Consider the following 137,203-nt stretch of genomic DNA (forward strand, 5'->3'; position numbering starts at 1 on the left):
CGCACCGCCTAGCGCCGCGGAACCGCCGAGCGCTAGGCGGTTTTTTTCCGCGAAATCGGCTAGGCGACTGCAATAGCTCGCCTAGCGCACCGCCTAGCGCCGGCGCTCGGCTAGGCGGTGCGCTAGGCGCTATTGTGGATGCTCTTAGGAAGAATTATTGTTTTTATTATTTAAAATGTATTTGTCCCACGTTTAGAGCATCTGCAGCGGTGGTCTTAGCTAAGAGCACTCGCCGTGCCGTCGACGCGACGAGTACCCTGCTTGCCGCTGTGCTCTTGCCGACAGCACGGTCCTGCTCGATAGCAAGAGCACCGCCTTGCCGAAGAGCACGCATACATGGCGCCTCCTGATTGGCTCGTTTTTATACCGTTAAATTTATTTATTTTTTTAAAAAAAATTCATAAAAAATAATCCGGAAAAAAGAAAAAAATATTTCCGAATTCCAAAAAATATAGCCGTTTTTTCAAATTTTTTGTCCCAAAATCATCTATAAATACACACATTCATCATCCATTCTTTACATCAACTTATCTCTCATTCATACTTCAAATTTTTTTTATTATAAATTTAATTATGTAATTTTTAATTTTTAAGATTTTAATTATGTAATTTTTAATTTTTTAGTAATTTGTAATAGTATTTCGGGTATTTTAATGCATTTTAATATTGTGAAAATGTTTTTAATAATTGAAGTATTTAAATTGAATAATAGAATGGTGGGACCCTTGAGCACACAGGCGGACACACATACAAATGGTGGAGGGCTTAAGCCCCTACCCAAAAAAAATTTGGGATTTTTTCTATTTTGAAAATGATTTAAAAAATTTAAATTTATCTCTAGCCCTCACTAAATTAACGCCAGTGAAGACTAAATCATCAAAAATTGAATAGTAAGAGAGGCTGAAATGAATCAAGAAATAAGAAATTACTATGAATAAAATGAAGAACAATGATTTACTTAGATGAGTTTGAGGAAGAAGATGACTTGATTACAATTAATATCATAAACTTCCTAGTAAAATGTGTCAAGATGGTGTGCTTTTCTAAAATTGTCGATTCGTTCATTGGATACTAAATTAAATTAAAGTCTATTCGTTTTGATGGAAATATTTGGATTTTATTTAAAAATGTGTTTAGTCAAACTTTCTTTGGACTTAAGGGAGAGTAAACTAAATTTTAATTTAATAACTTAGTTTTCAATTAGTGAATTCAAATTTTTCGTCTACTTTATAACTTTTTCCAGAATCAAAATCTACAAAGTATTACTTTTTTTTCTTCCAAATAATCGATATAAACTCAATTTTTATTTTCTTAGTGACTTTAATCCATAAATTAAATTTGTAGACTTTTTTCTTTTCAACATAATTATGCAACAACTTCTTGTATTTTTACTAGTATATTTTTTATTATAAAAAAATATTCTACGTCCGTTTACAAAAATAGTCTTTGTTTTGGTATATTCACCAAATTTAATACTCCCTCCGTCCCGTGCTACTCGCACGTTTGCTTTTCGGCTCGTCACAAAGTCCTTACACTATTTATAATTTAAGTTAGAATTAATGCATTTAATTAATATGTTAGTTTAAGTTAAGAGCTCTTTTATTAAGTGATGTCTCATTTAGGGCTGGCAATTTTCGACACGACACGATAATCCGACACGAATCCGCACGAAATTATTGGGTTGGAGTCAAGTCTTATTGGATCCGTGTCCTTATCGGGTTGACCCATTAAGAACCCGATAATTTCGGGTTGGGTTCGGGTCGGATGCGGGTCGGATACGGGTAACCCATTAAGAAATATTATTATTATTTTTATTATTATTTAAAAATATATATATTACTTTAATGTTTTAATTTCTTATAAATTAGGTTTAAATAGTATAAAACGAATTTTAATTGTGTAAATTAGGTTAAAAATTAAGGTTTAATCGTGTAATATTAGGTTTTAATCGTGTAATATCATGTTCGGGTTGTTATCGTGTCGTGTCAACCCATATTATATCGTGTCGATAACGGGTTCGTGTCGGGTGCGGGTCGTGTTCGGATTTGAAGGTAGCAGGTCGGGTTCGTGTTCAGATTTACAGTTTCCTTAACAGGTCGGGTTCAGGTTAGGCCTTATTGGGTTGGGTCATTATCAGGTTGACCCGATAACGACCCAATCCGCACGACTTGCCAGCCCTAGTCTCATTACACCTAAAATTCTTTTTTAATTACACAAAAAAATCAATCCCAAATTTAAGGCCTAAAATGAAAAGTGCGAGTAGCATGGGACGGAGGGAGTATCATTTCTATTTATAGAAAGATTTCCACCAATTTTTCTCCCCTCCTATTGTACTTTATCACGGTTTCTATTTATCTTTTTACAATACCAATACACATTAAAACTTGTTTCGTCCATAAGATTATTTTTCGTAAATAATGAAGGGATACAGTGAAGCCCCTACTAACCAAAATTCTTGTGTCCGCCCCTGCTTGAGCATGGTCTTGCAGAAGAGCATGGATGTAGGTGTTGTGCTCTTACGAAAGAGCTGAGAGTAAAAAATGAATAAATATGGGTCCGGACCCATATTCATGCTCTTGCAGAAGAGCATGAATATGGATGCTCTTATGCTCATTTATCTTTTTACATGTGAACGATTTAATTTGCGACATACCGAGAAAGTACTGGGACAATACTTGTGGTCCTTCGATAGTGTCTGCGATTTAGTATGAAGAGATAATAATCAATTAAATCAAGGATACAATTCTAATTAGTTCCATAAAATTTATAAATGGAACATTAAATCAACTCTCTCAATTGTTCAATCAGTATATAAAAACAGACTTTTTTTTATGATGCTAGAAATGACATTGATTAGATATCTATTTAATAAAAGTCAGTAAATAAACATGTCCAAAAACAATCTCTACTTTGTAGTATTATCTTTTAATTTGTTAAGAATCCAAGCATCACTCGATTTCCTTTTGGATGTTATGTTTTCCAAATGAGAATGAAAACAATTTTTAGTTTGTAATTATCAAAATCTTTTTACTCTGTAACAAAATCAAAGATGATATAGTATTAATTACGGGAAAGAAAAATGATGAGATTGTTCACTCTATCTAAGATTTTCTTAGTTGACTTTTTTGGAGGATAGGATTGAGTTGTTGAATCTTGTAACAATATGGAGTAGTACATATGATAGTGTGACAAACGTGATCTTATTATTTTGTTATTTCAATTGGAAAAAAAATTAAACGCAATTGGTTGCGTTACTGAAAAAGCAATATGAGACGTATAAAGATTTACTATAATAAGGAAAATTAATTTAATTAATTATAATTTTGGTCATATTGATAAGTGATTGACACATAACTATACTGAAAGTTTGTGAGGGTCAACTTTAATAAAAAAATAACATACGATATTAATGTCATTTATCTTTTCTCTATTGATAATAATATGAAAGGGTTAGTTTGAGATATGGAGTATATATTAGTAGTATAAAAAATTATTATACTAAATTGATATTTTGAAAACAACATAGGAAAGATGAAAATAGAATTAGTTTGAAGAGAAATGAGAGTTAAAGCATGATAATAGGAAGAGTGGTGTGGCCATCACTTGTTCAAAATTGAGCGAATAACAAAGAAGCTGTAAATTCGGAGCTATGGAATAATCAGGTCCACACCTCTTTGTATATAGTTACACATTCATTCGCACTCTCTCCAGATCGATTCCCTAATTCTATATTCACAAATTTGCGTTGGTGTGTATTTTCTGTTTCTCTCTTAAAAATTGGTGATTTCATGCTTTTCTGCTGCTGCATTTGGATTTTGATCGATTTTGTTGCTGTAATTTTACTGGAGATATAGCTAAATGCATTTAGATTTAATTGGATAATGAAAATGTTTGCATGAAAATTGATTTTTTTTCTTTGAAGAAAATTGGTAATTAATTGCGCATATATGATCCGATCGTTAATTTGATTATTCTGGTTTTGTTGGATTAACACATTAATTGTTTTTGGAAATCGTATTTTGTTGTTCGAGCATGTTTTGGTTTGATTATTCATAGCGACGTTAGCTTTTCTAATTTATCACACATCTGATGTGACGAGAGATCATATATTCTATGTATGTGCTTACTGCTAATCTGTTTTCAGCTGAAAAACTAGTTTAAAATGGCGGAATCCGAGGATATCCAACCACTCGTCTGTGATAATGGAACTGGAATGGTTAAGGTATGGATAAAACTCTTAGCAGTGTGATGAGATCATCAATTTTGTTGATTTGATTATGCATTAATGAATGGCATCAAATTGAGGTATTGTTTGTATAGGCTGGCTTTGCTGGAGATGATGCTCCACGAGCTGTGTTCCCTAGTATTGTAGGGAGGCCCCGCCACACGGGTGTGATGGTTGGTATGGGCCAGAAAGATGCATATGTTGGGGACGAGGCTCAGTCGAAGAGAGGTATTCTAACTTTGAAGTACCCCATCGAGCATGGTATTGTCAACAATTGGGACGACATGGAGAAGATTTGGCATCACACGTTCTACAATGAGCTCCGTGTGGCCCCAGAGGAGCATCCCATCCTTCTCACAGAAGCACCCTTGAATCCAAAGGCTAACAGGGAGAAGATGACTCAGATCATGTTTGAGACATTCAATGCTCCTGCCATGTATGTCGCTATCCAGGCCGTCCTGTCCCTGTATGCCAGTGGACGAACCACTGGTGAGAAGTTTGCATATATATGTTTTATGTATATATCTGTGGTGATACTGATTTGCTGACATGGTTCCTTCCTTGTAGGTATTGTGCTGGATTCTGGTGATGGTGTGAGTCACACTGTACCTATCTACGAGGGTTACTCCCTCCCACACGCCATCCTTCGTCTGGACTTGGCTGGACGTGATCTTACTGACTACCTGATGAAGATTCTGACTGAGCGTGGTTACTCGTTCACCACCTCAGCAGAGCGAGAAATTGTGAGGGACATGAAGGAGAAGCTGTCCTACATTGCCCTTGATTACGAGCAGGAGCTCGAGACTGCAAGAACCAGCTCCTCTGTGGAGAAGAGCTTTGAGCTGCCTGATGGGCAAGTCATTACCATTGGTAATGAGCGTTTCCGTTGCCCTGAGGTCCTCTTCCAGCCTGCAATGATCGGTATGGAAGCAGCGGGTATCCATGAGACCACCTACAACTCCATCATGAAGTGCGACGTGGATATTAGGAAGGATCTCTACAGCAACATTGTTCTCAGTGGTGGTACTACTATGTTCACTGGCATTGCTGATAGAATGAGCAAGGAGATCACTGCCCTTGCTCCCAGCAGCATGAAGATCAAGGTCGTCGCTCCTCCTGAGAGGAAATACAGTGTCTGGATTGGAGGCTCCATTTTGGCCTCTCTCAGTACCTTCCAACAGGTTGCTTCTTTTACCATCTTGAATGATCAATTTTCAATTAACCAAACTTCAATTTCAGTCTTCTAACTTGACTATCTTATGTATACAGATGTGGATATCCAAATCCGAATATGATGAGTCGGGTCCATCCATTGTTCACAGGAAATGTTTCTAAGCAGGCCATCTCACAAGGTTTTGGCACTGTCAATCTATCAGTGGTCAAGATTAATTTTTGGATTTTCATTTTCATTGAGATGGTAAAGAGTTTTTTTTTTGTTCATTGTTCTATTCTTTAATTTGTTCTTCGTTTAGCTACAAAAAAAATCGGTATGAAAGTAGATGTCCGATAACATGGGCATGTCCTGGTAAAAGTTAGATGAATAACTTGACGTTCCAGTTCGATTGAGGAAGAGTAGAAGTCCATGCAACTATAGATGAGGTCTTGATCATTTTCTGGGTGGAGTATTTGTTGGTTCATCTTGAGCTGGTACTAAGAGCGCACTGTATGCCATCTCTGCAACTCATGTCGCGCTCTGCTGGTTTTCCTCAAATCTACAAGGGATGTTAAGAGAAATAAATTAGGATGGATTTGTATTCTTTTATGCTTTAATTACATCTTTTAGTGTGTAGATTTTTGTTCGAGACGCTTAATAAAAAGTTGCGTTATTTCATTGGCAGAAAGTGCTGTTTCTAAGTTCTGTTGTTGATTTTTTTTATAACATGCATAAAATACAGCATTGTCCAATACATAAATATTTGTTCATGAGAAGAGAAGAGTTGGATAATTTTGTTCTTGATGAAGTTAGATAAAACCAACTAAGGACTTTTACTTGAATAAAAACCAGGAATTCTATCAGCAATTATATAAATTGGTGCATCACTATTTCCTCTTTTATTTGGTTTAATTGAGGTAGTAAACTAGACTTATTCTTTTCTTGCTAAATACAATAACTCCTGGAACTAGTCCCTTGATTGACTGGATAAAGCTTTTTCTGCAAATAGATTTACAGCAGGTGTTGGGGCAATCGCCTATCAAGCTCTTCAAGAACGACAGATGGTACTAAGCGTAATCCCCTGCTTTGAAGGTCAGACCTTTCTTCTCCTGTCTGCATTGTTGTTTAGCAAAAATGTGAACACTAAACAAATATAGTCTGAGAAGGAAAAGCCGTGGAGGATGCTAGAAACGATTAGGTTGTGTGAGCTATAAGACATTTAGAACAAGCTATAGTAAGGAAAGTTAAACACCTTAATCTGGTCTTGAAGTGTTTGGATTGAAACAGAGCCTCAAGGAGACTAAGGCTGTGTCTGTCTGCAAAAGAATTGAAACTCACTTTAGATAAAGAGCACTTAGAGCAAAATAGAAGCAATTATAGTTTGATTATCCATTGTTGCAAATTATAAGCTGTTTCTTTTAGTTGCTACCTTGCCATAAGGATAAATTAGTTACCTTGACATCAGTAAAGTAGTGTTCTGATGCACCATCCTCGAATAACTATGAACAGTATGTCTCCAATTTAACATAAACAGAGGATGCTGAAAGAAATTGCTGTTTGTGTAATTCGTGTTGCAGTAATAGGGTTTGTTTCATTTATTTCTGCTGTAAATTTTTTTTTTTTTTGTTCATTTGACTAGCTTGTAGTATTAGTATTCATTGGTAAGTAGTACTATAATTACTAATATAGCGGATATTGACAGGCAAAATGCAGAAAATATTTATAAAGAGTAAGGACCCACAACATCATCCCAATCTATGTAGCTACACACATTCCCTAAATCAACTACTTTATTCTAATCCTTCATAAATCTTGGTGATGATTGGATTATAAACTCCCTCGAGCTCATTCATCATGTGTTCGAAATCATCAGCCTCTGCAAGTTTTTTTTAACTCAACCACAGCTCAGTAGACTTCAAAGCATTCTTGATCTTAATCTCGTCATTTGGTGTGAGCATAGTGGCAATCTTTTCGTATCTTAAGGCTTCCTTCATGTTGTAGACATACTTTTCCAAAGCATTCTTGGCCTCATCTTTCCTCACCTTCTCCACACCCTGCATCATCTTCCTTGTCTTTTCCTGGGACAGCCTACCCTTGTAGTCGGTGATCGTGATCTCGTTCTTGACTCCGGTCTCTATGTCCTCAGCTGACACATTCATGATACCATCTGCATCAATGTTGAAGCACACATTGATACCAGGAATGCCCCTTGGCGCCGGGGGTATGCCTTTGAGCTCAAATTTTCCTAACAGATTATTGCCACTTACCCATTTTTTTTCACCCTCGTACACTTTGATCTCCACACTGGCCTGATTGTCCAAGCACGTGGTGAATATCACCTCACTCGTTGTCGGGATGGGCGTATTCTTCGGAATGAAAACCTCCATCTGACGTTGAACTCCACGAATGCCGAGAGAGAAAGGAGTAACATCCATCAGAACCACATTCTTTACTTTCACATTGCCTTCACCACTCAGCTTGGCAGCTAGCACTGCAGCACCGTAGGCCACAGCTTCGTCTGGGTTTATGGTCTTGCACACCTCCTTCCCATCGAACAAATCCTTCAGCATCTGCTGCATCTAGGGAATTCTCGTCGATCCTCCCACCAGCAACACCTCATCCACGTTGCTCTTATCCATCTTTGCATCACGCAAGCATTTCTCAACATGCTTCATACACTTTCTGAATAAATCCATGTTAAGTTTCTCAAATTCAACACGAGTGATAGTCGAAAACAGATCAATCCCATCAAACAAGGAGTCGATAACAAGTGTGGTTTCAGAAGCCGAGGAAAGTATCCTCTTGGCTCTTTCACAAGCAGCCCTCAATCTCCTCAAAGCCCTTTGGTTCCCATTGATATCTATATCATTGATGCGTTTGAACTCCTGTACGAAAGGATTCACCATCCTGTTGTTGAAGTCTTGACCTCCGAGATGGGCATCACCAGCAATAGCCCTCATTTCAATGATACCAGCCTCAATCGTGGCCACACACACATCGAAAGTGCCACCACCAAGGTTGAAAATCAGCACGTTCTTAGCCACATTACCCCCTTTATCAAGACCGTATGCGATGGCTGCAGCAGTAGGCTCATTGATGATCCTCACAACGTTAAGGCCGGCAATGGTTCCAGCATCTCTGGTGGCCTGGCGTTGAGAGTCGTTGAAATAAGCGGGCATGGTGACAACAACATTCTTGACAGATGATCCAAGATAAGCCTCGGCGACATACTTCATCGTAGAGAGCACCATCGAAGAGATCTCCTCATCTGAAAAGTGTTTCTCCTCTCCTTTGTAGGTCACTTCTATCATAGGCTTGTTGTTATTAGGGTGAAGAATGACCTTGAATGGCCAGAGTCTCATGTCATTTCCGGCCAATCAGCCTCTTTGCATCTTTAACAACATAATAAGAGTAAGTGTAACTAACTAAAACAACTACTAAGTTGGTTATGAGCATGTAAGAGAGAGAACTAAGTTACCGCAAACTGTGTTAGTAGGATTAAGGGCGAGTTGATCTTTAGCGGCGTCGCCGACGAGACACTCGGAGCGGGTGAAGGAGACACAAGAGGGCGTGGTGCGGTTGCCTTGATCATTCGGTATAATATCAACGCGGCCGTGCTGCCAAACTGCGGCGCATGAATACGTCATTCCCAAATCTATCCCGATCACCCGTGCTTCGCCATTTTCCGCCATTGATGATCGATGCCAGCCATGGGCGGATCCAGCTTGCAAGGTGCTGGGGCAATTGCCCCTCCTCACCCCTACCTCACTCTTATACATTTACATATAAATTTCCAATTATATACTCTAATTATACTAATTGCCCCTTCTTAAATACATAAATTTTTTCTATATACAAAATTTTGCCCTTCTCAAATGAAATCCGGGCATATATGAAATCCTAGCTATGCCCCTGATTATTGCCAGCAATAAACAAACACTTTTGTTTTGTGGAAAGAACTACTACTAAAATGCAAGATTTAGTAACCTCATCAATATAGATAAGCTCTGCAGAAAATCTAAAATGAAATCTAAGGAGCACACCACCTATGTGCACAAACCGAACCGGACCGGCGGTTAACCGCCGGTTCGTGAACAGGATCCGGCGGTTTGGCGGTTAACACGGGCCGGTTCAGGTTCGGCAAAATCATGAAACGTGAACCGGCGGTTCAAAACCGGCAGTTCGGCGGTTTGAACCGCCGGTTCAACTGTTCAAACGGCTAAATCCGGGATAGGTTCGTAGGGGTTCAAAGTAGGGACAGGTGTGAACCGGCGGTTTTGAACCGCCGGTTTTTTGTACCGAAACCAGAACCGTCGGGACCCTAGGCGGGCCGGGGCCGGTTCCGGTTCATGCATTTTGTGAACCGTGAACCGCCGGTTCATAAACCGGAACCGGCGGTTTATGAACCGTGTGCAAGCCTAACACCACCTCTATTAATAAGAGCAATGATGGCCTCTTTCCATATCTGCATTACTAGTTAGTACGATCATATCTACATGTGCCCAACTCGACTTAACGTCTAGTAAAATAAATCATTGTCATGAGAATACTACTCCCTCCGTTCCGCCTAAGATGACACGTTTTCCTTTTTAGTTTGTCCCAACTAGGATGACACATTTCCTTTTTTGAAAACATTTTCTCTTCGATTAATACACTCAACCATTTTTTCTCACTCTTATTAAAATATTCATCTTTCTTTCTCTCTATTTTAATACTTACATCTACCTTAACCAATAACTCATAAAATCACATGCCGGCTAAGAAATATGTCATCTTAGCCGGTACGGAGGGAGTACTTCATTTTCATCCATCCTTAAAAGTTAAATTAGTGTATTTTTATTTTTATTTTGTCATATTTTTTTGTTAATAATATTTTAATAACTTTTTTCTCTTATTTCACTTTGCCATTTGTATAGAACCTGTGTTTGTTCTCAAATTCTCTATTTTATAAGACAGGTGGAATAATAATAAATTTAAAATTCTATTCGTACGTGATTAGGAATCTCAATTGAGTTAAGCATAAGTTCTAAAGAAAGATGAGCTAGAAAAGATAGTAGAATATGAGTCTCATGTTAAACGTGCTCACATAATGACATGAGATATATAGCATATCATTTCTTTTATATGTTTAACTCAATTAATTCTCAAAGTTAACATATCTATTTTACGAAATAAAGGATGACATTGTTTTTTTGTTGTTTATATGCCTTTACAATTTTTATACAGGCAAATTTCTAAGCTCTACTTTAATTAATTTTTTTAGAGAAAGCATTCAGTCGAAAGCTCTATTTTATTAGATATTTTTATTATTTTTTAAGAGAACACATTCTGATTCAGTCAATTAATTTCCCTTTTTTAAAGACCGCATCAAGATCTGAATTGATTCACTGAATTTGAAACAATTAACTTTGGACATTAATCATTTTACTATTACTAATGCATCTCTCATCTATAAAAAATAGTCTAATTTTGTCATTTTGGGATATCCACAAAAAATAGTCTCACACTTATATTTTTTACTTTACTTACTTAAAAGTGGAAATCATCTCTGTCATACTTTACTTACTTTTTCTTTTCTCTCTCAACACTTTATCTATTTTTTCTCATTATTTCTCTTACTTTATTCACTTTTTCTCATTCTCTCTTACGTTACTAATTTCTCATTAAAACTCAATGTCCATAAATTGAACTATTTTTTTTGTGAACGAAGGGAATATTACTTTGTCTAAAATTATTTGGCCACATATTTTTCTGCTAGATTTATTTTTCACATCACAACTCCACAGTTCAAATTACTCATTATTATAACTTGCCTGTATTATCAATCGATTTGAGTTCAGCCTATCAATCAATCAGATAAGTCACGGTTTCGACTTCTAAAGCAACCAATATGCCTAATAAATTTTCCCACGAATACACACATGCATATATAATTAATAATTTAAATATTATTCTCTCTAGTCTAAGATGTCCAACTTTCATTTTTAATTTGTCTCATTTAAGATATTCATTTTCTATATTTGGAAATAAATTTATTTCTCCTCTCACTTCATTTATATATTTAACTATCTTTTACTCTCTACTTACTTCACTTAACAACTTTTCCTAAATCTCGTGTCATTAAAAAATATGGGCATCTTGAGTAGGACGGATGCAGTACTCTATATGTCCATCCCTCTTATTACAAAAGTAATCCCATTAAACCGAAGTTATTTCTGTTATGGCTAGTTTTCGTTTTTTTACTTTTTCTTTAATTATTTATTTTATTTGATTTTCTATTTTTTTATTTATTAAATTTATGATCTCTTCAATTTTATTCTTATTCAGCCTAGCTTCGTGCTCAACAGAGACGCACAAACTGTAATGAGACGGATGCAATATTAAATATTAACATGTTACACGAATTTGATCCCAACTTTTGGACCTAAAATTAGTATCCAATTTTTACTTATCTTTATTATAATTAAGGTTGGGTTTTAATTTTGCTTTTTTTCAGAGCTGTTGGTTGTTAATAGATCTTCTGTATTAAGCAGACTCCAATTAGATCTATCGAGTGATATAAAGTTGGGTTAATAGTCAAAAAGTACATTAAATATATGCAGTGGACTATGATGAGACATTCATATTTGTGGCAAAGATGGATACAATGTGATCGACCTCTCAACTAGGTTACCACCAATGCTTCTTGCATAGTGAAAGTTACTCTTGGAGTTTTAGCAATGCTCTAAACGAGTTAAGCGTCGGTAATCCCGTCATTTAACTTGGGGGATTTTGTTAAAAGATAAACATGTTAGAAGCCAAAGAAAGGTGAATCTAATCTTGTGCTTCAATAAGGTCAAGCAAACTTCCCAAAATAAACATTATGTACTAAAAAGAACACATACTTAGTTGCATAAGAAAAACATGTAATCCTCTTTCTGAATCATTCAATACAGAAGACAATTATCAGTTGTTACAAAGTTACAATATTTTATCTCTTTCCCAGTCTTTTTATCCATGTTTAACAGTGGTAAACTATGTTGCAAGATAAGCTAGTCCTTTGAATTGACTGGATTAGTGATTTTCTGCAAAAAGATTTACAGAAGGTGTTGGGACAAATTGCCTATCAAGTTCTTCAAGAAAGACAGATGGTACTAAGCACAATCCCCGGCTTTGAAGGTCGGATCTTCGTTCTCCTATCTGCTTCGTCGTTTGGTCTCCTGATATAATGTGAAACATTTCCTGCAAAGTATTTATCAAACATGTGAAATATACTAAGCAAAGAAGGAAAATTTTAAAAACAACTAGGTTGTAAGAAAAGTTAAACACCTTAATCTGGTCTTGAAGTGCTTGGATTGAAACAGAAGCCTCTAGAAGCACTGAAGCTGTATCTGTCTGCAAAAGAGATAAGTATAATTTCAAAACAGAAATGCATATAGTTTCATTATTCATTACTGCAAATTGTAAGATGTTTCATGCAGTTGATACCTTGCCATAAGGAGAAACTAGCTTTTGAAGAGTTGTGATTTTGTCAGTTAACTTCTGGCTTCTCCTCCTCGACGTAGGCTCCTGCGAATTCGACAAGTAGTGTTCTGATGCACCATCCTCACATATGTATGACTATTATTTGTTCATTATGACATAAAGAAAGGGTGTTGAAAGAAATTACACCTTCTCTTTGTGTACTTTGGGCAACATTCCTTGTAAGCGCGTTTGCCTTTTCTTCTCCCTCTCTGTCTCTTTAGTTCCCGCATTTGTTAAACTGGAAGTGGCACCCTCAGCCGGTCTCTTTCTTGCATCTTGAATGAGCCGAACATCCTAGAAAACCTAGGACGGATTGCTCATGAAAAGCCTGAAATCTCAACCATTTTCCACACCAAATACTAGTCCCTTTCTTTTTTTACTATGTGCATCAAATTTTATTTGTTACTACGATATACATATAGTATTGAACTGGGTAGACAATTCTTCTTATATTCGTGATTACTTGTGTGATTATTTCCTAACAACCGAATAAAGTATGGAAGGAATTCAGTACTTACATTATTATTATTATCACTATGTTGAAGAAAAGTGGAGTTCCATGGTTGGTAAAAGGTGTGTTCTTGTAGAGGCATATAGTTCATCTGAGAAGTTGATGTTGATTCTATATAATTCAAAAATGTGAAGCCACAAGATTGTTGAATTTAGACAAATAAAACATAATTATGGAAATCTATTGATTCAAAAGAAATGTTGTGATCAAACCTGTGACAAGAATGCTATCCACAGTATTTTGTAGATCAAAGTCATGAGCATTATCACTTGAGAAGTCTCCATAGAAGCACAAGCTATTATCATTGGGTAACCTGTCCAAATTAATATTAAGGACACATTTTATTTATTTAAAAATACATCGCTTCAATGAAGGTAAAAATGAAAAGTCAAGAATTAGAAAATGGCCAATAACTCAAACTTACAAGTTGGTGTTTATTGGTGAAGGAGTTTCTGTCAAAACCTCACTGCAACCTGAAAACTATTTTCATTACTTTCATTACAAGAAATTTTAAACTAAAAAAAAAAAAGAAATGTCAAAAGCAAAGAGAAAAGGCATTCTTCATGATTTGTACCATTGTTAGTGTACGAATATGGAGAGAAGCAGGAAAGAATGCCATTCTTCATAGTTATTATGGCACTGGAAAAAAAAAGGCAGAGAGAATACACAATCAATCAACGTACTGAATTATATATTGATTTGGTTTGAATTGTAAATGATTCATTCAATCTAACAAATGTATTTCATATTTATATTTGAATGAGATAATTAGTACTCCATTTAATGACACAAGGGCGGCTCCAAGTTGGGACTTTCTATTTTATTCAACTATTTTATATGGAGTTGACTTGTACATAATCCAAGAAGAAGAAAATCAATAGTAGTAGTACTAAAAATTGAGGCTTAAACAAGTCGGTAAACATGCGATGGACATAATTTGCATCCCTTATAATACAAATCTAAATTGAAAAATAGATGGTAAATAGAGGTAGCTATAAAGTCACAGGATTTTAAATTACGATATAATATGAATTAATATCGTTGCTTGTCAATAACTATTCGAACTTTGAGATTCCAAGTCATTACACACTTCTAAACTGAAAATACTCAATCGACCGTTTAGTCAAAATTCAAAAGAGAGTAGTATATGTATTCCTCAATTTGATATAATGAAATCAAGATTCCTCTTCATAATTTGACTAAGTTTTGCCTTTTTTTAGTAATAACATTAAGTTGTCTTTCTCACATGGACTTTGTTGCCTGTCGGAGAATTTTGGTCGTTGCATGTTGACGTTTCGCCTGCGGTAGAAAATTAGTAATAAATAAATTTCACATTTGACGACACGTATCATCGAGGCTATAACTATAAAAGTTTTTTATTTTATAAATTGCCGGTTTCAAACTCTTATCTTAATCTATAGTGAGAGTGAGATGTAAATAAATTATATTAAACTCACTTTCATTGATTTATAAAGTCGTTTCTAAACTAGATTAGATTGGACTATTTAAAATTGACTTCGGAAATTTTCTAATCATCATGAAAGTAAAACTCAAGCAGCCGAATTATTTTTACATGTACCTTAATATTCTATCAATAATTATGTCTTTTGCTGGTTAAATTACAATGACCTACATTTTAAAAAAAGCAAAAATTATATTCCCTCCGTCTCACAAGAATATGCACTTTCTTTTTTAGTCTATCCCACAAGAATATGGACTTTCTAATTTTGAAAACTCTTTTTTCTCTGAGGTGAGACACAATCTCCACTAACAATACTTTATTTTATTTTTCTCTCTACCTCTCTCTTCCTTTTATTAATTTTGCATTAAAGCATGTGCCGAACACAAAGTGCATATTATTTGGAGACTGAGGAAGGACTAGTATAAAATTAGATAGTGGGCCGTTGCAACTTTTCGTTTATAAACTCTCTGACAATTTGTACAACTTTTTTAATGTGAAACCTATGGAAACTTTAATTAAGACTAATGATAAAATATGCATCTTGTATCTCTAAAAAACCTGAATATCCGCATTAAAAGGACGTAGATCTATGTGGAATTTCAAGGTATTTTTTCGTTTCAAAGAAAAAAAAAGACGTAGATCCATAAAACCTGCATATCCACAAAAAAAAAACACCGAAAAAGGAAAGGAAAGGAAATGGGGAAAAAAGAAGCAGCAGCAATTGGTATATAGACATCCACAATCACAATACAAAGCAGAGAAGCAAGAGATGGCAACGCTTATATTTTGGTTCAATTACTCAGACTCAACAGAATCAGCTTCCCTTCACTGTCTGTAGCAAGAACCCGGGCCAATTGGAGGGCTACGAGCATAGAAGTTTCTAACCGGGGCTGCTGGGACACCACGCCTCGTCAGCAGACAGCGGAAATACTCTAATCTTTCCAGCACTGTTGTACTCGAAGATCTAGACTCCTGCGCGCTCCACAGCCGCTCTGCAGGAACATGAAACAAATTTAAATTAACGGCGAGGCACCATTACATGTCATTTTTCATAACTGAATCATGCCACATTATCTATGATAGGACACACATGTTCAAGGCTCTAAAAAAGTAAGGTTTGAAAAAACTTAAATTATTGTGAATAGTCCATTGGGATCATCAAGGCTTAAAACACAGTGGCAGATAACATAGTAGCCCTGTGGACGAAACGTGAATAGCACGTGAGACTCAGTGACCAACTACCAAAGAAAGAATGCTGGTGAGTTTGAATTCCGATATACTCCATGTTCCTTTGGGGATGTTCCATGTTAAATGGGTCATTTCCTCTTTTTGGCAAAAATCAGCCTTTTATTTTTTCTTATTTTATTCTCTCATACTTTGTTCTCCACTTAACCCACTAAACACACTCTTAAATCTCGTGCCTAAAAGAAATGTATCGATCAACTTGGACAGAGTCACAGAGGAAGACGTCGACATCAATAAGGCAAGTCTAGTTGTGAGTTTTAAGGCAATTAGGAGTGTAATTTACAGTGCTTTTGGAAACATACCTGCTGCTGCAGCTGCTCGAGGCCATATTGTCTGTTGTACATCTGATGCATCAGCTGTTTCACCCCACATGCAAACTTCTCCCCCAAGAACAAGTTTTTGTTGCGAAGCATCGGTTATATATTCTAGCGGCTCAGCATAATAGACTAATTCCCAAGGGACATCTAAGTGGTCGAGATACCAGAAACCTTGGTTACTGTAAATGCATCTAAAACCTTTCGCCACAGCCTTTGGACAAACACCAGCTCCTAGCCTATATTTTCATCATGAAAGTATGTTAGGCCAGAGAAGGTAAACGACTTACTAGTATATCTAACGTTTAAAGCTACAAACTAATACAAACCAGTTATGCACCACGGTCTTGGGGTTGAGACTTGTAGGAAAACTGTTGAAGGTTTCTTCCCTGAGAAGGAGACTATATATCATACACGAAAACTGTGCAATTATCATAAAACTACTTTAAAGTCGAAGAAGCACACTCCTGACTGGCCAAAGTTCAATATTCAATAGTTGGTATCTGTTAGAATGATATATGATGGTGAAAAAAGGATATCCAGCTACTTGTCTATAGTTGAAAAAGAGAACAGAATCCCGAAATGTTTTTGAGAAGACGAAGAACTTACCAATTAACTGGAGTCCAATTTAGAGATATAGCTATTTCCTGAGCTCGGAGAACAAAATATTTGTATGCATCTTTAGCAGTCATATTATGATCTTGAAGCCTGCATAATGATGTTGTAACAGTTATCAACGCAATAGGTAGAAAGTCTAACAAATAATTGTCCTGAGAATAATATAAAAAAAACAATGCAAGTTCCAAACAACCGAAAATAATTCATGGTTTTTACAGAGAAACAAAAAACTGAACCAGCTAGATGATAGATTTTTCATATTCAGGTTTATGGAGAGTCGGTGATACGCGCTGGAGAGTGTACAAGCGCGGAAGCAGGGAGTTAGTTTGGCCCAACCAAACGGCTGAGAAAAAGGAGTCAAAGCTAGAAAATCTCGGCAGTAGTTAGTTGTTATTTCCTGATTTATTGTTGCATCTTTTTAGCATTATTTGTTATTGTAAGCCTATATATATTGAGGAACGGAGAGATGAGAAATTATCTTTGGGGATCAATATTTTGGGCGAAGTATTCGCAGGCCTCCTTGGTGAGGATTGTTCTTTCAAATTCATTTCCTTTCCAGTTCATTAAATCAATAAAGCCGAGTTCTCCTTTCCTATATTTATTGGTTTACTCTGTGTTTTCAGCATATATTGAGTTCTCCTAAACTGATTACCTTGAGCACTCCTTGTGCTCGTATATTCCGGTGGCCTTAACTCTAACAGTCGGAGACCACAATTTCCAGGATATATAATACTATAATTTTGAGTCTATAATATGGCAGAGGACATAAAGCTTTTGATGGTATGTTAATGATAAGAACGACTACCACTTTACATATTTCTAAGGACCTTATACATGAAACTTTGCCATAATGCAGCTAGCAATCCATCAAGAAGATTATAGACAAGGGCTGGGAACTTACCATTGCTGCACATGGGGAGTAGAGGTCCAACAATCTGCATAATTTTGAAGAGGCCGAATGAGAATGAAATCAAATAAATGGGCAGAAGCAGTAAAAATAATACATCCACAGACAGCACACAGTTAAACTACCATATAAAGCGCTAAATTGTCCCCCAGCCTGCAGAAACTTGTGATTAAGTTCCTTCATCCAGCAATCATAATGCTAGATCTGAGGGAATCCTAACCATACCTTTTCTCTCCCAGAAGTAATCTTATTCTATCACTAGTGTCTTGACATATGATTATGTCTCCAGGGGAGATCTTTTAACAATCCGCCACTTAAGCAGTTACATGTGTTGCCTCTTGGTGCGGAAACACGTTTTTATCTTATCTCAGTTTAAGGTTAAAGATAAACTATTTGCAATCAATAAAACAGATCAAAAAGCAAGAAGATAAGTGTTACCTGTATTGACCTCATCACCGCCTAAATGGAAAAGTCCAAAAGGAAATATCTTCTTCATGTCTGCAAGTACAAACCAAAACTTATTCCATGGCAGAGACTAGTCACACTACAAGAATATTTTCTCAGCAATATGTCTATTCTTATATCCTTTGATGATGCAAGCACAACATGAATAGCAGCATTCATCAAATAATTTAAACATCTAGAAGCTGGAAAAGCTAGTAACATCTGAAACTAGCCTAGCAACAGATGAGTTATTTTCAATTTACTTCCATGTTTTTTCAGATAAGAAAAATGATTAAAAATGGGATTAATTAGTAAACTAAGTTGCAAAGGGCCAAATATGATACTTCAGCATTTACTAACTTGCGCAGTAAAATAATACATAATTGCCACACCCCAGACCCCATGAGGAAGAGTCATTCACAATGGACTGCACTAGGAAGTAGGAACTACTTTAGTATTTGTACTCTGCTTTGCAAAAATAGTCCAGCAAAGTTACTTAAGCAAGAATCTCTTACGGTAAGGAGTGGAGTTTGCAAAGTTCCAAATGGATTAGACAAACCAGTGAGATTCAGTTTGCAAATAAATGCAGCAGTGTACTGGCAGGATATGCAGAGTATAGATTGTTGCACATCAAGAATGAGAACAGGCAGCATAATATCACATAATTCATTCAAGAGAACATATTGTAACCTGAGAGTATGCCAGAGATCAAATCAAAAGTAAAGTTTTTTGAAACATCCAGAGGCTCTCTGCACGAAGAGGATGGCCAAAGATCAGGGTATCCTGTTCCCCTGCATACAGAAAACGCTCATCTGAACATGAAAATTCAGAAGCGGTTGATGCATTTAGCAGATAACAGTGAGTATGTCACTTTCTTGAATATGCATATATATAATGGTCGGACTTCTTAGTCAATGTTCCTATAATCTAATGTATCAGAGGAAAAATAGCCCAATCCTCAAAATAATTTACTCGTAGTGTATGCCTAGAATGCAGCAAGAAACTATCAAAAAAGTACAACTTGGCATGTATGCACCACCATACTCTTTCACCAAGATTTCTAATATAATAAATAAAGACCAATTCATATCTAACTTCAGCGGAAACTAGTAATATTAAGACACATATTCCATGTCCACAAAGCTCATTAAAGATTTGCAGGATTTGCAAATGTTCCAGCAGAATATCTCCTGTATTTTTCTTGGTTTTGGTAGATGTGCATGGAACACTGCACCCATACAGGAAACTAATTACCCAAATAGAGGCCTAAGTGACAACCTTGATTATGGCCACTAATATATAACAGTATAGAAGACCATGGAAACTATTTGTTAGAAGTTATCCACCATAACTTCCTCATAAGAATTATGATTATATGAACCAACTTGCAACAATTAGATGACAAGTGCTGCTTTTAAGAAGTAAAGGCACTGCATGTTATTTGCAAAATCACCGTGTGATCTAAAGGACATAAAACTTACTAATAAAGAGTAGAATAAGCAATAGAAAATAGTTTAGCTTAGACAAAGATCAGTAACCTAAGTGAAGAATAACTTAATCTCTTAAGTTTTACCATGATTCTGCATGTCCAGGAACATCAACTTCTGCCATGACGTTAATACCTGAAAATGGAAACACAAGAAATATTGAGATAATGTGCACGGAAACAGAGAGGACACATTTGGACTCGGGTTCAGAATTTGACAAATGATTTTAGCATGGTCAAGCAATCCTAATTTCAATACCAACATCATAAATAAAAGGATCTACTACCATTCTCTCATATCCCAGTAAATTTTTTTGCAGTAAGTATTTTGGTGATTCCAGAATTCGGAACATTCGTATTCATAGGATGACAAGGAGATAGCTTCAGAGGATTTAATATAAAAGGACTTGAAGTGAATGTATTTAACGATTAAATACTCCAACAGATCAAATTGGACATTAAAGAAAAGATACATAATATATTCTTGATTATATGACACAACGTACCTCTCTTTTTTGCAAAACTTCAATGTAGGCCACAAGGAGTATATGTTGCACATGGAACAAATCATTAGTTTCTCATGAGGCCAAAAAAACAGAAGTAAAAGAAACCAAGATGGAATGCGTGCATTCAGTTAAAATAAATTAAATTAAAATTCTTGAATCGTTATTTGGATCAATAGAAGGAAATCAGTGGATTAACATCCTCCTGCATAAGTTCAGATTCCGAGGATTATCCATGTACAAAGAGCCTATATTTTCTGACACTGGTAATGGAAAGATAAACCTACAAATCTTAATTACTTTTTCTAGAGTGCGGATATAGGAAGATCTATGCTAGTAACTGGACGCAGGACTAATGCATAATTCAGATCAATGCGCGACTTTCTCAACACTACAGCCTACAGGTATAGAAAAACTATTTGAAATCTTCTAGCAATACTATAGGAGGTAACTCTCAATTCTCAAAGTTGAATCAAGATGAAAATTAGGAATATGTATAGCTAGAGTGACTAGAATTTTACAAAGAAAATAACACAAGGTTTGCGAAAGTAAAAGTTTTAACTTCTTAATGCCACATTCCGAACTACTAAAAATAATAGGATCACTAAAATTCCTTTCTCACTTCTGGTAAGACTTAACACTCATTCAGTTGACGAGTGACAGAACTAGAAGCTTACTCGACAATTTCAGAAGCATCGTCTATGGTATATCGCTCCCATTTTGTATATGCTCCCTTCCACAATTTCGGGAAACTTGGGACTTCAAGAGGAAATGACTGTTCATCTATGATGTGCCAGTGGAGGACATTCTACTTAATGCAATCATCAAAATTCTTAAATATAAAATGGAAACAATGTCTAGAGAAGGAGAAGTAATATTTGATTCACATATCTTACAAGTTTAGCATATGACATAGACTCTATAACTTGCTTCATTATCTCAATTGGCAAATAATGCCTAGAAGTATCTGCAAAACATGTAGGCATGATATTCAACTTGAAGCACCATTGCACATAAGCATAATAAAAGAAGAATGTCAGTCAAATATGGCCCCACTAACCAAGCAGAAGACCACGGTATTCAAATCTCGGCTTATCTTGGATGTACCATGGAGCATTGTACAGTTTTACAGTTTTGGTTCCATAATCAAAAGAACATAGCTGGCTTAATGTCTGGACAAAAAGCATAAACAAGGGTAATTAGAAGGTTAACAATTACTACAATTCTACCATGTAACAAATTTTTAGTATTATCTGAGAATCTCAATAAACATTAGTGTTATTTTTTACGAGTCCATAAACTTTTCACTTTGCTTTCTTTTATTGACTTTTGCATCGGAGGCCAACCACGTGTAGACACATATCTTTGACACTGAGTATTAAAAATAGAATCACACAACTTTCCTGAACAAGTTCTCTTAAACAATCATGAACCTACTACTCAAATGTACCTCTAGACCATGCAGCGCTCCATAAACAGAATTTGCCTGCAGTAAGTAATAACAAAGTTTAGGAAGTCATATTAGAATATAGAAAAATGGCACAGCAGGATACACAACCAAAACATTTACTGTCTGTACATCGGTCAAAGTCGTCAATACGAAGTCATGTTCCTAGTTCTCTCGCTTTCGCTGTTGGTTTACACGGAAATAAGTATGAAGATATTGAAAGAGATGGAAGGGGTCAAAATAACAAAAGAAGTCCCAAGTGGCTGTCTGGCTGGTGAAGTAGACCATACCTCATTGGGTGAGACACTAAGCTTGGTAAAACAAACACTACACATCTGACGAGCTGTTACAGCATCTTCCTAAGTCAACTACTAGGAAGGATTGACATTATACCATCATCTTAACCCTTTGAAAGTTATTATTCATATAAATCAGCCTCATTAACACAATGTTCACATAGACTTCACCTAATTTACGTGATTTTCCACTCAATAGGAAAGTGCGAAAATAAGACATTAATAACTGGTCAAAATAGGAAATACAGGATATAGCCTCAGAAGAAATTTACGATTTCAATTTCGAACATAGAAATTCAATATAGTAACAAAATCAATGATAGTGTTGAGTGCACCTCAATTGTGACTTCACCGATCACCGAATGCGCATCTCTGGCAGCTACCAGCAAATTGTAACTCTCATCCACTCCAAGTTGAAGCTACAACACACCAAACCAAAAATTACACGAATTAAAGCAAACAACGCAGTTCAGAAATTCAAAAGTACCTCCTCATCATCTGAATGGACAAGTATAGTCAGTTTATCGAGATCATAGTCAATTCCAGAGCTCGGCAACTTCGAACTAGCATGTTCAAATATGATTCTCTTGTACCTATCAAATGCTTCGGAAACGATTCGAGAGCCACCGCCGTTTCCACTGGTAAATAACGTCAGATTGGGGTTAACGGTGAGAGTTTGGTTGCCGGAGGTGTACTGCGACGGCAACGGCCATATGTAAGTCGGAGAGTCATCGGCGCCGTCGTAATTGAGCTGGTGGAGGCCTAGATTCCGGCAAGTGGTGAGCAGCAGTTGCGAGAGGAGGAGTAAAGCTGCGAGTAGAAGAGAGTTGGGGTTGAACGATGATGGTGAGTTCATTATTTTAGAGAGAGAAGAAATTGAGATGAATGCTCTCAGTCTCAGTTATGCTCGCGCAAAAAACATGTTTATTATATTTGGCTATTATAATTTACTAATTAGTTACACAAAATTAAAATAAGATTAGTAAAATATATTAAAACAAAATGAAAATGATGGAATACTAAACAATGAGATAAAAATGTCAATCATACCTAGTCCCGCTCTAGTTCGGGTCAATCATATATAATTTTATCTGAGTTATTCGATTACAAATTATGTTCGCATTATAATTTAAGTACTCTATTATTTATATTTCATTAACTTTTTACACTATTTTTATTTATATAACGTACTCTGTATTTCTTAAAATTCAAGCTGATTTGAAATGGGACAAGTAACTTTTTACTCTACTTTTATTCATAGGTTATTAAAATTCAAGCTGATTTGAAGTGGGGTGAATAATTTACAACTCAAATGACAATCAACTTCAATTTCTGTATAAAATATACATACTACTCCTACTATAAAGAATAAATAAGAAAAACTTAAAACCAATAAAAAAATCGTAACAGAAAAAAGCACAAGATACTAAAAAACAAACCATAAAAATAACATTGCATCAGTTTATACATAACAATTAACAACAATACAGTTGAGAAAGAGAGATAGAATTAGTTATTATTAGGCTACCGAATCCAAATCTCAAGCCCTCTTGTTCTTGCTCCCAACCAACAGCGACAAGTAGAACAAAATCCTAAAGAAGAATCCCCACGCGATAGTGACCCACAAACACCCCATCTTCGTCAGATCCGTCACCCCCTGCTGCAGCAGTATATCCGCCCCCGTCGTCACACACGTGCTCCTCGTGATCTTAATCCCCAACGAGCTGCTCAAACTCTCCAGCAGCTTCCCCTTCAGCTCCTCTGGCACCGCCGCCAGCGGCGTGTTGTCGAATATCTGCACCCCTCGCACGAAGCACTTCACCGGATCATCGAACTCGTTCTGCAGCACCGCCTCGTACGGGTACTTCACCAGCGAGAGATAGTGGAACCAGATCCAGTAGCCTGGGATCCGGTCCCGGGTAATGAAGAACCCGCTGAAGAGGAGGAAGTACGCCAGGATCGCCACCACGATCGTGTACCCGAGCATCACATGTGGCACGACCCCGGAGAGGAACGTGACGAACGAGCTCCCGGCCCAGAAAGAGGCAAATATTATTACTAAATAGAACATGAAGCTCCCGTCTAGCCCCACCGCCCAGAAGGTGGTGGCGGCGAAGGCTAGGGAGAGGAACATCAGCGACGGCAGGGAAACCGCCGCGTGGGAGATCACGTATGACGACCTTCTGTAGGCGTTGTACGCGGTCTCCCTCATGAAGATGTACCTCTCCTGGAGGAAGACTGGGAGCGCGTCCGCGCACGTGTAGAACATCGTGGACATGGCGAAGGCGAAGAACCCCACGCGCTCCTGCACCCCCTTTGGGGAGGTGTCCAGGCGCCAGAACACGGTGGCGAGGATGAACCCCGTCACCATGACTGCGCCCAGACGGACGCTGAACAGCTCTGGCATCCGTCTTGAGTTGGTGATGGACCGCTTCGACAGCACTGCCATCTCGATCCACATAGGGTTCGCAAACGTCGGGACTAGTGAGGCCGGGGCAGCGGCGGCCCCAGGGGCCGCCGCCCCGGACACTAGCTTCCCTTTTGATATACTCGCGCTTATCGCTTCTTTCAGGGATAAATTTGTTGCGTTTATCGAGACGGCGTCGTTTCCGCGTTTGAGCGCGTGCCATGTTTTGTTGAACTCGACGAGGGCTTTAGTCCCACCGGGTGATCCCTCGAGCTCACGGATGATATCGAGGGCGAACTCTGTGCGATTCTCGTCCTCCGGGATGGGGTGCTTGAAGTCTGAGAAAAAAACCGGGAGATTCGACGGTGAACCGCTGTAAACCGTTTGCCCCCGGGACAGGAAAATCATCCGGTCGAGCAACCCGAGAATCCGGTAGCTCGGCTGGTGGATCGACATGATCACGATGCTCCCGCTCTTCGCGATCCTCTGCAGCACCTGCACCACCATGTACGCGCTGGTCGAGTCCAAACCGGACGTGGGCTCATCGAGGAACAGTAAAATCGGGTCGTGGATTATATCCGTCCCGATCGACACGCGCCGCCTCTCTCCACCAGAGACGCCGCGGTGCCCCTCATCACCTATGACGGTGTTTGCCGCGTTGCGAAGCCCTAACTGGTCAATTAGGGCTTGCACGCGGAGCTTCTTCTTTGACTTTGACAATGTTCGCGGCAGACGAAACTCTGCCGCGAACATTAGGGTTTCCTCAACGGTGAGCATCGGGAAGAGGAGATCGTCTTGCATGACGTAAGCAGAGATCACTTTCAACATCCTCGACTCCAGTTGCTCACCGTTGAGCGTGATCGACCCCTTCACGCTCCCCTTCGCCATCCGGTTCGCCAGCGCGTCGATCAGTGTCGACTTCCCGGACCCCGATGCGCCCATCACCGCCATGATCTCTCCGTCACGCGCCTCCCCGGAGACATTGTTGAGTATCGTCTTCGCCGACGAGAAACCCAACTCGGGGTCCGTCGCCGGGCGGCGGCGGAGCACATTCGGGAGGGCGATCTTGCGGCGGACCTTGACGCTATATGTTATGTTGGTGAAAGAGAGGACGAACGGGATCGAGCGGGGGCGATTCGAGCGCCTGGTGCGCGGGCGTCTCGTCGCCAGCGACCTCCTTGCGGAGGTCGCCGACGCACTGGAGGAGGTGGCCGAGCGTGGGCGAGGACTCCACGCGCGCCACCTTACTAAGAGGGATGTTATCAGCGACAACTCTCGACATTGCTGATTTGGAATTATTTGCTTATGAGTAAATACAAAGAGGAGAAGAATTATATATATGTGGGAAGAAGCTGATGGCAATTAGGTGGAGTGTTGTAGGAGTTGTGAGCAATTAACAAAGTCAAAGAACCTTCTGCATTGCTATGAGATATGAAATTAAATTTGATAGCACACTTTCTTGAATCTTGAAAGTTGAAAGTGATGAATAATTTATATAATGATAGTACATATTTCAATTGGTGCCGTTATTTTGCATGAAGAGTGTGAAGTGTAGAGGGGTGTGGGATTGAATTTGTGGAGATGGATAGATTTGAGAGGTGACCAACATCTCCTAATCTTTTATCTACAAGTATGGCTATATTTGGTCAAGACATGTGGATGTTTCTGATTTGATGAGGCGTGATTTATTTAGGTAGGGATGGTAATCTACTGTTTGGCTTACCCAATTGGGACAAACGACGATTTATTTTAATAGTGTATGGATATAGTGCTTAAATTCTTTGTCTTGCAATTACTATATGTATTCAACCATGCTCATCTAGGGCCAAAAACATAACATGTATAGTATATGTATTGTATCATCATATATATCCACGTACGTATATGATCATGCATTCATCATGCATGTATACATAACATATGATTTCTCTATCCCACAATAAAATTCTATTTTTTTATCATTTTGGGTTGTTCCATAACAAGAATTTCTTTTCATTTTTACTATAAATGGAAAATATGCCCTGCAATATTACACTAACTCATTATACTAATACCGCATCGTCCCTCTATAAGCGAAGCATATTTTTTGGGCACGAGATGTAAAATAATACTTCCTTCATCCCTTGTCATTTGATGTGTTTCTTTTCAACACGTGATTTAATAAAGCTGAGAGAGTAATGTAGGAGAGTTGATAAAGTAAGTGAGACGACGTTTGAGACATTCCAAAATGAAATGCAAATCAAGTAACTTGGGACGGAGGGAGTAATATTTAAAGAGTTAATTAGAGAATATTAAAATATAGAGAGAATAGTAGTAAAGTGAAATGAGAAAAAAATAGGTAATAATGACGTTTATTTTTTTGCTAAAAAGGAAAATAGCTCATTTTAGAGGGAACGTCCCAAAAAAATGTTAATTGCTTTTGATGGGACGGAAGGAGTATATAAAAGTAATAATCACATTTCACTATCTTTTTCCACTACTTTTCTTCACATTTTTTAAAACTCGTTCCGAGTCAATTATGAACTCCTAAACGAAATACGTGGTACTCCATTAGTCATGGTTTTTTCCAAGATGGGAAAAGGCCCCACAACGTCCTTAAATTAGGGTTTGTTATCTTTCAAGATAATATTTACTTGTTAAATATCCTCGATCGTATGAAGATTGAATGCCTAAATATCTTTATTGTAGCCTTGTAGGTACTACATCGATTCATTGATTTTGCATTGCACAATAAATTTTCCATTTTCATACAGCCTAGCCGCCACTTATATGTTAATCTCATGTGTCCCAATAATAATTTTACTATTTTACTAATAATATTGGTTGAATAAAAATTTATTACTCCATATTATATAATATATCATCATAAACATATGTAAAAAAGTTGATTTCTAAAATCATATACCATAATTTTGGAATATTTAAAAAAAATGATTGTTTTGGTTGATTATTCAAAAATATTGTGTTGCGGACTGATAATCTCAACCCAATAGATTTGTTGGGCCAAAATAAAGTTTGAGCCTCTTGGGTTTAATTGATCCAAATTTTCAATATAGAGAAAAACAAATGGATGGCATAGTCTTATATTGGTCGCCCAAAAAAATCCATTTGATTATTGGGTTAGCCCAACGAGCCATAAAGCTAACAGAATGCAGTTTCTAACATATGGAGTAGTATAAAATCCTTGGCTATAATTTTTCTTAAAAGGGAAATTGTGCACGTGAAAGAGGAAGAAAAATAATAAAAAATAGATATTTCTTAAAATTAATCATAAACCAATTTAACTATGAGTTGATTCATGACAGTCCATTTTTTTCAATTCATCATAATTCAATAATCTGATGTTTTATTTTAAACCATATCAAACAATACATCATCAGTTCACCTGTGAACTAGTCGAACAACTAGTCTATTCAGTCTGGTTTTAAAAACACTGTTATGTTATATAACTTGAAGACGTAGTTTTGAATTCGATAAAATACCTAAAAAATCTGAATAAATTAATATTGCTAACAATCTTAATGCGGTAAAGATGATCAAAAGTTTTTAAAAATTAAATCGATAATCATTTTTCATATGATTCGATAAGTACAATAATCGAACTACCAATTAAAGGAAAATATTTTAGGAGAGATCATATACTCCACTTCTTACCACATCTCCTATTACACACACCATCACTTCTTATTATATTGTGTGTGTAATCAGGGGCGTAGCCACATGGCCTTTGGTGGGGCATTTGCCCCTCCTCAAAAATTTGTATATATACTAATATTTCTTTAAATTTGTATATTTGTTTGAATTCCTTCTTAAATGCCCCTGCTCAATTATTTAATTATTTGCTTATACATAATTTTGCCCCTCTTGATTTTAATTCTTACCTTCGCCCCTGTGTGTAATAGGAGATGTAGTAAGTGTGAAGTGTGAATGTAATTAAGGAGATGAGGGAATAGGGGAAGAGGTGGAGTAAGGAGCAGCGGATCAACTGCGGACTTGCACCAAGTTCATGACGGTTGGAAGTTATGAAGATCAAGAGTTACAGCTGGGAGTTTGTTACACTCTTGAGATCTCCTTTTCAACTCGGTTGTATCGATTCACATATAAGAATCAACACACACACACACAACAGATAGTTCAATCAAAAGTCTTAGCTCGTTTTGTTTTATTGGAGAGCATTTTGCGGTTATTACTTCCATTCTTTTTCGAGAGAAAGATGGAGTTTGATTGAGAGAGTGTTGTATATTCTTGATAGCTCGGAGGTGAATAAAGGATTCGTTTTGTTGTCCGTGAATGTAGATCACATTGATCAAACCACATAATTCTTCGTTGTGCTTTAGATTTCAGTTTCCGATTTGGTTGATCGATGGAGTCAGATTCTTAATAGTAAGTGATCCTAGTTGGAAATATTTTACCTACTACACTAATTTAACGCTAATATTTTCCTTCCCCATAAAAATAAAGCACCGACATTTTCCTGAAGCCAAACGCGGTCTTACTTGTCAGTCGCTGGAGCCGAGGGGAAGTGAAAAACCCAAAATCAGACATCAAATTTGGAGTAATTTACACGTGCACACAACCTCTGCAGATAAATTGCATACCAAAGTAGAAATTTAACAGATATCAGAAGCAGATATATCACTATTGGGAGCTAATTCACAATGTCGTGGATACGATCGGCGGTGAACAAGGCGGTGGAGGTGGGGAACAACAACAACCTCACTCGCACGGTCAAAAATTACGCCGATTCCGTCGTCCAACAAGCCGGCCAAGCTGTCGCCGAGGGCGCCAAACTCCTCCAAGACCGCATTGTAAATCTTTTGCATCTCAATTTTGTACCATTTCATTTGCGAATTAGAAGAAAAAATATGATTACCCGCCACCTGTTTGGAGTTTTTACTGGGAAAAAATAGTGACTATCAGTGAAATATGGTTAGTTTGACTTTTGATAATTTAGGTATTGGGGGTTTTGCTTATGACAATGCTAGCAGAAATTTGTACACTGTCAGGTTTCAGCTCTCGATCGTTTTTTACTTGGATTGGAAAATAGGCATTTGAGTTTTGTTTGATTGAGGTGTTAAGAGTGAATATAATTTTGCGTCTATTGACATTGAATAAACACACACGCCCCTTTTGTTAGTTGCGGTGCTTTACAATTTATTGGTCTAATGTTGAAATTCATTGAAGAAAATGGAGATATCATCTAATTGTTTGTATAGTTTGAGCATGCATGGAGTCGAAGAATGCATATGAACCTAGAAGGATGCTTTTACCTTTTGGGATTAAAATCATTCACTTGACTTTTAATGGGAAAAGTAATGCCTTGAATTTGAATCGAAAATTGTAGATTATTATATTCTGTTGGCTATCTATTTTGATTAGTGGAAGATGGTAAGCTTGTGTAGTACCAGTTCGCACTTTTTTCCTCAAATTGTGAAGTCTGTGGTTGGTATTGTCAGGGTGGTGGGAATGTTAAAAGCTTCAAGCAGACTGTGAAAAGGTTAGAGGAGGCTTCTGTTGCATGCAGGGGGCGTGAGAGAGCTGAGTTGATGAGAAGATGGGTGGCTGTTTTAAAAGAAATTGAAAACTCTTCCACTCTCACATTTGAAGAAAAAGAAACGAACAATGAGCATCATCTACTTCATGAAGAGCCAAAGAGCCCAAGAAGACAGTCAATGGTTAGCTATTGAACTCTATAGTCTATACTACAGCAGTACTTGTTTCATGCTTGTATAATTAAGCTGACTTCATACTTTTCTCCATGTTTCCACTTTTAGAAGTTCATTTTATTAGTTTTACTTACTAATGATTTGAAAACCAACAAGGTGCAAGCTCTGTGGGGCCCTTTTAGACCACTTATTACATCCTTTTCGCCTTGTCTATTCATGTTTTTCTCCTTATGCTTATGATTTACATAGATAATAGTAGTGGTTTAAATGCTGCTAGTGGAAAGATCATCCATCATGCTCATACATGTGAATATGTGTATGTACCATTTACTTGCTATATAAAATAAATTGATAACCTAGACATCCAGAGCAAGTGAGGATCGACGATTCGACGTCCTCTCCTGTAATATCATTACTAACTCAAAACCTGCCCATTAGGTCGATTCAGGGATCACACAACTTATCCCCATGGCTTTTGATTTATTGATAAGAATGCAGTTTTAGACCTCGTTCTTTCTCCCTTAGTTACTACTTAAATAGTAATAGTACAATTGTTTCTTCAAAAAATTGGCAATTTAAATAGTTATATTTAAGGTCCATCTTGATTTATCAATATTTATTCACTAAGTACGGTTGATTCAAAATTTTCTTCTTGAATCACTTATCATGGATCAACTTTTATGTCCCCTTATTCCTATCAAACGGGCAGGTGTTATATTATGATTCAGACATGGGTGGCGAACCTTTGAACTTCCGTGATGTATTTCTTTACAGTCAGGCATTGGAGGGAATATCGATATGCATGGTAAGTTATAATTGTCCCATTTCAGTATATATTTGTTTTGGCATTGTGTTCATATACTGATAATGATCTTGTAATAATATTTCTGATACAAGCCTAAAGTTTGCTACCAAAACAAAGCAATTGTTATTGGATATGGTGTGTTTCGGTTTATCCTTTTTTTGGGAGTGATGCATCATTGCATCAGCCAACCTTTTTTGCTGCCAAAGCTTGTTGTTAAATACGTGGTAGACATTAGTATTACTTATTGGATATGGTTAGTTCTACTTTTTATTCCTGAAGATATATCTTTACTGGTTAGAACCTTATTTTTTCTGTTCTAATAATATGAGCTGATTATAATATCAAGTATCAACTATGCTATATTGATTTGAAATTATGCATTTTGCTGGAATTTACGACTTGCGTTGTCTTCTCTTTTGCTTGATTAGATTCTTGAACCTCCAAGTGAAGATGAAGTTTCTTTACTGCTTGAATTATTCGGGTAAGTTTCTCCATTATGTTAGTTAATGTGGATTTTAAAGTCCGCCGAGAAAGAGAGCATGCTGCTCACCTATTGAAGCATATTGGTCAAATAAATTTATACTTGGATCTGGCTATAAGCCTGTAACGATTGTGCACCTGCAGACTCTGTCTCACAGGTGGAAAAGCAGTTCATAATGCAATAGTTAGTAGCATTCAGGATCTCGCAAAAGTCTTTTCCGGCTACCAAGATGAAGTACTGGTACTAGTCAATAACCTACCTTTCATAAAACCTAATGCACAGCATTGAAGAAATTTTGGGATAATACTACTCATGTTATGTAGGCATAAAATACTAAAGCTCACATTGGAAGAAAGTTTGGTAACTATACTACTGTTAGATATGTTTTCTCATACTGACAATGCATTCTATACCCCATTAAATAAGGCAGCACTTAAAATAGCTTATCTTTAATTTTGAAAACCTGAGTTTAATAAATAAGTCTTATTCCTTTCAACGTCTGAAACATAAGCCTCTAAAGAATCTAAGTATTGTTGTTTGGATAGGTGAAGAGAGAAGAGTTGCTTCAATTTGCTGAAGGAGCCATAACAGGGTTGAAAATCAATGCTGATATTCAAAGGTTCGTTGAATGCCAGTTTCATTGCTTCCCCCTTTTACTTATGATCCATGCCTACAAACAGTTTTGACACACATCTGATTCTACAAACAGGATTGATGCTGAAGTCTCCACATTGAAGAAAAAACTTGAATCAAGAGCATCTTATGACCATGATGGTGACAGCCTTGAAACAAACAGTAAGCAGAACGCTTCATCAACAATAGAGGTGAACATTGCTGTACCCAATTGTTTTGTCACTTTTCCATTGCATCTTAGGCAGGGTCTGTTAAAATCTCAAGTCAGTTGCATTTTCTTAAGGTGACCAGTTGTCAAGTGGATTGTTATGCTGTATGTTTTATTGCTTCCAGTACTTATATCCTCTCTATTTGAAATATTCTTAGGGCTTCAGACTGTCACATTAGTAAATCTTCCAACCAATGAAAGCATAACAGTTAGTTAAAGCTAGTTCATTTGTGCTTGAAGTAGGGTAATCAAGTCAGGAATATGATAAGATTTCGTATTTCTATAATTTAAATTCTCAGCTATTTTACAAAATCGATTGTCGTGGTGGCTCCCCTCCAGATCCCCTATACATCCATGGAATTGCTGTAGAATATTTTGCAAGTCATTAACTGCATAAATTGAACATAACTTCTATTCCTTAAAAAACTCAAAAGGAATTTGATCTGTTTGTTAAAATACATTTCCAAGTTACTAGCAAAAAGTAGTCAATTCAATGGAAAAATTATAGTGTCCAAGTGTGGTTTGTGTGTGTGCTTATGTATTTTTTATAAATATGACTTATAAGTGCACTACTTTGATGTCCTGAAATTCATAATCTTACATGTCTAGTTATCTTTTTCCTCCATCAGGCTCTTAAAGAGGCACTTGCGCACATCAGAGCGTGCTTCAGATTGGAAGTGCTTCTACTGAAAAAGAAAGCTATTAAATGTGGAGACACAGCTGAAATTCATTCTCAGAAGGTGCTTACATAGTACATGAGCCTTCTGCCTTTTATTGTTATGGTGTTAGTTTTCCATTTAATATCTCATGGTTAAATCAAGCCTCGTTCAAATTTGCAAACATTCTTTTCAGCCCACCATCTTCTCTTTTACTAAATCTTTACGCCTTTTTTTGTGATTACGATTTCATTAATGTCCTTTGCTTCCAGTGGAAACTTGTTCAATATATGCAACCTCAGACCTGTGTGTGACTCATCCTGTAGAACTACTTTAGAATTCTGGAAAATTGTTGTTTGCTCAGCTGGCTGCTTCAAGCTCAATAAGAAAAAAATTTAATGGCCGAATATTCCAGATCTCTGAAATTTGTGTCTTAAGAATGTCAGGTTGATAAGTTGAAGGTATTGTTGGAATCCCTAGCAAGCTCATCTTCAAAAGCTGAGAAGCGCATTTCTGATTATAGGTATATCACTGCATGTTACAAGTTTTATCAACTATCTGTTTGCCATTTATTCTTGGGTTTTTGCATACTAGCTCTCTGTTCTCTCCATATTGGTGTTATGTCATTTCTGACTTGCTTGCTTTATTTTTTCTATGGATTCCACTTGTGCTTAGGGTGGGTCTGTACCGATGTGCTGTAATTGTTTTGGAATCTGTTTTCCTGTTTAGTTGTATGAGAGTCCTTGTTATAATTTTGTCACTCTTATTGAAAGTTTCACTTTGCTTTGCTCTTTACAGACTTCAGAAAGAAGATGCTTTGCAGTTTCGAGTGGGCAAAGTCAGTGAAGTTAGTGAAATTGAAAAGGTATGGAATTGAAGAAAATGGGTTGTGTAAAATTTTTTCTTGCTTAAGTAAACTTTAGAAGAGTTTTAATGGAACACATAAAGACACTTTAAAGGGAACAACTTGAAAATATTAAAATGTGTATCTGATGCTTATACGTAGATAAATATTATGATTATTGAAAAAAAAAATTAAACAACTATAGATCTATTTGGATAAGATAATAGCCTAAAACAACTAAAAAAGTAAAATATGCATGAGTTCAGTAATTGTAATTCAGTAAGTACTGTGAAGATCATTATGTTATAAATATAAGTCTGTCTAGATGAAAAATCCTATACAAAATTTCTATTAATGATATTGATAGCAACATAGCAAAAATGATATCCCTGGACACTTGAATTTCATAGACCTACTGAAATCAAGTTCTGAGTTTCTGGAAGGCCGTCTTTCTGTAGTTTTTAGTTATCTGTGCTGGAAACAAAGAGGTGAAGTTTATCATTAAATATCGTAGACAACCAGAAGGATAAATATACATATTTATCATGTCATGGCTAGTTTGTGCTTTCTTGCATGCTAGATATGCTGATGGCTCAATTTGTTTTCAGGAACTAAAAGCTGAGATATCTGATCTTGAGAAACAGAGGGATGAACTTGAAGCTCAATTGAAAAAGGTGTTTCTTTGTCCATGTACAGTAACCTACATTCTGATGAGACGTTCACTTATGGGGCGTTTACTTTGAGTTTTATGATGGATGGCTAATAATAATATAGATGAATTGACTAAAATTGGACTTGTTTGATCATCTTATCCTTCAAATACTCAATCCTATCTTTTATAAATCTATCCTATCACTCAAAGTAAACACATTCTTTGTACGCATGTGTGTCTTTCTCATGCTTGGTGTTTAACCTCAAGGCTTGAAGGTGAATGAGAGTGTTTAACCCATGGGAATCGTGTACTGCCTTGGTCTCAGGAATTCATAAACATCGATTATGACATACAATATTCAGACTTTATTGTTTGTGAATGTAGTGACTCAAAGTGCCAACATGCTGAAATAGAGTAGAATCGAAAATATGATCTTGCATGAAAATAAGTTTTGGCTTCTGTCCTTCTCCATTACCCCCTCCGCCCTCTCTGACTCTTTGTTGGGCAGATGGGTAGGTATTTATTATGTGCAACTCTTCTTTTTTATGATTGGAAATCTTTAGTCTGTTTGCATTAGAGAATCTGAACTTTCTATTTGATTTCCATCCTCCAACTGCCAGTGTCTCCTTTATTAAGTTCCAAAAATTATTTAAAGAGTAGATGTTTAACTAAATATTTTTATAATCTTCTCTATTGGATCAGGAAGAATCTTAGATAAACACAAAATTTCATTTACTCTTAAGATATTTTAAAGTATTGTTTCCATAACTGCTTCTTAAATGGATACAAGTAGTTTTGGTTTAATCTATTCTTAAAAATTAACTTCTTCTGTTTTGGTAATCTGAACATTTTGATTATATAGGTCAATACTTCCTTGTCTGCTGTGCTAGCTCGTCTTCACAATGTCACGGAAGAGAGGGATCAATTTTTTGATGCTAATGATCAAATTGTCGCCCATGTGAAAACTAAGGTCTGCTATACCTTTCCCATAAAAAAATTACTGCTATACCTTTCCCATAAAAAAATTACTTTGTTCCATATGCTACTGAATCATGTGGATAAATCATAAATACTATCAACTATACTTCAAGGGTTGCCTTATTCATTTTTTGATTGTTTTATTTTACATATCCTTACAACTTTGTAGGAGGATGAACTAGCAAAATCCATTGTGTCTTGTCGAACAGAATCAGATATTCTTAGTACGTGGATTAACTTTTTGGAAGATACTTGGTCTCTTCAGTGTTCATATGTGGAGGCTAAGGAGAAAGAAACCAAGTATGTATGAATTCAATATGGTTTAGTGAATAAAAATCTCTGGTATAAACATGTGCATTTTAACTTCTACAATTGACATATTTTTACCTATTTATATATGAGCTGCATAATGGTTGTATCGAAGCACACTTTGAACGGACTTTTAGATGAATTTCATTTAAGACAATATCGTATTTGATAGCCACCTCCTAATGGACTTCTAACAAAGTGTCACTATTTGAAGAACTGCAAAGTTGTTTATATTGGCATACTTATATCAGCTTCTTAAAAAGTCCATGTAAAATCCATACTAAGAGTGGCTTACATTCTAAAACTGCTCCAAACGTACATATTTTCTCTGAGGGTGTATTGTTGCTCATTTTCCATTTGCATTTGAAAGTGCTGAGATCGAGAGACACGAAGAATACTTCACAGATTTGGTTAAGAAGCTGCTTTCTTCTTATGAGGTGCTTATTTTATTTATTTATTTATTTTATTCACTGCAATGGCATTCCGTATCTTCTTTTACTAATTGTGAATTTTGCAAACTATATATCCATCTTCTTCCGTCTCATTCGATGCAGAAAGAGCTTAGACCGCCTATTGATCGCATTGGAAAGTATGTAGAGAACTTAAAGTGCCTGACTGATGGGTATTTCCCTATAACATTTGCAAAAAATGGTAATATCCTAGTTTGGCCACGTACGAGCCTAATATTTCTGAAACTGCTGACAGCTCTGAACCGGCTCCTAGATTGGAAACTGACGATTCTCAATTGGTTAGCCCAAAGAGAAATCTCGAGGAAGAATACCTGGATTATGAAGCTAAGGTAAACAGAAATTAATTCATATTAGTTCCTTAAAGTTCAAATTAACGATCTATAGGAGCTTCGTTTATCACCATCCCCCACATACCCATGATGGCCAACTTTTCGCTCTGTTTCCTTTTTCGCAGAAGTAACTCATCAAAATATTGTGTATTTGAACTTCTTGACTATCTCTAAGTCTAACTTATGTAACACCACTAGTAGTCTTAGGCAATTGAGTCATCAAACGTTTACAAAAAACTTTAGCCGGTTTATTTTGATTAACAACTTGCAGATAATAACTACTTTCAGCGTAGTGGACAACATGAGAGAGCGGTTTTATGCCGAACAAGGAAAAGTTTCCAGGTGTTACTGCTAATCCAATATAGCCACTCCTGTCCTTCCCTGTATAGTACCTTGCCAAGACTCCATGTTTAAGTCTATGCTGTATTTTTTTTTATTTCAGCAAAGAGAATAAGGAGGTGAAAGAGCTATTTGACAAAATTGAGAAACTAAGAGAGGAATTTGAATCCATTGAGCGACCTACTCTGGATATTGAGAATCCCACTAAAGAGGCAGACGAATCGCCTAGTGAAAGCGTTACAAGCTCCTCTACGGAGCAGGCAGAAAGAGAAGTCAGTGCTGGGAAGGCTGTCGAGCAACGGCCCTCACCTAAGTCGAAGCAGATCGAGATACTCGACCCTGAAGCAGAGTTAGCGAAACTTGAGTCTGAATTTGGAAAAGTAGATCCAGACTACACTGCAGAGGACATCGGGGAATGGGAATTCGATGAGCTTGAGAGGGAGTTGAAATCTGGCGATTCGTCAAGAAAGTAGAACTCCTCATCTTTTGTCCTTGAAGTTACTTGTGTTATTTCGTGGTTCCAAATTTGTTGATTTCTTCATAAACATGTATAAAATCAAGCTGATGAAGCTGACATTTTTTAATGTTTGTACTTATATGAAGTGAAACTAGAGATGTGACTGTTAGCATTAATTTTTTTAACGTATGTACTTATATGAAGTGAAACTAGGGACGTGACTGTTAGCTTCTTTTCATTCTTTTTTCTTACAACTATACAAGTTATGTCAATATAAATAGTAGTATGTTATTTATATAAAAGATACTTGCCTGTAAATTCTTGAATCTCAGCTTAATTTTGATCATGTATACTAGTAGATATAAAATCTGTGGTAAATTATCGGATTATTGATTTGTTTTTATTTTAAAATTAATCAAGATTTCAATACGGATTAAAGATAGTGAAATGTTGTTGTGTTATACTATCAAACTAAATAATATCATTTCTTGTTTTATCCGTTCTATCTCATTTCCTTTTTTCCCCTTATAAATTATCACTCAATAAATAATATTAGCATAATGTGATGTTGTTTTAGTGCATATAATATGATGTGATGTAGTTTTGGTCGGTATTTGATGGTTGCCCGTAACGAAGTATTCAAGTCATATCAATTCCGAAATTTTGGTTGACTATAAAATTAGAAGAAAGCAATAACAATTTATACACAGATTTTAAGTTAATATACAAAATCAAAAATCGACGAATATTTAGGAATTTATAGGTAAATTAAGTTCCAAACTAAGTGACTTCTCCAAAGTTATTACGGGCCTTATTTGTAATGTCCGTCCATAGTTAAATACTTACTACTTAAATTTCCTTCGTCGATATTTAATGCACTATGGGGGTGTTCGGTTTGTAAGATTGTATATCGGATTAAATTAGTTGTGTGTTTGGTTCATGAGATTTAGTTTCTCAACTCAATTCTAGATGGATAATCATGGGATAATTAGTCATACCTAACCCCCTATGACTAAAATAATCTCACAACTCAATCCTAGATTATATATTGATATTATTTTATCTAGGAAACCAAACACCACCTATAAATACGTGATTCATGGGATACGAATTAATGGTGGCAAGGACGGAACTAGAAATTTATATAAGCCGGTGCTAGAATTCTTAAAATGTTATATGTAATAATACTCCATAAAAATGATATATTCATAAATAGTACATTTCCTACTTATTTCACAAAGTTTAGTCAAATAATCATATGTATAACATTTGAAATCAAAATATTAAATTACGAAATTTTTAATTTTCCTATGATATCATCCTTATATAAATGTCTGTCTTTTGGTATATTTAAAATAATATCATTTCATTAAATAAGAGAAGAAAAATATTGATTTTAATAAAAATGCATCGTTTTAAATTGCATCCTAAGTCGATGGAGCATCCTGTACACGGATAAGACAAGTGAAAAAATTTAAAAAATCATAATTTAATATTCTAATTTTAAACAATATGTACAAGTGAAAAAATTAAAATATAATTAAATATTTTAATTTTAGACCTACTAGATTGACTAAAATTTGATTAAATTTTATGATTTAATTACTATTAATACTCTTTATATTAATAGAGAAATGCACCAAAACCATAGATATTCAAAATATATTAATAGATAGAATAAACTAAGAAATTTACCTAAAATATAAATACGTAATACGTAATAAGTTTTAAAAAGGCATAATATTGAATGAAATGACAAAATCACAATATTTATATTGTTATTTTTTTCCAAATCAAATTAAAGTGGTCCCCACGTATAGCTGTAAAGTATTACTATCATTCCTCTCTCCCTTACCCTCTCTCCTCTTCTACTCCTCTGTAAAAAAAGTAAAATCACATTTGGTCTTTGCCTCTTTGGGTTCTTCACGTCGATACAGGCAGGGAGCGCCGGAGCTGCCATGGTGAATATTGGGTCCGGCACCAGCCAAGCCCCCGCTGGAGCAGCGGCTTGGCCCATGCCTAGGTCCGTCCCTGAATGGTGGGTTGCATCACCGCAAACTTGCGAATACCAAATTTTGATATTTTGACAATAGAATTTGAAAAAAATAAATTAATATATCATCTTATAAAAATCTGTACATTGGCTGTAGATTAGGAAAAAATGTTTTCTGCTTCCAATGTGCTAGTGCTTAACCAGCGCCCACAGGTTTGTATTATAAAGCAAATAAGGCCTTGGACATGGAAGTCTAGGGATGGATATACACTTGTAAATGAAATTATTTGAATAGGTAATTGTGATTAATACCCCATTTATCAATACAAATCTCTTCTTTTTAACAATTTTGTCCTTGCCCAACGGAAATATAATTTCATATTTAGCACATAAAAACATATATACCCATTCCACTACTTCACTTACCATTTCATTTTAAAAATGAGACTGTAATTTTCTAATTATGTTACAAAATGTCATCGATAAAATATTCTTTTATACATCGAACTAAAAGATTTAACGAAATGTTAGTTTTACGTATCTAAAATAAAATAAAATATTTATCCAGCGATATTCTAAAATGAACTTATAAATTAAAATTAATAAAAGTGGAATGACATATTTATGAGGATGTCCTAAAATGAGTATTGGATTGTTTTATTTCAGACGAAAGTCGGATTCCCGCATGCGTTTCGAATATTCCGTCAACATACACTACCAAGGGCATTTTAGGAAATTCACTTTTCTTGATCCACAAATAATGAGTTTTCTCTTTCTCGATTATATAAATTCGCGGATATCCATCATCACTCACAACCAGTCATTTGCCATTACCAACTACTCCACACTACCAAAAGCCATATTCTCGTGCATTTTCTAGTTATCTCCGATATCAAAAATGGGCAGAAAGTTCTTCGTCGGTGGCAACTGGAAATGCGTAAGTACTCATCTCTTCGATGTTATGAGAATGATTAATCCGTTTGTTGTGGATCTCCTTTCCATTTCGGCCGATCTCGTTCCGATCTACTGTTTAATCTATTCCTTTTAGCAGATTTAACGTTGTTTTATGTATCTCATCTACAGATTAATGTTTTTTTATTCATCTCAATGTATAGGGATGTTATTAGTCTGCAATTTTGTAGCAATAGTCGGTTGTCTTTGACGTGATCGCTGAATTTTATTTTGCTTGGGAGTTTACTGATTTTGTAGCAATAGTCGAAATGCTATTCTATTCGGATCTGAGCTGATTTCTCCGTATTAGTAGTTTCGGAGATCGATCGATGGAAATGCGATGAACATACTGTTTTTTATCAGATTTTTTCTTGTGAACTGAATTCCTGGTGGATTCGTTATCTAGATATCCTATGTTCTCACTTTTGAGATTAACTTTTAAACGTTTGTTGTAGCATTCACAGAGTATCAGTTTATTGACCCACATTTTCGTAATTTTCTTTTTTTGCCTTTTTTCTGGAGTGATTGGTTGAATATCAGCTATCTATACTTTCATTTAGCTGTAGTTGTTGTATTGCTAAGAGATTTGAATTTCATTTTGTAGAATGGTAACACTGAGGAAGTAAAGAAGATCGTCGCATCACTGAATGCTGCTCAAGTGCCATCCCAGGATGTAGTTGGTGAGGATATATTTTACTAACCTGACACGTTAAAAGTTTCTAACTGGTGAATTTGTTAATGGTCAAGGAAATAATGAAATAATCAATGTCGATCCACTGATTTCTTGCCTACAAATTTTGTATTTTGAATTTTTGCTTTGAGGCTTTCTTTCTTCTTTTTATCTGTTTGGATAGGAATAAACCATCTGGTTGTCTTGTTTTATTGACATTCATATGTTACTTGTTTGAAAAGCCATATTACTTGAATACAAATCCTTTTTAATGACAGTGTTGGACTTATAGTCTATCACAGTATGCTTAAGTTGTGCGCCATATCTCAATGACTTTTGAGTTTTGACATTGCGAAATTATAAAGAACCATATTTCTAATAGTTGCTTCAATATTTGTATTTGTCTGTTGCACTTTCAGCCAAAACTCTCTTTACTTGAAGGAAGTATATTTAAACTCTGGAACTGTTTGTGTGTGTATGCCTGTGTGTTGTTTTCTTTTTTCATCCATGTCAACTAATTTGTGTTGATTGGCCATTCCCTGCAGAGGTGGTTGTCAGTCCTCCATACGTGTTTCTTCCCTTGGTAAAAGAGTCTCTGCGATCTGATTTCCACGTTGCAGCTCAGAATTGTTGGGTTAAGAAAGGAGGTGCTTACACCGGCGAAGTTAGGTAAGAATCCTTCTGCGATCTAAATCTAACAAGAATTGGCATATCCAAATATACGGTGCTTGTGTCTGGGTTTAGGAGTATGAAAATTTTGTGTTTAATCATCTTTTGTAGTGCTGAGATGCTTGTAGACCTGAACGTACCTTGGGTTATTCTTGGTCACTCTGAGAGGAGAGCTTTGTTGAATGAATCAAGTGAGGTAATTTTCTGATGATTAACTTTATTAAAATTATTTGTGCTTATGTTTTAGGTTTTTCCTCATTTATTTCAAAATGGAATTTACCATGATTTCAGTTTGTTGGAGATAAAGTTGCATATGCACTTTCGAAAGGTTTGAAGGTGATTGCATGTATCGGTGAGACACTTGAACAGAGGGAAGCAGGAACGACTGTGGATGTTGTGGCTGCACAGACCAAAGCCATTGCAGGTACTGATTTCATTTCTGGGAAATTAATTGTACCCTTTCTTTCTTAAATCTAATTTTATTGGGTTTTGACTTTTAAATAATAAATTGGATATGCCAAGTAGATCATGGGGCACTTGTAAGTTTCATTTCCAACCAGCATCTAGCGCTAGATTTTTGTTAGTGTATAGTATGTAACACCCCTGCTTGTTTATAAAATCCATACTTTTGGTTTTATACATATTCCACAAGAACTTTTCTAGTAAGAAATGAAATAATCATGATACCTTTTGCAAAAGAATTTCAGTGAAGTTAATCTAGTTGTTCTCCCACCTTTACATGACTCTTTTCCTGAAACTAACTCCACTCTAACATTACAGAAAAGATTTCGGATTGGACAAACGTTGTCTTGGCCTATGAACCTGTATGGGCTATTGGAACCGGAAAGGTCGCCTCTCCTGCTCAGGCTCAAGAAGTAAGTCTTTCATGATCATGCTCACCGTTTTTTGAAAAGTGTTAGTGGCACAAAGATGTCTAATCCCACTCAAACATATAGGTACATGTTGAGTTGAGGAAATGGCTTAAAGCCAACGTGAACGCTGATGTTGCTGCTTCAACCAGGATCATCTATGGAGGTAAATCTGCAGTGCATTCATATTTTGTCTTGTAAAATATACAGCTTTTAGCTCTAATAATTTCCTCGCGCAGAATATATTGATCTGATATTTTCGTGCAGGATCTGTGAATGGTGGAAACTGCAAGGATTTGGCATCACAGCCTGATATTGATGGTTTCCTTGTTGGTGGTGCTTCTCTTAAGGTAATAATCACATTTCTTCCCATCCTGAAAAAACGACACGTATACAGTTGAATGTGTGATATTCTGACTTTCACCTATTTTAATTTTAATCTGTAGCCCGAATTCATTGACATCATCAAGTCAGCTGAAACAAAGAAGAACGCATAAGTTGAAGCGTCGAGAAGAGTCGATTTTTGAAGCCTTTGATAGGGGAGATGTAATAACTATTACCTCGTTTGGCTGAGACTCTGCTGTGCAATTTTCTAGTTATTTGTGGCACCTTGAATTTGCCTTTGACTGTACTGAACACTAATAAATCTGGCCACAAGCAACCTTGTATTGTTATTCATCTTCATATGCCTGTGCTTGAATCTTTTTATTGCTATTGTTTATCTAATTTGTGATTATGATACTCGTATATGCTAATATGCTATCTTTCAAACGATAAAATTAATTGGGATGTCGAGACGTGTTGATTGTGGTTAAGGTCAGTTGTTGCACTTGTTCTTTTATCCTTGTTTGAGGCTAGTCTTTCTTTGCTGTTGGTAGGTATAGGCGTTTTGAACTATGCTTTGTTTTGCTATTTTCTACTCTATGTTTCTTGAGAGGCATTTCCTTGTGATGTGGTTTGCTAGTTGACATTCTTGGCACAGTTTATTTAGTTGTTTGTGTTGTTTCTTTACTTGATGTTTTCACCACCTCTTGAGTGGTCTGAGTCCTCTTGGCTTTATTGGGGAAAATTCCACCTTAACTATAGATCCGTCGAATCTTCTTTTAACATGAAGTAATCGAGTTCGAAAACTAGTACTTTATCGTTATGAACTTGTGTGGGAATGTAGCTAAATATTGCAGGAGAATCATGGTCCCAATATGAGATCATACTATATATTTTTGGTGTTTTGACAAAATTGCTTGGATTAAGTTAAACCAGACATCATTCCTTCTTATTATATCCGGAATTAAGGTTGTTCGACCATTGACTTCTGCTGAGGGACCACAAAGTCGTCTTTAAAAATGGAGAGTGGTTAGTTGATGTTGGTTGCTGGAAGAAGTGCATGTACCAAGACCATGTGACTAGTGACAGTTTGAGCAATGTCATCCTCATATTAATCGAATAGCAAGATATGACTAAACATTATTTTGGCATCGCATTTATTGCCTTTCAAGAATAAACAAGTGACAATTGCGAAGGAAAGGAATGAAAAGTATTCAACGCACCACCTTACACTCGTGTCCATCCCAATCCAGAAGATACTGCTCAGATTTTTCTGATTTCAAGATATTTTTAGGAGAAGTTTGATTTAAATTGCATTGGGGAGGTGTGTGTTAAGAGATCTCTACATGTGAATTGTATCATACTACTCCATTAAAAATGTGAAATAAAACAGAGATTAACTTTACCTATAGCTTGTTGGGACCTTTGATCACTAATTAATTTTGGGATGAAACATCAGTATAATAGTTGGTCTCATCTTCATATATCAGATAACTCCGTAAGATCTAAGACATTGTAAAAAGTTCAGCATCGCTGACTATAAATGTTTCATTCAAAACACAATCGATAGCAATAAATGAAGGTGTAAACATCAAATATAATGTCAATCTAATACATTAATAGCGGTTGAAAGTCTAACGCAATGAAAAATGTTGTTGTCGTTAGCAATGAATGACAGATGAAGAATAAGAATATACCTCGGCTTTGGAGGCCCAATTAAGACCTATTTTACTGGAGTTTTGTTTCATGAGATGGCCTGGCGGTGGGATTAGTCATCCATCCGGCCCCACATATATATGTCATGGATTGTAAGCATTTCTTTGCAGCAAGATCTGCCCCTCCGTTGCCAACTGCGCTACGCCCCTGCGGGCAATAGTACTCCTATTTTTTTTACTATTAATATTAATAAAATAAGTTGGCAATTCAACGCCCACCAAACTTAGATAAGAGAAGGTTGGGCGCAGCATTTTCACGAGTCCAAATTTTCACTTTCCGAAGATCCGTTTTTTCACTTTAAATCTTTCTCCGCTGTGAATGGTGCTTTCCTTCTCCTTTTCAAACCTCTCTTTTAGCAATGCACGATTTGTCCACATAAGTTTAGATATTAAGCCTAATTTTTACCTTTTAATAATTACTCCATGTTTCAATAATTGTATCCAAGTTAGTATGAACATCAGCACGGATCAACCAAAATCATTATCTATCCTTAAAGTCAGAAAACTCCATTAAATTTGATCTTTGAACTATCGACTTGTAGACTATCACACGGTGCAAAAATGCTCTAATCCTTTGGAGTGGGGATTCATTTTGTCCGCCATCATTGCCGCACCATATTAGTCTTCAAACACCGACTAACGACCTAGTTCACTGCATCATATCCACCTATTTATATTTCGTGAATCCACTAGCATAAAATATCTTAACTACTAAGCTAAGATAATCATTTCTAATATGAGGAACATAACTTCGTTACAATATGTTTATTTTGAATCAATTCCATTTCGACTAACACATGATTTTAGATGATAGTTTAAACGAAACACTCTTTTTCTCATCAATTCAATGAATGATGGAATTAGGGGAGAACTACTTGGGGTTCGAAGCAAGAGCTAAGTTTTGGTCGAATTTAATATCTTTGTTATGATTGACAAATTGTAATCTAACAAACTCAAGGGTCGGTGTCGATGAATAACTTAATGTTTTTTAAAATTTATTTATTCAGTCTTACCTTGATAAATATCTAACAGATTTGTATATGGCACTTTTTTTTCTTTATTGTGATTATAATGATATGGATAAATACCAGTCAGATTGCAATATTCTTCTTCAGTGGAAAATCCACCGAATTTGGTCCCACATTTAAACAAAAGTATTCCCAAATCAATTATAATCAGCACTCTTCTCTGAGTAAACATAATTTAGATATATCAATAATGGAACAGTATTCTATTTTCCAATAATGAAGAAGCTAGCCTACATTCACAATTTCATTTTTGTGATACATTGTTTCGTTCTGAACTTCAAAGATGATACTAATATTATGTACCATGATTAGTTGAATGGAATAAATACATAAAAATTCGACAAATTGTTTTTCAAGATATTAAACTACATAGGGTAAAATTAGTGTTCTGGTAGTATAATTTTCCAAAATTGTTATGATTTCCGATAGTCTTACATCCTTTTTCAAATTACCGAATTTTGATGATATGTGTGGTGAAGCAAACCATATCTCACATCGGAGAATGGACAAGAGTTGCAAGCATATAAATGGGTTACCCCAACTCCATTATTATGAGGCCTTTTTAGAGAGTACCCCAAGAGCAAAACCGTGAGGGCTTTGCCCAAAACGGACAATATCATACTAATGTGGAGTTCGGGTGTGCACCACCGGGAACCCAACAGTGGTATCAGAGCCCTGGTTCAGGGGCTGGGCCTGTGTGGCTCGGGGTTCGGTGGGTTGCGCTTGCAAGTTCTCCGATGTGGTGTGTGAGCTCGACCAAGACCAGGGGTGACCTGTGTGTGATCTTGGTCTGGTGGTCTTGGTTTGAGGGGAGGATTGTGGTGAAGCAAACCATAATCCCACATCGGAGAATGGACATGAGTTGTGGTTTGAGGGGAGGATTGTGGTGAAGCAAACCATATCCCACATCGGATAATGGACAAGAGTTGCAAGCATATATATGAGGCCTTTTGAGGAGTACTCCAAGAGCAAAGCCGTGAGGTCTTTGCCCAAAGCGGACAATAGCATACTAATGTGGAGTTCAGGGTGTGCACCACCGGGAGCAAAACCGTGGGGACTTTGCCCAAAGAGGACAATATCATACTAATGTGGAGTTCCGGGTGTGCACCACCGGGGACCCAACAATATGTAATGAGTGTTCACACAAAAGATCAAATAATAGATCAAAAATATTAATGTGATAACTTAGATAAAAAAAGCCATTATAGATCGAGTTAAAATGATATTTTTCATAACAAAATAAATTCCCAGATGACAAAAAGAACCTTTGGGCAGCCTTTTAGTTAACAAAATTATAACTGCAAGTTTGCAACCATTCGTTATTGCTTATTTAACAAAATATAATGTGAACTCGTTGACTGAATAATAGTGATCCAATCCGCAGCCTAAAACTAGGGCCAACCAAATGGCTATTGCTTATTTTGCAATTAAACATTTGTCCTTTCCATTATCATAGGGCTACTACTATTGCACAAAAACGTGAATAAATACGACCAGCAATTATCTCGAATTAATATTATCATAAAAGTAAAATATGTTGATGAAATCTTATTTCTCGGATAATTTACTGAAATATATATTGAAATTTGATCGAAAATGAATAACATACTCCATATAAATAAATAATCTCCACATCAACACAAAAAACAAATACCTCCTATAAGTCTTAAGTTAGGTGGTTCGAATTGGTGAGTTATAATTTAACAAATTTCAATTAGTCGGTATAATTACGTAGATGTCACTAATAATATTCGTGATATTGATGACGCTTTATTAAAAAGTACTTCTTCCATCTCAACTTAAAAGTGCTTTTAGTATCATTATGGTTGGTCCAAACTTAAGAACTTAGTCTATTTTTAGTTTTTACTATTTCTAGAAACTAAGTCTCAAATTTCACTCTATAGATATTACATTAAATTTAATTTATATTTTACTAATTTATTACTCACTCCGTCTCAACTAATTTGAGACAAAACTTTTGGGCACATAGATTAAGAAATTATGTTGAAAAGTAGGGAAGATAAAGAAAAAATAAAATAGATGATGGAATAAAGTAATAGTGATTGGATGTTTTGTTTTTTTACCAAAAATAGCTAATGACTCAACTTAGTTGGGACATCTCAAAAAGAAATACGACTCAACTTAGTTGGGACGGAGAGAGTACTATATTCATATATTTATTTCATAGGTGACTATTCGATTTTGGATTCATTTTCTTACCCAACTTGAATTGAAAAGCCATTGTTTTGAAATTAAATTGAATTGAATCATCAAAAAAATCAAACTTGAAAAATCGAAATCCGAACTACGATCTGAATCGAAAACTGATTAGCATAAATATATTTAAAAAATGAAAAAATGAAACTCCATACATTTTTCTTGAATTTTTGCATAAAATTTTGAATACTATGAACCAATTAACATATACGAACAATTCTTATAATCTAAATATCATAAGATCCATTAATATAAACTATATCGAAATCCAAAAAATAAAACAATCAAATTTTTAAATTTCAATTTAATTCTGATCAAATATTTGATTTTCGATATTAAACTCACCCCTACTCATTACACTTTCAAATCCATTTCATAAAGCTGGTATGAAAGAGTATTGATTTATTAAATATACATACATTAAATAACCTCATAAATGCATTGTATATTTATAGAAACTCATCACACTTTCAATCTATTTCTCAGAGTTGTGATGAGGGAGTATTAATTCATTAGCTTTAAATACACTATTCATAAATGCATTGTAAATTTCTAGAATCACTTATTTTTCAATTATAAAAGTAAATTTGTTCTAGTGTAGACAAGTTGACGAGGTTGCAGAAATAATTGGGCATTGGTGAGAAAAGTCTGCTAAAATTTCCCCAACAAATTAAAAAAGAGAGAGCTATATATTAGATTCTCGTGATGCCAAACCGACTACACGTAGAGGAATTCAACCTATACATGTTGATGAATAGATAAACATGTTTTTCCCCTCTCATTTGTTTATGAAAAGTAATCGCTTTCACACTTTCGGGCTTCAAGTTTGGAACTTTCTAAACTAACAGCCCTTTAAGAAAAGATTTTGTGCTCCCATTTTAGATCAGTTTTCAGACAGCAAGATTCCCGAGTTTGTCTGAAAAAAATGGGTTCTTGCTTCAGTGTTAGAATAAGGGCTGATAGTCCTCGCCGCGATGGTTAGTCCTCTCTCTCTTTCTCTATCGTGAAATTGATGGATGATGTTGAAGTGATTGTGAGCTGCTGCTTTGATTTTGATTTGAAATTTTGGAGAAATTGATGAGATTAGTCCTCTCATATCAGTTCATGTGATGATTTTGTTGAAGATGGATTTCTTTATTTTCTTGGGAATTTGAGGTTTTTGTTTTACCTCTTAATTTTGGCTGTTTTTGTGGAAGAGATATTGTTAAAAATTGAATCTTGAGCTAGAACACTTCAATGGTATTGTTAAAGATTGAATCTTTAGCTAGATCACTTCAATTATGGTATGTTTAGGAGATATTATAGGACTTTGTTTTACTGTTTGGTTGTGGAGAATGTTTATTGATGTTTATTTATCTAAAATTATGCAAAATGGTAGCTTTTTTTTGATCAATTTTGATGATTTCTAAGTGATAAATTTGTTTTCCTACTTCAATTCAATTGAGTGTATATATTCTCAAACATAATGGTTCTTGTGAACAAAACTGCAGGGCTAAGTACTCCTAGAGATGGAAGAGAGACAAGCAGCAGGCGCTCGTCTTTCTCCCTTCCAGTGACCCCTCGTGGCGAGGGGGATATTCTGGAGTTTTCGAACCTGAAGATCTTCAGCTTCAACGACCTCAGGACGGCCACCAGGAACTTCCGGCCCGACAGTGTGCTTGGGGAGGGTGGTTTCGGGTGTGTCTTCAAGGGCTGGGTCGATGAGACCACGTTCAAGGCTGCCAAGCCCGGGACTGGAATGGTCATTGCTGTCAAGAGACTGAACCAAGACGGCCTTCAAGGCCACAAGGAATGGTTGGTGAGTGTCTATTACTATGTTTATATTTCAAGAACATTCAATATAGTGTCAAAATGTGACCTTTTTCTAACCCTTTAATTAATTGATTGATTGTCTCTTGAAATTCAGACTGAAATCAACTATCTAGGACAGCTTTACCATCCGAATCTGGTGAAATTGGTTGGTTATTGCTTGGAGGACGAGCATAGGCTTCTCGTTTACGAGTTTATGCCACGAGGCAGCTTGGAGAATCATCTGTTCAGGAGTAAGTTTGATGATGCATTCTTGCAATGAGTTTATTTTGGTCTTTATTTGTTGAAACTATCCCTCTCGTAGATGAATTTAGACCATTGATCGTTGTATGATTGTATGATTTTTTTAGGGGCTGCGCATTTCCAGCCGTTATCTTGGAGCCTGAGGATGAAGGTTGCTCTTGGTGCAGCAAAGGGGCTCGAGTATCTTCACAGCCCCGAAGCAAGAGTTATCTATCGCGATTTCAAATCATCCAATATTTTGCTTGATTCGGTATGAGGATTAGTTATGTAAATCTCTGTTTTCCGGTTTGATATTGTTCAAACCATTTATCCATTTAATGCATATTGTTCAGAACTATAATGCAAAGCTTTCCGATTTCGGCTTGGCCAAGGATGGTCCCATAGACGGGAAAAGCCACGTGTCTACGAGGGTTATGGGTACCTATGGCTACGCAGCTCCAGAATACATGGCAACAGGTAAATGAATAAGTCTTGATCTATCTTGGTTTCTAAGTGTTGAGATTTGTTAGTAAGTCCTTTTGGTAGAATCGTAATTATATCCGAAAAATAAATGTGCAAATTGTGACTCGACAGAGCCCCCAGACGTAGATGAAATGATTACCCAATATTAGTAAGGGTATTTTAGTCCTTTCTATAGAATCGTAATTATATCCGAAAAATAGTGTCAACATTGTGACTCGACAACCCCCAGACGTAGACGAAAAAATTAACCAATTCTCGCGTGTTTCCCTTGCTTTCTTGACACTAATGACCCGTTATTTTCCCTTCCGAAGGTCATCTCACATCGAGGAGCGACGTGTACAGTTTCGGAGTCGTTCTTCTCGAGATGCTGACCGGGCGGCGCGTCCTGGACAAGAACCTCCCCCACGGGGAGCAGAACCTCATCCAATGGGCGAGGCCGTTCCTCGCCAGCAAAAGGAGGGTCCTCCGCGTCATAGACGCCCGTATCCAGGGCCAATACACACCAACCGCGGCCCTGAAAGCGGCCACACTTGCAGTGAGATGCCTGGCCACAGAGCCGAAGCAGCGCCCCAAGATGAAGGAGGTGGTGGCCGCACTAGAAGCGCTTCAAGACACGGCTGTGGAGGGAACCGGCGGACCTGTGCAGCACCGGAGGACAGCGTACCGTGGAGGCGGGGCGGCCTCGTATCCGAGACCTTCAACTCCTCCTCCTCTGGTTGCATCCTTGTAACTTGAATTTGATGTTTTTGAGGAAAGAGGTGTGGAAATGGTGGTTGCAATTTTTCAGTGTTATTTGCTTGTAACACCATTCTTGGAAGCTCTTTGTACAGCCATTTTATTTGGGAGCTAAAAACCAATCTTCATGATAACTGTTACATGGTCTCATTCATTAAAATATGAGTACTTTATCTACAAGCAATTGGTGATAATTGAGTGATTTACTATGTATATATATGTTGATTTTTTTGGTCGTGTCACAATTTATCTCAGCTTAAATTACTAGCAAAATTAGTAGCTTGTGTTATGGTAAATACTAGCATTTTTGAGACGAGACATGGTGGTTAAATACAAGATAATTTTGAGAATCATTATCCCCACAAATCTCACAATCACATAAATTATTTTTCTTGACAATTTTATTTTTAGAGCCAAACAAACAAATCTTATAGAAATACTCCGTTTTTCAAATGTTATCTCTGATTTTACTATTTTTGTCAAACCATAAATTCTTGTCTACTAGTACTATAATTGTTAAGTATATCGCAAATTACATTATTATTACATCAATATAAAGCTATACTTCCATATCCAGGAAAGTGAAATATATTTCTTTTTTAAACATCTCAAACTAGGTGATGTATTTTTATTTTTAGAAAATTTAATTCTTATTCATTTTCTTATTTTATTCTCTCTTCTTTTTCATATTTTATTTTTATTATTTATTTAGTTAATTCATTAAATACCATTTGTAATAGAAGTGTCCAAAAAAGTTTGCTATTTTCTCCGTCCCTCGTTAATTGGCACCGTTTAACTTGACACGAGTTTTAAGAGATGCACTGGAATAAAATTTGAGTGGAATGATTTAGTAGAATGTGAAATCTATTATCAAAATTAGCAAAAAATTAAGAGTGACAATTAAGGACGGACGAAAAATAAAATTAGTAGTATCAATTAATGTGGAATAGAAAAAGTAAAATAAAAGTATGGAATAAAAAAAATGAGATTATATTCATTAAAATTTTCACGAAGAAGAAATTACTATTTTACTAAAAAAACTAATCATGTGGGGGTATAATTGTCTTTATCCGAGAAATGTGAGGTTTAAGAGATTTTGAAGGGAAGAAAAGAGTAGGGGTTTTATCGTTTTCAATCATCATCACCTCATCTCCACCATTCTGGCTCCAAATTTCTCCCTAAAAATGCGGCCAATGGCCGCCTTGCGCCACGCGCCAATTGCTCGTGCCGCACAATTTCGCGCGCTAGCAGTTTCATGCGGCATCGGAAGCCGGGAAACCGCCGCCAAAGTAGCCGCCGTACCTCCTGTCAGCAAGAAAATGGCACCAGGCGTGTTAATCGGCATGTCGGAGTCGGACCTCCAACAGCTCGCTCTCGAATTCGGACAGGTACGCTTCGAATTTTAAGTTCACAATTTGATACTATTATTCTTCCAAGCTGATGAATGAATTGTTGTTTGGATTCTGTGGCAGGACAAGTATAGAGGCAAGCAATTGCATCAGTTGCTGTACAAGAGGAAGATTAAAGAGATTCAGGATCTTAGTCAGGGTGAGGGGGCCTCCTCTAGTTTCTAGTATCTCTTTCATCCTGTTTTGTTTAGTATTGATTGAATTTTAATTTATTTATTTTATGTGTGAAGTGCCATTGGCATTCAGGAATGAGCTTCAGGAAGCAGGGTGGAGAGTGGGTCGATCGCCTGTTTACAAGGAAGTCACTGCTGCTGATGGCACTGTTAAGGTGAAGAAATTACTAACCTCATTGTTGATTGTACTAATTACGCTGTTAGATTTAGGCCTAATTTTCTGCACAAACAGTCGAGTAATATATCGAAGATTTCTGTGCTTATGCTTTGGATGGTTATATGTATACCTAACAACTAATGGGGAATGTCAATACCAAGATCATTCCCAAAAGAATCAATAATCTGAATTTAACATATGAAGCTACTCTTATTAAGTTCAGTTTTATCTTTTATGGTATGGTGTTCACAATATTTATGAACTCGTATTTATGCACACGATTCCCCTCCTCTCCACTTGTCCCACACAGTTGCTCTTAAAGCTGGAAGACAATAGGCTGGTCGAAACTGTTGGTATACCGGTTGAAGATGCAAAAGGCTCAGTTCGACTGACAGCATGTGTCTCATCTCAGGTAAGTTTGTGGGGAAAAGAGATGTAGTTCATGTCTCTTAAGGAGATATGCGGTTTGTTGTAGTGCACATTAGTGATCTTTCACTTGGTTGACCAGGTTGGTTGTCCGCTACGCTGTTCCTTCTGTGCTACTGGCAAGGGCGGTTTTGCAAGGAACCTTAAGAGCCATGAAATCGTTGAACAGGTTAGTTTATATCTATCCTTCATAGTTTTTAATTATATTCATGATTAGGTTTCTGGGAGGCGCTGCCAAAGCTAGTTGTCCTACTTTTCCTGTTTTTAGTATGTGTCATGTGTGATGTTTCATGTAGCGTGTTTATTTGATTGGTTGCACATAAGAATACCACAAGAACTCTAGGTCCCGTGTCATTTATCATCAATATATCTGTGCAGAAGAGGCATTGAGATGGAGAGTTCTTAGTGATTGGAATTGGCTCGATGCTTGATCTCATACGACTTTGTTAACATGTTATGTTAGTAAGATGTTCTCAATGGTGTACAGTTTCAGTTATCCTGTAGAAAGTGTCTTTAAGTTTAATCTCTCTAGGTAATAAGTGTGGCCTGGAATTTGAGCACAAGTGCACATTGGATGATTGAATGAGTCCAAACGGAGCTTAGTCATGTTTAGTTAACTTTCAGCCCATCAGCAGATAGTTGGTTCTAGTGTCGCCCTCTAACATTTGTGGTTAGTTTTGTGGCAAACCTCTTGGTAGTACTTCTGACAATTTCATTGTGTGCACTGTGCATTATTTTCGGAACTTGCAATTTCTTGCATACTTAGGTGGCTAATTTTGGCTGAAAATCTCTTTGAGAATAGAGTTTCTAAAGCTCTGTGTTGATATATTTTATCATTGACACACACACGTTCCAGGTTTTGGCACTTGAAGAGATCTTCAAGCGTAGAGTTACAAATGTTGTGTTTATGGGGATGGGTGAGCCTATGTTGAATTTGAAAGAAGTTCTTGAAGCACACCGTTGCTTGAACAAGGTCAGCGGCTTTGAGTGAACTGACAACCACATGTTTTTTTTACTTATACATTGCTTAGCTCGTAAACAAATGGACTAATTGAAATTATGATGGGCGGTGTGAACTGTCATTAATCCAGTTTTAAGCCTTTATTTGATCTTTTCTGGGGTTAGGATATTCAAATTGGGCAGCGGATGATAACAATTTCAACTGTTGGAGTTCCAAACACGATCAAGAGACTGGCATCTCACAAACTTCAATCTACATTAGCTGTCAGGTAACACATTCATCTTGATAATTTCAAACTGAATGATATATACGGAAGTTAATCAATAACGGTAACTTCATTGTGAGTATCTGACTAGTGACAAACTGTAAAATGACCGATCAAGTTTTAAGCTCTTCTCAAGGATTAATTTGAAGGCATTAATTTTATTTCTCTAGCTCTTACATTACAGTTGGAGAATATTCCAACTGATATACAGGTGTTTAAGATGTTTATATACTAACCCCTTTATATGTTTTCCGACTTTGGTTGTCAGCTTACATGCACCAAACCAGAAACTTCGGGAACAGATCGTGCCAAGTGCAAAGTCATATCCTTTGGATGCAATCATGAATGACTGCAAACAGTACTTGCTCGAAACCAGCAGACGAGTTTCCTTTGAGTACACATTATTAGGTAAACAAGATCTTTATTTTTCAAGAGCACTCCGTTACACTATGCTGGCAAAGTAACATATAATAACGCAAGTTGACCACGAGGTTGATTATAGTCTCCCTTTCTTTGGCAGCTGGAGTCAATGACACGGTAGATCATGCAATAGAGCTAGCGGAGCTTCTTCACAAATGGGGTCCTGGTTATCATGTAAACCTAATACCTTTCAATCCAATAGATGGCTCTGAATATAAGCGCCCCTATAGGAAAGCGGTACGTTTCTTTGCTCCATTGCAGATCAATCAGTCAAATCCTTTTATACGTCGCACATGCAAGTTGACCAACAGATTACCTGTATAACCGACACTGACAATTGTTACCATCACACAGGTCCTTGCATTTTCTGCTGCTCTAGAGTCTCGTAAAGTCACTGTCAGTGTGCGCCAAACACGAGGATTGGATGCCAGTGCAGCCTGTGGGCAACTAAGGAATGAGTTCCAGAAAGTCCCTTTGCTTGGTGATGCCAACATCGAAGAATCTGAACAAGTTGAAGAATCTGAACTAGAGATGGCAGTTTCCTCCTGATGCCTCAGAAAGTAACTGCTTATGAGGTTTTGCTAGTCTTCAACATGTTCTAACCTAGGCCCTTCATGATAGCGCTGAAAGAGCTGTGCGTGGAAAGCATACATTGGTTTGCCGCTCAAGGATGATATTCATGGCGACGAGCTGCACGGATTAGGCTCAAAATGTAGGTCCGCTGCTGAATTTATCAGTGTGTGAAATCCTATGACTTGTGAAAGGTTTTCAACACTACAATGTGCATTAGGTTACTCTGAAGATAAGCTTATAATGATAATGTTTGGCATATTATATATATGCATGTTTAGAAGCCACAACTTTGTGCAATTTGTTAGTTGTTACTTGGATTATCATTATTCTCCGTTTTATTGTAAAACATTGATTCCCCAACTTTGTTAAAATATTGGTAATAGCATCTATTTAGCACTATTTTCATTTCCATTCTCTTTACAACCTTAACGAGAACCGTGAGCTAAGTGGTTTAGTTTCTATTCCAATATTTTCAAATTGTGAATCAGTGGTTCAATTCAAATTGAAGAAAAACTGGAAAAAATGGAAAATTGGGGAAAATCATTGGTTGTGAACTGGAGCCCGAATAGCCGATTTTGGTTCAAAACTGAATCCGTGTTCCCCTCACGGGACAGTTCTAGTTTCGCCTTTCGCAAAACCAAATCTTATGCACCGTCATCACTATTACTACCACAATTTTAAACAATCATTCAAAATCTGACACGACTAAAAAAGTAGCAACACTCCCGTGTGCATGAAGGGAGCGCGGGTCCAAATCGACTCGGATCTAGGTTTGAGCCATATGACCCGCTTAGAGAAAAGGGAAGGACACGAGGACAGTGGAGGTCGGGAGGTGGCGATGGTATACATTGAGGAGGCAAAGTGGAACTGCGAAAGATAGCATGCGCTTCGAAGTCTGTCTTAAAAAAATCTGATAATTTCATAGTAGTATTCTTAAAAAAAACTATATGCATCAAATAAAAGTTCAATCTTGATGTTCTACTACTAAACTAAATTAAGTCAATTATTTTTCCTCCGAAATAATTAATTTAATTTAAAGCCAAATTATGAAATGACATTTATAGCCCCATCTCTATATTTTACCCTCTTCAGCTGAAAACACAGTCGAGGAAAAGCAGTCAGGCAATTACAATGGCGGGCCGAAGAGTCCTCTCCGTGCTCAAAAACAGACCGGCGGCGGCGAAACCGCCCCCAGAACCCGCGCCGCAGCCCTCCGCGGCAGCAGATGAAGGGAGATCGAAATCATGGGGTCGTAGAATAGTCTCGGGAGCATTACTTTGCTTGACAGGGGGCGTAGCTTTGAGTGCTCTTGATGACCTAGTCATTTACCAAGGCTGCAGCAGGTTCCTCTCTTTCTCTCTGTAAGGATGGAATTCAGCTAAAATCTTCCACGATTTTGTTATTTTTTGGTGCGCCTACTTTGAGATTACCTTTTTTGCCTGGTAAATTGATTGGGTTTAGGTTTTTGTGCTGAAAAATCGATAGCCGCGACTATTGTTATTTGGTTCTATTTGATTTGGTAAATCTGCGTAGCTTAGTTCTAAATTGATGCATTTTCATTGTGGCGTGGAAAGTGGGAACTTTTTGTGTGATCGTAGGTGTTCCTGTTAGGGTTTAAGCTCTTAAATTAATCTACTGGTTACAGGGATTTTAATTGAACCGCTTAGAAAAGCTGCAATGAGTGTTTCAATTTTTCACTTACTAGATGGATTTGGTGCAGTTGTATCCAAGTTGAATGAAATATCTAGACTAGAGTACCTTCGTGTTTGTGCATAGTTCATTACCTTTTAAATACAGGATGCTGTAGTGCTATTACTCCTCTTCTAGCTTTAAGTATCTTCCACAATTAGTGTTAAACTGGAAAAGAATCTGAAACACTTAGTTCATTTGGTAATACAATCTTTAGCAAATTAGCTTGATGTGTTCTTAAGCAGCCTGTCTGATGTATGCTGCAGTTTCTCTTTTAATGTATGGTATATTAATTGAAGCTTGAAATCAATTTTCCATTAAAGAATGTTTTGGTTTTAGCCAGTATTGTGAAACCAATGGATAAGAAAATACCATTAAGGAATTCTGCATATATTTGCAACAAGCTCTTCGATTTGTCTTAATATCTGCTGCGGTTGTTGATTTCAGTGGTCTATAATTGTAGAACTACCAGCAGTTTGTGTTCATAAATGCTTTTGCATGTAGTTACAAAATATGGGTGTATTTTCTAGAACAAATTACTCATTGTTCCATCCTTGTCTTACCTCACTTAACACAAACGGAGCTTGCAACTTCACCAACTTACATCATGGATTATAATTTTTGTATTGTCCCTTAAGAATGATGGAGTCATTCAAGAGTGAATGGGTAGATTTCATCGTCTTGGAGGCATTTGGTCATTCTTTATTGGATGTTATATGCGTACCAGGATGCCTATAAGCTGAAAATGCCTTTCATGTCTTAACACTTGCTTTGCCAAAAGACTTTTAAGAAAATGGAGAATCAAATGTGGTTGGTTGTTTCTGGTTTTTACTTTCTTATTCTTTTTCTTTTGTAATTTGATTGTATTTAGGTTTTGTGCTGAAATTGATAGCTGGAATTATTGTTCTCTAGTATTTGATGCTACTTAATTTGGTTTATGTGGTTAATTTGTTCGGTGGATATTAATTGTACATCGCTTTTTTCACTATGTTGTGGATACTGGATAGTTGGAATCTATTAGGGTTTTAGCTCTTACATTAATCACTATTGGCTACTGTGATTTGAATTTCACCACTTATAAATAAGCTGCACAGTAGTGGTTCAATTTTCTGGACTAGCCTGATTTGGTGCAGTTTTAGACTGTAGTTATATCATTATGTGGGACAGTGGGAGTGGGACTGCAGTATGTCCATCCATTAGTCTGCATTGTGGTTTGTGCCTTCAATCGCTAATTTAAAGTACCTGCTTAAGATTGATCAAGAAAAGGATCCCCTGTAATTGCTTAGATTTATAATGTTGGTCTCTAATTGTGTTTTCTCTATGCTATAGCTAGTTCATGTGTTGTCCTTTTTAGTTTCTGAATTTTTCGTGGAAAACTTGAAACAAAAACAATATTGAGTTCATTATAGTGAATTTGTCGCTATCAAAGCTCAAGGGACCTTGAGTCCTTGAAAGAGAAAGGGCGGGAATGATGTTTGTGGAAAGGAGTGGAGACTGGTCTGAATTTGCATTGTTTGTTTTCTATCTTTGTGAATAGCTCCAATTGTTGATCTTGTTTAAATTTTTTAAGCTGGATATGTTCTCTAATATATGATGCTGGGGAGACCGGTGAAAACTTCCCATGTTAATGTGTTTAAATATCTGTGGATAATATGCCTTACTTAATGGAGTAGTATTATTTTGTTTTGGTCCGTGGTTCATTTTCTTGATTCTCAACTGTTGCAGCAAGGCAATGGAGAAAGCCAGCAAGAACAAGGCAATAATAGACGCAATTGGGGAGCCAATTGTGCGAGGTCCTTGGTATAACGCATCACTTGCTGTAGCACACAAGCGGCACTCTCTATCTTGCACCTTTCCCGTCTCTGGACCTCAAGGCTCTGGAATATTTCAGCTGAAAGCAGTATGCAATGAAGGTTTGTCTCATTATAAAACTTCATGTTTAAGAGCTTTAAGACCACGTACTTTGATGAATTGAACAAGTTTGAGCTTGTATGGTCATGTAATTCTTCGTATTATATTGTCAATTTAGTTCATCACCCTAGGTAAACGCCTTTTCATTTGATAATCATTGCCTTGACATGGATCTTATGATTCTATATGATCCCATGCTGTGTTGAGCAGATCAGGGTTTGTTTTCCATCTTGCGTGCCCGTGACTGGGAGATCCTTATTATGGAAGCTCTCCTTCACGTTCCTGGCAACGATGAGAAGGAGCGAACATTCCGAATAAATGTTTCAGATGATCCCCCTCTCGAATGCAAGTCGTGTGTTGCTACTTGCCCTTCCACCCCTACCCCTCAACCGCCACCAATTGCTCATCAGAATCAATCGTAGCTGCTTATCAAGCTTTCTTACTGCACAATTCACTCATATTTTCTTTATCTCAATTGGTATCTATGTTATCTTCCCTAAAATCTCAGTTTTCAATAATTATTGGGATTTTGATAGTTAGTGAGAGAGATTTTGGCGAAATTTGTTTCGGTAGGCAGACCATAGTTGCAACTTCCATGAATAATTACAGATGATGAAGGTTAGATATTCGATACGCCTTCAATTTTATCATAATTTTTATCAGATTTATCCATAACTGTTTAATAATAGTGTCCATTTTTTTTGCAATTTACCGAATTACATCTAGATCTGTGTTCTATATGTAGTACTCCTATTAATTTTTTATTATTAGAATTTCAGTTCAACATTGGAATAAAAATATGGCATATATTGCAAGATGAGATGACCTATTGCTTTCCTTCCAAAAATAAGTTGATCAGTATTAAGAGGTTTAAATTAAAAGCTGTTTTTTAAAGTATGTATCACACAAAAGCTTAATGGGAAGTCTGATTACAAATTTTAAGGCACAAAAGCTGATTAGATTAGATACTACATAAGCTGGCAATAAACATTCAAGAAGAGACTATCAGCTAACGCCTAACAGTCTACATGAAAAGCTGATTAGTTACTACTAATAAAAAGCTAAATGAAATAAAAACAAGACCATTTTCATTTCTAGACTAATTCAATTATGAAGAAAACCTGGTGTGTTTCGAATTCCTTTCCCACAGCCATTTCTGCCGAAGATTTGAACAAACACGCGAAAATATCAACACATCGCGCTCTTCTATTAGTTGTTATCCTCCGCAAAATTAACCCAACCCTCTTCAAACAAGACTTCTCCATTTGCTTCTGCAAGTCGTCACCTCTCCTTCCCTTTCCATGCTGCACCACTGTTTTTGCTTCAGTGTTGGAACTTAAAATTTTTAGTTGGTGTGAATTAATGTTGCAGTAAATGTTTGGCCATAGTGTGAAGATAGAACTGTACCGGCGGTTACGGTTTTGAACTAGAACCATGAGAATTTATCTGAACTGAAACTGTCGATTTTAGAATCGTGGTTCGGTTCAAGTTCGAAATATTTTGGTGTGAGGTTGATTAGATATCACAAAAAAAGCTGACCAGCTACTCTTCGTTAAGTAGTCTAGGCTACAAAAGTTGATTTGATAGTATAAATAGCCCAAACACAAGCTCTTTCAGTTCTTAAAAAAATAAGCAACTAAATATCATAAATTTTAATGTGTAATTAGATAAAATAAAAAAGAGATGAAAATAGTACTCTTTAATGAAAATGAAATATATAATCCACATTATTAATGATGTGTAATTAATTAAAAAAATTTCATATTTAAATTTATTAATACAGATACATTCATTTCACATTAGGCATTTAGGTAAAAAGGATATAAAAGTGAGGGAAATTTATCGGCTTCCTCATATCAATTACAGGTAATCAAAGCATAAATTATCGTTCTATCTTAGGACTTGATACTTTTTGCATAATTATCCATTTTATAGTAATGTTTTGCGTACCGTGAAGAAATCAAACCGTGTAGAAAGTAAGGATTCCGATTAAATAATTTAACCGTTACGAAATAGCAAACCCAGAAGCAATATTATCAATTCTATTATCCAAAAATACATAAATTACCGGAAACATAGAATTTGCCTGCCTCTTACAATAACTCATAAAGATTGAGTTTTCTCAAGAACAAAACATTTAATGTCAAATTTCCAGTTTATACATAATTCCAATTGAAGTAAAAAAAATAAACAAGAATCATTCCAGTTTATGCATAATTGCAATTGAAGTAAAGAACATAAATATTCAAGATACTATCAGCTATTAGTCTATCCCACAAAAGCTGATTAGATACTAGTAGTAATAAAAACAGATTAGATACTAAAGTACGAATGAAATACTCCTACCAAATGACATTTCAAAGGTCATTGTTGTTTTGGTTGTTGCCAGATTATTTTAAAAGATAGTACTAAAACAAATTATAATTATTTGAGTCGTAATTCTACGTGCAATTAACCTTTTATATCTTCATTTCTACTCTATTTTCAATTCCATCAAGTCAGCAGCATATAAAAAGAAGATTATAAAGGAATAGATAATCTTTAGATACTAAACAAATGACTCTGTTTATAAGAAGAGGATACTAGTAAATCAAGTGCAATAACTTATTTTTAATAAAAATACAATAAGAATTAGGGGTGTTTGAGTCACGTTCGGAACCACCAACGCTGCATACCATTAGCCATGTGCGCATTCCCGGTCAATCGGTGCGTGTTCCATTTGAAGCAATGAAGATGCGTAAATGGGGGTCGAGAGGAAGGCCGACATCCTCGTACCTCTTGTCGTACAATGAGTACCTAGAATTCGTATTCGATTTAATATAAATTGGCGAGCATAGTCCAAATAAAAATGGTAAGTAAATATTACTCCCCCGTTTCGCCATAGTTGAGTCATGCTACCATTTCGGGAAGTTTCTTCATAGTTGCGTCATTTCCATATATGGTAACTTTTTTCACTCTCTTACTTTATTCTCTCTACTTTATTCACTTTATACTTTATTCTTTCTACCTTTTCCTCTCTCTTACTTTTTTTATTATTTATTTAACACACTCAACATTCCTTTCTAAAATTCCGTGCCGAAAAGTTCCGCCTCAACTATGGCGGCGAAACGGAGGGAGTACTAGAATACTAAATTTTTAATACCTTTCCCCATTGTTGTAGCTTGAACTGTACCTATGAAGACCTCGACCAAAATTGGAATTCCGACTTTGATAATTTGGAGGTGTCTCATCTTGAGAAGGCACTTTCCTCTACACAATAAATGTATACATATGCGATAAAAAAAAGTATGAAGGTAACATAAAAATGTAGTGGTGAAACACTCGCACGGAAATTTGAGAGTTCGTTTTCATATATCAATTTATTACATACTCCCTCAGTCCCATTAAATATGAAACATTTGATTTCTGGCACGAGATGTAGTGTTATTTATAAGTTATTGAAGAGAGAGTAAAGCAAGAGAGGGGGGAAAATAGAGATGATGTTGTTTCCATTTTCGGAAATGCTTCATTTTGAACGGGACAACCTTAAAATGAAAACGTTTCATTTCTAATGGGACAGAGAGCGTATTAAACATGAGAACTAATTTCAAAAGACTAATTTATATGGATATATTTTATTAATAAAAAGTTTTTTTGCTCCTAAGTCAAGTCACCAAAAGACACGTTATGTATAAAGTCGTACCTTCAATGATGATGATGATGAGAGGGCTTTAGAAGCACTCGGATTGAAGCCACTTGGTGTATTCATTTGATATGGACTTCTTTGAGTAGTACTAACCGGTCTATGTAACACATAAATTAGTTTTAATTAAAATTATAACTTTAGCTAAACATCAACATGCTATATATGATTAATAGATACATATTAATATCGGATTGAGAATGACACATATCAAAAGTTTAGTTAATATAACCACCTTGATTATTAATATAATTAGTGTTGCACATATGTTTTTGCCAATTTGTGCATAAAAAGTTGGCGAATAAGCTTAAGGGTTTGGGTAAATTTAATATGCTCATGCATGCATAATTCGTATTTATACATCTTTCTCAATTCTCATGTTGATGAACTCCCAGGGTTACCTAATTGGAATAGGAGATACAACAGTTGCGCCATTATTTTGCATTTGTTGAGCTGCAATATCATTTAATAAACCAGACATCGAGCTTTCATACAATGCCTGCATGCAAAAATATGTGAATTCTAGAAATAAGTTTATTGTTTTAACAATTTGATGAGGATATACAATGAGATCAATCCTATAACTAGCAAATTTACCTTGTGAGCTGACGTGGCAGGGTTTGTCCAATTATTGGAGATGCCAAAGCCATTGGGTGTACTCAATGGATACGATAAACCTTGGGATGTCATTGGCCTACATTAAAATTAAGTAAATCAATTACTAATTAATTAACAACCATCTTTAATTTTGAGTACAAATTAGGGGTGTGCATTCGGGTTTCGGTTCGGTTTTTTGCCAAAACCGAAAAACCGAATTTAGTTCAAAATCCAAACCGAACCGAACCCGAAAAATCGAAAAACCGAAAACCGAACTTAAAAACCCGAAAAAACCCGAACAAAACCGAAAAACCCGAAAAAAATAAATATAATATAAATATATATTTATATATGTGTATTTTATTTTATTCTATATATACTAATAGAATATTTATATATAATATAAAATTAATAATACGTATAATATATATTATATAGTAGAATATATTAAAAGAATATATATTATATATAATATAATATATTAAATTAAATTAATAGAATATATATATAATTCGGTTTTTCGGTTTTTCGGTTTTTTTCTTCGCCCGAACCGAACCGAACCGAAAACCGAAATTTTTTTATTTTTAAAACCGAACCGAACCGAAAAACTGAAAAAACCGAACCGAATTTCAAAATTTCGGTTTGGTTCGGTTCGGATATTCGGTTTCCGGTTTTTTTGCTCACCCCTAGTACAAATCATAATACGACATGCGGACTTAATCTTAGTTCTCATTTATTCAATTAATATTTTGTGTCACACAGGAATATTACCGTGCGAAATCCAAATTTTGAGCACGAGGCACCGAATAAGCATTGTGCATGCCGGTATTTACCATTGCATCAATTCCCGAGCTTTCAGATGGTATCTATCATAAACATGGCAATCAAAGTGTCATTTCAGTGTTTTGAGCACGAGGCACCGAATAAGCATTGTGTATGTCGGTATTAATTTACCATTGCATTAATTCCCGAGCTTTCAAATGGTACCTATCATAAACATGGGAAAATTTGTTTAGGATAAAGTTACAATATAATATGGTTTCTTTAGGTATTAGTTATGATATTTGACAAAACACACACAAAAGCCCACACAAGACACAACATTGCACATCAAATGTTGCATTACACACTCACAAAAACTCACAACATTGCACATACAACACACAAGGATTTATATATATGTCTTACAAGTGTTTGTGAGGATCCAATTTGCACCCCTCCATTTGTAGATGGAGATTTTGAAAATTGAAATTGAGGATGTATATTTGACAATGATATGTCACATCTATTCACCATCTCATCATAGGGTGCTTCTTCACCAGTCATCATTGCAATATTAAATGGTTGACTCGCTTGATATCTATTACAAAATCATAATGAAATAGGTTAGTTAAATAATAATTTTAATAGTTTCAATTTGATAATTATGGGATAGTCGAGAAAAATTTTAAAAATTATGAATTTTATCAAAAGTTAATAAAAATTATAATTTATATAGCAATGGTCCTTATATGTTGAAGCAAGAGAGCACTTACATCTGATGATCAAATGGATGTAAATGACCGTAGGCTGCAGAGATATCTGTATTTCCTCCATAAAATTGTGACAACATTTTCCCCTTCTCATAAATAAAATATTGAATTCATCACAATGCTTAATATTTAGTTATACATTGAAAAATAAATATATAAGTCCATGTGAAAAAAAAAATAGTGAAAATTTACCTGGAATGGACCTCCTGACAGTTGTGTCTGCCTGCTTTGTGAAAAATTTGGTGCATCCTCAAAATTTGAAGTTTGATATTGACTTGTTTGAAGGATGCTACAAATTTATTTAAATAATTAAACGTATGAATAATATTATGTTTATAAATATTATACACATAATATTAAACTGTGTCTAATCATTAATTTATATTTTTTTGTTATTAATTACCTGTATGTCGGTTCTCTTTCAACAGAGATATCTTGTGAAGATGATCCTTGCTCCATTATGTCTGAGAGTACTATATATATACAAAAAAAAATTATAAAATGTTATTCGCAAGATTCAAATTCTAAGCCATGACAAATGTGAGAAAAATACAAAATTTTGTATGTAATACGTATAACATATGTAGTAACTTCACTTTATTTAAAATTTTAAAAAAAAACTAATTTTGTAAAAATAGTGAGAAAAGGAAATCATACAACATTAACAATTAATATCTACATTAATATAATCTATCTTCAAATAAAATACATGTCTCCTTTTGATTGTTGAAAATAATCAAATGTATATGTGCGGATTAAATATCATAAATACGAAGTATTTATTGAAGCTATATTGTTCTTAACATGCGTGGCTTACACTCTTAGATTAGACACGGACTTATTAAATTGATCAGCATGCATCAAAAAGCGACAAAATTAATCAATTCGCTATACGACAACACCGAAACATAATAAACATTAATAAATTAAAGTGTGCATCTATAGATTAATTAATATAAAACATTAATTAATTTACATGCTCAATATTACTATTACACTTCAAAACTACTCCTACTAAATAAAACAATATTGGGTCTACCTAAAAATGAAAATCTGCATCTACAATCTCATCATGAATCGACATCAGATGCTAAACAATAACTTCACTTTATTATAAATTTAAAAACAGAAACTAACTTTGAGAAAATAGTGAGAAACTTTCAGGAATCATACAACATCAACATTAATTATCTATATAAATATAATCATCTTCAAGTAAAAGTACATTACTTCTTTTGATTGTTGAAATTAATCAAGGATATATGTGCAGATTAAATATCATAAATATGAAGTATTCATTGAAGCTACACCGTTCTTGACACGTCTTACATTTTTTAATTAGACGCGAACTTATTACATTGAACACGCATCAAAAAGCAGTCAAATTCATCAACTCGCTACACGACAACACCGAAACATAATAAACATTAATAAAATTAAAATGTGCATCTATAGATCTCATAAAGAAGCGATAATAGTTCATTTGATTACTACACAACAACAAAATATAATAATCATTAATAATTCAACATTTGTGAGACTTGTAGACTTTAAATCTTCTGAATCACCAAAATTAGATCTACAAGCCACAGATATTATCTGAGATATGATTAAAATAAATATAAATTAACACAACATTCATATAGAAATCAACCAATACCTTTGTAAAGCAACTTAGTGTTGATTTGTTTAAAGCTCTTCAAATCCCCAAAATTGTAGCATTCACTTTTGCGAAATAAAGTGAACTCACATTTACACTTCCTTAAATAATTTGTAGATACTAAACACAACACGGACTAGGTAAAATGAAATTTAAAAAAGCAGTAATTAATAATTTGTTTTTGGTAATAATTAATAAATTTTTCATGCTACCGTTTGTGTAATATGGTCAGTATTATTTATGGGTATCCAAATATACATACAATAGCATTTAATTTTTGTAATTTGAAATTTAAATTTCTATTCCCATGAAAATAAGTAAGTCATTATCTCTAACACTACCTTATATTTGACCAAAATGGAAGGGCTATTAAAGTGAAATTATTTGAAATATTTCGGCTTTTTTTTATCATTTTGAATTTGTTCTACAGTTTAAAAGGCCAATAATTGAAAAAGGCATACATATAACTTTCATGAGCCCAAATATTATTTGCAATGAGCCCATTTATTAACCAAATAATTTTCTTGTTTGGAGCCCAACTGTACTAGTTTCAAAATCGTAAAACTTAAAATCAATTATCATGATTAAACTATTAAACCTCTCCAAAATAATCGTCACGTTTAATTTACTCTTTATATATTTATAAATTAAAATTACTACTCAAAGACAATTAATAGTCAATAATCTTATTTTTATTATGATTTGTTGACAAAATTATCATTTTTCATTCCAAATAATATGACTCGCTATTTGTTCTCTCTCTTCTACGTTTTCTTTGTACTACTATTTATCTATATTTAACTAATACTACCTCCGTCACTGAAAATTTGTCCCATTTTTCCATTTTCGTCCGTCCCCCAAAATTTGTCTCATTTCACTTTTTATCATTTTTTGCAGTGGACCACATATTCCACTGACGCATTCCTACTCACATTTTATTATAAAACTAATATATAAAAGTAGGACTCACAGTCCACTAACTTTTTCAACTAATTTTCCATTACATTTCTTAAAACCCGTGCCGGGTCAAAGTGAGACAAATTTTTGGGGACGGAGGTAGTAATATTGAAAGCATTTCTCTCTCTAATACTTTAACAATTTAATATTAAAATACATAGTTGGTATTTTTATATTCTATGTAGATATATATGTAAAAAAATCTTATAAATTTGATATTACACTATAAAATATGATACTATTTACACAATTAAAATTTGTTATAACATGATAAAAGCTTTATCACGATTTAAATCTCAATAATAAAATTAAAGTTTAATATTTTTCTAATTGATAATAATAATTAAAATATAATTTTATTTCTTATTAGATAATCCAACCCACACCAATTCGGAATCATCAGGTTCTTATTGAGTTGACCCAATAATGACACAAATCCAATAAAGCATGGCCCAAACTTATTAATTTTGTGTTTGATTATCATATCATATAAAAAATTATCAGTCCTATGCACATCTATATTATTAACTATTACTTCTATCATGCAACTTTATCCTATATAATTAATTCGAAACAGCAAAAATAAAGCAAACTAAAAATTGAGTGCATCGCTAATAATTAACTCTATCTCGATGTGCTTTAATTGAAGGTCATACTCCACCAAAGACCCTAATTGCATATAAAAAATGAATCAAAAATGTAAATGACGATGGATCCAAATTCAAGTTTCTACTTTCTACAAATATTAAATTTCACGAAAAAAAAAATCCTTAGCTCCACTAACTTTCTGTGAAATTGTATGGTCAAGTCCAGCCTTTGGACTTTTTTATAACAAAATAAAACGTAAATCCAACATATAAATTCCCAAATTCCCGGGATTAGTCTATTACTATTAACTTACGCATGCAATTAACTAACGTGTTTATTTTATAGTCAATTCATTAATTAAATTAATTAAAGGTGTTTAGTTGGACACGACGTTAATTTTGTTGGAACTCACTCAACATTTATACACATTCACCGGCGTACGTCATTACCTCCCCGTATTAGGTGGATGATTAAATAATTAATACGAATTGTAATGCAAAATTAATTAAATAAGAAAGATATAGAGAAAAAATAAGACGCACCTCATTATAAAACTTATAATAAATCAAAAGAGCCTATTTTCATTTAATGGACCAACATTTAAAAGCGATACCAGTACTATTTTTTTGTTGATAGATGAAGTATTTACTAATAATAATTAGTATAACAATAATATTAATTAGGTTAATGTTCTATGTGGATTTGGTAGAATTATTTGCTGACCTGTGAAATTTAAAGATCTAATTGGTTTAAGTGCAATGGCACCTCATATTCGAATGGAATGAGTTGGATTTATTACATTAACCAAACTTGACGCATGTGCTCGTATATTAATGAGATTATTAATTATGCGAATATATTTTATATACGATAATTGCATTTTCGAAAATATTTATATATGTACTTATGCTTTATATTGAATTTATTTACTTTTTGTGCACATTGAATAACCTCATTTCCCTCTGAAATGGCCTCTAAATCATAATATCTCATAAATGGACCTCCCATTCTACTATAGCAGATTTAAATCACTTTTTTTAATGATATTACAAGTATTCAATTAATATTTTCAGCTATTTTCTTTATATTCAAAATTTGTAAACTAAGGTAGTACTCTTTATTTATGGACGGACGAGTATATATAAACCACAGTTGGACTAAAATATTAACCACACTTGGAAAAGAAGTATTTGGTGTGAATATTTTAAATATATATGAATATTTTTAAATAAAATGTTACTATTATGTCAGCCTATATGTAAAGACACAGACAAATACAATACCTGCCATGGGCTTTGCTGTCCAGCACTTTCAAAGGGATGATACGCAATCTCAAATTGTCCAAACTTCACATTCTTATATACTACTTGTAATATCTTTAATTTATTTTATTTTTCTATAATAATATTTCTCAATGATGAAGCCTTGACACCTTGTGGAGTGAGGATGGTTGAACGATCTCACTCTCGATTAAATTCGTCGTCTGAGGTTGCCGATCCCACTGCACAGCGACTTTCGTTTTTCAATCGTCATTTATTGCCGGTTACACCTCCACAACGACTCACTTTAGAGGGAAATTTTAAATTTTTGGGTGATAATTGGGAAAATTTGAAAGACAATGTCAAAGCATATGACCGCTAATCAAGACTAACGCACATAATCAATTTGAAACTTCTATTGTGGATAAAACATTTTATAAGATTTTAAATATTGAATTAACTAGGTTAAAATGATTAATTAGAATGATATTTAACTCTGTCAAAATATAATTTTTCGTCAAATTTTTTTAAACCCTTAAAAATGATCCAAAACATACTGTTTAGAGTTAGAAGTTTATAACACTAAATTGTACACGGCCAAATATTATTTTGGCAAATGTATAATATCGATTTAGGACTTAAGTCATTAATTTAACATAGAAACATAAACATATATTGACCTGGTTGGGAAGAAAACGAAAAACACGTGGCACGTTTGTCTTCTTTAGTAGAACCTCTCTTAATATATATACACCTTTATTATGAATTAATCCAAACATTCTAACCTCAACTCCCTTCTATTTTTCCCAGAATCACACATTCAAACACACACACACACACACAATATATATATATATATATATATATATATATATATATATATAAAGAGAGAGAAGAAGATGATGATGATGAGAGGAACAATGGAGGTGACGGTGGTCGGCGCAAGAAATCTCCAAAACACTGAATTGTTCGGTATATTTTAATTTATGAAGTTTCTCTATGCAAAACGCAGTAGGATCATCTCCTTCGTCGTCCAACTAAATTATCTCTTTTTTTTTCTTTCAATTAATTTAATATTTGATAGGGACCTAGTTTGATTAAACTGTATCTATATTGGGAAATAGGGTTAATTGCTTTGACCAATGCGTATACGTAGCTATGTTAGGACATATTTCCAATTTGCATTTTTTTTACTTCATTATTTTAACATTGAATTCGTTATTAATTTTATTTAATTAGTTACTCAATATAATAATAACCACCACTTTTAAAATTAATATGTTTATTAACTAAGTTAGTGGTGCAGGTAGGGTGGATCCGTACGTTGAGATTCACTACAAAAATCAAGAGCAGAAGAGCACAACCGGACGAAGTAAAATATCCAAATCTCTCCTCAGATTCTGTGTCTGTCTCAAGGGTAAGTGCATATATAATAATTTAAATATTATTAGCATCACTTATAATAATGAAATGGGCAAATTGCCATAAAAATGATTCCAATTGTGTTCAATAGTTTGTTTCGCAACGTTAAAAATAATTGAAATTATGTTCAATCCCATGTGAAAATTTGTTCAACTGGACATCACGTCACCACTGGTGAGTTAAACGATATCGCCTATTCGTAATCAAAGAAAATGACGTAATACTTAATATGTTATACGCATGCGACTTGATTTTTTGGCCGTGAGTGAGATAGTTGCGGAAAATCTAAATTTCACGTTTTTTCGTCAATTTTTAAAGTTGTGTGCTGCACCGAAATTCGATCGAACTTTGTTATTTTTCCAACCGTTAATCCTAAGAGCATTAGCAGTGGAGCGCCCTAAGGGACATCCTAAAGCCCGCCCTATGCACCGCCACGTCAGCATTTTATCTTCCTACCCTTCCACCTGCAGTGGGACGCCCTATAAGCCGCCCTAAAGGCCGCCCTATAGGTTTCACTATTGTTTTGTTAATTAATTTAAATGTTTTCAAATATGTCGGACTATTCGAACTTGAGTATTCACCGGAATCCATTTTATAGTGTAATTTGAGTGTGGAAAAGTGAATGGAAAGGTTACAAATGAAGGTGGGGTAGGGGGGTATTTATATAATAAAATTTTCAGAATTAAAAAATAAAAAAATAAATAAAAACAAAAACGCGTTGCATCGTCCGCGCCGTCTTCCGCGTCGCCCACAGTGGGCGGACGATGCCCTATCGTCCGCATATCGTCCGCGGACGACCTATAGGGCGTGGATGATGCATCGGGCATCGTCCGCGCACCCACAGTGGACGGACGATGGCGCGCCCGAGGCATCGAGTGGCCTATCGTCCGTCCCATTGCGGATGCTCTAAGAAATACTGACACTACGTTGATTTTTTAATTATAATGAAAAAAATGTTGAATTGAAGATCTATTATTTATATTGTACACCACAAGACAAATAATTTAGTTTCATACCTCCGTACGTCATATCATAACTAACTCGTTACTTTGTGCTTAGTAAATTAAGAAAATTGTGTTTTGTATTAAACAAATACGAGCTACTTATGATGAAATGAGGAGTATTAATTGTTTTGGAGAAATGAGTTTAATTCAGTGAAATCATCATAGGGCAAGGCAGCAGGAAAGCAGTGTGGAATGAGAAATTTAAATTCAAGGTGGAATTAAAGAAAGATATGTCTAAAGAAGAGAAGAGGAAACAACAACACAAACTCATCCTCAAAATTATGGACCAAGACAACTTCACACTAGATGACTTCCTTGGCCAAGCCACGTAATTAACCCTCTTAATCCCATCTTCCCAATTAATTACTTTATTATTTTGATGAATTACTATATATATAACAAAGTTGTGAATTTGCAGTGTTTATGTGAATGAGTTGTTGGAAATAGGAATGGAGGAAGGCAAGGCTGAAATGCCTATTCAAAAGTATAGGGTTGTTTCGAGTGACAAAACCTATCGTGGTGAAATTCAAGTTGGTGTCACTTTTACCATGGATGTAAGTCATTTTATAATTTAAAATTTTATTATTATTTGTATTTTTTTTCATTAAATTGCCCATACTATTTTAACAGGTATCATTATAAATGGTTTGAAGATAAATTATATGATAAATTGATGCCTGATTTTTTTGCTTGATTTGAAGATAATTATGCAAATATCTAATAAAAATATAGTAGTATAATAGTTTTCTAAGTCTGAAGATTATTTATTTAGAAATTAATATTCATGATTCGATTTAAAGTGTAAAAGATATAGATATTTCTAATTACCTTATATTACAATCTATATACGTTTATTACTAGTTCTTCTAAATTACTCCACTCATTACTTTTTTATTGAAACTCTCTCGATTATATTTTTTGAATACTAATATGAAGTTGTTTTTGTGGTGCAGAGGGAAGGCGATGATCAGCAAGAGTTGAATGGTCGCAAGAAACTTAAAACTAGCTAGTTGTTTCCAATCTCTTAGTTTTGTACTTGCATATCGATGTTGTGGTTTATTTGAATGGATTAATGGTATTTAATTAAATATGGATGTGGGTATATGTGAATAAGTAGTCTTTGTTACCTCTTCTAATATTCGGTCAAGTACAGTTTATTACACAAATGAAGGACTAGTAGTTTCTTATAGTAAAATTTAGAGTAAAGGCCAAAATTGGTCCTGAACATATAGCCATTTTACGATTTTGGTCCTAAACATTATCTTTTGGATTTTTTGGTCCTGCACATATGGACATTTGATCATTTTGGTCCTCCGTCAATATTTCCGTTAAAAACTAACGGTCAACATTATCTTTTGGATTTTTTGGTCCTGCACATATGGACATTTGATCATTTTGGTCCTCCGTCAATATTTCCGTTAAAAACTAACGGTCAACATTATCTTTTGGATTTTTTGGTCCTGCACATATGGACATTTGATCATTTTGGTCCTGCACATATGGAATTTTGATCATTTGGTCCTCCGTCAATATTTTCGTTAAAAACTAACGGTCAACGGCCGATTTTTGACTAAAACAATGGGTTGGGTCGGGTCGTGTTTGGGTCGGGTTTGGGTTACACGTTAAGAAAAAAATAATATTTTCTTAAAATCTAAGCATAATATTTTCGTTAAAATCTAAGCATAATATTCTTAAAAAATTAATTAATATTTTTTAATTAATAAAATTAAAGTATAGTATTTTTTTAATTAATTTTTTCATGAATTTGAAGAAAATATTATGCTTAGATTTTATTAAAAATAATTTTTTAATTATTTAATTTTATTATATAGATTTAATATTAGTATACTTTAATTTTATTGTTTTGATTAAAAAATGATTATTTTAATTTGGTAATTTTTTATTTTATCGTGTAATATCATGTTTAAATCGTATAATAACATCATGTTTTAGTCGTTATAATATTTTTAATCAACAAAAATAACTAAAAATTAAAGTTTTATAATTTTTTAATTAATAAAAAATAATTATTTTTTTTCTTAACGTGTAACCCAAACCCGACCCAAACACGACCCAACCCAACCCATTGTTTTAGTCAAAAATCGGCCGTTGACCGTTAGTTTTTAACGAAAATGTTGACGGAGGACCAAAATGATCAAAATTCCATATGTGCAGGACCAAAATGATCAAATATCCATATGTGCAGGACCAAAAAATCCAAAAGATAATGTTGACTGTTAATTTTTAACGAAAATGTTGACGGAGGACCAAAATGATCAAATTTCCATATGTGCAGGACCAAAATGATCACATGTCCATATGTGCAGGACCAAAAAATCCAAAAGATAATGTTTAGGACCAAAATCGTAAAATGGCTATATGTTCAGGACCAATTTTGGCCTTTACTCTAAAATTTAAAGCCACAAAATTTCATACATTTATAAATCTATAATATATATATAATTGGTACAAATAAAGACATCAAGCTGGTTTGCCCGAGAGGTTAAGGGGGAAGACTTGAGATCTTCTGCACATAAGTGTGCGTGCATGGTTATTTGTTTACAATTTTTCATATTGGATTTAGGAGAGTTGTTTTTCTTACAATTTAATATCTTTGTAAAATAAGAATATGCAATAATATTTTTTTAGGAGTATTTATTTAGGAGATTATAATTTTAGGAGTAGGGTTTAGGAGGATTTTTTTTTTACAAATTTATCTCTTTATAAAAATAATGGACTTTGGAGATCAGTTGTTTTTCATGAATATGCAATCATATATTTTTTACTTTTTAAAAATATTTTATGTGTTTTTAAGAAAAATATTCAATTTGCGTAGTTCAAAGATGGATATAAAAAGATTTGTTGATATTTTTGACACTTCAATACCTTTTAAAAAATGAATTTAGGAGGGTTGGTTTTCGAAAATATGCCTTTTTTTACAATGTTAGTATTTTTTTAAAAAAAATATTCAACCTGATTTTGGACAGCGTAGTTCAAAGATGGATATAAAAAAGTTGACATACTTCGATTTACATGAACACCAGGTTCAAGTTTAGGGATCTAGGAGGGTTTGTTTTCAAGAATATGCAAATCATATATTTTTATTTAATTCGAATCATCAACGTGCTAATTAGATACGAAACGTCTTACCAACTAAAACACGCTTGGTTATCACTTCAACCTTTCATCGCATAGACAAAACTTAAATAACTCAACAAGAGAAGACTGCTTTCATGAAACAATGGCCTCTTAGATACATACTCGAATAGTTGCAATGAACCATTAATCTCAGTAACATACAACAAAATATGCATTAATAAGCGTTGTCTGATGAATCAACATGAATTACATATTTGAGTGAATACTCATGAAAAGAAAACCAAAAATTACAAAAAGATAAACACATTTGTATGGTCTACCTGTGATAGAAGACAAGAGAATGAATAGCTCCAACTTTTCGCCACTCACCTCGTTAGCAACCGAAGCCCCATTGTCAGATCTTCTAATGTGATGGTAACCAAAGAATCCGTGTCTATGCATTCAAAATCAATCCTCAAATCCAGATTCTCTCTAGCATTTACCAGCATTGGATCTACCAGACCTCCGTTCATCTCTCTGCGCTGTTTTTCACTCGTTTCTCTTTCGATCATCGCTTGGATGGCCTCTACGCTGCATGAAGGATGCAGCTTAAATCCATACAAAGGACTGCTTTCACCCTTGTTGCTCATTTTAAGATGAAGAATATTGGCCAAATCTTCACTGCTGAAGTCATCAAATTGGAAAAATTTCGTCACCCTTCTGCAGAAGCCCTCGTTTGAGGATATTACGCGCTTCATGGGTTCGCTGTACCCAGCAAATATGACGACTACTTTTCCAGAGTCCATGACAGACATGATCTCCTCCAATGCTTCTAATCCGTAATCTTTATCATCCGACTTTTGCATTGGTATCAGGCGATATGCTTCATCTACAAAGAGGATGCCACCCTCGGCTTCTTGAATCTGTAAAAGTGTAACGGGTTAGTATTCGACTAAAATGGTTAATTGTTTTCACGAAAAAGTACAAAATTGTAGAAGGTTTTACCTTTCTTCTTGTCTTTGGCCCTGTATGCCCAACAAATTCTCCAACCAAATCTGTTCTCTGCACTTCTGTTACTTTATCTGTCGAAAGTATTCCCACCATGTGCAGTAGTTTCCCTAGGACTCGGGCTACCATAGTTTTACCTGTAAGAGAATATCAACAAGATCAATCCTAAGAAATTATATCAGGACATGCAAATTTTGCATACTAACTAATCCAAAAAGTAGGTAGCAATTCAAGACAGCAGTTCAATACCCGTTCCAGGATTTCCTAGAAAGGCCATGTGAGGTGGTCTTCTGGCTCCAACTTTGAGTCCAAGGGCTCGCCGCCTCTCATCCAAAAGCATTCCTTTTGCCCATTTCCGTAGTTGTAGCTTCAACGCATCTAGGCCCACTATATTAGATAATTCATTTTCAATTGCATCCATCTTGTCTTTGGTCTGGTCGCATGCTTCAATAGCTCTTCGTTTTCGCTGCTCTTCAAGATGTCGGAAGAGAAGATCGCGCAATTTATCATTACCTGGTCCTTGTGATAGATGATTTAGAGGAGTCATTCCCTCCTGCAGTTGATGGTGTTTAGAGTAAGCATCAATCAAGAGGATACAATAAAGAGTGCAAGAAATATCCAAAAGAGACCATAAGAATGAAATAGTAAAACAAGATCGCACATTATCTTCAGCACTGCAATTGGCATTATACTCTAGCAGTGTATTAACAGTTGAGCAATCTTCAGCTCGAAGCGAGTGCCAGACAGCAAGATGTAAAGGAGTCATACCATTCTGCCAAACAAATCGGACAAGTGAGGTAAGAAGATTAGTAAACTAGATAAAACAAAAGTTCAAAAGGACAACTTAAGAAGCCAAAGCTCACATTTGCCTTGGCCTCAACAGTAGCACCATGAGCAAGGAGCAACCTTGCAGCTTCGTTACACCCATTCTTTGCTGCCATATGCAATGGAGTTTCTCCATACTTTCCAATTCATAAGATGAAGATGCATTAGTGAGTCAACAAAAATGTTTTATTTCTTGAAGAAAGTACTAAAGCATGCTGATTAAAACTTATAATGTACCATATTCTTGGCCTCCATTTCCACTTTCTCAGGCCCTCGCCAACCGAGAAGAAGTTTTACTATCTCAATGTTGTTGTAACCTGCGGCAACATGAAGGGGTGTCTGTGCCATCTGTATGTGACATAAATTAAAAGACTTAACATGACACTATATTTACTTTGGCTGACTATGAAAATATTTTCTGGCATAATTCTTTAGAAAGATGGGCATGAGAACACAATGGTAAGGGTAGAAAGAGAAATAAGGATCTTACGACAGGGTTACAATCATTGAGAAGAGAAGGGTTGTTCTGAAGCAACTTCTGGAATGCATTGATATCTCCAGACTGCGCACAGCCATGGATTGTGGTAGGCTTCAAAGATCTGGGCCGTTGATCCTTCATTTTCTGCATCGCGATGATTAATCCAAGTCAAAATGTCTACATATTGATTGTAAGACAAAATTGTTTCAAAACTATGTACAAATTCATAGTATTATTCCTAGACATAAAAAAGTGGAAATCCTCATTCTAATGGTACAATAATGTTCTCATATCATACATCTTGAAAATCATAGCTTTAAGGCACACGTCACTATGAAATTTTGTAGTATAATCAATATAGACACATAATCCCCTAGACATTACAGGTTAGCAATGTGATTTCTCTAAAAAAAAGTAGTTGTGTATACAATAAAAGCTTAAATATATGATATCTAAAGGGCATTAATAACAAAATTTAGCCTTTCCAGGCCAAAAAGGTAAGGCCTTTTTACATGAATATCCCAATATGACATTTGGTCAAAGCAAAATTAGTAACTATTTAAACATGAGCCTGGGAAGGAATGTCTTTAGACAGTTTTGAATCAACATTTATAGCCATAACCAGCATCAAGACAAAGAAAAACATCCAATTCGATGATAGCCACTTTTACAAGATAGTCAACTAGGTGACATGTGCACTCTTGACTCTACAAATTCAGATAGCTAGTAAAATCTCTTAACAAGGATGTCCATAAACCAGCTAGCTCCCACCCTACCACTAATTCCCATCACTATCAGAAAAAACTAGAAACGAAATACAACAAGCACCTATTATTTCCATCCAATATTTTCTATGGCATACAACCTACAACACAAACCGAATAAAAACATCATAAACTAGCTGTACTCTACAAAGAACCAATCCAATTATCAAATTATTGCAAAATCGATCCTTATTTTGCAGTGGTTGGCATATAGCTAGCAACACAAAACAATGAAACGCAATTGAACGAATTCCAGCTATCAACACGGACGATTGTTGAGTAGCTTTCCTAAAATAACGATTCTCAAATAATAAAGCACAATCTATTGAACGAATAAGGCTAATCAATTCAGAAAACAAGAAACTCCAAATTTAGCAATAGCTGCAATCCAAATTGTGAGAAACAAAACGCAAAAAACTGTCGGAAAAATGCGAAGCGAACCTTCAATTCGAGGTGGAGAAAATCTGGATCCAACTCCCAGCCCTGAGATTCCTTAGGGTTTGGCGGCCGCGGCGACGAGAGGGGTACAACAATCGATTGTTGTCCCTTCTTCGCCTGGGAGATGGATCTGGTATTCTCTTTGAGGGCGTTTCCTTCTCGAGTTGCAGAGGAGAGAGAGAGAGAATGGGATTTCTCTATATTTATATGTGTGAAAAAAAATACTAATAATGCTCCTATTATTATTATTATTATTATTATTATTATTATTTTTATATGGTTACATGCACATTATTAGTATACACGTGAGATCATTTCCAATTTTACAGTTGTTTAAATTATTTTAGTGTGAATACCAAATAGTGACCAATAATTGATGAAACGCGCAAATTTTAACAACTTACAGTAGGAATACAGATATATTTACACATATTTACATACATGTCCCAAAAATTTGAATGCTGATTTTATTTAAACGAGTTATGTTATAATTTTATTATGACCAATCTGCTCTTGTGATGTATGTTTGAACATAATCAATATGCAAAAGATTTTTTTTTATTTTCCATCTATGCACTATTAGTTTGGAAATCGTTATCAACAATTGAATATGTCGCGTCACTTTTTTAATTATTGTATTACAATACACTTAAAAGTCAGAGAAACAAGATTTTTTTATTCCATTTTGTGGACTTGGATTTGAACTTTCTCTTTCCTTATTTACAATGATTAGGGTAAATATGTACTCTTAAAATGCAATAAAAATTAATTAATAATACTATAAAAACATTTGGACTCCAGCGTGTACATAACACAACACTAGATTTGAGTTCGAATTGGTGGTAAAACGCAATTCAGCTTATAAAACGCTTCTCTCGATAAATTAGAGATTTGACTTTTACGAGAATAAATATGAAATCATTATTGACTATCATGTTTTACAAAACTACTAGGCCCAAATTACCTCCTTTTTTTAAAAATTAACTTCATATATCCTATATGAAGAAGGAAATTACAAATAAACTCCTATAGCAATGAGGAAATTATAACTGATGTTAAGAGAACTCGAACTCGGCACCTCATACAATAATGTCTAAGCTCATTGACGCTAGGACAAATGCTCTGGACCTAGGCCCAAGTTACCTCGACTACCAGAAAATTGTTGGAATAAACCAAACCAAACCGACCCGACCAAACCCGATCCAACCAGCCGATCCAATGATAATGGATTTTTCAACTATAAACTAACTTACCTTGTATAGGTCATAAATGGGCTTCCATAGGCCCAAATTTGATGTCACCACTACTATATAATTCAACTACTATAAATTGAACTTGCCTTGTACAGGTCATAAATGGGCTTCCACATAGGCCCAAAATTGATGTAACCATAACCATATAAATTCAGAGAGATGTAACCCTAGATATATTTTCAGCAGTTCTCTGCTACTGGAATAAATCTTCCCTTCCACAAACTTCATTTTTCATTTTCAAACGATCTTTTTGTTCGTAATTTTACACAGATTAAAGAAATTTACAAAATTTATGTGAGAAAGGGGCTGTGATTGGAAAGAGAGAGGCTTGAGTGGGATGGGTTGGTTTTCTCTCTAGAAAGTTAAACCCCCATGAGAGAAGATCGGCATGGATGCTTGACGATTTGGATGCCGCCCCCTTTCCTCTGGAATTGGCTGGCTATTTGGCGCCTTCTCTCATCACCTTCATCTCCTTCTTTCTCTCTCCCCACAGTGAATACGCCAAAATTTACACTTGATATGAGCCCCATCTTCCATTTTATTCATTTGTTTTATTTTTTTGCCAATTTCAATCAAAACCATTCTTGTGTTATTTCAATTGATGTTTTCATTTAATTTTGTCAATATTTTGTGTAATGTGTATGGTCATAATTACTACTAATCGATTAAAAATTTTACTTAAATTTATAAGACCAATATTCCTATTTTTAATTCTTAAAGGAATTCCATCCTAATAGTAGTAAATATCTGAAATAATGTCAGTTAATCAATTCTTCATAAAATGCGTTGTGCATAAAATCTATGATGGAATCAATCTTTGCAATCTTATCAATTTTTCATGTATTACATTCGCAATGATTTAAAACACCGTTCTTGCATCTATAGAATGAAGAAAATTTATTGAATCTAATAAATTAAGAAGGATGTTTCACACGATTTGATTTGATTTTATTTCTCCTCAATCTCCACACTAATATTTAGCTTCTTTACAGCGGCAATTCAATTTAAATAATGGGATTCTCGATGTTAATCTATTCAAAAAATTCATCGCTTTGGCCATATATTTGCAAACTAGTTGTTCTTCAAATCTCACATGTAATTAGGTCATTAAAAATAAAATATAAAAGTTATAAATTGAAACGATTTCACCGTAAAACATGTATTCAATTTACATAAAGAGCATAGAAAAATATTTATTTGCAAAACACTCACTCAAATATAGTCCTCAAGGTCATATTATAACAATTGCAACACTAAAAAAAACTAAAATGATTTATTATATTCATCATTTGAAATACTCATTTAATTGGTCAAATCATATTGCTCTAACTACATTTAATGTAAGTATACATAATTATGTTGCAATTTCCTAGCTAAATGATATAAGAGCATCCACTATAGGGAAAATGGGGCGGACGCCATGGAGGGGGCAACGAGGGGGCGGCCTATAGTGGGAGGGACGTCCGCCCCGGGGCGGACCAAATTTTGTGGGGCGGACGCACCATCGGCGGATAGGGGGTGGGGACGGGGCGATAGGCGCGCCGGCCTATAGTGGGGCGGTGCCCGGCGCGCCTATTCCGGGGCGGACGTCCGAAAATATTTTTTTTTAATTCAATTTAATTTACCTATAAATACACCTCATTTCTTTCATTATTTTCACACCATTCTACCTCTCCCGCACACATATTTTCTCTCACTAGAATTTGTGGTCTGAAATGGACGATTTATGGAACGACACGTGGAATTCTCTGATCCAAGAGGTGCAGTACGGGGCCGAGGAGGAGAAAGCGGCGCGAACGGCGGAACGCACGGCGGAAGTGGCGGAGGGCGCGATCCCTAGTGCGATTAGTCATCGGCGAACTATCCGACGAGACCATAGCGGAGCGCACCAGCGTCTAATGGCGGACTACTTTGTGGATAACCCCCGTTATCCACCCGAGATTTTTCGCCGGCGATTCAGAATGTCGCAACCCCTCTTCAACCATATAGCGACTAAATTGGCGGAGCGTTACCGGTGCTTCACCCTCCGGAGTGATTGCACTGGCCGGATCAGACTGTCTACGCTTCAGAAGTGCACCGCTGCAATCCGGCAGCTTGCGTACGCCGGACCAGCTGATATGTTCGACGAATACCTACAGATGGGTGAGACGACTAGCCTTACGGTGCTTAGGCAGTTTTGTAAGGGGATTCAGAAAATATTTGGTGGGGAGTTCCTACGGAAGCCCACCCCTTCTGAGTGTCAAAGTCTGCTGGATATACACCGTTCGGTCCACGGTTTTCCAGGAATGTTAGGAAGCATCGATTGCATGCATTGGGAGTGGAAGAACTGCCCGGTGGCGTGGAAAGGCCAGATCACAACTGGATTCAAAAGCAAACATCCATCGATGATTCTGGAAGTCGTTGCTGACTACCGCTTGCGGATCAGACATGCGTATTTCGGTGTTGCTGGCTCGAACAACGACATCACTGTTCTTCACTCATCGCCGCTCTTCAATGACGAGTGCCGGGGCGAGGGTCCAGAAATCAGCTTCGTAGCCAACGGCACGAAGTACAGCAGGGGATACTATTTGGCAGATGAGATATATCCTCGGTGACCCGTATTCGTCAAGAAAATTCGCCAACTGGTATGGCCGAAGAAACAATACTTTGCGCGAAAACAAGAGGGTGCTAGGAAGGATGTTGAGCGAGCTTTTGGTGTCCTCCAAGCGCGATGGGCCATTATACGGTGCCCGGCACGAGTTTGGCACGAAGATGATGTCGCTAATATTATGTTGGCATGCATCATATTGCATAATATGACAATAGAAGATGAAGGATTTTTGGCAGAGGGCTGGGCACCGGAAGAGGGCGCAAGTACAAGTAACGGTTTCGCCTCTACGCCGATACAGATGGGCGTACCACGGAGCAATGAATATTTGATCCAACGTTTCAATGATATGCGCAGGATCACGGCACATACCACACTCCAGGCCGATTTGGTTGAAGAAGTTTGGGCACGTAGGGGAGGTGGCTGCCCAGTTTGAATGCAGATTATGATGTTTAATATATTAATATTTTGTTGTATAATTTTACCCCACTTTAATACGACGAAAATGTAGTGTTTAATTTTAATTTCTTCACTTATAGCAGTTTTTTTATAATTACGTTTAGTCCGATAAATTTAATTACTTATAATTGAATTAAAATTAAAATGAAAATTGATTATAAAATTTCGGGGCTATTGGAAGTGTTCGCCTATAGTGGCGGAAACAAAAAATTGGGGTTGTGGACAAAAAAGGGTTGGAAAAAAAAGGGCGGGGCTATTGGGGAAGGCCGCCTATAGTGGATGCTCTAATGGAACATTTGAAGAAGTTCATAAAAAATTAACGTGGGTTGAGGATTCCAAAAACATACATGAAAAAAGAATTCGCCGAAAATCTATACAATAGAGAATCAAGATTCCCGATTCTGAATCGCTAATGATATCGGATAATGATATTGCTAAAAAATTCACATCTGATTTTAGGCGCTTATACGTTTTTTCACAGTATATGACGTTGCATATAAAATTTATAGCTAAATAGACATGCCCATAATTTTTAGAATACCAAAAATGTTTCGGTGCAATATTTTTTGTTGGGTGATGATCTCTAAAATTATAAACCATGATCGAAATCAAGTATTCTCTACAAGCTTAAAATTTGATCTCTAATATCATGAACTTACATCTCGTAGGAAACTTCCGACGATTCCAACTTTTCAAAAAATTAAATTTGACGTGACACGTCAAAATGTAGTTGAAAAATGGTCAACATAAGAAGCGACGTCGATGTTAATGGTTGTAAACAATACCGAGTTTTACAATCTCTCCCAAATTTCACTGAAATTCTAAATCATTGGAAAACTTAGTACACTTCACAAGTTCATGAATTTTGCGACCAAGTTTTAAGTTCGTGGAAAGTATATCAAGTTTCGACTGATTTTATGAAACTAATTCCAAATTATAAGACTCCCATTGCCCATATCATTCAGCTGTCCCATTCTGATATGCATAAAGTGAAAGAATAAGCCACATTGTAAATCAAAGTACAGAATAAAGCTATCTCAGTATATTACTCAAAAGAAGAAGATGATCACATTATGATGACATTTTCTATTACACTTTTAACTCCATCACTACAAAGTATGCAAATATATGGGCAATACCTCAATATTTGTGACAAGAATGGTGACATTCTCATCACATTCTACATGTAAAAAAACCATCAATAAATAGAGGAGCTGCTAAAGGCATAGCTCATTCCAATAAAGCACCCCTTTTCTCTCTCTCACTCATACACAAACACCTCCCAAATACAAAGCCTATTCTAACAAAACCATCTCTCTCCAAAACATGGCTCTCTTCCAAGGGTTGTGATGAAAATTTGATTTCAGTCACTTAATGTGTCATATCTTTATTAGTGTGGTAGTTGCAAGGGTAACAAACCAAATAGTCTGGCAATATTGAGTGACGCCGTAGACAGTTTGTTATCATATGTTGTTTTCTTCGATATGTCATTGTGGATTGTAGGATGTGAAGCTACCCATGCATGTCAATGAAACTAATTCATGTGATTTGTGTGGAGAAGCTTCCCATCTTGATTCATGCAACCCACGCTGAGATAGCGATGGAAGGAACATGTGATAGCAAATAGGGCGTGCGCGTCAGTCAATATTGCCGGACTATTGGCTTTGTTATGTAATTCATATCACCATCCATCTCACAAGCACCTTTCTCAAGCCTCGCAGATACATACACTTTTTTTTTTGGCCAATTATTAGTACTACACATTCGTCGTCATAGAGTATGGAGATCAGTTTTAGTTTGTGAATGATGGAACGGATGTTTTAAATAAATATAATGATATTTATTTAAAAAAACAGGTTAATATGAGGCTATTTGTGTAAGAACATAGGTGTGTTACTTTTTAAAATTAATGTAGACCAATAATCAGAACTAAAAAATTTATCTGTAATATTAGAGTTTACTATTATCTTGAGTTTCATCGGGCCACCCTTAGTCATAGGATTTGGAGAAAATAAACTATGCTATTAAATGATCAATAATATAAGTTATATAAACTAATCTAGAATTAATATAGCTGCCAAACTATGCCAAAAAAAATTCCTAAACCAGATAGACTCAAGATAATTTTTAGAGAAATCATTTGGTCCAAAACATTGATTTGTTTAAGGAAAAGACACTTATCATAGATCATGAAAAATATCAAACGTTAATATCTTACTAATTACAATGTCCCCAATTTTTAGATAAAGCATTTGGACCGTTTGGCAAGTGAATTTGTAGTCCTACTAGCCAATTATGCAAATAAAATTGTGAATTAGCATTGTCATCACAAACTTAGCTAAAATGGAGCATTAATATAATAAAATTGGTCCATATGAGTCGAAAAACTCCATAAGTTGTTGGAGTTGATGTCGCTTGCAAGCTATAACTGTTACACCGTTTCTACATTCTGACGCTAGCGAGTCAATATGACTTTATTCACCATATTCGAAGCTGCAAATTCTGTTTCCTAGTTTCACAATTGACACATGTATATGATGAAGATGAGTTGGGCCTCATTCACATGGTTGTTTCATCCATGATTTAGCTACAAACCTACAAATTACAATGATAGTTTATGGTGGCAAATCCAATTATGACCTAAGGCATTAATTATTTATGAAAATTTCAAACTAAATTCTACCCTCTCTTATTTTCAAATTAATACTGGGCTGATTTTAAAGTTATTCAAATTTAAGATGGGTTTTCGATATGATGGTTCATTATTCAATTTGTTGGATGCCATGTTTCTAATAGGCACATACTAATGATGAATGTTTCTATAGGATTCTTATGTGCCATCTCAAGTCTCAACCAATCACATGATTCTTTCTTGGTGAAAAGCTATTTGCATTAATCATAATCGGTTTCTTCTAATTTACCAAGCGTTTTGTTTTCATGAATACTCCTATATATAATTATAATAAACACTACTAACTTTGACTAATAAATTTAATTGAAGACGGTCCAAATTAAAAACGCCGATTGGCCCATATGGATAAGCAATCGCATCTATATTTTAATAAAATATTGTTACTCCCTAACGTCTATAAAAATAGGACACTTTCATTTTCTATATTTATTTTAAAAAAATTATAATAAATAATTAAATTGGAGAGAAAGTAAAGTATGAGAGAGAATAATGTAGAGAATATATTTTTTTAAATGAATTTAGAAAATAAAAGTGCCCTATTTTTCACAGACGGAAGGAGTATATATTAATACAATAAATTATCTCATTAGTAATAAAATAATTACCTTAATGTAATAACATTAAAAATTGTTCACTTCTACTAAATCAATTGATGCAATATTGTAAAAGAGTCACAATGTGACATAATCTTGAAGAGAGAGGTAGAGAATGAGAGAAATGAATATATAGCCATAAAAAATACAGTGAACTCTTGAATAACACCAACTTATATATAGCTATTGAGAAATAAAACATCTTCTCAAACAAGATATATATTTTATAAATTATGGATCAAGCAGAGGGCCACACAATACTTTAATTTTTGCAGCCACTTCAAGCTTTTTCCATCAAAAGTTGCAATTCAAGACCACAAACATATGTAAACTCTCCACTTTAACTTTTCCTCATTTTACTCTCCAATCTCTCTCAAATAAATCAAAACAAAACATGAAAAAACCATTTTGGGTAACTAATTTTGTAAGGTAAAATGTTGATTTAATTTAGACTCTGAAATTCTTTCCGGTGAAAGTCTGCCCAAATTGCCAATTGGAAGGGACAATGTTCCATGAGGTGGAGCCGCGGCGGTCGCTAGCCTTGACTCGGAACGAGAGGGACTGTCCCACCAACTCCGAGTTGGTTTGCCAATTTTGCCCCCAGTTACGGCTCAGTGGCATCCAATTAGTCCTTGACCCCTTCACCCACACCTTTATGAGGTCACCTGCACCGGCTACATTCGTTACTAGAATCAAGTTGAAGTAACGGTGTCCGTTGATAGTAAACCTTATTCCTCCCTTCTTCTGGCATGGTACCCTGAAAAATCGACATTCATTTCACTCACATTATTATTATATTCTACAACAATAAAGTCAAAAAAACATAATCGCTATCTAAATATGCATAAAATATAATAAAATATAAGTATAAGATAGAATATTCGAAAAATCTACTAAATGTGAGTGATTCTTTTGAATACTGTTATAGAAGGAAAATCATAACAATTTAATCTCATTAATTAATAAATTCCATTGTCATCATCATTGATGCTTTAATTAGATACATGAATTTGTCAATAAGGATACAAACTCAGTATGTAATCAGAGAGAGGTCTCGGGTTCTATTATAATAATAAAAAAGGAAAAGAAAAAAAAGAACTAACCGGCGGTAAGAGACGGGCACAATGCCGGCCCGGTACTCGGCTATCTTGAGGAACATGGGCATGGCGAGGTCGAAGTGGGGGCGGGGCGGGTTGCACCAGCCCCCGTTATCGTTGGGCAGGGCGTAGTTGGGCGGGCAGAAGTTGGTGGCGGTGATGAAGATCGAGGGGCTGCCCGGGTGGCACCACTGCGGCACGTCCCTGCACTTGATCTCGAAGCACGCCCCGCAGCTCAGCCCGGTGTTGAACAGCGCCGTGCTCAGCGCTGCGTTGTTCACGCCGTAGCCCTGGCTGTACAAGTTGCCGTAGCCGCAAGCCCCCCCTGCAGCCCACCCCAGCACCCACAAAAAATGTGCACACATTTGTTAGTAACAAATTAACATAATTTCAAAATTAATTTATTGATTAATTAAATTAATGTGGTTGATATAAACTGGCCTTACCCATGGTGCCGGAGGCGTCACTGCCGCCGTAGAATGTGGCGTGCGCTGTCTGCCAGGATCCCCCGGAGTAAACTCCGGGGATCTTGGCCTCGGCGCAGGCCGCGGCTAGTAGAAGGAGAGTGGCAATGCAAGTGAAATGCATTGTGGATTTTGGCTAATGGGAGGAAGGAATGGGGAATTGAGGAACAAGAAGAAGGTATTTATGGAGGCAGGGGAGGAGAGAGAATATTATGAGATATGAACAAACATTTGATTTTTCATCCTTAATTAATGCAAATGTATGGGAATAGAGACTCTGTTGAAACAACTCATGTAACACTGTTTTGACGGAATTGCCCTTGGGTGTTTGGGGATTTTTGGGCTAGAGAAGGGTAGTTTGGGGAAATTGGATTTGTGTAAGTTTGACAGATATGAAATGGTTTTGGTTTGCCGCTTTGCTTGAATTACAAGTTGTGCTAATAAAAGCATGGTAATCATTTCAAAGATTGTTTCTTGATTTTGAGATAGTATATACTTTCATTCACCAAAAATAGTTTTAGTAGTAGATAATATAGTATTACAAATTCTAATTTTATAAAATTAGTAAAGCTGGAGAAAGATTGAGACAAAAATTGAAAGTATTTCTAGTTAAAAGTAGGACTCGGCTCATTAAAAAGAAATATTTATTCTAAATAAATATTGACTGATTTAGGAAGATCGATGAATATAGAAAACATGACTATTTTTCAATGATTGATGTCGTATTCTATTCCATTTTTCAATGATTGATGCCGTATTCTATTCCATTCTTTTGTTGATGTTTAGGGATAATTATTTTTTATTTAAAGATTTATTGATTTGCCAAAAAATATGGTGACAAAAGAATAAAAATTGAAAATAGAAATAATAAAAAAATTACATATAAATCAAATTAAATGTGACATCTATAACTACTATATATTGAAGAAATAGTAGTATATGAATACAAGAAACCAAGGCAAAAGAAAGTACACAAGTACAATTGCGTATCCTGTTTTATGATTTGAAATATGTCAAAGCATTTTGTTACTTTCCTTGAAAAAATTTTGGAGTTTTCTGTGTGTGTATAAAGAGCCATGTATATAGAAAACCTATTTTCCGATTTTTAGTTGTAGTCAAAATTATAGTGACGCTCCAAAACTAATAAGTTGCAATTAAAAATTAATGTGCAAATCCAATAATAGAAATTAGTAAACATAAAAAGTTTCTCATTCATACAACAGCTTTTGTTTGAGCAACAAATTATATTTGGATTATGGTTTATTTGTATTAGCAATTGATTTTGATTTTTTTTCTTCTAATTAATTTGATGTTCATAACTCTCTATTTTTATGTGTGCAGTATGCACGAGATATTCTCTTAGCGGCGGATTGGGGATGAGAGGGGGCGGTCGCCCCGAACTGCCCGGAATATCTAATTTCCTCTTCGGATTAGCCAAAAACGCGTAATCTCCTCAATTTGCAAATTTATTTTAAGAATAATAATTTAATTATGTCATTTTGGTATTTAAAAAATTTAAGTTAAAAATTATAATTTTACCCATAACTAAAATAAAAGAAAACGATTTCCCTTTACCATCCATATAAATTTTTGTACTATGGATTTGTCCATATTTATGTGTGCCCTTTCAAGTGTAACAAACCATCAATTAATCAATAATGATTTATGGTTGGACGTTGCAAAAATATTTTGGTCAATTACGTTTCGTACGTACTAAACTTATTATTTACGAAAATGATTTTGTTAAATTTCGACATTAATTTACTAATAAATTTTTTTATCTCACACTTTTGTACTAAATTGGTCCAGGTTACAATTAATTTCTCCTTCAAATTTGTGCTCTTTTCTTCTAATTATATTCACTAGTAGTTCAGTTTATTTATTAATGGAATTGAACTGAAGTAATTGAAACTACATACTTATATTGTAATGTGTTTCTATATTTGTGAATTTCTCTCCCAATTCCCAAATCCCAATAAAGTAAACAAATTAGAATTAAAATAAAACTGCATTTTATTACTACATCCGTCCCACATTAAGTGTCACATTTAGTGTGGGTGCGGATTTTAAGAAAAGTGAATTGAATAAGTTAGTGGACTATGAGTGTATATATATTAGTTTTATAATAAAATGTGAGTAGAATTGGTTTGTGGAATGTGGGGTCTACTTATAATTTATGGTAAAAGTGAAATGTGACTTTTATTGTGGGACGGACCGAAATGGCAAAATGTGACACTTAATGTGGGACGGAGGTAGTATTACACACCTGTATTTTTCGAGAAAATGTATACAGTCAAATTCACAGACATATTTATATGAGATATCAAGAACAATTCATTTCATTATATGTTTATTGATTAATTAGTCGATATCATCCAATTTGGCCAAGTGTTCTTATAAATTATAGTGTATAAAACCGATTGTTATCCATAGAGAATTTCTTTATCATCATAAATTTGGAGGTCCTATCTAAAGTTTGAGTGTATGAGCTGATTTTCTTCTTTGACTTTCTTTTTCTGTTTTGAACCCAAAAAAGTCGTATTATCTGGAGTATTACAAATGTCAATTAAACTAACTCACCCACCCATATTTTTCATTTTATTTCTTTCTTTGCTTGAATACCAAATTGATGAGAGATGACTTGATTGTAGGAAGTAAGTCAACATAACAATTCTATACAATGTAACTTATACATTTTGTATAGCTAGCAAGGTTCATCTAATATGCATTTCGAATAGTGACCGCAGATTAGAATAAAAAATGATACTAATAGTTTTAGGTTGTCTATCAAAATATTTAGTACGTATAATTTTTTTATTTTAGACAGTTCATCAAAATTAATTTCTATCTACGTATAATAAATTTCTCTTTTAATTAAGCGACTCTTTTTTTCACCCGTTTAACCTCTATACCTGTCTATTACTTTACTAATTTTACGTTAAAACACATTTCATTTATCATCGATATATTTTTTGGATGGAGATAGCAATATGCTTATGGAATATATGTTTATACAAAAATTCAAGAGCAAATTGCTGAAAAAACCACCAAGTTTAATCAATTTGTAGTCAACCTCATAATTTTAAAAGGTTGTCGATTATATCATAATTTCACATTTTCTCAATTATCCCATAATCACAAATTTGGAGGAAATTATGTAAGATGTGACAGACAAAAAATACTAGTATATGAACAAAATGATTGGCTACTTAAAAGACGTCCTTTAATACACTCCGTTAGTACATCTTTAACTTTTACACGTATATGCGTTATATTGATAAATTTAGACTAGTATTGCCAGAATTTTCCGTCATATAACAATTCAAAAATATATCAATAATTATAGTATTACGATTACCAGTCATTTCAAAATTGCATGTATTGACCAAACTGCCAAATTTAATTTAAGATTCCAAGTCTTGATGTCTAAAGTTACCTATAGATAGAGTGAAATATATTCGTATTCAATTCTTTAATTCGATTAAATTTGTGGTCAACGAAGGTTAACTGATCCAATTATTTACTTTAGAAAAAGTTTTGTCATATGTATTTGCGCGCACATGAGTTGAATTGCAAGTCAAATTCGAAATTCTTTTACTAGAGTGTATAAACCCTCAAACCAAACTTTTACAAGAATGTGACACTATATATATATATATATATATATATATATATATATATTTAATCATGTTTTAGGGGGAATTCTTTAATCTATGATTGGCTTCATTAGTCATAAGGTCAGTGATTTCAGCCGAATTATCTCACCTCGAGATTTTGATTAGGCGGCTAAAGCACATTTTGAAATTTAATTAGAGCACAAAAGCACTAAGCAAGCTCAAATCAGGTAAATTACCACTATATTATGATGATGATAATAATAATAATAATAATAATAATAATAATAATAATAATAATAATAATAATTATTATTATTATTATTATTAGTGTTTCCTCCCTAGAAAATAACATCGTAAAAGTTTAAATTATTAAGCATTTAGCATTGGCATGTGCATTTGTTGGGATAATTTGCATGCAGCCCCTGAATTTGGGGGAAAGTCTATTTTCCCATTGTTTAGAATTTATAAAAAATGATTCCACTAATTTCTTTCTTTCTCGTGTATTTAAGTTTGAATAAAGGAAAATAAAATTCGGATGCATGGGAATTTATTTTTACAAATCCCTATTTATAAAATCAATATTTTCATTATATTAAAAAAAACTAAATTAAATATCGTTCGTCAACTAGTGTCGTTGTCACTTGTCAGACCAAAAAGCGTCAATTTTAGTTTCGAACCAACGATTCCAATTCCACATAAGTTGGCAACATAACCTGCTCAACGAGGGTTTTGGTGGTTGCGATTTTTCCCAGAGACAATTGCCGGTTTTGGTTTCAGTTGGAGTTCAAAACCGATGTTCTTGTTTATTCAGTTTTTCCCAATTCTTATAATTTTTCAATTTTTTGCGTTTTTTGAATTTTTCCTAATCATAACAAAACATGTAGAACTGCGACGTCAATTTCAACGATGCATGCTGAAAATGTTTTTAGTTCCAAAATCAGAACTATTACTAGTTGAAAATCAGGCACAACTACTAGTATCGTGAGTATTGATCAATACATGAATCTAAAATCCCCTCATTCCAAATTTTTAATAAATAACTCTCATATCAACAATCAAATAGAAATGCAACTATAAAATACCCGCCAAATTTGAAAAAAAAAAGTTAACAGAAATAAATATATGAGCAAACAAAAGGTAGACAAGCAATTTAATGGAAATTGTGATGAGGTTAATGGGCCCACTCATATTCATCTCTCCACATATCACGCCACAAATTAGCCCAATCTACTCAATCTCAATTCATCAACTAATTCTACTAACAACTTTTTTTCTTTTCTTTTTTCTTTCTCTTTTTTGTCCCCAATTTTTCCATGCTATAACTCTATGATTCCATCTCTTCTTTAATTTTTATTTCTCTTTCCTTACCCTCCACAAGCAACCTACTTTTCTTCATTCGATTTTTGGAGAGGGTTTGGTTGTCGAACGAGATTGAAATAGTTCGAGATAAGATTAATACTAGTCGTACATGGCACAATCCTAAAGCTAAGTATCAAACCAAATTCACCCGATCAAACAACATATAACGAGATTATTTCCTCACTAACGTACTAAACGACACATTTTAGGGAACTATTAGTTCATTTTTACATCATAAATCTAAACTCACAAATTAGAGATTGGATACAATCATACAATAGAATGAGTTACCATCATGTGGAGACAAATATTTACTTGAAAAGCACACAAATTCATATAATTATTATATTCCGTAAAAAGAGATCCTAATAAAATAATACTCCGTGTACACATAATATGTACGTATCAAGTTCTATTTGATCATAGCTTCGAACATTTTATTAACTATAAGACGTGATTATCACTAACCCAAATCTATGTCTTACTTAATTATGCGAAATGATTCTAACATTCAATAACCTGTGATCATTAACGATATAAATTGATTTAATTTCAACAAAACACTCCCCAAGTCAACAAGCAAGTAAACATGCATGCTTCACAATCACATACATTCACCATAATAGAGAACATAATTATGAAGTCATGTCCACTCTATTAAGATCCATGCAAGGCATAATGTTTATTTATGATTTATTAGTTAAATAATTTAACTTATATTCCATAACAAAATTGATGATTGTTCAAATGAGAGATATCATAAATTGGAATGAAGATTGATACCAAGATCCCCTGACTAATGCTATTGAATGTGGTGCCGAGTGCCCTAGAGTTTTCTTTAGCGTTGTTTTGCGTCTTCCTATTTGGTTGAGGTTCGGGTACTATAATTCTATTTGGATTTCTATGGTATGTATATATAACTTTTGACGGTATGACACAGAACTATTTCACGGGTTATACCTCCGTTAAAAGCCAACTACATAATCAATTTCTATTTTGGCTAGATTGAGAGAAACTTATCCTCCACTATTTCACATAGGAGCTAGGTTTTGAATTTTTCATGATATGTAAATTGTTTCAACTTTAAGCAATATCCTAAGCAATCTTATAAAGAAGAAAAATTGATGCTTCTCAACAAAACCAATCGTTTTTTTCCTTTTATGTCTTGATTAGGTTGGCATAAGTTAGTTGAAGGCATGCTAAAAATTATTCCCACGTATCGATACCAATTGATTTTGTCCAGGGCCGGACCTGAGGGGGGCAAGTGGAGCGGCCGCCCTGGCCCCCAAATTTGCAGGGCCCCTCCCTAGCCTCAGGTATATATATATATATTATATATATATGTAAACCCATATATCATTTTCTACCTTTCTCTCTCTACAATTCGCTCCTCAACTAATTTTATGCTTTGGAATATCTCTCGCTCAAGAGTCATGTCGCCATGTCGGTATGCAATTGAAATTCGATTTTTTCTTCATTCGATTCTCTTTTGATTTATTTGAGCTCGTTTGTGGAATTGTGGTCCTTTCCCCCGTTATTTGCACCAGCAAAACTCTTCTTTTTTGTTGTATTTTGATTTGTTTGATCGATCGCCTGGCTTTGGGGTATATTTTCACAGGATTGGGCGTAGTCGACTGTTTATTTCTTCGATTGTTTGTTTATAACTGTTTATTTGTTTTCTCTTGTTATTTGTGTCAGCTATCCAGATTCTCTGTTTTGAAGTCACTAAATGATACTGAATTAGAAGATTGTTGCACCAAATTTGCGAAAACATTCTCTTCGCATGACACATCTGATGTGGAGGTAAATGATCTAATATCTGAGTTGAAGGTTTTGAAGCTAAGTTTGCCGGAAAGGCCAATGTCTTCTATGGACATTTTTGAGTATGTTAGAAAAATGGATTCTTATCCAAATATCTCAATTGCTTATCGCATATTATTTATTGTGCCTGTGACTGTGGCATCGGCAGAAAGAAGCTTTTCAAAGTTGAAACTGTTGAAGAATTATTTAAGATCTACGATGTCTCAACAACGGCTGAACGGGCTTGCCACTTTATGTATTGAGAAGAAATTATTAGACGAGGTTGACAGCAACACCATCATCAACGACTTCGCATCAAGAAATGTTAGAAGAAATTTTTGAAGGCAATATGTAATAATTATTTGAAGTGAATTTCTTTTGATATGCTATTAGTTTTTTGCTGGATGAAACTTATTATAAAATGGAAGGAAAAAATATATAAATAGGGCCTCAACTTTTAGTCTCGCCCCGGGTCTTTGGAACTTCAGGACCGGCGCTGATTTTGTCTCCCATTGCTCCGAACACTTTAGTTGTAAGCATAACTACCATAACTACCTTCATCAAATATTGTAGGGAAACAAGGTGCATGGCTAGTAATATCCTGTCATTGTTGATGGACCTAGGGAAATATCAATAACTAATTATTTTTTCTGTTAATTCACCTCTTTAATTTTACATTGGATTGATGAATACTCCTATTTTAAAAGAAACGGATTTTAGACGTCGACAATTTCATCGATTTTGTAATAATATCTCCCAATATTTTGAATCTTGGAGAAATCCCAAACATAAAATATAACAAGAATCGAAATTTATTTATTTTATTTTCCTAAAATTTTTAAATACTGAGGAATGGGGTGTACCCAAAACTTATAGTAGTAGCTACTAAGGATGTCAGTATGAGTTGGGAAAATATGAGGATGTGAATGAGAGCTTACATGTGTTTTCAGCCCAAAATAAGGGCCCATGGGCTTTATTTTGATGGCTTAAATATATAATCATTAAAAAGACACACTCTAGCATACTATTTTTCTTAAAAATTACATATTTATATATAATATCAATTGAGTCACTATATGCTATACAGACGAAATTACTTCGCCACCACACACAGGTAAGAGCCCAAACACCATATAACGTGGAAAAATTATCAAGTAAATAGAGGATTGAATCCAATATATCTTATAGTCTTTTGTATTTCAATATAGCTACTTTAACTATGTCTCATTGACCATGACAAATGGATTAAGTATTGTTTAAGAGTTTTGCATGTTTTCTTCTTTCGGAAAATTGTATCTATAACATTCATATATTATAAAAAAATATCAAAATTGCTTTAATATACATTTTTTTCTCATAACTTTCACTTTCTAATCCTAATAAAATGCAGTAGATTCTACAACCGACCATAAAGAAGAAACCAAAAACCTAAACTAAATCACTCAAGCCAACTAACTGATAGAATGATCAAATCTTCTCCATGTGATTGCCTAAAAACAGCAAGAAATAATGAAAAGTCTAAAATTAAATTATTTATTAAAAAATAAAAGGTAGAAATCCACGTGAGGTAACACCGCTAAACAAAACCAAATGAAATGAATCGAATACGGTTAGGCAAAACATATTTTTCTTCTAAATATAATGTATATAGAATTAACAATAAACATTATAATTTTACATTAACGTATCTTAATTAGAATATATGACATATATTGAATGCGTAATTTAATCTGGAGAAAATATTTAACTAGACAAAGCTGTATTGATGTGTATGAAAAGAATTTACGAGATCCGGTGATTTGAGAAAATTCTAGATGTATAATATATAAAAGATTAAAAGAAATTTTGTAATAGGGAAACAAGATCAGGGATTGAATAAGTTTGGCAAGTAATTTTGGGTGAAAGAGATTTTATTTCATTACTAGAAATTGCAATTAGTGCTATTATAAATATACACCCGTAATATACACAAAAATATGGTTCAATTTTTTAATGCACTTTTTCTAAAATATATCAAACACATGAATGCAATTAAAAGCAATTGACCTTCCAATCCATTACTTTTTTGGTAGTCAAGGAAATCTCTTGCAATATGAAGAAATTCATTTATGTTCCCACTTAATTAGACAAAACATTTAGGTTATCAATTTATTCAGCTAACATGGGTATTTTGTATTATGAATACCTAAACACATGTCCTAAGAGCATCTGCAATGGTGGACGGGTCCGTCCGTCTGTGCCAGCGGCACGGAAGACGTCGTCCGCCGCTGGCACGGCGCTGCTCGATGCATCGAGCACGTCCGTGCCAGCGAGCAGGTGACGTGTCGTGCGTTGATTGGGCAACGGCTATGCCGTTACATTTGAATATTTTTATTTTTTTTTCAAAAATTCAGTTTTTAATTATAACAACCGATTAAAAATAAAAAAAATATATATTTTCCCAATCCCAAAAAAATGGCCATTTTTTTGCCCGTTTGTCTGTATTTTTTTCCCCCCGAAAATCATCTATAAATACGCACATTCATCATCCATTTTCTACATAAAATCATCTCTCATTCATCTCTCATTCATATTTTTCATACAACTTATTTACACCTTCATCTCTCACTCAAAACCTCAAATGGATTTCACCCATCAAAACAAGGCACACAATGCGCGATACCCGAACCCACGTTGAGCTACAAGAAGACCTAATCAAACACATGTGAGCGAAATTCGACAACGAGTAGTGGGTTTTTTTAATTTTACGAATTTAATTATGTAATTTTTAATTTTTAGGAGTTTAATTATGAAATTTTTTATTTTTAGAATTTTAATTATGTAATTTTTAATTTTTAATGTATTTTGTAATATTATTCCGGGTATGTGTAATGTATTTTAATTTTGTGAAAATATTTTTATTTAAATTGAATAATGGAATGGTGGGACCCTTGTGCTCGTCCTTACAAAAGAGCAGGGTGTTGTGCTCTTGCCTAAGAACAGGCAGAAAAAGTGGCACTGGGCCCACAACCGTGCTCGTTGGCAAGAGCACGGTTGTGGGTGCTCTAACTAGTTTTTCCAAATTCCAAAGAACAGCTAAATAAATTTACTGGAAAATCATTTCACTTGATTAATTGCTCCATTATTATTGGATTTTTTTTAATTAGATAATTATTTAGTCATTTTTTTATCAGATAAAGGCTGAACACTTTTAAACAACTAGCAGAAAGACAACATTCTATACAGAGCAAGGGGCAAAGGATTCCCAAACAACTATGAGATGTACTCAATCCAAAAAATTACATATAACATCACATTAAAGAGAAATGAAGTAGCAACGAACATGTTCCTGGCCTCCAATTCAGCAAATACAAAAACTATTACTTATTTTATTATAAATAAAAGTTTTGCAGGAAAATTGGTAGATGTGTCTCCTATTCAAAATTTTATTACCTAACATATAGCTATAGGCCGAAGGTTGTAAAACTATTAGTTATTTAAGTCATAACATAAATATACTAGTAACAATATTTGTAAATAGTATAACTCGTGACAATCATTTCTAATGCATGCTAAATGCTAATATTGAATATATCTACATTTACTTAGAAACAATATTAATATTTGGGTTGATTACTTTTATTTAGAGATATCGTGGGTTTTGATTTCCTAGACGGATGATCTTATTCTTACTGTCATACTGTGTATATAAGTTCGAATCGAAAAAAATGAATTTTCATAAAAATAAACCAAAATTGAAATTGATTTATTTATTTTTTCTTATGAGAGACTAAACTAAATTATAATATTCGATGTAGTTCATCCCAAATATTCAATTTTCGATTTCTTTTCTCAACCCTTTGCCAATGCATAAATGAGCCATTTGTTATGGATATTTGGAGAAATCATGATAATTCATAAATTCAACCATCTCCAAGAAAATGGCACATTCTATCTTATTAGAGAGACATGTGGTGAACAACTCATGTGATAAATAGTTAGCCAGAGTGGGCCCCACCGATTCCGATCCAGTCTTATTCCCTCATGAATAAAATAAATTGAATTTATGGATATGATTTTATTACATAGATCTATCACATAATTTTGACTTATAAGCTTTATATCAAATAATATTCTAACCATATTACGCCATATTATTTTTGACTTGTAATATTGAACAATTTTGTTATTTCTAACTAGTTATAATTATTGTAATATTTTTGTAATAGAATTGACTAAGTAATATGTTCGGAACACTAAATTTTTATTCGTTTATTCGGTTGCTAATGTTTGGTTGGATCGCTGAGTTTCGCTTTCTTCTCCCAAACCCAGAGAGGTTTTATTAAATCCTAACTCTATGTTCTTTTTTATTTGATGGTAATTTTTGAAATTTTGTTGCTTTGATTTGGAGTACGGATGAAGTTGAGTTTTTTAGTTGTTTGAGGAATTTGATCCGTGGAATTTGATGATTCTGCATTTTGTTGCATAAGACGAGAGAATGTGATTTCGCGTGTTTGGTTGTTGGAGGGCTGATCGGTGATCAGACTCTGGAATTGGACAATAAGACCTGTTTGAATTTTAATTTATGTTCATTTTTGTGCAATGGAAACTTTGTGAACTGAATTATGTGATGATGAGGAAAAGAATCGCAGGAATTCTGGTCTTTTCGTTTAGATTGACTTTTTAAGAAACTGTTTGTTTTTTTATATGTTTTTTTATGATGATTAGAGTGATCAATTGATGGTTGGGGCCTGTCTCATAGTCTTCAGCTGGAAACTTGCGTGATTATTTCGAAAAAAGAGAATATTCGGTTGAATGTTGTGTGGTTGTTGTTGGATCAGGAACTCTTTCTTACGTAATTTCTGATGTCCTTTCTCTGAGGATTATGGATTCCTCTTATTGTCAATCTCTAGTGGTTTTGTTGTTTTCATTGGATATTTGACTTGGAAATGATGTTACAGCTTTTAAGGGTTTTTGAACTGGGTTTTGTATCATCTACATTTATCAGCGGTTCTGAATGTTAGAGATCATTTCATCTTAATTTGAATTTTGTTGGTTTCTCTTTTATCATCGTTGTTCTTTTGGCTGTATCTCACTTCCTCTGACTATGCACTAATCATATCTTTGGTTGATGTTCTGTAGATTGTGGTTGATATTGCAGTGCAGCCTCATTTCATTTGAATTTCTGTATTTGCTCTGCTGCTGAGTTATGGTGTCGAAAAAGAGGCTGGGTTATGGATTCCGCGGTTACCGGGGCCCTGTTATTCCCAGAGCTCCTAGATCTATTAGGGTAATTAAGTTTCTGAATTATGTATTTTCTGCCATCCATGTAATTCACCATGTAACCAAGAATCTCATATTTGTATATCTTCTCAGAAGAGAGTCCCACACAAGAAATTGGTAGAGGAAAGCCAACTTTGCGCCTTTGAATTGCTTGCAGCTGTAGCTGGAAAGTTGTTATTTGAGAGTGAAAGTTCTGCTTCTAGTAATGTAGCAGAAGCGAAATCCCAGCTCGGCAGTTCCAGAGACAGAAATGAGAAACGGCAGCCTAGAGACGATAAAGCTCTGAAATCGGAAAGATTAGACCATGGAAGTTGTGCTGAGAGTGCATTTGTTCCAAAAGTTTGTGTTGAGGATCGTAATCTCTTCAACTGTAAGGGTATTCCGCAAGCAGAAAATGATCAGGTTGTTGAGCTGACTGCTGTACATGTAAGTTCTGATTTCCAACAGAAACTCGATTGTGTTATAAAGCTTGGGATTTCTGTGGAGAAGAGTCTGGATGAAAATGCTACATGTAAAATAGAAAGCTCCAATTTCATTGGTGAGAGTCTTAACAGCAAAGTAGAGAGTGGATCAGAAGTGCAATCACAGGATGACAAAAATCAGATAGGTCTCTTATCAATGGCTAACACATCGACTGTAAATGATCCAATCGGTGAATATGTGAATACTAATGTTCTGTCTGACCCAGAGAGTAGCGTCAAGTTTCCTTTGTACAGAGACTCGAAACCTGATGCTTTGTTGAAGAAGCGTTACAACAATGTAAAGTTAGGCACTAGAGATGATGACGAAAATTCTTTTAGGTGCAATAAGTCTAGCACCAAGAGTAGGCCCTTGAGGCCACAACCTCGTATTTTACGTCATAGAATGAGGAAAATGATGACGTCCAAATACTGGAGAGCAACTCCCAAGCTGATGGATTACGAACTTTATAGCACCAGTAAGTAAAACCAGCATGATTATACAAACTTGATGGGGAAACCAACATAAATTGGAGTTAATATATCCATGGTAATTTGTTTCTTTGTTTGCAGGTGAAGGAATGAAGACATTTTACCGGTATAGAAAGAGCATGCATGCACGAGAAAGGTGTGAACAAGCACCTCTTAAGAAAAGGAAATTATCTGATCGCAGCTTTAGTGTTGCAATTGATCAGGAGCAGAGCAGTGATAGCATCTTCAATTTGCCTGAGAAGGGTACGATTGAGAAATTAATCTTTCGGCTTAAATCGTTATTTGACATTTTCTATCGAACCAGATTTCTGAATACTGTTGTATTTATGCAGCTAGTGGAGCTTCAATTAAAGGTCACGCAAAAGCAAAGGATCCTAATGGTACATTTTTTTCCTTTCATGTTAACTATGCTGAACTTTTAGCTCTATAATATTATTTTCTGCAAAACTTTCTCAGACATTTTTTATGTTTTCCTTCAGTGACATTTAGCATTAAGTCCTTCAAGGTACCAGAGCTGTACATTGATGTCCCTGAAACTGCAACTGTTGGCTCTCTGAAGGTTTGTGTTCTTATCCTGGTCTTTTTATGATGAGACGTGTTTTGCCCATGCATGTGGATATGAAACTTCGTTTCCCCTTATCTTTATTTCAATGATTGAAGGCATTAAATAACCAGTGGTTGTGCTTATGGTGAATGTAGTTAACATATGTGCTTATCTTCATTTCAGAGGACTGTTGTGGATGCAGTTGCGGCTATACTTGGCGGTGGAATAAGAGTTGGGGTAATTTATCAAGGGAAGGTCAGAGATGACCAAAGGACTTTGCAGCAAGCTGGTATTTCTCAGTGTGCCAACCCTGATAACCTTGGTTTTATATTAGAACCGACTTTCACACATGTTTCCCCATCCGAGACTCCTAAGAAACCTCCTATGTTATTTCCATGTGCAGACCGACCCTTGCCTAGGTATTGCTATATATTTTATTTTTGATGTTGTTCCCGCCGGGGCAGTCTTGAATGTTGTGGTCTCTTGATTGTTTAAAATACAATACATATCAAGGAAGTATTCTTTCAGATGGAAAATGAGGCGTTGGAGTTGTTTCATATTTTTCAGGTCTCCTATCTCCCCAACGACTCGTTCAGGGGTGTCAAATGCCTCAGTGGACCCTCCGCTTGTTACAAAGTCAGACAATGTGGACAACAATGAATACATATTGTCTCCAACGACCCCTGATAATAAGCTAACAGATGGAGCCATTCTCGACTCCAAGGCATTGATACCAGCCCCTGCCCATCCAATGAATGTGGAGCCCCTTGCTGCAATTCCAGCAAATTTTAAACATAAACGCAGTGAGATGTCACAGCGTAGAACTAGGAGACCGTTCTCCGTGACAGAAGTGGAAGCACTAGTTGAAGCTGTTGAAACGCTGGGAACTGGAAGGTAAAGGATCTTTGATTCGTAGAAAACACCGATCGTCGAGATATGTGTGGTTCTGCTTGCAGACATTGTCCTCCGACATCTGTCCAGTAACACTCTTCAACCACCTATTTTGTCTGCAGGTGGCGCGACATTAAAATGCGTGCTTTCGAGGATGCTGATCATAGAACATACGTCGACTTGAAGGTGCCAAATCCATCTATCACACTTACTATTCATTGCCATTGAATGTTGCCTTCCAGCATGATAGCTTGCTTTTTGTGGCTTCTATGATTTGTGATTTATTTTATTTTTTTGGTACCTACCAAGATATCTTTTTTTTTTAAGTTACGAATATTTTCATTAAATATTATTCTATCCCTCACATGGTTTAGGCATATAATATTGCTACTGAATCTTAGGCACAATCTTTCACATGGGATATTATCTCAATTATCCTTGCCTGGATTCATACAAACTATACTACTTTATTTAACAAATGCAATAACTACATTTTCTTCCCATGTTTGGTTATTACAGGATAAATGGAAGACACTGGTCCATACAGCCAGCATTTCCCCTCAGCAGAGACGGGGAGAGCCCGTGCCACATGAGTTGCTGGACCGTGTTTTATCTGCGCACTCCTATTGGTCGCAGCATCAGTCGAGACAACACGGTAAGCACCCAGCAGACCCTTTGAATGTCGATTCTCGCGAGGTGATCCTTGGAGCTTGAAGGATCGAAATATAATGTTGTTGATTGTAAAATGATGTTATTTTAGGATTATTTTGTAACAATGAAGCTGTAAAAATGTGTTGTATTCAGTTTGTTTCATTCTGTGTTCTTACACTGATTTGTTGTCCAGTATTTCACTGACTCTGACTAGTCATTAGACTGGTTTTTTTGTAAATAATTCTTGTAATAAAATGGGTTAACATTAATCAATGTACTCCTTGTAGCCTATTTTGTCTCTTAATAGCTTTGATTAAACAAATCATTAGTGTCAAATGTTATGCTTTTCCACTATAGAACAACTGGATAACCACAATTTCTTGTGACCATTTAAAAATTCTCAGAAAGATATTTCACAGATCTTGAAAATAAATTACTCGAGCATTGTATCTTAGCGGTATTATTCCCAATTTAATATGGACGGCAAATTAGTGTGATGAATCTCAATCTCTTTATCTTCAAGACTTCAACCAAACAAAATTTGAATCTCAATCTCTTTATCTCCAACCCAAAAAAAAAATATTATTGACCAAAGTATTTAATAATATTTGTCGAAATGATGATGCCATTTAGCTAAATTTCTTATTAAGCTTTGACTTTAATAATCGTTTGTAAGAATGCACAATAGTTTTGACATATAATATTGATAGGTATTTACTAAACTGATTTATATGAAAATTTGAGATTAACACATGAAGGCTAGATTTTTTTTTTAAAAAAAAATTCACATTTGGAGCATTCTCCCATCTCACGGTGTGTTGGCTTTGTCCCAATACTTCAGGGTTGGGGTTTATTTATGTTTTGTCTGTAATCCATTATTAGCAATGAACATTACATCCTTTTCGATGTATCTAACTCCACGAGTTTCATTTTTTGAATATGTCGTTGGGTGGATAAGTGGATTAATATATTCAGTACACTTTTACCCCATAATCAGCGATTGCAATATCTATGTTTGAGTCTTGATTGACAATCTGTTAAATTTGTAATCAATTTTTTGGCAAGAAAATTTATATTGACCAATGAAAAGATGGTAAAATGTGTCGTGTAGCAAATTAAAATTGGACTTCTCTGTCTTTCGTAAAAGACACTACTTTTATTGTTAGCAAAGCGAAAATGTGAAAACCGGACTTCATTCTCTTTCTATATTTAATTAATATTTTTCTCCCTTATAATGTATTTAAGTATTATTTTTATCTATTTAATGTTCAAGTGTGACAACTAAACGAGAGCGAAAACCAAAAATTGGATTACCAAACTTCCAATAAAAATGAAATTAATGGAGTACTATCTACTATCTAACCAATGACAAACAAACAAATAAACAAATAATTATAAATACAATCTAAATATAGTACTCCCTCCGTCTCGCACTACTCGCACGTATTTCCTTTTTGGGCGTCCCAAGTTACTTGCACTCTTTCCATTTTTAGTAAAAATTTTCACCTACAGCCGTCATTTTTGACTTTCATATACACTCATTCCTTAATCTCCGTGCCGAAAAGGAAATGAGCGAGTAGCTCGGGACGGAGGGAGTAATAATAATACTCCATCATTGTAAAAAGTAAGCTATTTTTATTCATAGATATTTTCTCACAACATTAGGTGGGACATTTTATTAACTCCAATAAATCAATAAATTTCAGCCCTTTTAATTATAGAATATTCAATCCATCGTATTAGTTAGTGGACTGCTTTATCCTCAGCGTCCTTTCCACTCTTTATTGCATTAGAATATGTCAAAAAGGAGCAGACCCATTGTCTACATTTCAACCAACTCTCTTTTCTCTCTCATAAACCATAGCCTGTCTCTCTCCCCCTCTCCCTGTTCTTGGAAGGTATGTCTTGACTTTTGTAGTTATTACTTCTTCAGCTTAGTTATTTCCAACATCTTGGAGTGATCATGTCTGTATATATCTGTGCTTGTATTTAAATGTCAAGTAGGTCCTTTTCAGCTTTAAAGATTTTGATTTTCTGGTTCTATTCCCTAGGTTTTCTCTATTAATAACCAAAAATCAAAATCAAGATTTCATTTTTACCTTAAATGACAAGCCTTCAGTTTTAATTTGACTTAGTTGATTCAAGACTTCATTTTTATTGGAAGGTTGATCTTTGATTGTGTGAAGTTTGTAGTCTTGGAAATTTCTTGACCTTTTGTAATAGGCAGTGGTAAGAGGAAAAAGGGGTGATGTTGGAGTAGTACATATGTTGAAGGGGGCTGTGATTTTATATTGGATGATTCTACTTCTGTAGTCTATTATAGCCATGGATAGGATTTTTAGCAGTATCAGTGGACCAGTTTCAAGAATGAAATCAAGATTTCATTTTTAACCTTAAATGACAAGACTTCAATTAATTTGATTTTAGTTTAATCCAAGACTTAATTTTTATCGGCGGGTAGATCACGTTTGGGGGTCTTTCGATTTCTGGGTTGAACTCTGATGATGTGAAGTTTGTAGCATTGAAAATTTCTTGGCTTTTTTGTTACAGGCAGTGGTGGTAAGAGGAAAAGGGGTGATGTTGTAATATTTGTTGAAGGATTCTACTTTTGTAGTTGATTTTTGATCTTGAATTTGTTGTTGGGACTATATGCCATGGATAAGAACTTCAGAGCTATTAGTGGACCAGTTTCAAGAATGAGATCAAACAACGAAGCCCTTCACGTGTATCCTAATGCTAATGTGATCAGCGATCTGAGGATTAGTGATAGGTTCTTCAATGGGAATATAGATGATAACTCTAGGCATACCTCTAGCCAGTTTAGTTTTGCCACCGGGGGGCAATCACGGGAGGATGACTCTCCCGAGGATTTTGATTTCAATGATGGTGTGCTCAAGTTCATAAACCACATCCTCATGGAAGAGGACGTGGAAGATAAAACCTGTATGTTTCAAGAGTCTGCAGCTCTTCAAGCTGCAGAGAAGTCATTCCACGAGGTTCTCGCAGAGCAGCATCCTGCTTCGAGTGATAATCATCATCTGGTGCCTAATTTGAACCAGGGTGTCGAAAGCCCTGACGAGAAGTTTCTTGAAGAATCAAGAAGTAGTGTTTATGACCCTAGTGATGTGGAGGTGTTTTCTCCTGATTGGTTTTATGATCCCGACTTCAATGGCTATAACGCACATCATATTACTGTCGATGTTCGTTCGACCTGTCAGTCATCATACAGTTCATCTTCTAGCAACGGTACCTTTGCTGATGGGCCGGTTGATTCGCCTGTTAGCATTCTTAAAAACGCGGATGCGTTCAGCAACCAAGAGTCGGCTATGCAATTCATGAAGGCAGCTGAAGAAGCAAGTAGATTTCTTCCTTGTGGCAGCAACTTGATTACGGGTGTGAGAAATGATGAGTCGAGGGAAAGGGCGAAGAAGGTAGGCTCCACCAGCGTGGCTGTTAAGTTGGAACGGAGATCTGATGAGGAGACTCTCGATATTCCAAGGGGGAAGAAAAATCCTTACCACGAGACATTAGAGGGGTTACAAGAGGAAAGGAGCAGCAAGCAGTCGGCCATTTATACCGAAACTACTTTGAGCGATGACATGTTCGATCTCGTTCTTCTGTGCAGTGGAGGAAAAAACGAATCCGCCCTGCGAAAAGAATTGAGTGAAGTAACTAAAAGCACTCCTCAGGAGGATCAACCGGAGGGAGTTAACGGTGGGAAAATCCAGGGTAAGAAAAAAGGAGGAAGGCGAAGTGTGGTCGATTTGAGAACCTTATTGAGCCTTTGTGCACAAGCCGTTGCAGCTGATGACCGTAGGACTGCAAATGAGTTCCTGAAGCAGATTCGACAGCATGCTACTCTGACAGGGGATGGGATGCAGAGACTTGCTTGTTACTTTGCTGATGGTCTCGAGGCACGTATGGCTGGATACGGAGATCCTATATATGCTCGTGCTAATGCATTGCCGACCTCGGCTTCTGACATGCTGAGAGCCTACCATATATTAATAGCAACGTGTCCGTTTAGGAAGATATCTAACTTCTTTGCTAATAAAACCATCATGAATGTTTCTGAGAAGGCCACGAGGCTCCACATTGTTGATTTTGGCATTTACTATGGTTTCCAATGGCCTAGCTTTATGCAACGGCTGAGTAATAGACCCGGTGGGCCCCCAAAGCTTCGTATTACTGGAATTGATCTTCCGTGTTCGGGTTTCAGGCCAGCAGCAAGGGTTGAAGAGGCTGGGAGGCGTTTGGCTGGCTATGCTGAGACTTTTGGAGTACCGTTTGAATTCAATGCGATTGCTCAGAAGTGGGAAACGATCAGACTCGAAGATCTTAAGATAGACAAAGACGAGTTGCTCGTGGTGAGCTGTTTATTTCGATTCAGGAACCTTCTCGACGAGACTGTCATAGTGAATAGTCCGAGAAATATCGTTCTAAGCCTTATCAGGAAGATGAATCCTGCCGTCTTCGTCCAGGGGGTTGTGAATGGCTCGTACAACGCTCCCTTTTTCATTACGAGATTCCGGGAGGCGATGTTTCACTACTCATCGATTTTTGACATGCTCGACACCATCATTCCCCGCGAGATTCATGAGAGGATGCTTCTTGAGAGAACTGTGTTTGGGCAAGAGGCTGTGAACGTAATTTCTTGCGAAGGAGCCGAAAGGATCGAGAGACCAGAGACTTACAAGCAGTGGCAGGTCCGGAACATGAGAGCCGGATTCGCCCAGCTTCCTCTCGACAAGGAGATCGTGAAACTGGCTAAAAACAAAGTCAAGTCGTCCTACCACAAGGATTTTGTGATCGATCAAGACGGCCAGTGGATGTTGCAAGGGTGGAAAGGGCGCATCATATACGCGCTCTCGTCTTGGAGGCCTGCTTATTGAGCTGCTCGGTTCATGACTAGAGAAGGCCAGACGACTGGCTGGTTGCTGTTCGTGCAGGCTTTCCGTGTCAAATGTCGAACATCTACTAGTTAGAAGCAAGGTATCAATCATCTATACAAGTTTATGACCTCAACATTTTATAGATTTATCATGTTAACAATTTGTGAATGCTTCTTCAGATGGTCTGTTGATAACGCCTTTACGTCTTCTCCTATCCAAAGCTCGGCTGGAGAATGACAAAGTGGCGCAAAAACGGAACGCGAGCTTCGAGTATTGGTAGGTAATGTAACCTTCGTTGATATTGAGAAAATGACATAGATCAAGGTTTTTGGTTTAGGCTTTAGAGTGAAGTGTGCATAATTGCAGTCAAATTGGCTCGTATGTTAAATGAAACGACGGCGTTTTGTTTCGCCTGCACATTACACAACAATATAGTAGTAGTAGTAGTATGCATCTTGGCTTACTGAATAACCATAAAATTACACTTTCGTGTCTCATCTTTCCATCAGATTTATTAGTTTTCTGCATAATCTATGATCCATGAGCTTATTATCTATAGTTGTTTTTGTTTTCTGAATTTAAAATTAGTTAAGAAAAAATGGTGCATATTGTATAGTTTGGCATTATTCAAGCAATGTTAGAGCAGCTTTCAGGTGGAATTATTTTAAATTCTCTAGTTGTAATGAAATCTTAGTGGGTGGTGTGTGTTTATTGGTAGATTTGACATTTTAGTATTATATCGATAAAATAGCTATTTAAATATCTTCAAAGCATTGCGAATGTTAAATACTTATAAATAGTTGTACAAATTTTAATATGCAATTCGTTAACTAAGATAGAGGAAAAGTATAATGGAAGTAATGTTAGTCCATGAGATCCACGAAGTATAACTTTCTATATTCAGACTTGATCTAATTTTGAAAGATGATCCAAAATGGTCAACTAGTTTAAATTTTGACGATGGAGAAAATATGCGTGAAATATGGTGGGAGGATTAGTTATTTAGTTTAGTCGTTTAACTCTCCGAAATTTTCATATTTTTATATCAAAAAGACAATAAATTTGAGCAAAGAGATGCTGGAAATTTTCATGTTTTTTTTTATCATGGAATAATCTGCATCCGAAATTTTTCATGGTATGGATTTGAGTATCAAATTGAACAAAAAAAAAAGAAAGGAAAAAAAAAAGAAAGAAAATATCAAATTCTTGCTTTTTATTTTTTATTTTTTTTATTTCATGTATACGTGCTAAAATGAGTTCATTGGCTCAACATTTGAAATATTTCATTTGTTTTAGTTTTAAAATGACAAGATCTAGTACAAACCCACCACTCATTGGGATATTTTAAAAAATAATAATAATTAACTTCTATATAAAAGAGAAAATTACAATTACAAATAAACTCTTATACAAAAAAAAGGAGGAAATTGGAAATTGCAACTGATGTCAAAACCCCACCACCCATTGGAATACTTTTTTAAAAATAAAAATAAAAATTAACTCCTATATAATGGAGGAAATTACAATTACAAATAAACTCCTATACTAAAGAAATGAGGAAATTGGAAATAAATTGGAAATTGCAACTGATGTCAAAAGGGTTTGAACTCGGCACCTCATACAATAATGTCTAAGCTTATTGCCGCTAGTTTAAAGGCTCTGGACCATCCATTGGGATACTTTCGGCCTTAATCTGCAAGCCGGGTCGAGCAGGATTAATCCGATTCCGCCGAAGGTGGATTCGGAACACCCGTGGCAAAAAAAAATTGACAAATCTCTACGTGAATTTGTTTCAATCATCTTTAGTTTTCTTCTATAAGTATTTTGTGACAATAAATTAACAACCTTCGTCGAATTAGACTTTCAATTAACACTGTTATTTTAGTTACATTAACCTTGAGGATTTCAACTTATACTATTAGATTTAGTTACATTGGGTGGTGATTTCAAATTTTCTTACATTAGAAATTTATTGAATAATTGAGCTTATATTTAAATCATATACTGTTATTTGATATTTTAAAATAAATTTTAATATCTAATATCTTCTTCATCGCTAGAACTTAAACTGGTTAATCTATTATATTATCTGCTGAAATAAATTATTAGTATATTTTTTTATTTTTGTGAGAACTTTTTTAATGACAAGTGAAAATTATATGAGTTGGTCTGATACATTAATATCAACTGATATTATACTTCTTCCGTCCTGCTGAAATAAATTATTATATTTTTTTATTTTAGTGAGAACTATTTTAATGACAAGTGAAAATTATATGAGTTGGTCAGATATATTAATATCAACAGTTATTATACTTCATCCATTCAGAAAAATAGATTACATTTGTCATTTTTGGTTGTCCATGAAAAATAGATCTAATTTGAAAAAGGAATCCACATTTGCTACCTAACACAATTAAACACTACTGATAATATGGATCACACATTTCACTAACACTAATTCTCTCTTACTTTACCAATTCTATATTAAAACCCATGTAATTCACAATATGATCTATTTTTCCATGGACCATCAACATTTCTTTAATTTGTGGAGGCAGTATAAAAACATGTGTCATACTACTATGTACGAAGAAAAAGGAGGAAAAGCCTTAATTAAAATCTAAAATAGTTAATGACTTTTGTCAAAATAAAATAGATGTAATTTATGGTAAACCTGTGTCGCTTTTGTAGCACAGCCCCGTGTGCTGTGTTTTCCCCACAGTAGAGGGTCACCCACTACTTTTTGATATAATTATATGAAAATTATAGTTTAATTAGTTTATTAGTTACATCATTACATGACAAATGTAATTTGTGTGCGTGACAGAATCCAAAATAATGTCGATCGACATATATTGTTGAAACATCTTTCATTGAAGTCGTGACAATTTGTTGTTTATATGAATAATCTCAATATTTTAATGCGGTCTCTCTTTTGTCAATTTGTTTGACTAAATTATTATTATAACAACCTTTTGTTGTTTGACCAATGATGGAAAGGAGATGCAATAAGTTTGAGTAGAGAAAATTCGTAGTTTTCGTGGTAACCGATCATAGAGTACTTTAATTATCCAAATACTCAAATTTTCGAAAAAATAAATAAAACTGTTGAATTAAGAGCCGAAAATAAGCTACTACTCTGCTAAATTGATTTTTCCTACATAAGCGCGTTATAAATTCTCTCAAAATTGTTTTTTTTTTAAATTCCGTCTTTGGAAAAAATGCCTAGCCGTTTTGTGTATTTAAAACACAAATGGGGTCCACATGTTTAAACATAAATATGTAGTAATACGCTCTCCATTCGCAAATAGGAGTTCCGTTTTTCCATTTTTGTCCGTCCACGAATAAGAATCCCGGTTCATAATCACCATAAATGGTAAAGAGGTCCCACATTCCACCAATCTATTCCACTCACATATCATTTAAAAGTTAAAACTAATATATACAAGTGAGACTTATACTCTACTAACTTTCTTCCATCCACTTTTCTTCACATTTATTAAAACTCGTGCGGATAGGAATGAGACTCCTGTTTGCGGACGGAGGGAGTGCTTACTAAGCAAAGTAACAGTCTATCATGTTTTAATTATTTAAGAGGCGTAAATCAATGATATTAGGGACCAAATTTAGGCTTGTAAAACATACTAAGGTTTGTAATTTTAGGGATCAGTACTTATGAAAACATAATATTCTCTCTGATTAGAAAAATAGTCTCATGTTTAGAAACATATATGAATAAATCCGATAGTACTTTCAGCAGTGATATCAAGTGCTTATGGAATTGACGGATTTAGTTACATGTTCACTAGCAATCCAAACACAAAATTATACCCCTATATAATGACCTACTTATTCAAAATTGGTCAAATTAAAGTCCACAATGCCCTGAATTTTAATTTGATTAAATTAAATATACATATCTAAATATAACTAAACTATACAAACTAGCTTAGTAGCTTTATGGCTAGTAGTTAAATACTACATGCACTTGCTAATCTCAATCAGGCCTCAACAATTCGGAAGGCCAAGTTTTGGGAAGAAGGAAGACAGATTAAGAAAATAAAAATAATAATGTAATATTTTCGTTAAATAATTCTTATGAAAATCACCAAACATATAGTGATATACGTGAGATGTAAGGAGATATTTCAATATACTCACTCCGTGCCATGTTTCTTGCTCCTTTTATTTTAAATCATAAATTTAGAATTGATTTTGTAGTTTAATGAAATTAATATTGTATATATAATGAGAGATCGCTTAAAAAATATTTAATTAACTTTAATATAAATTAAATATTATAACTCTTATTTACGATAGAAATGTATAGTAAATAATTTGGGATAGGCTAAAATAGAAAAATACTACTACAAATTAGGGAGTAACATACGAAAGGCGTAGAAAATAGGGAACGGAGTGTAGATCTTTGAATAAAAAATCTAAAGAGAATGACATTCAATGAAAATGTGTTAACACAACGTCACACTCTCTTTTAGTGCGATGTTTAATAGATCTCCTCTTAGACTGATAAAATAAGATTGACATATTGAAAATAGTGCATGAATTTAAAAGGTTTAGCAAATTGGAAATGGCTAAATAGTAAATATAGAAAATAGTGCAGATCATTGAATAAAAAATATAAAGAGAACAAACAATCAATGAAAAGGTGTTGTAATAATATTGAATTTAAAAGGTTTAGAGTATTGGAAACGGCTAAATATTGAAAATAGTGCATGAATTAAAAAGGTTTAGAAAATTGGAAACGTGTAAATACTGAAAATTAAATAGCGCAGATCATTGAATAAAAAATCAAAAGAGAAGGACGTTGAATGAAAATGTGTTGTTAACAATTCGAAAACAATATTGGGTGTGGGCCCGTGATGATTTAGCATAAAATATTATGCATAGAATAATGTACAATGTACCTACTAAATAGGAGTACACGCTTACATGCATGATGCATGGCCACCTTACCTAATCATTTCACATTTCCTCCTATGTAGTACTATTGTTTTTAAATTTTATTTATTCCTCATTAAAAAATGGAAAATATAACATAAAATATAATAGATCATAAATAATATACACCATTTAACTATAGTTAAAATTTTCAAGATACACATTAATATTATGATGTAGGGAGTTTGAGAGATTTTATGTATTAAATGAATATATAGAGAGTATCTTTGTAGAGTAGATACAAAATAAGTATCAATTTTGAATAAATACTCGAAATGGGGAGAGTTGCATTCCAATTTATATTTGGAATTATGACCAGTGCGCCAATTTAAAGATCAGTATTTAGGGAATAAGCGCCAATTTATTTGTGCATAGGATGGGCGGCTATTCTATGTGGAGTAATATTTAAAGAGCAGTGATAAATTAGTATATTAAATTATGTTACATTATATATAAGTAGTAGTGAATGAGTGAATAACAGAGAATACAAAGAGTATACAGAGAACTCTCATTACAAATTTTGTTGTTTAACTTGTCTTATCATGCTAGTTTTTTATTTAGGGTTTTCCTTCATGCTGCTACATTTTTTATTGTTTAAGCTGTCTCGATCATAAATGCTTAATTGTACCTTTCGTTGTAATTCCCTTCCATGCATTCGTGAGTTTCCAATCTGCATTACATTTTGTTGATTTTTCAGTTTTAAGTGATCGATTGGAAACAGAGATGTTTCCAATCTGCTTGTTTTTCAGTTTCCAATCGACTGTTTCCGATCTGCTTCCCTAGATTGTTACGGTTTATGATATGTTTTTCGAAGTTCAACTTGCTTAATTGTTAGTTTCATTTTTAGTTGATTTCTGTGTTTTAGTCTCTAATGCTGCTAGGTTTTTATTGTTAAACTTGTCTTATCCTGCTAGTTTTTAATTTAAGTGTTTCCTTCTTGCTGCTTCTATTTTTTTGTTTAAGTTGTCAGGATCCTAAATGTTTTATTGTTTAATCACAGGATCAAGGGGTACTGAAGGGTTATTGGTAACTGTGCTTTGAATCTCCCTTATTTAAATTCGATTTGTGTTAATCACAACTTGTTAATGAATATTGCCTTTTACCTTTCTTCTCAATTTTGCTGTATTACATTTGTAGTACTCATAGGCCTACAAGGTTGATAATCCAGCAATGGATCCAGCAAAGAAGTCCTTTCAACAGGCGTCTTTTTCTGAATGTACTTGTTGGAGACCTTGAGTATGATGATCTAGCTTCTGAACTTTCCATGGATGCTTGTGGTGCCTTTGTAATTGAGGAGGTACCCTGCTGTCCTTTTGATCTATATTATGTTTGTTCTCTCAACTTGAGTTTACATTAATATATTCACTTCCATCTCTATTAGATCTTTAAAAGTGGGAGTGTGAACCATTGTAGAAGATTGTTTATCTGCTGATTCCTTCTATCCCTTCCATCATCGTTACAGAACCAGGGTCTAAAGTGTTGTCTAAGGTTAGGTTTGTTGTTAAGATTCTCTCTCTATTGGTTTTAATTTTCTCTTTTCTAAGTTGTTAAATTACTTAGGCTCTTGATGTCATCGAAGATGATCAAAAGCATGCCATGGTTGCTGCTTTAGTTGACCACTTTGTTAGCTACATCTCTGATCATTCTGGAAGATTCGTTCTCCAAAAAATTTGTCATGTGGTCAATGAAACTGAATTGAGGGTTATTCTCCCTATCCTTGAAGCCAATGCACGTCCCATCTTAACTGGAGAGCGTAGTCATTTTGTTGCATTGTAAAAACTAACCATTACAACAAAATGACTACGCTCTCCAGTTAAGATGGGAAGTGCATTAGCTTCAAGGATAGGGAGAATAACCCTCAATTCAGTTTCATTGACCACATGACAAATTTTTTGGAGAACGAATCTTCCAGAATGATCAAAGATGTAGCTAACAAAGTGGTCAACTAAAGCAGCAACCATGGCATGCTTTTGATCATCTTCGATGACATCAAGAGCCTAAGTAATTTAACAACTTAGAAAAGAGAAAATTAAAACCAATAGAGAGAGAATCTTAACAACAAACCTAACCTTAGACAACACTTTAGACCCTGGTTCTGTAACGATGATGGAAGGGATAGAAGGAATCAGCAGATAAACAATCTTCTACAATGGTTCACACTCCCACTTTTAAAGATCTAATAGAGATGGAAGTGAATATATTAATGTAAACTCAAGTTGAGAGAACAAACATAATATAGATCAAAAGGACAGCAGGGTACCTCCTCAATTACAAAGGCACCACAAGCATCCATGGAAAGTTCAGAAGCTAGATCATCATACTCAAGGTCTCCAACAAGTACATTCAGAAAAAGACGCCTGTTGAAAGGACTTCTTTGCTGGATCCATTGCTGGATTATCAACCTTGTAGGCCTATGAGTACTACAAATGTAATACAGCAAAATTGAGAAGAAAGGTAAAAGGCAATATTCATTAACAAGTTGTGATTAACACAAATCGAATTTAAATAAGGGAGATTCAAAGCACAGTTACCAATAACCCTTCAGTACCCCTTGATCCTGTGATTAAACAATAAAACATTTAGGATCCTGACAACTTAAACAAAAAAATAGAAGCAGCAAGAAGGAAACACTTAAATTAAAAACTAGCAGGATAAGACAAGTTTAACAATAAAAACCTAGCAGCATTAGAGACTAAAACACAGAAATCAACTAAAAATGAAACTAACAATTAAGCAAGTTGAACTTCGAAAAACATATCATAAACCGTAACAATCTAGGGAAGCAGATCGGAAACAGTCGATTGGAAACTGAAAAACAAGCAGATTGGAAACATATCTGTTTCCAATCGATCACTTAAAACTGAAAAATCAACAAAATGTAATGCAGATTGGAAACTCACGAATGCATGGAAGGGAATTACAACGAAAGGTACAATTAAGCATTTAGGATCGAGACAGCTTAAACAATAAAAAATGCCACAGCATGAAGGAAAACCCCAAATAAAAAACTAGCATGATAAGACAAGTTAAAAAACAAAATACAGCCTGGGTGATTGTAACGGTATCATATAAATCACATAGAGTATCAAATTTCCACTCTACTCTTCTCTTTCTACAGATACAAAGAATTGTTTAATGCCCTGTCATAGACAAAACATGGGAAATCACAAAATAAAAGTTATGAGATTTCATTTGAAAAGAAAAATATAAAAGCCCATAACAGTAAAAACAAAAACAAAAACAAAACAAACAAACGTACCTTAAGAGTTCAATGAATACCGTCACTTTACAAGGATACAAACTGGGTCAGTCATGAATTTGCTTGTGATCTCCAATATATCATTTGGAAGGATAGCAAAGATTAAGACCACCTACATCACCAATCAAGTATTAATATTTAAGAAATAAGATACATGACACAGAAGATCCACATGAGCAATGTGAGAAGATAAACCTCAAATTAGTATAAAGCTGATTTCTTCTTTTCTTATGAGAATAAATTTCATTAAAATTGAGAGCTAGCAAGGAAGAGGACAAGAAAAAATGACAAAATCATGAAGTCAATTTTTATATAAATCACTAAAGATGGTCTTCAATCCAAAGTTTTCTATAAAGAATTAGAGTACCACCACAGATTGACATCAAATATGTTTGTGGCTGCAGAAAATCAACTACTACAAAATTTCTTAATCTAGACACAATTACAAAGAAACTAATCATAAACTACTAGTTCAGGAACCTTATATTATTACTTGTACAAAAATCTACAATAGAATAGAAGATAAATCACTGAGTATATTGTTTTGCTATACTTCATAGCATGTGGAGTAAAAATGAATTTAAACACAAACATGCACATAGAGATCAGCTGAAGATCTGGTGGAAGATATCTGTAGACCTTAAACCCTCTGCTCAACAATCATCCTGGCGATATTAAAGAGAGAGCAAAGCAGTAAGAACCATTACAATATCATGTCATGGAAATTGAATTAGCACAATTTGATTGCTCTAGTGCGTAAAGTTCTCCTCTTGATCATGTCACAAACTCTGTCAGGAATGGCAGACATAACTCAATTCCCTAGTTTTCTAATATCTCCAACACAAGCATGAGCTGTGTCTGGGAAGCCAACTATCCAATAGGTGATAAACTCTGATTTTATGGGAAAAACGCAACATTAAAATACTATATCACATGTAACAAACACCAATTAAACCAACACAAAATATCTGGGCAATCTCAAGATCACAATGCAGCTTCAATTAGCACACAGAGACACATCAAGAAACTATAACCATTTCAATTCAAAAGAATAATACCTAGTTATAATCATCCACCGTTTTTATAAAAAAATAAAAATAAATCACGGAATGTTCTCTGAAGACTTGGTATCGACAATCTGGCAAACAGAGAGCGTGATCATGGAAGTTTTTCCGGTGCCTCGAAGCCGTAGTTGTAGATCGTCCCTTATATCCATGTCGTCGAAGCTCAAAATCGGATCAACGCCGTTGGAATCGTCATCGCCTTTCCCCCAAATTGACCCCAGAGTAATCGATTTTTTTGGGTTTTGCAATATAGAAAAATGTATATAAAATACTCCTATATGTATTAATAATATAGAAAATGAAAGGTGTAAAAGCTTTAGTGACATTATTATTATTAGATTAGCCGGCAGGTATAAATAAAAAAGGGATTAATATCGATATTTAGCCGTATTGTCGTTACTTTTTATAGTAAATAAATGATAACTATGTTCGTTACTTTTTATAGTAAATAAATGATAACTACATAGTTATCATTTATTTACAATAAAAAGTAACGACAATACGGCTAAATATCGATATTAATCCTTTTTTATTTATACCTGCCGGCTAATCTAATAATAATAATGTCACTAAAGCTTTTACACCTTTCATTTTCTATATTATTAATACATATAGGAGTATTTTATATACATTTTTCTATATTGCAAAACCCAAAAAAATCGATTACTCTGGGGTCAATTTGGGGGAAAGGCGATGACGATTCCAACGGCGTTGATCCGATTTTGAGCTTCGACGACATGGATATAAGGGACGATCTGTAGGCACATCCGAGCCACACCGCACGCGGTCTGGTCCGAGACGATGTCCCACAGCCCGTAACTGGCCAGGATCAGGCACTCGTCCTCCGCTGTCCGATCCGTAACCGTCACCTCCGGCTCCGGTATCACGTACGGCTTCAGATAACTGTCACCTGAAATTGAATCAACAATTTAATCAAATCAGTAAAAAAATATGAGATCGTAGCTAATGCTTGTGAAAATGGTAGCATTTTAGCTTTGAACGAGAGGCGAAACCCCATTCATGAGACCTAGAACATGATTCAGTGTCAGGCAATCAAACCCCATAATCCAATAATCGAAGATGATCCCGTGTGAAGTAATCCATCCCCATAATCCAAGAATCCAGAGAGCCTAGTCGACGTGATGCTGAAAAAATTTAAGTGTGTATACCTCATTGTTCCTAACGTTTCTTCTTTCTTTTGTCTTTTTTCGTGCTCAGAGGCTCCAAGGGATCGGCTCGGAGAGTCCTTCCTTTTACGTTTACCGTGCTTCGAGTGCCTTCTGCTGCTGCTCTTTCCCCTAGAGGTTTCCTTGTCGTCACTCCTCGACCTTGAGTGGTGTCCTCGAACATCAGATTCATCCGATGAGTCAGTATCTGAACTCCTGCGGCTCCTTGAGTGCTTTTTGCTCCTCTCGTCTTCTGAAGAACTAGCTTTGCCAGTGCTTAGATACGCATCTTCTCCAAGGACCTTGCCGGATTTAGTTTCTTTACCATCTGAGTGATGTGTGCTTGCTCCATTTTTGGAACTTTAGCCTGCCCTTTGATCAACTGGCATTGTCATTTTAGCCGGAAGAGGGCTCTCGTTTCTCTCATCGGTATCCGTAGCGACTCTTTTGCCAGCTTTATTTTCCGGGGGTGGCATCTCAGGAGGGACCAATAACCCTAGTTTTTTCCCTAGTGTTTCTAAGAAGTCCCCAGCCATTAAACGATTAAGAGTTGTATTTGCAGCTTCAATCTTCTTTTCTATATCCTCTGCTTGATTGGATGTGCTGTTTTCTTCCGAAAAAATGGCCTGCAAAAACAGCAAGCACCAATGAACAGCCCAAGTAGCAATAACACTATGATGTTACAATATATATACAGAGATGATGGAAGTACTTTGTAGAGATCAATGGGCCTCTCAACATTTTCGACTTCCTCCTCATTCTCAGCTTCCTTCTCGATTACTTCATTTTCTTTCTTTCTGCTGTGACCCTGAGGTTGTGAAGATGATCTCAGCTCCCCAGGAACTTGTTCGTGGACATCTGCAGCTCTGATGGAATCCGGCATGAAAATCGACGAATACATTTTGCTCTTCACAAGGGGAGCAGGAGGTGGCTGCACATTCGGATAGGTATATAGTTTGTTAATGATCTTCATATGCCACAGCCAGTCATGAAAGCAAGATATGGTAGTATATAAGTCCAATAGTGTAATACCATCAGGTAAAAGAAAAACAGGAACAATGACTTGTAAAGGGAATACCTTGCCCATGTAAGGATCAATCAAATCAAAACGCTTGCATAAGATAGGTGCAGGTCGCCACTGAAACTCTTCCCGCTTCGGATACTTTGCTTTAGTTATCAATTCATCTTCAAGGGAAGATGTATGTTTCTGCATAATCATTCATGACCACGATGCATTATGGTCAGTGTAGAGCAGTAAAATATAGATGTATGCGGAAAAGTATATAGACATAGTAGAGAAGAGTAGTAGGTGTAGTGTAGATGTTGTGTAAGTGTTGGTGTAGTTTTATTACTCAACATTGGCCACATATATATAGTAGAAGAAACTAAGCTAAGCTATGTCACATCACCGATGTGGGACAGAGTACTAATATTCTCAACAGTCGGCACGTAATTAACTTAGTACCTGCAGCCAAATCTTCTACTACTATACATACCTCTACTCCACCAGTCCAGTAGTGAACTGTAATCCTGAAACAGCTGACAGGTCCTTAAGCAACTGACTACTCACCTGCCTTTCGTTACCTAACTTTGCTTTCTGCAAAGCAGCTGCAGCTTCTTCAAATTCTAATCTTTCACGAGCACGAACAGCTTCAGACATATCGCTGGAACCACCAGAGTCTTTAGTTCAAAGACCTCCTTCAAATTTCTCCTTCAAGAATTGTTCAAATCTGATCTGTTTCGGTGGCTCATATTGGAAAGGTTTTCTGACATCTGCTTGTTCATTCTATCAGAAAATACATATCAGTATCATGTAGCAGTATCCCGGCTAACAGAGATAACATAAAGTGGTACTCACCATGGATGTAGGTTTGGTGAATGTATCTGACAGTTTTATTTGAACATTTACAGATGCAGAAGAAGCCACCATAGAGCTTGAATCTCTTGAATTTCTCTCGAGTGCTTTTTCTCCTAGAATTGCCTCACGTCTTTCAGCAGTCAGCTTTTCTGAATTATTCAGCTTCTTCTCTTCCCATAGTTTGTGTTGTTCGCCACGCTTTTGGCACTCTTCCCAGAGCTTCCTTGCATAATAATCAGAACCATTTCCACCACTAAGGAAGGAAAATAGTGGGTTAGACTGATTCTTCTCCTTGGAGAGATCCTCAAACAATTTGCCACAACGAGCTACTAAAGTTGCAACCCCTTCAATCAAGACCTTAAGATTGTGATCTTCTGGCGGAGAGATCTCGGTGGGAGGGATTTCAGCATTCTTGCCGTCATTATCAGCAGAAGCAGGAAACTTATGATGGGGAACGAAATCCTCTGGAATTGAGGGAGGATTAAATCTGCAAATATCCAACACAAGTAAACATGTTATACTACTTAAATGAACAACAAAGCTATAAAAAATTGTAAATGAGGGTGTCAAGCTTCCAAGTTGGAAGAATGTTGCATAAACGAATACCTCTCTAGTTGGTGCTCGGATTTTGATGCAGCTTTAAACCCAGGCAGAACATCATCTTTCTTTTTGTCTAATATCCACAAAGTATCCACCTTTGCAACCCAAGGTTCTTCAATTTCTTGTACATAAGTATCTTGAACGTCGATACCTGTTGAAAGAGTGTCTGTGAGAAGACATAATGACTTCAAAAGAAAGTACACAATTTTGTGAAGCAGTTGCAAACTTGTATAAGAACTCAACTATAACAAGAAAAGAGGGTGAGTCAATGTTACATATATTAATTATTTAACGATTGATGCTTTAAAGATTTTGAAATATGTTAGCTAATATTTTGATAAGAACTATATAAGCTCTTAGCTGCAAAGTGGCGACTATGAAGTTATCATAAAACTAGAAAAATATTCTCAGTGTTAGGATGGGATGTGACTGACAATTAATCAGCCCATCCTTCAAATACTGAGTAATCAAGCTGAGCTCAAAAGCAGCATAAATCAGTTAATATGTAGCAAAAACTTGTGATAAAATCACTACAAGTGTCATATATATCTTCATCTTCAGCATCTAAGTCTTCAAGAGCTCCAATGCCGAAACCTGGGCCTATCTTTCCTGAACACATATATAAATAATAAAATTAGAATTGGTCTAGGCACAAATAAATGTAAAGATGATATAATTACTAACACCACAAGTAAAACTCACCTTTTGAAGTAAGTGACCTAAAAAGTTCCATATTCCCCTTTCCGGACATTCTTTGTCTTTTCTTTTCTATAAGATGAAAAAAAAACAGAGGTCAAATTTATTAATTAAAAAAAAGATATTTGCATAGAACTAGTCATCTAAATCCAGAAAGTGACATACCCCTAAACTCCAGAGCTTGCTTGAAAGGATCATAGCCTAAACCATACAAATCTTGCTTGGGGTCGACTACATATGCCTGAAAAAGATGGACCGTCCTGGCCGCCATCCCATCTTAATCAAGAGTTTGATACCTGGTGCAAAGAAGGAAGAGAACTCAAAAAGATGAAAGAGGATTCAGCAAGAACACATATCACAATATCTGGCACAGACCTATAGATTCTGTTGCCGGAACTACTAGTTCATCAGGAACAGGTCCAGGAATTGCTGAAGGCCTAAATAAATAATAAAATAAAAAATATAGATTAGAGCCATGAGTCTTAAGTTATAAAATGAATTGACAAAGCCAAATAAAAATGAAAGCGGTAAGTAGAATATGTACAGGCATAGGCTGGTAATTAATGCTACATGGGACTTTACAAGATTTTGGAAAAAAGAATCAAAGAAATAAGACAGAATGCAAACGTGCTAATTCCTTTTCCATCCAGACCATATACACAATACATCTGTATACCCATCTTCAGTGGCATAAGCTGGTTAAAGCAAAGGTGCAAATCAGTTAAACCTGCCAATTAGAGAGTTTGCATCAAAGATGACTAAGTTCACATAAAAATAGTCTACCGCATCACATAGTATCTAACAAGAGAGCATTAGGAAGTAGACCGGAACCTAAGAAACTGCTGATATACCTATCAATCATATTTATAAATTCACATTGCAATATCAATTAAATTGTCCACAGTTCAGAGTTCAGGCAATAAAAACATGCAGAAAATATACATACATTATATTTACAGGATCAAAATTTGCATCTAAGAGGAGAAACCTTTGCTGTTGGTCCTTATCTGACTCTTTCCGAGCAAGTTCAGCTGTCGAACTGCATTGATGACCCCAAGGAGCGACCTTCCAAATCCTACATTGAATAAAAAATTGGAACCTTCAAATGAAAATAAAGACAGCAGAATGACCCACAATCACCAAACATCAAATTCAACATTTTCATATTATCATCCTTTAATAAAACAACATAGAGATAGGCTCGCAAAATGGAAGATTAAAATCTGTATTTCTGATTATAAAGGTAACACAAAACACAATGACATGGCATACAGCTTTCTCATCCTCATCCAGGAAGTTAAAAATGCTCTGCTTTGTGACTTCAGCCCGACTCTTCCGAGATGACGTGAATGATTGTGGAATCCATCCTGCAAGTTCCAGCAGCAACAAATATACACTTTTAGTGTCTATTCACATATAACACACACAAAGCACACAACTCAATCGAGGTATAACTGAACAGTAGAACACCTTCTTCTGGAGCCAACAGTATTGTAGTAACCAGCTGAATATCCACCAGTAAATGCCCCATGAAACCTCCTCCCCCCCCCCCCTGTTCATCTGTCACCTAAAAGTTCTCCCACAAACAAATTAGGCATAATCTAAAGCAAAATCCCCATATCAGCAGCTCAGAAACTAAAACGATAATCAATATTCATTCTGTGAGTGTTGGGCTTTGGTGTGGCTGGACCAACCATCGGCCCAAGTCATTATTGAGGGCCGAGCTCGATTAAGCTCGGCTAACACCGAACTCGATTAAGCTCGGCTAACACCGAACTCGATTAAGCTTCTCCAACACCGAGCTCGATTAAGCTCGGCTAACAACCGTTGTATTTGAACAGCTCGTTCAGTTACAACAATAAGTTTCTTCAGTTTTCAGTTTCACATCTTGTTTTTCTCCATATTCGTGTGATTCAAGAAACTAGATAGAGAAGTGAATACACTTTGTGATTCTTGAGCTAGCTAGGTGAGTGATCCACAATCGAGTTGTATTCTCCGATTGAGTAGCGAGCTAAGTGATAGTGTGTTGTAATCACCTTCGTTTGTTTTGTATTCGTAATAATATCGTCTCACATTTGTTCGTGAATCTCGCGTCGATTCTGTTTTTGACTCTTCAAATTGGCGCCGTCTGTGGGAAAAGGAAAGAAATCGGCGCGATGTCTACGGCGAAATTCGAATTGGAGAAGTTTACGGGCAAGAATGACTTCGGTCTATGGAGATTGAAGATGAAGGCCGTGATGATGCAACAAGGGCTTTGGGAAATCGTCAAAAATGGGGAGGCCGACACCGCCAAGGGTGCGGATGAAAAGGTCGATCCAAAGGCTCAAGAACTTCAACAAAAGGCGTATAGCACTCTGATCCTGAGTCTCAGCGATCGAGTCCTGAGGGAGGTTTCGAAGGAGGAGACCGCTGCGGCAGTGTGGAGGAAGCTTGAGTCCATCTATATGACGAAGTCTCTTGCAAATCGCCTTCATCTGAAACAGAAGCTTTTCACCTTCCAGCTATCAGAGGCGAAGAGCATCTTGGAGCAGCTCGAAGATTTTGGTAAATGCGTGGATGATCTGGAGAACATCGATGAGCAGATCAAGGATGAAGATAAAGCACTTATGCTTCTCAATTCATTACCGAAGAGCTTCGAACAATTCAAGGACGCTATACTCCTTGGAAGAGACTCCAAGATCACCTATGAAGAGGTGTATTCGGCCCTGAAATTGAAGGATTTTCAGAGTTCTTCAACAAGACTGCGTGATCAGGCTGGGGAAAGCTTGAACGTGAAAGCCAATATCAAGAAACCTGAAAAATGGAAGAGGCAGGGTTCTGAAAAATGGAAAGGAAAAGGCCAAAGGGAGTGGGATCAGAAGGAGTCCAGGTCTTGCAACTATTGCAAGAAACCTGGGCACATCAAGAAAAATTGCTGGGCCTTAAAGAAGAAGCAAGCTAATGGCGACTCTGATCAGAACACTGCTGACTGTGCAGCAGATTTGGAGCCGTCTCAGGTCATGAATGTGACTGAGAAGCCCATTGCAGACTCTTGGATCGTGGACTCCGGGTGCTCTTTCCACATATGCAGCCACAAGAAATGGTTTGAGAACCTGACTGAAGCACAGGGATCAGTCTTGCTCGGCAACAACCAGGTGTGTGTTGTTAACGGCATTGGTAATATTCATTTTAAGGTGCATGATGGTTCTATTAAATTGCTGACTGAAGGTATATACCTACTATTAAGAGGAACCTTGTATCTGTTGGTGTGCTTGAAATGAAAGGATTTTCTTGTGTATTTTCTGGTGGGAGTATGAGGATTATGAATGGTGGTGCTATTGTTATGTCAGCCTCTAGGATAAATAGATTATATTATCTAGAGGCTGAGGTCATTGTGGGAGATTCCTATGTTGCTGAGGAACAGAATCTGGTGTTGTGGCACAAGAGATTAGGCCATGTGGGTGATAAAGGGCTTAAAGAATTGATCAAGAAGGGCGTTTTTGCATGTGATGATAGGGAGAGTGTAAAAATGTGTGAGTCTTGCTTGCTGGGAAAAGGAAAGAAATTGCCTTTTGGCTCAGGAAAGCACAACTCCACAAGACCTCTGGATTATTGTCACAGTGATCTATGGGGTCCTAGCCCGGTTAATTCCATAGGTGGTGGAAGGTACTTCTTGAGTGTAGTAGATGACTATAGCAGGAAGGTTTGGGTATGGATCCTCAAGGAGAAATCAGACACATTCAGCAAGTTCAGTGTATGGTACAAGGCAGTTGAAGTTGAGAAAGGGTATGGCTTGAAGTGTCTGAGGACAGACAACGGGCTTGAGTTCCTATCAAGGGAATTTGATAACTTCTGTGTGCAAAGGGGAGTGAAGAGGCATAGGACAGCTCCGGGGAATCCACAACAAAATGGAACCGCGGAGAGAATGAATAGGACTCTCCTTGAGAGAGTAAGATGCATGATTTTTGAATCTGGAGTGCCTAAGAAATTCTGGGCAGAAGCTGTCTCCACAGCAGCCAAATTGATCAATAAATGTCCATGCTCAGCCATTGGTTTTGATACTCCAGATGGCAGATGGTATGGAAGCCTAGGAGGTTATGAGAAGCTTAGGATTTTTGGTTGTAGAGCCTTTGCTCACACAAGGCAAGGAAAGCTAGAACCTAGAGCACTAAAATGCATTTTCCTTGGCTACCAAGATGGTGCTAAGGCATATAGACTTTGGTGCACAGAAGAAGGAAATCAAAAGGTCATCATCAGTCGAGATGTCATTTTTGATGAGTCAACTATGCCATTCAAGCCTACTCTGCAGACAGAGACAACTCCAGAACCTGCTGGGGTCAGTTTTGATCAACTTGAACCAGAACATAGAGCCTCAGATGCTGCTGATTTCCAAGAGCCAATGATGTCCTCAGATGAGGAGAATGAGCAGCCTACTGATAATACTCCAGATGTCTCTGATCCAGAGCCACAAGTTCAGCAATATGCTCTGGCCAGAGACAGAACCAGAAGGGAAATCAGACCACCAGCAAGGTTCAGAGATGCAGATTTTGTATACTATGCCTTGTGTGTTGCAGAGGAGTTGGAGATCTCAGAACCAAGCACCTATAAGGAAGCTATTGGCAGCAAAGACAAAGAGAAATGGAAAATGGCTATGAAGGATGAGATAGACTCTCTCATCAAAAACAAAACTTGGATCCTAGTTCTCAGATCACAGATTCAACAAAGACCTATCTCTTGCAAATGGATTTACAAGAAAAAGGTGGAGGCCTCTGAGAATGATAGTATCAGATACAAGGCTCGCTTGGTTGCAAGGGGTTTCACACAGGAGGAGGGGATAGATTACACCGAGGTCTTCTCTCCTGTGGTGAAACACAGCTCAATAAGGATACTCTTGGCAATTGTGTCTCCTGTGAGTTGGAGGAGACAATCTATATGGAGCAGCCACAAGGATTCATAAGGCCGGGAGATGAGGATAAGGTCTGTTGTTTGAAGAGAAGCCTCTATGGACTGAAACAAAGCAGCCGGCAGTGGTACCTGACTTTTGACAGGCAGATGGAGAGACTTGGCTTCAAGAAATCTGCCTTTGATAGCTGTGTTTACATAAGGTACAAGGGAGGTAAAGCTGTTGCTTACTTGTTACTTTATGTGGATGATATGCTTGTGGCAGGCCCTAGTAAGGCAGATGTGAAGCAAGTGAAGGAGGATTTGGAGGAAGCTTTTGAAATGAAGGACTTGGGAAATGCAAAGAGAATTCTTGGCATGGATATCATAAGAGAGAGAGCTGCTAGGAAGTTATGGTTGATGCAGCATAGCTACATCAAGAAGATGTTAATCAAATTTCAGATGATTGACTCTAGAAAGGTATCAACTCCAACAAGTCCACACTTCAAGCTCTCTGTCAGTCAGAAACCAGCTAATGATCAGGAAAGGAAGTTGATGTCTAAGGTGCCTTATGCAAGTATTGTTGGGAGTATTATGTACATGATGTTGTGTACTCGGCCTGATCTGTCACACGCCATAAGCCTGACCAGCAGATACATGGCAGACCCGGGTAGCACACATTGGCAAGCCTTGAAGTGGATAATGAAGTATTTGGTGGGCACGCAAGATTTGGGATTGTTGTTCTGCACAGCAGACGGTGAGGATGAGCTCATAGGCTACTGTGATGCAGACTATGCTGCAAATATTGATAGCAGAAAATCCCAATCTGCCTATATCTTCAAGCTCTTTGGTACAGCAATCAGTTGGAAGTCTAATCTCCAATCTGTGGTTGCGCTCTCTACAACGGAGGCAGAGTATATATCCTTAGCAGAAGCGGTTAAAGAAGCTAAATGGCTAAAGGGAATATTGGGGGATTTTGGTGTGGTGCAAGAGGCTGTAACTATCTTGTGTGATAGCAACAGCGCCATTAGCTTGGCCAAGCACCAGACTTTCCATGAGAGAAGTAAGCACATCGACATCAAACTTCATTTTGTAAGAGATGAGATAAGCAAAGGCGTGGTGGCAGTCAAGAAGGTCCACACCTCTGAAAATGCAGCTGACATGATGACTAAACCCCTACCAAGTGCTAAGTTCGAGCATTGTTTAGACTTGGTTAACTTGACTGCAAGAAGATGAGGGAATTTTGGTGAAGGTGGAGTTTTGGCTGGCCGGATGGTGGATGCAGCCAAGGTGGAGATTTGTTGGGCTTTGGTGTGGCTGGACCAACCATCGGCCCAAGTCATTATTGAGGGCCGAGCTCGATTAAGCTCGGCTAACACCGAACTCGATTAAGCTCGGCTAACACCGAACTCGATTAAGCTTCTCCAACACCGAGCTCGATTAAGCTCGGCTAACAACCGTTGTATTTGAACAGCTCGTTCAGTTACAACAATAAGTTTCTTCAGTTTTCAGTTTCACATCTTGTTTTTCTCCATATTCGTGTGATTCAAGAAACTAGATAGAGAAGTGAATACACTTTGTGATTCTTGAGCTAGCTAGGTGAGTGATCCACAATCGAGTTGTATTCTCCGATTGAGTAGCGAGCTAAGTGATAGTGTGTTGTAATCACCTTCGTTTGTTTTGTATTCGTAATAATATCGTCTCACATTTGTTCGTGAATCTCGCGTCGATTCTGTTTTTGACTCTTCAGTGAGAACCACTGCCACATTTAACAAATCCTTACAGCCGTTCAATTTAAACATCGTATCGAAATTTTCCGGTGTTAGTTCGTTACCAATCAATTAAGCTAATCCAAGTTAAAGAGTGTGACAACAGCTATGATTATTAATCAATTTGAAATTTTTATGATTGCAAAAGGATGCACGACGATTCAATTTCAGAAATTTAGGGATATTTGAGCTAGTCGCCTTCACCTCTTGTTTCCACGGAGGAAGAGCGGTTCTCAGCTGACCGGAAGCCTCCGCCACCGCCTTCTTCTTGCGACTGGTGAATTCTTCTTCTCTTCCGATCGGTGTTCCATAGAACACGAAATCTTCTTCGTCGTTCGCCATTTCTTCTCTTCCCCTCTTCTTTGCTGTGTAATTTCTTCGAATAAATGTTCGACGATATGCTTGAATGAATTGTAATGCTAACTAGTATTTTAACTTATGCACATTATTTTTAAGAAACATTTCCAAACTATTTTCATTATGAAAATAATATTTTATTCTTTGGTAATAAAATATTGCTTTGTTCCTAAAACGCCCATATTAGATTAAATTTATAATGTGGAAGATTGGTTTATGTTGAAATTTTTAAAAAACTTAGTTGCTAGATTCAATATCAATTTCAAGTTTATATGAACTAAATGAATAATACTATGATGGTGGAAAAATGTGAAAATTCGACTAAAAGATATTTAAATATTCTTGATTTTCTTTGCTCGATTCCTTTTGTGGAGAGTTTATGCTGAAGAAGACCCTGAGGCTGAGTTAGCGTCAATTTTACTAGTACCAAACAAACAAATATTGCCAAAATCTGGTTACAATTTTGAACTTTAATATGTTGACAACACAATATTTACTTATATATCCAAATTTCCAATAGTATAAAATGATGAAGAATCTTCACATGACTCCACTCTCTTGTTTGGACTTATGGTGGTAAGTTCACTCATCTCAGTTTTATAAGACTCTATTGATTCATCGTTATTGGGAGTGGAGTTATATATTAGACTAGAGCCGGCAATTTTTGACACGACACGATAATACGACACGAACCGGCACGAAAATAATGGGTTTGGGTCAGAGCTTATTGGGTTCGTGTCCTTATCGGGTCGACCCGTTAAGGACACGAAAATTTCGTGTCGTGTTCGTGTCGTGTTCGTGTCGGGTTCGTGTTATCCGTTAACAATACGTGTTCGTGTCGTGTTCGTGTTATCCGTTAACAAATAATATTTTAATATTATTAATTCTTATTATTTTCATTTTTAATAGGTTTAACCGTTATCAGGTCGTGTTGTTATCGAGTCGTTATCGTGTCATCTCGTGTACGTGTTGTTATCGTGTCGTGTTGACCCGAATTGGTTCGTGTCGTTAATGGGTTCGTGTCGTGTTCGTGTCGTGTTCGTGTCTGAGGGTTTCGTGTCATGTTCGTGTTCGTGTTTGAGGTTTTCTTAACGGGTCGTGTTCGTGTTTGTTGTTATCGTGTTCGTGTCGTTATTGTGTCGACACGATAACGACCCGACACGCACGATTTGCCACCCCTATATTAGACCATCCACAATGCCGCCCAGCCGAGCGCCGGCGCTGGGCGGTTCGCTGGGCGGTCTATTGCAGTCGCCCAGCGGGCGAATGGAGAGAGAAACCGCGCAGCGCTGGGCGGTCCGCTCGGCGCTATTGCAGCGCCCGGAGCGCCCAGCGCACCGCCTAGCGCGAAATTTAAATTTTTTTTCCCGAAACACTATATATACGCGCTTTGCTCGTCATTTTCATTCGCACCACTTGTTTTAACGAGTACTCTCTCTATCTTAATTTCTGTACAAGATCAACAAGGGAAATGGATCTCAACAACGAGCCTAGTTCCGGGAGTAGCGGGTCACAAACTCCGTCGATCCCCGTGGAAAGTGGATGGGGTCAGATGCCCGGGTACTACAACATGTACCCGTGGCAGCAGATGTTTTCCGGGATGCCAACGGGGGGGGGGGAGTCCGCCGGGGGGGTTTCCGGCGATACCGGGGTGGGCACCCGGGATGCAGGTGATGCCCGGGGGGTACCGCCGACACAGGGGACTCCGGGGGTCGTACCGGATACACAGTGGACTTCTGGGGGGTCCCCGGCGACGGCGGGGGATGTCTATCGCCCCAGTTTTGATTTTTCGACTGGTTCATCGCACACATCGACCCAAACGCCCTTGGGGTTTGATAGTTTCTCCTTAGATGACTTGGTGTTTGATACTCCCGGAACTCCGGAAACTCTCGTTGAAGGGGGGGCAGAGCGGGGGCGTGGCGCCCCAAAGAAGAAGGTCGGCGAGTCGTCGCAGCCGGGTGAGGAGGAGGTACGGAGGAGGTGCACGGACGAGGAGAACGTCGCGCTCTGCAAGGCGTGGGTGAGTGTTTGCGACGATCCTCTCGTTTCGAACGAGCAGAGGATCGTCAACATGTGGGGCAAGATAGCAGCAGCCTACAAGAGATTTTGCCCGGAGGGGAGGCCACGCAACGGGGAGGATTGCTGGAAGGCCTGGAACCGAATCAGAGGTGCGGTCTCCCGATTTTCGGGTTTGTACACCAACGCACTCCGCATGATGAGAAGTGGCCAAACGGAGGAGGACTGCAGGAGAATAGCTGAGAAAGCATTCCCACTGAAGGGGGTATACAAGGACTTCACCTACTGGAACTGCTATCTTGTGCTGAACGAGTCCGAGAAGTTCCGAGTAGGTGTCGACTCTGGCTGGCCGAAGAAGCAACGACTGAACTACACCGGCGATTTCAGCGGTGGCTCCCATGACCTCCCCGAGACGACGCAGGAGTTCCCCACGCCGCGTTCGGTCGGTGGCCGACCTCGCCCGATGGGGCGCAAGCGCGCTCAGCGGGAGGCGAGGGGGAACGTCGGGGCTTCCCAGGAGGTTCAGTCGGCATCCCCCCTTGGCCAATCCACCGAGGATCTCAAATTCTTCGCTCGCGCCCAAACGCGCGCTCAGTTGATCAAGACGATGGCCGAATGGCGGGTGGCGACGGATCCCGTGGAGAAGAGCGTGCTTCAAACCTTGCTCATGAGCCTGCAGGACGAGTTGGAGGCGGCACGGAGGGAGACCGGCGGCGGCGGCGGCGGCGATGGTGGCGACAGCGACGGAGGCGGCGACGACGGAGACGAGGAGTGAATTGGCACTCCTTTTTATTATTGTATTTTTTGTTTAAATTAATGTATTTTTTAAATTATTGTACTTTTTTAAATTTTAATATTATTATTAAACTTTTCCCGTATATGTCTCGTAAATTAATTTTCGTATATTGTGTGATTGTTAATTATTTCATTTTGTATATATTTGTTAATAGTGATGTGGATATTATGTGGCTAGGCTATGACTGGGCTATTGTTGGGCTATTTGCTTGTTTTGATGATGTGGCAGGAGGATTTTTAGTGCTAATGATGTGGCAGTGGCTAGGCTATGGCTGAGCTATTGCTGGGCTATTCCTATTGTGGATGGTCTTATAGACAAGTTTCATATGATTTTTGTAATTTACGTTTCTTTCAGGGTATAATGTGTATGCTCTTATTCGTGTGATTTATCTTGAGCAATGAGAGATGAAACATACACGGTCTTAACTAAGGGTGGGTTTTGAAGACGATAGTGAAGAAGGTGAGGTTTGGTGACGATGTCGTGACAAATTAAGTCGACAGTTGAGGCTAGCCACCGCAGCTTAACACATTATGATCCACTCTATGGTATGTTAAGTTTAATACAGTCTGAAAATTTACGATGAATTCATCACCTTGTGCGTGTCATGGAGCATTTAATTTATAAGTTCTATGTGGATTTGTTGAAATTGTATGAATTCAAAAAATAAATAACTATGAATTCATTCAACATTTCTTTGTAGATTTTGATTTAAAAGCTGAAAATGGTTCCTAGCGACGTCGATGAGTTCGCTGCGCTATTGCCAGTGCCTCCTTTTCTCTATACATTGAATTATCTTTTATTGGATGTTCATGGATATAAGCATTTTTCCACCAAAGCTTCACACCCTTCACAAAACACACAAAAAGAAATTGAAAATTGTTAAGATTTTTTTTTTCCATAGTTAATATTCCTATTATACATTAATTTAAATCCAACATAAGTTAAACAAAAATGACTTACATTCCAATAGGAAATAAGTGAGCCTTTATGCCAAAAGAATGCTTCAAGATCATCTGGTGTTGTAGATGAAATAATTATTGCCAAATTTTGGATGCTCAACTGAAATATATGCATACAAATCCTCTCCTGCCTCACTCACTTTAACCCTCCAATGTCCATGCATATCCTTCATAATTTAGGCTAGTCGTCACAAAAATGTCACAACTTCGAATCTCACCGACCTTTTCAAGGCCGAGTGAAAAATGTTACAATAAGGGCCTATATACTGAGAAAATAGTATTGAAAAATGACTTATATACCAAGAAAATAGTACTGACCGAAAAAGGGCTTATGTATTCACATTTTGGGACTGAATCTAAGCTCGGCTCGAACACAAACGTTACACTTTCGGCCCATGGTGTATTGATGCCCTAGAAGTAATAAAAAGATCATTTGCTAGAAAATTTATAATTTGAATAATATGTAAAAAAAATGTTAAAGAGTAGTAAATGGTGGAATATTTACCTCAACAATACATTTCTTGAAACGTTTCTTGGAGTCATCGATATCATAGCAATAATAATAGCTCACGGGGGTGCTTCGATATCCCAAACTTGGAGGAGTTGTCAGAAGAAATCTGGTAATTAACATTTCATAAACCATGTAGTCCCTTCGTTCCACATTATTTGAATTATTTCTTTTTGACTCAGAATTTAAGAAAGTTGTATTTAATTAGTTAAATAAAGTAAAGGAATAAATAAAGTAAGTGAAACCGGAGAGAATAAAGTAGGTGTGATTAGATATTTTGTTTTTAGCTAAAAGAGAAATGACTCAAGTAACTTGGGACAACCTAGAATGAAATACGACTCAAGTAACGTGGGATGGAGGAAGTAATTAATAAGCTATACTACCTCCGTCCTCAAAGATTATGCACTTTCAATTTTGGAAACTTTTTTCTCTCTAATTAGGTGGGACTCATTCTCCACTAACAATACTTAAAAAATTTCTCTATTTATTTCTCTCTTACTTTATCAATAATGCATTAAAATCTGTGCCGAACCCAAAGTATATAATGTTTTTTAGGGACGGAGGGAGCACTAAAATTGAATACAAACTTTCCAAATTGAATTAAAGGTAGGCAGGTAGCTGTATAAAATCAAACTACTTGACAAATATAAGCACACTAAATTAAATAAGATTAATTAAGTTCGTAGCCAACTTCAACGTTTTTCAAAAAATATAGTCAACTTACTTTGTCTTCTCAAAATTACCTAATTTCGCAAAAAGTTTGATTTATAGTATATAGTTTTGTATGGAATTAATAGTCAATTTGGAATTGTCGAATTTACTATCTTTCGTGCCAAAATATATTTAGTGCAATAGGGATGTAATCCAGCGAAAATTTTAAATAGTGTACAAGTAGTATCAACTAATGATGTTGTATTGACACTATGTTGACATTTTTTTTACAATGTATAGAGTTGAGCATTTTATCCCTATCTTAGAGCATCTCCAAGGAGAGCGCTAAATGAAGAGGTATTTTAATTTTTTAACTTTTTAGTAATTGGATGATGAATATTGTTGCTTTGTTAGTTTTTACTATTTTACTTATGTTTATTTGTACTTTTGGTATTAAGTTCATGAATTTTTATATTTTTAGATGTTGGGTTATTATTTTATTGGGTAGTACTTTTGGTATTAAGTTCATGAATTTTTATATTTTTAGATGTTGGGTTATTATTTTATTGGGTATAGAATCATTTAAATTTTTATTCGAGTAATATTTTGAATTAAAATTAGATGACAAACCGGTTTTTCGATTCCAAGCCGGAACCGTCCGGTTCTTAACCGATCGGTTCCAAACCGAAATCGATCGGTTCCGGTTCTTGATTTTTAGAAAATTTTGTAACCGGTCAACCGGTCTGGCTCTAACCGGAACCGGCCGAATAAGCACCCCTAGGCCCTATCTCATTTTAACATTTTTTAATTGAACATTTTGTTCTTTGCTTTTTCGTTTCTAGATCTCTTCTATTTTTAAAAAAAAGTACTAGTATATTTAAATTAAATTTAAATTTAAATAAATTTTCATTCTATGTATATGACTAATTTAATTTCCACTTTCAAAATTTGGAATTATAATTTAATATGATTAATTATTTAACTGTACCAAATTAATTATTTATAGTTATACTTTCAAATTAAATTATATATAAAATGGTAAATACATAATAAAATTATAATTACGATATAAGTATTTACTAATTTGAGGGCAATTTATTAGAAGAGAGAACATTTTTATGGTCCGCACACTTTGTCAAACTATCATTTTATGTCCATGAACTTTGAAAATATCATTTGGGGTCCGTCAACTACGAGTTAATATTAATTAAATTAATTTTTTACTTTTTTCAAGTTTTTCCAGACAAAAATACCCTCAATGCCTTGAAGGACAATTCTATCAATAGTATTTAAAAAACAAATAAAATATTTTAATATATTTTTAATAATATAGTACTATCAATATTTAAGTATCACAAGTGACTATTGACTGTGACATTAATTTACGAGTACGCATATCTCAAAAATATTTAAAAATTCCTTAACTTAAAAAGTTAAATAAAGGAACTTTTCTTGCATGTCACAAAATTATTTTGAAGGTCAAATTATATTTCGAAAAGTGGTCAAAAATATATATATATAGTAAAGATATTTATAAATAAGATTAATAGTACAAAGAGTGAATGTATAATTTGAGGTATCACTATATAGGTTTCTCCTTTTTATGTAAAGCCTATAGTATAATTGGATTGAATACATAAGTTTTCAAATTGCCTTTATGTCATCGAGGGTATTTTCAGCCGTAAAAACTAGAAAATTAAATAGTAAAAGAATTACTATTAACTTATAGTTGACGGATTTCAAATGATAATTTCAAATTTGACGGACCAAAAGTGATAGTTTGACAAGCCTGTGTACTATAAAAAAATGTTCTTTCTTATTAGAAAGTTAATGATATGCTACATATGTCACAATCCTTAATCTATATTAGTATATGTTCATCTCTACAGAGAAATGATCTGGTGATAACTTAAAATGAGCTATTGTGAGCGACTCTTATATTTTCTCTTTCTCCTCAAATATTTCTTCCTCTTCTACGTTTTTCCAAATTACAGCACTCCCTCTATCTCCAGTCTCCACTATCCTCTCTCCTCGTGAACGACCTCCAATTTACTCAAGATACAATTTTCCATCAATATTACTTTACAGTTTAATCTCATTTATTTTTTTCATCGAATTGAGATTCCACAATAGCTTTGGATTTCTTGCTTTTCCATATTTTTTTCTTCAAGTTGAAATTCCACAACAAATCTCAGAATTTGATTTCTTACTGCTCCTAATGTTTATATATGCGGATACAATCTTGACTAATAAAGATTTCCTTTTAGCATCGATCTGGAAAATTAGTTCCAACTTTACAATATTTTACACTCCCTAAATATATAGAGAAATAGTAGTTACAATTAAATGTGTATCATTAAGTACATAGAGCAATATAATAAGCGGTGTAATTGTCTTTGTAATTGCTAGTAGCAGTTGATTGATATATTGCATAATGAAAAAAATCTTGAAATATGGAAATGAATATTTGCATTGAAAAATGTTTCAAACTAAATCAATATTTGTATAGAAAAAAGTATCAAAATATGGAAATAAATATTTGAATAGAGAAAAAAAGTGTCGAAATATAGAAAGAGGACCTAGAAATATGAAAAGTGCTCATGTCAACAAGCTACCCTAACTCTAACCCTAATCAAATCTAATATAGAAAGAAATCAAATCGACTCTCAATCTTTGACATAGATACAATAACAAATTAAGAACACTATATATGTATATATAGACGACTCTTTCCCAAACGCCTAATAAATTATACCTACTAACAATTTCATAGAACACATAGCTATGAACAACGATGTGGTGTTCGAGATACTCTTGCATCTTCCTGTTCGATCCCTCTTAAGATTCATATGTGTCTCCAAATTGTGGTCTAACATCATTGCTTCTCCGCAGTTTAAAAAACTGCACAGCCTGCGAAGTAACAACAACAAAGATGACAAGGTATATCATCTAGAGTTTAGTTTTAATCGTTTCAATAGTTATAAAATATCAATAAATCTTTTAGACAGCCGGAAGTCATTGAAGTCGCATTACTTTCCTTTGCATGTCGACTTTTTGCCTATGGACCTAAGTGTGGAGGAGAGGGTTATACAATAAGATGATACTAAGCTTTGATATGAAGAATGAAGTGTTTCGAACAATCACAATATCAGGTGATGAACTTGATCACTTTGGTTCTTGTTTTGCAATTCTTGCAAAGGATGATTGCTCTTTTGTTATCTGATGAATCCGCGAATTTCTGATGTTAGTAAATGCTGGTAGAGAATAAAGACTACGACACAAAGAATTTACGTGGTTCGATTTACTGAAGTAAATCTACGTCCACGGGAAGAAGGGAGGGCAAGATTGTATTGCTTGATCTGGGATTACAGCTTACAACACAGACTTGCTATATGATTTTATCTCTAGAGAGCTTAACCTTTTTCTATCTGATCTAAGTTCTATTTATATATTGAACTAAGATCGTGGCTTGCATCACCACCCTAAGTCGTGGATGTCGTGTAGGTCATGGCCTAAGATCGTGGATGTAGCGTAGGTCATGGCCTACGATCGTGGCCTGAGTTGACACCAAGTGGTAGTGGGTGTGTTGGAAGTTGTGGAAATCCTGTATGGGTCCACTAACTCCTTGTTCGGTCGAATACTGAGACCGAACTGCTTTGGTTGCCGATCTGAGAGCAGAGCTTGATGCCGACCTGAGAGCAGAGCTTGATTGGTTGGCTTTTACCGAGCTGTAGGCTAAGGCCGAACTCTTTGTTCGGTCGAATACTGAGACCGAACTGCTTTGGTTGCCGATCTGAGAGTAGAGCTTGATTGGTTGGCTTTTACCGAGCTGTAGGCTGAGGCCGAACTCTTTGGTAATGCCGAACTCATACTCTTCCTTGGGCTTTGGGCTGATGGGCCGTCAGGGCTGTTGGTACCAAGGTATATCGTTCTTTAAAGACTGATCCCCTTTTTAGATCGATTATTAAAGACTATTGTGAGTCCAAGCTTCTAAGGAGGATATAAGACCACAATTCAGCTTAACAAGCAGTCCGTCTGAAACGAACTGCAATAAGCCAACGATTGTGAGTCCAAGCTTCCAAGGAGGATACAAGACCGCAATTCAGCTTAACAAGCACTTCGTCTGAAACGAACTGCAATAAGCCAACGATTGTGAGTCCAAGCTTCTCAGGAAGATACAAGACCACAATTCGGCTTAAGAAATAAGCACTTCGTCTGAAACGAACTGCAATAAGGGAAAGTCCGATCCACGCGATAAACCT

The 137,203-nt window shown here is 35.7% G+C and overlaps 14 protein-coding genes, 1 long non-coding RNA gene and 2 pseudogenes across 21 annotated transcripts; 9 read left to right on the forward strand and 8 right to left on the reverse strand.

The window, feature by feature from the left end:
• Positions 1 to 3,521: 3,521 nt before the first annotated feature.
• Positions 3,522 to 6,079, forward strand: LOC121777059 (actin-1-like). 2 transcript variants are annotated; one of them, XM_042174186.1, is made up of 5 exons: positions 3,522 to 3,748; positions 4,145 to 4,222; positions 4,321 to 4,714; positions 4,793 to 5,406; positions 5,495 to 6,079. In XM_042174186.1, exons 2-5 carry the CDS (start codon positions 4,163 to 4,165, stop codon positions 5,558 to 5,560), a joined length of 1,134 nt encoding a protein of 377 aa, XP_042030120.1. In that variant the 5' UTR covers positions 3,522 to 3,748; positions 4,145 to 4,162; the 3' UTR covers positions 5,561 to 6,079. The 2 variants fall into 2 exon arrangements, with proteins under 2 accessions (XP_042030120.1, XP_042030119.1); XM_042174185.1 differs by having other exon boundaries at positions 3,522 to 3,662.
• A 1,089-nt stretch (positions 6,080 to 7,168) lies between these two features.
• Positions 7,169 to 9,070, reverse strand: LOC121776949 (annotated as a pseudogene).
• A 6,481-nt stretch (positions 9,071 to 15,551) lies between these two features.
• LOC121777632 (beta-hexosaminidase 1-like) lies at positions 15,552 to 23,019 on the reverse strand. The gene is made up of 15 exons (XM_042174950.1): positions 22,602 to 23,019; positions 22,450 to 22,533; positions 21,822 to 21,857; positions 21,432 to 21,543; positions 21,268 to 21,338; positions 21,049 to 21,179; positions 20,375 to 20,391; positions 19,956 to 20,004; positions 19,073 to 19,173; positions 18,377 to 18,436; positions 17,933 to 17,966; positions 17,023 to 17,121; positions 16,743 to 16,802; positions 16,402 to 16,652; positions 15,552 to 15,846 (listed from the first exon to the last, which is right to left on the reverse strand). Exons 1-15 carry the CDS (start codon positions 22,968 to 22,970, stop codon positions 15,680 to 15,682), a joined length of 1,641 nt encoding a protein of 546 aa, XP_042030884.1. The 5' UTR covers positions 22,971 to 23,019; the 3' UTR covers positions 15,552 to 15,679.
• Positions 23,020 to 23,541: 522 nt separating this feature from the next.
• Positions 23,542 to 25,803, reverse strand: LOC121776293 (ABC transporter G family member 6-like). The gene is given in 2 exon segments (XM_042173462.1): positions 23,542 to 25,650; positions 25,652 to 25,803. Coding segments are annotated over 2 exon segments (2,148 nt in total). The 3' UTR covers positions 23,542 to 23,654.
• A 3,184-nt stretch (positions 25,804 to 28,987) lies between these two features.
• LOC121775807 (myosin-10-like) lies at positions 28,988 to 37,602 on the forward strand. Its single transcript, XM_042172873.1, has 18 exons — positions 28,988 to 29,329; positions 29,978 to 30,196; positions 30,897 to 30,992; positions 31,421 to 31,473; positions 31,617 to 31,713; positions 32,019 to 32,092; positions 32,183 to 32,297; positions 32,944 to 33,054; positions 33,417 to 33,493; positions 33,769 to 33,835; positions 34,423 to 34,488; positions 35,329 to 35,436; positions 35,614 to 35,744; positions 36,124 to 36,190; positions 36,308 to 36,375; positions 36,459 to 36,552; positions 36,824 to 36,894; positions 36,995 to 37,602. The coding sequence occupies exons 1-18, from the start codon at positions 29,180 to 29,182 to the stop codon at positions 37,362 to 37,364; spliced, it is 2,034 nt and encodes a 677-aa protein (XP_042028807.1). The 5' UTR covers positions 28,988 to 29,179; the 3' UTR covers positions 37,365 to 37,602.
• Positions 37,603 to 40,139: 2,537 nt separating this feature from the next.
• LOC121776454 (triosephosphate isomerase, cytosolic) lies at positions 40,140 to 43,214 on the forward strand. Its single transcript, XM_042173627.1, has 9 exons — positions 40,140 to 40,278; positions 40,897 to 40,972; positions 41,508 to 41,631; positions 41,743 to 41,827; positions 41,923 to 42,055; positions 42,412 to 42,506; positions 42,588 to 42,666; positions 42,768 to 42,850; positions 42,947 to 43,214. The coding sequence occupies exons 1-9, from the start codon at positions 40,240 to 40,242 to the stop codon at positions 42,995 to 42,997; spliced, it is 765 nt and encodes a 254-aa protein (XP_042029561.1). The 5' UTR covers positions 40,140 to 40,239; the 3' UTR covers positions 42,998 to 43,214.
• A 5,188-nt stretch (positions 43,215 to 48,402) lies between these two features.
• LOC121777191 (receptor-like cytoplasmic kinase 176) lies at positions 48,403 to 51,227 on the forward strand. The gene is made up of 6 exons (XM_042174364.1): positions 48,403 to 48,761; positions 49,275 to 49,582; positions 49,691 to 49,826; positions 49,944 to 50,086; positions 50,169 to 50,292; positions 50,610 to 51,227. Exons 1-6 carry the CDS (start codon positions 48,710 to 48,712, stop codon positions 51,026 to 51,028), a joined length of 1,182 nt encoding a protein of 393 aa, XP_042030298.1. The 5' UTR covers positions 48,403 to 48,709; the 3' UTR covers positions 51,029 to 51,227.
• A 936-nt stretch (positions 51,228 to 52,163) lies between these two features.
• On the forward strand, positions 52,164 to 55,822 carry LOC121777190 (probable dual-specificity RNA methyltransferase RlmN). Its single transcript, XM_042174363.1, has 10 exons — positions 52,164 to 52,421; positions 52,506 to 52,581; positions 52,673 to 52,770; positions 53,083 to 53,184; positions 53,281 to 53,367; positions 54,055 to 54,171; positions 54,324 to 54,427; positions 54,693 to 54,832; positions 54,945 to 55,081; positions 55,199 to 55,822. The coding sequence occupies exons 1-10, from the start codon at positions 52,218 to 52,220 to the stop codon at positions 55,391 to 55,393; spliced, it is 1,260 nt and encodes a 419-aa protein (XP_042030297.1). The 5' UTR covers positions 52,164 to 52,217; the 3' UTR covers positions 55,394 to 55,822.
• A 709-nt stretch (positions 55,823 to 56,531) lies between these two features.
• LOC121775841 lies at positions 56,532 to 59,724 on the forward strand. 2 transcript variants are annotated; one of them, XM_042172915.1, is made up of 3 exons: positions 56,532 to 56,778; positions 58,832 to 59,019; positions 59,228 to 59,724. In XM_042172915.1, exons 1-3 carry the CDS (start codon positions 56,549 to 56,551, stop codon positions 59,437 to 59,439), a joined length of 630 nt encoding a protein of 209 aa, XP_042028849.1. In that variant the 5' UTR covers positions 56,532 to 56,548; the 3' UTR covers positions 59,440 to 59,724. The 2 variants fall into 2 exon arrangements, with proteins under 2 accessions (XP_042028849.1, XP_042028850.1); XM_042172916.1 differs by having other exon boundaries at positions 56,532 to 56,760.
• Positions 59,725 to 70,111: 10,387 nt separating this feature from the next.
• Positions 70,112 to 72,853, forward strand: LOC121776555 (16 kDa phloem protein 1-like). Its single transcript, XM_042173736.1, has 5 exons — positions 70,112 to 70,264; positions 70,599 to 70,709; positions 71,884 to 72,046; positions 72,137 to 72,272; positions 72,672 to 72,853. The coding sequence occupies exons 1-5, from the start codon at positions 70,192 to 70,194 to the stop codon at positions 72,726 to 72,728; spliced, it is 540 nt and encodes a 179-aa protein (XP_042029670.1). The 5' UTR covers positions 70,112 to 70,191; the 3' UTR covers positions 72,729 to 72,853.
• A 2,147-nt stretch (positions 72,854 to 75,000) lies between these two features.
• On the reverse strand, positions 75,001 to 78,490 carry LOC121777341 (ribulose bisphosphate carboxylase/oxygenase activase, chloroplastic-like). 3 transcript variants are annotated; one of them, XM_042174570.1, is made up of 8 exons: positions 78,313 to 78,490; positions 77,120 to 77,251; positions 76,867 to 76,977; positions 76,668 to 76,766; positions 76,466 to 76,576; positions 76,054 to 76,357; positions 75,802 to 75,941; positions 75,001 to 75,719 (listed from the first exon to the last, which is right to left on the reverse strand). In XM_042174570.1, the coding sequence occupies exons 2-8, from the start codon at positions 77,246 to 77,248 to the stop codon at positions 75,183 to 75,185; spliced, it is 1,431 nt and encodes a 476-aa protein (XP_042030504.1). In that variant the 5' UTR covers positions 77,249 to 77,251; positions 78,313 to 78,490; the 3' UTR covers positions 75,001 to 75,182. The 3 variants fall into 3 exon arrangements, with proteins under 3 accessions (XP_042030504.1, XP_042030503.1, XP_042030505.1); XM_042174569.1 differs by lacking the exon at positions 78,313 to 78,490 and having other exon boundaries at positions 77,120 to 77,257; XM_042174571.1 differs by lacking the exon at positions 78,313 to 78,490 and having other exon boundaries at positions 76,867 to 76,946; positions 77,120 to 77,253.
• Positions 78,491 to 86,096: 7,606 nt separating this feature from the next.
• Positions 86,097 to 87,647, reverse strand: LOC121777529 (expansin-A6-like). Its single transcript, XM_042174812.1, has 3 exons — positions 87,437 to 87,647; positions 86,997 to 87,315; positions 86,097 to 86,650 (listed from the first exon to the last, which is right to left on the reverse strand). The coding sequence occupies exons 1-3, from the start codon at positions 87,576 to 87,578 to the stop codon at positions 86,341 to 86,343; spliced, it is 771 nt and encodes a 256-aa protein (XP_042030746.1). The 5' UTR covers positions 87,579 to 87,647; the 3' UTR covers positions 86,097 to 86,340.
• A 10,664-nt stretch (positions 87,648 to 98,311) lies between these two features.
• Positions 98,312 to 102,817, forward strand: LOC121777629 (telomere repeat-binding protein 4-like). 3 transcript variants are annotated; one of them, XM_042174947.1, is made up of 10 exons: positions 98,312 to 98,586; positions 99,352 to 99,499; positions 99,586 to 100,429; positions 100,524 to 100,685; positions 100,775 to 100,822; positions 100,922 to 101,001; positions 101,170 to 101,405; positions 101,554 to 101,880; positions 102,000 to 102,063; positions 102,397 to 102,817. In XM_042174947.1, the coding sequence occupies exons 2-10, from the start codon at positions 99,419 to 99,421 to the stop codon at positions 102,589 to 102,591; spliced, it is 2,037 nt and encodes a 678-aa protein (XP_042030881.1). In that variant the 5' UTR covers positions 98,312 to 98,586; positions 99,352 to 99,418; the 3' UTR covers positions 102,592 to 102,817. The 3 variants fall into 3 exon arrangements, with proteins under 3 accessions (XP_042030881.1, XP_042030880.1, XP_042030879.1); XM_042174946.1 differs by having other exon boundaries at positions 98,312 to 98,545; XM_042174945.1 differs by having other exon boundaries at positions 98,312 to 99,499.
• A 1,485-nt stretch (positions 102,818 to 104,302) lies between these two features.
• LOC121777642 (scarecrow-like protein 14) lies at positions 104,303 to 107,950 on the forward strand. The gene is made up of 3 exons (XM_042174958.1): positions 104,303 to 104,426; positions 105,079 to 107,520; positions 107,600 to 107,950. The coding sequence occupies exon 2, from the start codon at positions 105,183 to 105,185 to the stop codon at positions 107,418 to 107,420; it is 2,238 nt and encodes a 745-aa protein (XP_042030892.1). The 5' UTR covers positions 104,303 to 104,426; positions 105,079 to 105,182; the 3' UTR covers positions 107,421 to 107,520; positions 107,600 to 107,950.
• Positions 107,951 to 115,399: 7,449 nt separating this feature from the next.
• LOC121776529 lies at positions 115,400 to 117,158 on the reverse strand. Its single transcript, XR_006045319.1, has 3 exons — positions 116,700 to 117,158; positions 115,642 to 115,753; positions 115,400 to 115,522 (listed from the first exon to the last, which is right to left on the reverse strand). It is a non-coding gene; the product is annotated as an uncharacterized LOC121776529 (long non-coding RNA).
• Positions 117,159 to 117,288: 130 nt separating this feature from the next.
• LOC121776528 lies at positions 117,289 to 128,068 on the reverse strand (annotated as a pseudogene).
• Positions 117,380 to 118,223, reverse strand: LOC121776950 (probable protein phosphatase 2C 8). The gene is made up of 4 exons (XM_042174087.1): positions 118,174 to 118,223; positions 117,875 to 118,132; positions 117,719 to 117,732; positions 117,380 to 117,615 (listed from the first exon to the last, which is right to left on the reverse strand). The coding sequence occupies exons 1-4, from the start codon at positions 118,221 to 118,223 to the stop codon at positions 117,380 to 117,382; spliced, it is 558 nt and encodes a 185-aa protein (XP_042030021.1).
• Positions 128,069 to 137,203: the final 9,135 nt, after the last annotated feature.

The sequence above is a fragment of the Salvia splendens genome, chromosome 18 (assembly GCF_004379255.2).
Source record: "Salvia splendens isolate huo1 chromosome 18, SspV2, whole genome shotgun sequence".
NCBI lineage: Eukaryota > Viridiplantae > Streptophyta > Magnoliopsida > Lamiales > Lamiaceae > Salvia > Salvia splendens.

Excerpts from the sequence above, each read along its gene's own strand:
- LOC121777629 (XM_042174945.1), top strand. The coding sequence starts at position 99,419 with ATGGTGTCGAAAAAGAGGCTGGGTTATGGATTCCGCGGTTACCGGGGC. Across the intron at positions 100,430-100,523 it reads TTACGAACTTTATAGCACCA|GTGAAGGAATGAAGACATTT; the intron begins GTAAGTAAAACC and ends CTTTGTTTGCAG. Across the intron at positions 100,686-100,774 it reads CTTCAATTTGCCTGAGAAGG|CTAGTGGAGCTTCAATTAAA; the intron begins GTACGATTGAGA and ends GTATTTATGCAG.
- LOC121777529 (XM_042174812.1), bottom strand. The coding sequence starts at position 87,578 with ATGCATTTCACTTGCATTGCCACTCTCCTTCTACTAGCCGCGGCCTGC. Across the intron at positions 87,316-87,436 it reads TGACGCCTCCGGCACCATGG|GGGGGGCTTGCGGCTACGGC; the intron begins GTAAGGCCAGTT and ends GGTGGGCTGCAG. Across the intron at positions 86,651-86,996 it reads GTGCCCGTCTCTTACCGCCG|GGTACCATGCCAGAAGAAGG; the intron begins GTTAGTTCTTTT and ends TCGATTTTTCAG.
- LOC121777191 (XM_042174364.1), top strand. The coding sequence starts at position 48,710 with ATGGGTTCTTGCTTCAGTGTTAGAATAAGGGCTGATAGTCCTCGCCGC. Across the intron at positions 49,583-49,690 it reads AAGGCCACAAGGAATGGTTG|ACTGAAATCAACTATCTAGG; the intron begins GTGAGTGTCTAT and ends CTTGAAATTCAG. Across the intron at positions 49,827-49,943 it reads GGAGAATCATCTGTTCAGGA|GGGCTGCGCATTTCCAGCCG; the intron begins GTAAGTTTGATG and ends TGATTTTTTTAG.
- LOC121775807 (XM_042172873.1), top strand. The coding sequence starts at position 29,180 with ATGTCGTGGATACGATCGGCGGTGAACAAGGCGGTGGAGGTGGGGAAC. Across the intron at positions 30,993-31,420 it reads AGGGAATATCGATATGCATG|ATTCTTGAACCTCCAAGTGA; the intron begins GTAAGTTATAAT and ends TTGCTTGATTAG. Across the intron at positions 33,055-33,416 it reads CTGAAATTCATTCTCAGAAG|GTTGATAAGTTGAAGGTATT; the intron begins GTGCTTACATAG and ends TAAGAATGTCAG.
- LOC121776454 (XM_042173627.1), top strand. The coding sequence starts at position 40,240 with ATGGGCAGAAAGTTCTTCGTCGGTGGCAACTGGAAATGC. Across the intron at positions 41,828-41,922 it reads TGTTGAATGAATCAAGTGAG|TTTGTTGGAGATAAAGTTGC; the intron begins GTAATTTTCTGA and ends CCATGATTTCAG. Across the intron at positions 42,851-42,946 it reads TTGGTGGTGCTTCTCTTAAG|CCCGAATTCATTGACATCAT; the intron begins GTAATAATCACA and ends TTTAATCTGTAG.
- LOC121777059 (XM_042174186.1), top strand. The coding sequence starts at position 4,163 with ATGGCGGAATCCGAGGATATCCAACCACTCGTCTGTGATAATGGAACT. Across the intron at positions 4,715-4,792 it reads TGCCAGTGGACGAACCACTG|GTATTGTGCTGGATTCTGGT; the intron begins GTGAGAAGTTTG and ends CCTTCCTTGTAG. Across the intron at positions 5,407-5,494 it reads CTCTCAGTACCTTCCAACAG|ATGTGGATATCCAAATCCGA; the intron begins GTTGCTTCTTTT and ends TTATGTATACAG.
- LOC121776950 (XM_042174087.1), bottom strand. The coding sequence starts at position 118,223 with ATGGAGCAAGCACACATCACTCAGATGGTAAAGAAACTAAATCCGGCA. Across the intron at positions 118,133-118,173 it reads AAGAAACTAAATCCGGCAAG|TTCTTCAGAAGACGAGAGGA; the intron begins GTCCTTGGAGAA and ends TGGCAAAGCTAG.
- LOC121775841 (XM_042172915.1), top strand. The coding sequence starts at position 56,549 with ATGGCGGGCCGAAGAGTCCTCTCCGTGCTCAAAAACAGACCGGCGGCG. Across the intron at positions 56,779-58,831 it reads AGGTTCCTCTCTTTCTCTCT|CAAGGCAATGGAGAAAGCCA; the intron begins GTAAGGATGGAA and ends CAACTGTTGCAG. Across the intron at positions 59,020-59,227 it reads GAAAGCAGTATGCAATGAAG|ATCAGGGTTTGTTTTCCATC; the intron begins GTTTGTCTCATT and ends TGTGTTGAGCAG.
- LOC121777632 (XM_042174950.1), bottom strand. The coding sequence starts at position 22,970 with ATGAACTCACCATCATCGTTCAACCCCAACTCTCTTCTACTCGCAGCT. Across the intron at positions 21,180-21,267 it reads CTATGTCATATGCTAAACTT|AATGTCCTCCACTGGCACAT; the intron begins GTAAGATATGTG and ends TGCATTAAGTAG. Across the intron at positions 15,847-16,401 it reads TCGAGCAGCTGCAGCAGCAG|AGCGGCTGTGGAGCGCGCAG; the intron begins GTATGTTTCCAA and ends ATGTTCCTGCAG.
- LOC121777642 (XM_042174958.1), top strand. The coding sequence starts at position 105,183 with ATGGATAAGAACTTCAGAGCTATTAGTGGACCAGTTTCAAGAATGAGA.
- LOC121777190 (XM_042174363.1), top strand. The coding sequence starts at position 52,218 with ATGCGGCCAATGGCCGCCTTGCGCCACGCGCCAATTGCTCGTGCCGCA. Across the intron at positions 52,422-52,505 it reads TCGCTCTCGAATTCGGACAG|GACAAGTATAGAGGCAAGCA; the intron begins GTACGCTTCGAA and ends ATTCTGTGGCAG. Across the intron at positions 52,582-52,672 it reads GATTCAGGATCTTAGTCAGG|TGCCATTGGCATTCAGGAAT; the intron begins GTGAGGGGGCCT and ends TTATGTGTGAAG.
- LOC121777341 (XM_042174569.1), bottom strand. The coding sequence starts at position 77,257 with ATGCAGAAAATGAAGGATCAACGGCCCAGATCTTTGAAGCCTACCACA. Across the intron at positions 76,978-77,119 it reads TCAATGATTGTAACCCTGTC|ATGGCACAGACACCCCTTCA; the intron begins GTAAGATCCTTA and ends TGTCACATACAG. Across the intron at positions 75,720-75,801 it reads GGCCAAAGACAAGAAGAAAG|ATTCAAGAAGCCGAGGGTGG; the intron begins GTAAAACCTTCT and ends ACACTTTTACAG.
- LOC121776555 (XM_042173736.1), top strand. The coding sequence starts at position 70,192 with ATGATGATGATGAGAGGAACAATGGAGGTGACGGTGGTCGGCGCAAGA. Across the intron at positions 70,265-70,598 it reads CCAAAACACTGAATTGTTCG|GTAGGGTGGATCCGTACGTT; the intron begins GTATATTTTAAT and ends TTAGTGGTGCAG. Across the intron at positions 72,273-72,671 it reads GTGTCACTTTTACCATGGAT|AGGGAAGGCGATGATCAGCA; the intron begins GTAAGTCATTTT and ends TTTGTGGTGCAG.